The following is a 107255-nucleotide window of genomic DNA, read 5'->3' as shown; positions in this document are numbered from 1 at the left end:
AGTCAGAGTGGTACAGCATGGAAACAGGCCCTTCAGCCCAACTTGCCCACACTGGCCAATATGTCCTTGCTACACTCGTCCCACCTGACCGCATTTGGTCCATATCCCTCCAAACTTGTCCTATCATGTACGTGTAGAACTGTTTCTTAAACATTGGGATAGTCCCTGCCTCAACTACCTCCTCTGGCAGCTTGCTCCATAAACCCACCACCCTTTGTGTGAAAAAGTTATGCCTCAGATTCTTATTAAATCTTTTCACCTTCATCTTAAACCTATGTCCTCTGGTCCTCAATTCACCGACTCTGGGCAAGAGACTCTGTGCATCTACCCGATCTATTCCTCTCATGATTTTATACACCTCTAAAAGATCACCCCTCATCCTCCTGCACTCCAAGGAATAGATTCCCAGCCTACTCAACCTCTCCCTATAGCTTAGACCCTCTGGTCCTGGCAATGTCCTCGTAAAACTTCTCTGTAACCTTTCCGGTTTTACAACATCTCTCCCATAACATAGTGCCCAGAACTGAACACCAGACTCTAAATGTGGCCTCACCAATGGCTAATACAACTGCAACATGACCTCCCAACTTCTATACTCAATACTCAGACTGATGAAGGCCAATGTGCCAAAAGCCTTTTTGACAACCCTATCTACCTGCAACTCCAACTTCATGGAACCATGCACCTGCACCCCTAGATCTTCTGCCTTACAACACTCCCCAGAGCCCTACCATTCACTGCCGCTTACCCCGGCTCCTAGCCTCAGTAGAGGCACTGGCTGTCTAGGGCTTCTTCCTAGCAGACCAGTCTTGACCACCTGGTTCACTGGTAGTCTCAGGTTTGTCTCAGTCGCTCAATCTTCCTTGAACCTGCCACAGGGGAACACAGCTAGTAAGGAGGCACTCCACTTTCTCTCCTTTCCTCTCCCTTCCCTTCCTCCCCTCTCTCCATTCCTCTCCCCCTTCCTCTTCACTACTCTCATCCCTCTTCTCTTCTCTTCTCTTCTCTTCTCTTCTCTTCTCTTCTCTTCTCTTCTCTTCTCTTCTCTTCTCTTCTCTTCTCTTCTCTTCTCTTCTCTTCTCTTCTCTTCTCTTCTCTTCTCCTCTCCTACTTTCTCTCCCCTCCTCTCTCCCTCTCTGGCTAGAATGCTTGGGTTTTATAGGGAGTAGGCTGACACGGTTCTGGTGGCCAAACCAATGTCAGCTAATTGGACCCAGCTTTTACCAATGATGCTAGGGATTGGCATCTACTGGTCTGTCAGCCAGAGATTGGGATCAGGAAATTCTTTTGACAGCCTTACATTGCTTAGTGAAACCATTGTCTATGTACAGTATAGAGGGGTGGATGTCAGCCTGGTTTGCTTGTACCAGGCAAAAGCCATTGACAGGGCATCACACTTGCATATGGGGGATTCTCCAAAATGGGCTTTGTGGAGGGAAACATTGGTCATTGGTTGAGGAATTTCAAACGTAATTATACATTGTTCAATCATCAGTGAACATACATACCCATAACCTTATGATGGAAGGAAAATGCTATTGGTATACATTGCCTTAGGAAAATACATAGAATAATACAGCATAGGAAAAGGCCCTTTGGTCCACAATGTCCATGCTGAACACTGTGCCAAGTTAAACTAATCTCATATGGCTGCATGTGATCTGTGTCCTGTCATTCCATGCAATCTTCACCACCAAAAAGATTAAGGGTAATAACTATATGGGTACACTGCCAATTTCCGGTTCCTCTTCAAGTCATACACCATCAAGACTTATTGTTGTTCCTTGACTGTTTTTGGGTCTAACTCTGGAAATCCCAACCAAGCAATACTTTAGAGGTACCTTCACCAGAAGTATATATCTATTATAGATAGACCAAGTGGACCCGTTGGGCCCAAACCTCTCCTGCATTGGTGCAGCACCCTCTTCTCCCCCACTCCCCCCTCCCCCTCCCTCCACTCCTCCCCCCCCACTCCCCTCCCTCCCTTCACCCCCTCCCCTCCCTTCCCCTTCCCTTCCTCCCCTCACCCCCACTCCATCCCCCTCAATGCTCCTTAACCCCCCTCCCTCCTCCCCCTTCCCTCCCTAGGTAGATTTAAACTTTAAAATGTGAATAACTTTAAAAATATAACACCAATTTCAGTGAAACTTCTTCCATTAGCACCAAAGGGACGACAGTAAGTAAGATGGGCCTAAAATTGTTGCGCTATCGTGTACCGTTTTGGCTGTAATTCAGGAACAAACCAACAAACAAGAGTCTTAGTATATAAATGTATCTTTTAGTTCATCCATCAATTTGTGATGAGTTATTTATGGGTTAGTGAAAACACCCTATTTTTTTCCCAAAGTTTTGGATTCAAGCACCATTCCAGACTTGAGAATATTATCTCAGTGAAACCTCAGTAGATCACTCAGACACCGATGCACTATTGGAGATGGGTTTTTTGTTGACATTAAAGAGAGGGCACAATTGTCATTCTTAGTGTGTGCAAAATGAAGCATGCACATTTCAACAAAATATTGGTGTTTTTTTATTTGATTGTTGTTTTGTGGATTTTGTTTTGTGGATTTTGCTTTGTTTAAAACTGGTGAGTGTGTTTGATCCATTATAACTGAGCATATAAACACGTTTCATTAGTGGTAATACACTGGTAATATTCAATTTTATCTTGCGTATAATTAAATTAATATCAATTTAACTAATTTGTTACATTTTATGTACTTCTAAAATACACCGGCATTCTCAATTTCATCATATAATCTTATGCATTATGTTCTTTATATTAATGCACATAATTTAGGGATTACAGCCCTGAAATTTTCCCATAATGCTTACAATGAGACACAATTTAACTACTTATTCAACTACATAAATTAATAAATCTCATATTGTTTGTCTGATCAATTTCATTTTCTGACTCACCCTAAACGACGCCAAAGCTGATCATCAAGCACATATAAGAGTCTCGCATTTAGGCTACATCCACTGTTCTTCAGGTATTCTACTTCAAAGCGTAATGAGAAAAGAAAGAGAACTGGTAATTCTGTGCTAGTGTGTAACATTTACTATCAGTTTGGAATTCACAAACAAAAATAATCACAGAGAATGAATTAACCCCCAATGACTTTAGCTTTTAATTAACTTCATGATGTCCCTATTGACACCAGTTAAGCACCGTGTTCTAAAGGAACAGGCCAGCCTATACACAGACTAAACATAGCAGGAGAATACGACATTATAAACATAGCACAAAAAGTAAGGAAATTTGTGTTTGGTAGATTATTTCTTTGTTGTACAATGCTTCTTGGCAATAAATCTTATATCGTTGGAAAGCCTGTTTATTTCCCTTTTAAATGGTGCCACATTTGTAAGGAACATGCATTTGTGGGATGAGCAGCAGAGCTGAGTATATGGGTTGCGCCCATGAAAGATTTGTCAAATCTTCTCTGCCAATGCCAAACAGCTTATTCTGCTGTTGCTATTGACTCTTGTTTTGAGCTTCTGGTACCCCCAGGTGCTGACAATCAGGTGCCTGGGACCGAACTCTATCCTCCAAGATGACAATGCTTGCCCCCACAGAGCAGGGTTTCTCAGACTACCTCCAGAATTTGGGAGTGGAGAGGATGGAATGGCCTGCCAGCAGTCCTGACCTCAACCCCATTGAACACTTGTGGGATCAGCTTGGGCGTGCTGTTTGTGCCAGAGTGACCAACACAACCACGTTGGCTGACTTGCGACAAATGCTGGTTGAAGAATGGGATGCCATCCCACAACAGTGTGTGACCAGGCTGGTGACCAGCATGAGGAGGAGGTGCCAGGCTGTTGTGGCTGTGTATGGTTCTTCCACACACTACTGAGGCTCCTGTTTATTAAATGAATAAATTGTTAAATTGCCAATATGTCTTGTTTCTTCAGACTTCAATCATCCAATCCACCAAACAACACCGAACAAGAGTCAATGGCAGAATAAGCTGTTTGGCATTGGCAGAGAAGATTTGGCAGATTTTTCATGGGCGCAACCCACATACTCAGCTCTGCTGCTCATCCCACAAATGCATGTTCCTTACAAATGTGGCACCATTTAAAAGGGAAATAAACAGGCTTTCCAACGGTATAAGATTTATTGCCAAGAAGCATGGTTACAACAAAGAAATAATCTACCAAACACAAATTTCCTTACTTTTTGTGCTATGTTTACTTTGTGATATAATGCATTTGTCTGTACAAGATTATTATTCTGTCAACTTAATATTGCCATTGCCAGAGGGAATCCTCTGGGACTGAAACATAAACAGAAAATATATATTTTTTATTCAGGTTGAGTGATTTAATCCAGTATGTTGCTGGATCTTATAAATGAGAAAGGTCAAGATTTCCATTCAATTCCTTGCTGCGTTAATTAATCTGAGATGGGTGACAGCTCCACAATCTAGGCAGGGAAGCTGGCACCCAACCAGCTAGAAGCATATTTTATCATTCTACGATATTGCTCCATACAACCACAGGCCTCTTCAATCACCATTCCCTCCTCAGTCACATTTCCATGAAACTCACTTTCTGCTATCCCACTCTTCTCTCTAACTCTGCTGTTCAACTCCATTTTATTGTGTCCATGCACCCATAAATGCTAGGTACCATCTTCAAAAAAACGAAAAACCTAGATTGAAAACTTCCTTCACCACCGTACCAAGTAACTTTCTTTTCACGGAAATATCTGTTAAGTTCCATGGCTTTATGCAAATTCTGTAAATGTATCTTTTCCCCCACCCAAAAACCATGAGAACTTTATGGTAAAGCATACTAACATTTGTGAAATACATAGCATTATACTTTTTGTCCTCTCTATTATGTTCACTCATTTATGCTGATTTCCTGGGCATGATTCCTAACATTCTAACTTCAGAGACAATGGTGGTACCTTTAAACCAAGAATGATACCAATATAAATATCTTTATCACTTGATTTCTCCACCCCAATGAATTTTGATATCTCAGTTTCCATATTCTATCAATTCAAAATCTAAAATACCACTACCAAGAATGATACCAGTATAAATATCTTTATCACTTGATTTCTCCACCCCAATGAATTTTGATATCTCAGGTTGTGGTACATTTCATTTGCTCATCCACTGATCTTCACTTATCGATAGTGTACTCGGAGTACCAATATACACCCTTGTTCTCACTTACAAATTTAGCCATATCCCACTATGCTTTGCTTGTACCCCATTCTGAGCACATCCAGATTCTGGACTTTTTGCATCTCAACTATGTCCCTATATTTCTCTTTGATGGTTCCATCTTTCTACTTAAAATGCAGCCAGCATATTTTGAGAAAAGGCTTCTCCTACCACAACGTAATTTTGTTCCAGCACAAACTTTCCTTTTGCCTTCCTTTCCCACATTTACAGATTGTCCATTGTTGACATCAAGAATAGGCATGAAGTCTAATAATGTAATAATGAAGTCTTGTATAATATAATACAGCACAGCTCTGAATAGATTTCAATTCCAAAGTTGTAATGCTGACTCTCCAACACAAAGCCATACATCAAATAGAATTCACTCTAAATCGAACATGGTAAAGTCAAAACCCATCATTTTTGGTTCAATTTCTTCCCATGCCTCTCTCACAATCATAAAATTACAATCATGAGTTTCACCTACATTAAATAAATTAGAAATTTGAAAAGATAAAAAAGGCCTGAGAATTGTATCCAGGTTTAATTCATTAATTCAGCTAAAAGAACTCATCATTTGAATAACCAAAACATCTGCACTCAAGATCCCATGTTCTGAAGAACATGAGAGAGAGTGCATCTCAATGTCGGAGCAGCAGTGGCAGATTTCAAAAGGTTGGCTGTGTGAGTGCATTTGAATGTCAGAGTAACTATGGAAGATTTCAAAAGATGCTGCTGCTCTTATTGAGTTCCTCCAGCACTTCGTGATTTGCTTAAGATTCCAGCATCTGCAGTTTATTGCATCTCCATCACAGTGTTCCCCAGCCCAAGATTCCAAACAGACACAGAACCAACTACCTTCACTAAGGGTCAAATGTGGCTCCCTCTTATTGTCAGTGACTCTCCATTGCTGGAGCATTATATGAGCGGCATGGAATGGTGGAGCAGTGATGGAGGACACCGACAGCATTGCCAGATCAAGCCGACTCCTACTCACCAGCCCAGTGCAGCTGCCAACAGGCCTTCAAGGCTAAGACTCTACATCTTTATAAGAATTTGGTGAATCATTGTATACTGCCTCAGTAAAGTCTACTATTCTTTACTAGAAACATAGAAAAATAGGTACAGGAGTAGGCCATTTGGCCCTTTGAGCCAGCACCACCATTCAATATGGTCATGGTTGATCATGAAAAATCAGGACCCCATTCCTGCTTTTTCCTCATATCCCTTGATTCCTTTAGCCCGAAGACCTAAATCTAACTCTCTTGAAAACTGAGTTTCTGCAAAACTACAACTATTGCACTTTTTGTACTTATTTATGATTGTACTTTGTATGGTATGATTTTACTGATTTGTATGCAAAGCAAAGAATTTCATGATACAAGTGACAACATATCATTGAACCATATCCTCTGAATCATGGATGTTAATCATAAATTCATACACCAAAACAGGTCCTTCAGCCCACCAAATCCAGTGCATTCCACCAGGTATCCATTCACACGAATTCTATACCAATCCCAATCCATTGTCCCCACATTCCACTCAATGTCAATGCTCAGTGATCACCAGTTAAAATATTTATCTGATCATTGCCAGATTGTGGTTTATGGGGCCCTTTTTTGTGTTGTGAGTTCAACACTAGACTGGTGACAACATTTCTAGCATTATTATTCACTGGATGTATTCAAGAGGGTTAGATATAGTTCTTATGGCTAACAGAATCAAGGGATATGGGGAGAAAGCAGGAACAGGGTACTGATTTTGAATGATCAGCCATGATCATATTGAATGGCAGTGCTGGCTCAAAGGGCCAAATGGCCTATTCGTGCACCTATTTTCTATGTTTCTATAGGCAAGTTCGGTATCTCGACTGAGCATACACAGGTCATAGGTCGCAGGGGCAAAACATTCCCACCGGCTGATCTGCTGCGTGTAAACAAACCTTTGTTTCATCCGTATTTTCCAGTTTTGCTTCGTAGAGGTAAGAAAACACTGCTTTCAAAACTTAGGTGTATATATGGTTAATTTGTAGGTTTTGATTTTGTAGGTTTTATTGCTTTATGCTTCAGTGAGTGAGCAAGATAGTGACTGAATAACAAGCATCTTTTATTGTTCTTTGTTTTGGTGGGGGAGTGGAGAATGAAATTAAATGTATGATTTCAATAACTATCAAGGCACTTCTGAATGAGTTGTTCATCTCTGAGGCTAGAATATTTGTCGTGGTTAAAGTTTGACGCAAGTTAAGGACAGCGTCAGGAGACTGCTTTTTACGAAATATTGAAATTAACGAAAATGTTGCCGTTAATTCGTACTTCGGAATTAAGTTGGAGAGCGGGATGATCCCGTGACGCAAATATGTTTTCATATTTCGCCAGAGGGGCAAAGAAATCCGGCAAAGTGTTCGGAACCACAAACTCAGTGATATCAGTCTGAGCCGCCTGCCCATTTAACACACTCTCTGGCACAATGTTCACATCTGCACATTCACAACTCGAACTGTTGGCCCGATGCACAGTTCCCAGGGTAGGTTTTCCTCTTCACTTGATCTTTGCTGCAGAATCTCGGGGTTGACGTTTAGTTTCCTAGCTCAGTAACTGTTAAGCTCTCCAAGGCCGCTACTCCTCAGAGTCTGATCCCTGGATTCGGATTCATCTCATTTTTGTTCTTAGATGACCCTGTCATTTTAAACAGTCCAACACCTGACACAGACTCTAGTTGTGTAGGAACAAACTGCAGATGTTGGTTTAAACCGAAGATAGACACGTCAAGCTTCTGAAATGTTATTGGGGAGCCCCTTCGTACCAGTCACCACAATTCTATCAGTTTTAAATAAACAAGTAAATAAATTAAATTTCAGACATACTGTGAGTTGTTGATACCACAAGTAGTCTGAAGATGGGTCTCGACCCGACACGTCACCTATTCCTTTTCTTCAGAGATGTTGTCTGATCGAACCGCTGAGTTACTTCAGCTTGTTGTGTCTATCTTCAGTTTAAACCAACATCTGCAGTTCCTTCCTACACAACTAGAATCTGTGTCAGGTGTTGGACTGTTTAAAATGACAGGGTCATGTAAGAACAAAGATGAGACTAATCCGAATCCAGGGATCAGAGACTGAGGAGCAGCGGCCTCGGAGAGCTTAACAGTTAGCTAGGAAACTGCACGTCAACCCCAAGAATCCGCAGCAAAGATTAAGTGAAGAGGAAAACCTACCCTGGGAACTGTGCATCAGGCCAACAGTTTGAGTTGTGAAAGTACAGATGTGAACATTGTGTCAGAGAGTGTGTTAAAGGGGCAGGCGACTCAGACTGATATCACTGAGTTTGTGGGTCCGTACACTTTGCCGGATTTCCTTGCCCCTCCAGCGAAAAATGAAAACATATCCACGTCGGGATCGCCCCGCTCCCCAACTTAATTCTGAAGTGCGAATTAATGGCAACATTTTCATTAATTGCAATATTTCAGACAAAAAGCAGCGCGCATGTCTGCCATCAGGTAAGAGAACACGTTCGGTGCAGCACTGAAACAGGTTGAAATAGAAAACGCTGTCCTTAACTTGCATAAAACTTTAACCACGACAAATATTCTAGCCTCAGAGATGAACCGTGACTCATTCAGAAGTCTCTTGATAGTTATAGAAATCATACATTTCATTTCATTCTCCACCCCCCCATCCAAAACAAAGAACAATAAAAAATGCTTGTTATTCAGTCACTATCTTGCTCACTCACTGAAGCATAAATAATAATAATAATAAATGTATTTGTCATATGTAGGTTGGCACAGGGTCAACAGTACAATGAAATGTATTTGACAAGACAACGGGTCACCTCAGCAGTAATATTCCAAGGATAAATAAGATTTTTTTAAAAATTACATTAGTAAGGTAAAAAGACAATATTAAAAATAGGTAAAAAGACAATATTAAGAATAATCAACATGTATGATTTGAAATGTGTTTATAAGTTCAGAAGCCTGATGGCCTGATGGTAGAAACTGTTCTTAAGTCTGGTGGTACACGCAGCCATACTCCTGTATCGTCTGCCTGACGGTAACAAGAACAGCTTGCGTGCTGCGTGGCTGTGGTCCTTGATGATGCTGCGTGCCTTCCGCAGGTACCGCCGGTAGAAAATGTCCTGAATGGCCGGGAGACAGTTGCCAGTAATGTGCTGTGCCATCTTCACCATTCTCTGTAGTGATTTGTGGCTGTGGGCAGAAGTTCCCGCACCAGACTGTAATGCAGCCCGTCAGCAGGCTCTCGATGGTGCATCTGTAGAAGTTTGTGAGGATGCTGGCGTTCATGCCAAACTTCCTCAGTCTTCTCAGGAAAAAGAACCGCTGGTGGGCTTTCTTTGTTATTGTGTCCGTGTGCAGTGTCCAGGAAAGGTCCTCAGTGATGTGCACACCGAGGAACTTAAAGCTGCTGACCCTTTCAACCTCAGCATCACCGATGTGGATAGGGAGGTGTCCACTCCCCCGCTGTCTCCTGTAGTCCACGATCATCTCTTTAGTTTTGCTAACATTGAGAGAGAGGTTATTTTCCTGTAAATAAATTAAATTAAATTAATTAAAGCAATAAAACCTACAAAATTATCGCAGTTTTGCACAAATTAACCATATGCACACCTAATTAACAGTTTTGAAAGCAGTATTTTCTTACCTCTACGAAGCAAAACTGGAAAATGCGGATGAAACGAAGGTTTGTTTACGCGCAGTAGATCAGCCAGCGAGAATGTTTTGCCCCTGCGACCTATGACCTGCGTCCTCAGTCGCTTCTTCCATGGTCTGTGAAGGGGCCAACCTGAGGTTATCAAATATGACTGCTCCCACGTGCAGAACATTCTTTCCAATCTACTGGCATTATTCGCGCTAATTTTAGAAAAAAACTCGCTGCGCAATATCAATTCATTAAATTTCTGGTTTTACTCCTGAAAGAAGTACACAACAGGAGCTGAGCGGACTAGTGTTCGCCCAGTGACGACAGCGAATGCCCCACCACCACGGGGAGACGCTCCGCGCCTTCTCACCCGTCTTCTAATTGGAACGGTTACACCTGCGCAGTCAGCGCCCGATGGTTTCCAAGGCGACGGCCGAAAACACTTGCAGCTCCGGATAAACATGGCTTCCATTATGGACACGGATAGTATCAGTACAATGTCTGAGACTCGCCAGAGCCAAAATATCCAGCATATGAGCGACGAGGAGCTCCTGGCGTTAATGGGTGAAATAAGGTACCCTGGAAACTTTACGTTAAAGCATTAAATCTGATAATTCATGCGACGCCTGGTTCCGGCGATTTATTCACAAAATGCTGGAGTAACTCAGCAGGTCAGGCAGCATCTCGGGAGAGAAGGAATGGGTGACCGGCCTGCTGGCGATCCTTCTCTCAATGTCGGGCCATCTCTCAACATAGCACAAGTAATATGCAGTGCTCCACATGCTGTGAATTTGAAATGAATCCCACATGTGGGGAACGCCTGGCACGTCAAGCAGTAACGCTGTGGGGATTCCACAGATGTTGCCTGACCATCTAAATAGTACAAGATAATCAGTTGTGCTTCATTGTCACCTGTGCACTGCACAGTGAAATTCTTTTTGCATAGATCACACATGCACGAGTGGCCATATTTTGGCACAATTTACAAAAAGTTCAGAGTCCGGTCCACGCGCTCAATGTACTTATCAGAATTTAGTACACATGAGCAGCTGTTTCACTGCCATTCAATAAGATTATCAAAAATGTGATTGCTATCTCAACCATCTACCCGCAGTAACATTTCACGTCTTATCAAGGTTCTGAGTCATAAAAATATTTTAAGACTTCTGCGTCCTCCTCCGTTTTTGTAGAAATGAAAAGCCGTATATACTACTTTGCTGTGTAGGACAACAACCCATTATTATGAAGATAGACACAAAATGTTGGAGTAACTCAGCTGGACAGGCAGCATCTCTGGAGAGAAGGAATGGGTGATGTTTCAGGTTGAGACCCTTTTTCATAAATGTCACCCATTCCTCTCCAGAGATGCTGCCTGTCCTACTCCAACATTTTGTCTCTATCTTCGGTGTAAACCAGCATCTGCAACTCATTATTATGGATGGTTGACTTAAGGCCAGGAAATAAAAAAACTAGAAATCAATTGTTTTACTTTTCACTGGACCCTCAATTCTTTACAGACGCGATTAATAAGCAGACAGCATGTAACGTATCCAGGTTTGCTGATAATACAAAATCAGATGGAAAAATGAGCTGTGGATAGGATGTCAGAAATCTACAAGGAGATATAGACAGATAAGTGAATGAGAAGGAGGCACAGGAAGATAATGTGACCTATTTTACCAAGGAGATGCTGAACTCATTGAATAGCAGTAGCCACTTGGTGATGATTGATGAGGCAACTTAAATGAGTTTGGCAGGTTGCGTAACTGATCATAATGGGTGCTGATGTTACAAGCGTAAAAGTCACCATCTCCCTATATAAAAAAGCTTTGCGCCCCTCTGACCTTGTACCCTCTAGTATTTGACATTTCTACCCTGGGAAAAAAGTTCTGATTATCTCACCTGTCTATAATTTTATAAACATATATCAGTCTCTATCAGCCTCTGTTGCTCCAGATAAAATACAATCCATGTTTGTCCAATTTATCCTTTTAGATGGTACCCTCTAATCCAGGTAGTGTCTTGGTAAAGCTTTTCTGTGCCCTCTCCAAAGCCTCCTTATCCTTCCAGTAATGGGGCATCCAGATGTGCACACAATAATCCAGATGCGGCCTAACCAAAGTTACATAAAGCACTAATATGACTTTCTGACATATACCCAATGTCCCGACCAAAGAAGGCAAACATACCATATGCCATCTTTACCACTCTATCTACTTGTGTTGCCACTTTCATGGAGCTGTGGACTTGGACCCCGATCACTCTGTGCATTATTGCTTTAAAGGTTTTTCTATTGACTATCCAAATCTCCAAGTTTGTCCAATTTCTACCTATAGTTACTACCCTCTAATCATGATAAAGCTATTCTGGACACAAAATGCTGGAGTAACTCAGCGGGACAGGCCGCATCTCTGGAGAGATTGAATGGGCAATGTTTCGGGTCAGACTCTTCTTCAGACGGATAAACACATTTGTCTATAATTCCTGAAAATTATCAATCAATTAACTGTGAATGCTCTATTTTGGTATACTGTAGTTTATTTCCTGTAATAAGATGTGTAGTAACTTATAAGAAATTGCCCATCTGTCTACAACAATATTTTTTTTGCCTTTAATTCAGTGCTTCCAATGTAGCCATACAGAGAGAGAATAATATGTTTGAGAAGTACTATGATCGCATGGTTCCCAAGGAAGATATTGACGAATTTCAAATGTCACAAGACATTGCACAACTGGGACAGGTTGTACTTTTGCCATATTAATACTTCCTCAATAGCTTCTGAAGTTTAGAGTAGAATGAAATTGATCTGAAATATCTTTCAAATATCTTTGATACATAATGTCGACATAGGACTCCTGTGTGACAGCATAGTGGTAGTTGCCTTTATCTTTTATTTTGTAAAAATAATCATACTTTCTAGTGAGGACGGAAAGGAAATTAGCTCAAAGGTTACTAGAGCTCCAAGTGATTCAGCTGAAAAGGGATTGAATTGGAACAGGACCTGGCAGAAAATGGGTCCAACTGAAGTTAACAGTAAATGATATTAAGAGGTGTGAGGAAGATTCTGAAACTGGGCTCCACTCAGATCAGTTGTATTTCACATTTGCTCTTTAAAAAAAATCATATGAATACAAACCTAAACGGGGACTAGAGTTTAAATACCACAGTTATACCTGAAGAGCAGATGGGGTGGAGGTTGTTATTAGATAACATAAAGGCAGCAAGTAACAGGTAATAACAGGTAATAGTATTTGATAATAGATGAGTATTTGAAAAACATTTTTTTCTCTCCTAGTATGCTTTTCATTACATTTTTATAACTGTCACATAAAACTAGTGACTGTCATTGACTGCAACTGAATTTGTGAATTGAGGTTTGAGTTGCTAACAGTTCTTGATATGTTTGCAACATAGTTTCTGAGGCCATGGACTGGACTGTGTCTGCAATTCCATTCCAGTTATGGTGAGTTCACAGTGGGCAATAACAATCTAACACCAAGTAAGAAGTTTCCCCGGTGAGCAACAGGAAAACTCATAAATGAGCCAGATCAGGGCACTTTTATATCGCATTTGTTTACTGGTTTTTGAAGCCTGTGAGAATTCAAATTGCAGCTTTTTTTAGCCAAAGAAATTAAATACAGGTAGTTGTAGAAAAAGTTTGCAGAAAACAGTGAATGCGTATTTTATTATGAATTGAAGAGTTCATAACTCAAATATTTAACTTTTGGTCTTTGGTGAATTTTGTAGGGCCGTTCAAGGCATCGATCTAGGTCTCGTACTGCAGCACTTGAACGCCTTTTGAACTTAACAGCAGATCAAAAGTGCACCATTGCATATAGAGAACTAGAGGAAACAAAAGAAATGTTAGCAAAGCTGAGAAATGATTCAAATCACACGGTCCGGAATCTACAGGTAAGAAGCAACAAAAGCCACCCTTTCAGTCTTCAGATATTAGTGACTTGACTCTACCTGAATAATATAGGCAGTTAGTACTAGTTTTTAAGTATTCATACTTTTGCAATGGAAGGATGCCATTGCTCAACGAGGCTGTTGTTTTGTAATTTTTACAAAAATATGTTGAATCATGGAATGTAATTCTAAACCACATGCTAAATTTCTAGAATACCATGTAATACAAATAAGAATGACCATATTCCAGTTGGTATGACTGCTTGATAGGAGAAATATTCTGTTTGCCATGTCAGTTATTATCATCATGCAATGAATCATATAATAATAGCATAGTAGAAGGCTGATTGGCCCATTGAGCAAATACTGGCTCATTGAAGAACTAGTCAACCATATTCCGATGTTCCATCCCTGCGACCGCCCAAGCTTTCCTGAAGTTCCTATTCAATTTCCTTTTAAAATCTTCTTCAGCCACTTCCATGGCCATTGGATTCAAAGCCATTACCACTCACTCACTTGAATTCCTTCCTCACACCCTTTCCTGTATCTCAAGACCAAATTCTTAAACATGTGTCTCCCTACTCCTTGTACCATGGGTACAGCTTTTCTTTTGTCTGCGTTGGTATCTGACATAATTTTATACCACATTGAAATCTCTCCTCAACAAAAAGCTTTCAGTAATGTTTTTTGTAAATATCACATAAGGCTAGTGATTTTCGTTGACCGGAAATTAATTTGTAAACTGAAGTTTGAGATGCCAATAGTCCCTAATACAATTGCCATGTTTTCTGAAGCTATGAATCCTGTAACTATAATTCCATTTCAGTTATATTGGGCCAGCTTCTCCAATCTAACGTTGTAGCTAAAATGCCAGACCAGGAATCATTCTGGAAAATCTCCACTGCAGTCTCTTAAGAACCTTCAAATTGTTCATAAAATGATATGAACATAAATGGAAGCAATACTCTTGTTATCCCCTAATAAGTTGTATATGAAGGTTCAGCATATGGGTTTAGATAGATATGGGCCAAATGCAGGCAGATGGGATTAACATAGACTAGTATCTTGGAGGGAGGGAGGGAGGAGGGAAGATAAGGGGGGTTGAGGGGGATGGTGGGGGGGGAGGGGAAGGGGGAGGGGAGGGGGAGGGGGGTGGAGAGGGGTGAGGGGGAGAAGTGGGGGAGGAGCGGGTGCTGCACCAATGCAGGAGAGGCTTGGGCCCAACGGGTCCATTTGGTCTTGTATTATCCAAAATTCTACAATTCTTGCAGACCTCAATACCTTCTCTGCAGTTTTACTACTCTGTCTCTCTCACAATTTGGAAACCTGCAGAATACACCCAATAAAGTAATTCCACCCTATTTTGTCACTTAACTCAAACCAAATAGATTCTATCCATGAAAGTGCATCCTTTTCATTACTACATTCCACTAGGCAAGAATATGTCAACCAAAATAACAATCAAGAGAGCAATAAAATAGGTCATTAATTCATCACATTTTATGCTACCACCCAAAATCAAGCCATCATAATTTTCCATGCAAAACACAAACTGCTGTAGAAACTCAGCAAGTCGGGTAGCATCTGTGGAGCGAATGTTTCAGGGTGAGACCATTCATCTGGACAATTCTCAGGAATGGAAACGAGTAACTTTGGGACTTTCTATATGGTAATTACTACTTCTTGGTAGGCACCACATTTACCACCATAAACATTCATTCCATCCATCACCATCATGTTGTCCATCATCTAGAAAATGCACTGTGTTGCTGGCCTCAACTTCTCCAATAACACCTCTTTAACCCACATAAAAGGAACATTTTCGAATGACTGCAGGATTTCAGGATGAGTCATTACCACTTTCTCAAGGGCATTTGAAGATGGGTAATACATTTTGACCTTGCCAATGACACCACCCTGATCACAAAGTAAATAATGGAAACTTCTATTGAACTGGCTCCACTTCTCCATTAAAAAAAGACACAACGTCACAGTGGATCAGGCAGCATGTCTGGAGAACATGGATGGGTTGGGACCCTTCTTCAAACAGATTGTGGGGTGGGGGGGAAGCTGGAATAGAGTAGGGGCAGGCTAAAGCCTGTCAAGTAATAGGCAGATACAAGTGAGGATTTTTTTAATAGGAAGATAGTTGTTCAAAGGCTAGAGATGAAAAGACGGAAGGTGTGAGATAAAAGTATTAAAGAGTTGCGAATTGTGAAGTTAAAGGAAGGAATGTAGGTGGGAGGGTAGGGAAAGGGGAGAAGTGGGTCCAAGTCCAGCGAAGGTGCAGGGGAGAGGGGGGGGGGGGGAGGAGGAGAAAGGGGGATGGGGGAAGAAGGGGGAGGGAAGGTTGTACTTACCTAAAATTGGAGAATTCAATGTTCATAGTGTTAGGTTGTAAGCTACTCAAGCAGAATATGAGATGCTGTTCCTCCAGTTTCCATGGGGTCTCATCTAGCAATGGACGAGGCCAAGGACAGAAAGGTCAGTATGGGACTGGAGAGAGGAGTTAAAATGTTTAGCAATTGGGAGATACAATAGGCCTTGGTGGACAACTTATCCATATTCAAGTTTTCACGCCAACTATGCTGCATATAACAGCATGGAGGAAATACTTGTACAAAATTCACAGTCAGTATTTTTGTGACCTCTCACAAAATAGAAAGATCTCTAAATGTTTGTTTTCTTTTAGGCTACCCTTGAGGAAGCTGAATGTGCACTAGCTGACGTAAAAAAAGCTGTGGATGAATTTGAACGAGATATTGCAACCTTCTCTCAAGGACAGAAGGAGACCACAATTGTAACAGAAACGCTCTTTAAATACTTTGAAGACAAGATCCATGCAAAAGTGAGTGATATTTCAAGCTAACCTTCTCCTATGGAAAGCACAATGTATCTGCACAATCAGAATCAGAACTTAGTGGGGAGAAGACCCAAAATTACAAGAGAGCATCAGCTGAGACAATGGGCTAGTTTTCTGAATACTTGGTGTGATTTGGGTAACTCTCCACTGGGCATGTCAGGAAATTGTAGATAAGCTGAAAATGATAATCTGTATTCATTTGGACAGCATGGCCTTCATTTTTTTAAAGAAATGGTGAGGTGATAGTAGTGAAATTCAAAAGGGTTTAGTCGATCAGTGAAATGGCTAAACACATAGCAGATGGAATTTAGTATGGGGATGGACATATTACGGAAGGAAAAATTGATACATTGTCAATTCAAAACTAATACAGCCATCTCTTTCATTCTAATCCTTCTGCTCTTAACTTGCATTTACCGAATGTTCTGTTTTCATTTTTATCTGTTAAATTAGGTGATCAAGCTTCAAACTTCACAGTTCCTTCGCCCATAGTTCAAGGCTCTCTTCTTTGAGCAAAAGTCATAGCTTCCAAGATCACCTTGTAATTAATATTCCCAGTCGGTGCTTTTGTGTGGTTTGGGTAATGAACAGTGGCATTTGCTGTACGTTGATCTGCACAGTATCTTGATTGTTTGTCTTTCTTCTGTCAGGAAATACTGATCGATAAACTACAACTGAAGAATCATGCATGGAAGATGCTGAAGGCTAAAATGCACCAACAGCTCCGATTGGTTTGTAAAGGGTGAGGGGTGGGAAGGGGCAGGCTGCAGCACAGCCACGAGTTCATCATCTCTAGACGGTGCCCTGTGTCACTTGATTGTTTTGTTATATTTTATTTGAATCCCAATTTTCAATTTATATGTAGTGAATTTCAGCATTGGAATGGGTGAATTAATGCAGTGAAAAATGAAACCGTGGGTTTTGTTGAGCAAGGAACTGAGTTAGCCATGTCGTGTAAAATGTTATCCCACAACACCAGCAACTCAGAAATTAGAATTTGTAATAAAGCAGGTGTATACAGAATGACAACAATTTTATATAGAACCTTAAACATAGTAAAACATCCCAATTAATGTTGCAAAAAAATTATCATATTAAAGAAAACAAGCTTTAATTTAAATAGTGCTTTTCCATGACCATGTTGTTTTGCAGGGTAGGAAGTGCTTTTTAAAGTATAATCGATGTATTATAAGAAATGGGGTCAGCCCATTGGTACATATCTGTAAATAATAATGTGGTCATGGCAAGATGAGTTAAATTTCATGATGTTGGTTGTAGGATGAATATTAGCCAGGATATTGTGGAAGACTCCCCCCCTGCTTTTCTTTGAACTAAAGCCACAACAATTTTATAATTGAGCAGACAGAACCTTGGTTTGATAGTTCATCAAATGATTTACTTCCGCCATTGCAGCATTCCTTTGATACTCCACTGGAATGTTAGGGTAGGTTTTTCTGCTCTTCCCTGGAGTTGGACTTGAATGCACAACTTTTTGACAGAATTGAACATTTAACACCAGGGCACATAAAAAGTTTCCAAGAAGGGCTCCTAACAGATTACTCAAAGATGTAGGGTGTCTTAATGGAGAAAGTAGAGGGGTGAAATTGGGATAGATTGCCAAAGTAGAGCGCCAAAGATTATGCAACAGAAATAAGTGAGTCCAAAGATCTCAGAGGGTGGTAGAGGTGGAGGAGATTACATGGGCGGGGGGGTGAGGATGGGTATGGATCTGAACATTGTAGTGATCACTTTAAATGTTTTGTATTTCTGGGCCAGGAGCCAATAAAAGGAAAAGGTAACAGGTAACTATTGGAGTATTACAGTCTGCAATTGAAAAAAAGTATGGAAGTGGATTTCAGCAAGTGTTGAAGCGAAAATTGATGTTTTTTGCAATTGGACAGATATAACACTGGAAGAAAATGCACTTATGGTAATCTGGATACTGAAAATTCATTAGAATTTTAGGACTAACTTTTTTAAGGATAGCTTATTGGGACATACAACACTTGATTTAAATTGATGGATTATAATTGGCATAAATAATGAAGAGGTAATTAAAGGATGGCACAAGGTGCAAGGCAAAGATATGGAGGAAGAGATGGTGCAGAAGGAAATTATCAGAAGAAAAGAAACTGAATGATACAAGCACCAATCTTATCTTGGTGGTGAAGAGCAAATGTTTGGGTTGAGCAGCCAGGGAGAATGGATTTTCTCCTGATACTGTGTTCATGATATTTTATTTAAGTTTCCCAGCTGCAGTTAGCCTGATTGAAAGTTTGCCTTGTGGGTTGGTAAGCCTTCAGCACTGGGGTACTTCTGGAGAGCTGAGGGGTCAGGAGAGGATTCAGAGGGTGGAGGTGGTAGAAGCGGAGAAGGTGGGGAATTTGTAAGTCTGCATCTGGAGCAGAGGGAATAGAAAAGTCTCAAGTTGGATAAGTTTAGAGTCCAGAGGCGAGCGCAAAATCATTGGAGCAGGAATTCTGAAAGATGAGCTGTCCAATCTGAGGGTGGGGGAAGAAGGTAGACTAGATTTAATAGTAAGTGAAAAGAGGTTTGTTTCCTGAATCCAGAAATTGCAGATTCTTTCAGTTACAGGGTACATTTAAAATTTAAAGTAATAATTAAATGTAAGGTATATTATCTAATTAAGTAAGAGTCATAGAGTCATACAGCAGGGAAACAGTCCCTTCGGCCCAACTCAAGATGCTCCATCTAAGCTAGTCCCATTTTCCCCCCAATATGTTTGCCCCATTTCTCTCTGAATGCTGTCATCGTACCTGCCTCAACTATCTCCCATGGCAGCTCATTCCATATACCCACCAACTTTTTCTGAGTGATAAAGTTGCCCCTCAGGTTCCTATTATATCTTTCCCCTCTCACCTTAAACGTATGTCCTCTGGTTCTTGATTCTCCTACGCTGGATAAAATACTCTGTGCATTCACCTTAACAACTAAATAAGTAGTATGCTTTGTGCCATTCTGTATATTTATTAGTTACTGAAATGCATTTTTGTATTGTCATGGAACCGCAGTCTTGGAGTTTTGTTGTCTTGGACAACATCTCACAACTAACTTCTCCTGATTTGCACATAAATTGTACTGAGTTCTGTTAGCCTGGGAAGATTCAGTCCAAATGAATAATATTAATTTCACATCCTTTTTTTCTTATGCTCTGGTTTCTTTTTGTTTTTTTCAAATGAGTCTCTGAATAAGGTAAAGATTGTCTGCATCTTCTGTCATCTGTGGAAAAACATATGGTGCGGGGAGAGGGGAAAAGTAACAAATACAATATTTGTATTGTTTCTAGAAAGAAGAGGCAGGAGAGCTGCTGCGTGAGGTAGACTTCCATCAGCTGAAGATTGAAAACACCCAGTTTTTTAGGCAGATTGAGCAGTACAATCAGGACCTCCTCCAACTTAAAGTCATGACAGGGCAAACGCAAATTGTTCTCAACTCCTATAAAGTACGTTTTGATTGTTTTAATTGATTATTAGAAGTGATTATTGCTGACAAGGTAAACATTTATTATTCATCTCTAATTGTCTTTGTGAATGTGGTCTTGAATTATTTGAACATTTTCTGCTGAAGGCATTCCCATTGCTATTGACCGGAGTACTCCACAATTTAGATCCAGCAATAATGAAGGAACAGTGATATATTTCCAAGTCAGAATGGTCTGTGACTTGAGAGAAACTATCCCTATCCCGATAACTCCTCCCTCGCCTACATCTATGTACCCCAGCAGTTCTTCCAGGTGAGACAGAGGTTGACATGCACCTCCTCTAACCTCAGCTACTGCATCTGGTGTTCCCGATATGGGCTCCTGTACGTTGGTGAGACCAAGTGTAGATTGGGCAACCGCTTGCTGAACACTTGCCCTTGGTCCATCAAGGCCTACTGGATCTCATTGTTGCTAACCATTTTAACTCACCTTCCCATTCCCATACTGACCTTTCTGGCCTGGGCCTCCTCCATTGTCAGAGTGAGGCCACACAGAAAATGGAGGAACAGCACCTCATATTCTGCTTGGGTAGCTTACAACCCAACAGTATGAACATCAAATGTTTCAATTTTAAGAAACTGACCCACAACAACCTCCCTCCTCCCCTTTCTCTCCCAAGACACCCCCACACCTTTGTTTCCCTCTCCTCCCCACTCTGAAGAAGGGCTCCAACCCAAAACATTGCCTATCCATGTTCTCCTGGTATGCTGCTTGACCCGCTGAGTTACTCCAACATTTTGTCCCTATCTTACCCAACTTCATTTCTTATTCACAGACAATCCCAAGTAATAATGCTTGCAAATATCTTGTATTTATGGTCTCATCAATAGCAATCAGTGCTTCTGATGTGGTCTCCTTGCAAGAGAAGCGGAAGGGGGAAAACATGATTTTTCCGGGCAATTGATCCTATCATTGAGGATTCAAATTCAGAAGATATTCAAGATCAAATGGGAGTGGATGAATAAGGGAATAAGAAATACTAGCTTAGACTTTAGATGGTTGGTAGGAGGGAAAGGAGGTTTGTAGAAGAGGAGTGGTGATGAAGTTGGAGATTCGTTCATTCAGAGACATAATGTTAAGGTAACAGACTGGTAGAGGATTACGGTTTCCTCCCACACTCCAAAGACATACAGGTTTGTTAGTTAATTGGCTTGGGTTTGTATACTTGGTGTAAGTGTAAATTGTCCTTAGTGTGTGTAGGCTTGTGTTAGTGTATGGGGATCGCTGGTCGGTGTGGACTCGGTGGGCCAAAGGGCCTGTTTCCGCGCTGCATCTCTAAACTAAAACTAAAAAAGTAAAGTAATAACATCTTAAATGTTGGCAATGGTAGACATTGGACCTGATTTTAGTATTGTTGAAATGTCTGTTATACTTTCTAATCCTGTGATCACGTCCCCCTTTTAGAGGAAATTACAGAAAATGCTTGCAGAGACAAAGCAACTTCTCAGTGAAATTAAATCAAGACATGAGCTGCTTCAGAAGATTGAACTTGAGACCACAGAAGTAGAAATAGTAGGTGGTACCGAGTATGTTTTACAGAATCTATTAACTTTGCTTTTTCTTAAAAATCACGACAAGATAGTCTCCATTCTGCATGGACTGTGAGTCCAAGGCAGATATTTTCCTCATTTAGGTGCTTGCTTTATCTTTCCATAATTGAAGCTCAACAGCCTTGCAGTTGAATGTCCTTGGCGCATTACCTACATGATCTGAGCTTCCCCACCAATTTTCTGGTTGATTCAACCACCATTTATCATCTGCCAACCAGACTTCCCCCATGTCACCTACCTATTCAAACCTCCCTCACTATCTACCATCCTGACCGAATTTCCAGCCCTCATCCCAATTATCTACCTGATTTACAGTCATAGTCATACAGCATGGAAATAGGCCTTTCGCCCAACCTTCCTATCCCAACCAAGATGCCCCATCTATAGTAGTCCCACCTGCCTGTGTTTGGCCCATATCCCTCTAAACATTTCCTATCCATGTATTTGTCCAAAGGTCTTTTAAATGTTGTTACAGTACCTGCCTCAACTACCTTCTTCAGCAGCTCGTTCCATATACCCACCACCTTCTGTGTGAAAACGGTGCCCCTCCTATTAATTTTTTCCCCTCTTACCTTAATCATATGTCCTCTGGTTCTTCAATTCCTTAATCTGGGTAAAAGACTCAGTGCATTCACCATATTTATTTCCCTCTTTATCTTATACATTTCTATAAGATCATCTCTCATCCTCCTGCACATCAAGGACTAAAGTCCTAGTCTGCCCAATCTCTCCCTATAGTTCAGGCCCTCAAGTCCGGAAACATCCTTGTAAATCGTCTCTGCACTCTTTCCAGCTGAACAACATTCTTCCTTTAGCAGGGTGACAAAAAATGAACACAATACTCCAAATGCGGTCTCACCAACTTCTGACTTCTGCCTCACTGGCGCCAGGCCAAGTCTCCCACAATTATTTTCCCCAATGCCTCCCACCTCAGCACAATTTTGTTCTGATATTCTCTCCATCAACCAGTTCTGGCAGTTAGCTTCTAAACACCCCCACTCCCAATCATCATCTTCTCCTCGAGTCACTAACTGCACAATGGAGGATGATGATGGAGAAGAGGCCTCTTGTACCATGCATGGGTAGTTTGGGCTCATGCAATAGACCTCAGAATATTTGAACATGCTCCCCCATTTAGAAATGTTCCTGTTGCTGAAGCAGAACACAGGTTTGAGAGCTGTTGCACTCCTTCTTTGACAGAAACATTCATCACTTCTATTTCTGAATTCAACTGACAGCACAGACTGTGCGTGAATTGTAGCAAGCTCCAGCTTGATGAATTTGTGAGAAATCGAGTCAATATTTGAACTGTGATGAAGAGAATGTTCCTAGTCTTTGAAGCATCAGAATAAAGGCCAGTGATTATGTATATGGCAAACTCGGGCACTGTTCATAAGCTTGCTCTTGCTTATGTTCCCAATGTTTGGGGAGTCCAGAACCAGGGGCCACAGTTTAAGAATAAGGGGTAGGCCATTTAGAACAGAGATGAGGAAAAACTTTTTCAGTCAGAGAGTTGTAAATCTGTGGAATTCTCTGCCTCAGAAGGCAGTGGGGGCGAATTCTCTGGATGCTTTCAAGAAAGAGATAAGATAGAGCTCTTAAAAATAGTGGAGTCAGGGGGTATGGGGAGAAGGCAGGAACGGGGTACTGATTGTGAATGATCAGCCATGATCACATTGAATGGTGGTGCTGGCTCGAAGGGCTGAATGACCTTCTCCTGCACCTATTGTCAATTGTCTATTGTCTATCTTACAACATGGAAAATAGCTTTAGCACGTTTTGTTTACAAAAGTCAGAACAAATCCAATCTCCTGCCCCATCAGTTCACACGTACAAACAGAGCATAGATAGATAGATTCTAGATTCTTGATTAGTACAGGTGTCAGGAGTTATGGGAGTTATGGGCAGGAGAATGGCATTAGGAGAGAGAGAGAGATAGATCAGTCATGGTTGAATGGCGGAGCAGCCTTGATGGACCGAATGGCCTAAATCTGCTTCTATCATTTATGACTTTATGATTTATGACTTATATTTGTAGAACAAATAGTTTATTGTCTCACTCATGTCACAAGCCCTTAGGGCTTTACTTCACTGACAAAATACCAATGTCCACAAGCACATGTCTGTAAATATTTTTTAAACGGTTAATTCAGTGTCATTTTTTCCAAAGGACAAGGCCAAGGCAGAGGAGCTAAACAAGAAGTTTCGAAATGACATTTCCAATTACAAAGTACCGGGCATTCTTGAATATGTTCAGGAGACCTGGAATCGCTTTGACTTAGAGAAAAAAGTGAAAACCTGGGAACGCAAAGTGGACATTGCAGAGGTGAGTCTCACAATGCGTAGTTTTATGAAGTAATGGGAAAGGTGACTGCATATACTGTAGCTTGGAGACTTGTCACGTGTCTCTAATTAACAGTTGCATGGAATCACAACTATGTCACAATTGTAAGTTCATAAAAGAAGATGCTAGGTGTAATTATACCTACAGTGTAAAATTGTTTCTTAAATGGTAAAATTGATGTGATGCAGAAGCGTGGCCGGTAGAGCTGCTGTATCACAGCTCTGGGGATCTGTGTTGAATTCAGACCTTGGGCACGCTCTGTTTGGCACTTGCACATTCTCCACATGATGGTGTGGGTTTCTCCCAGTGCTCGTTTCCTCTCATATCCCAGCTATGTAGGTTAATTGGTAGGTTAATGCACATCCTAGTGTGTAGGTGCATTGCAAAATCAGGAGCAGGAGCGTTGATGGGTATGTGGGAAGAATGAAATGACATTTGTGTAGGATTAATACAGATAGATGTTTTGGTGAGTGTGGTCTCAGTGGGCCAAAGGGTCTGTTTACTTGTGGTGCAACTCAATGAGAATATCAGGACTCTGTCAGTGTATGCAAGAGTGAATTGACATCCAATGAGAAATGCCAATATATCTTTCGGGTGCAAGAAGTGTGGAATGGATAAGGGAGAGCCAGTGGATGTGGTGTATCTGGACTTTCAAAAAACCTTTGACAAAGTCCCACACAACAGATTAGTGTGCAAAATTAGAGCACATGGTATTGGGGGTAGGGTATTGATATGGATAGAGAACTGGTTGGCAGACAGGAAGCAGAGAGTAGGAATTAACGGGTCCTTTTCAGAATGGCAGGCAGTGACCAGAGGGGTGCCGCAAGGGTCGGTGCTGGGACCACAGTTATTTACAATATATATTAACGATTTAGAAGAGGGAATTCAATGTGACATCTCCAAGTTTGCGGATGACACATAGCTGGGTGGCAGTGTGAGCTGCAAGGAGGATGCTATGAGGCTGCAGGGTGACTTGGATAGGTTGGATGAATGGGCAAATGCATAGCAGATGCAGTATAATGTGGATAAATGTGAGGTTATCCACTTTGGTAGCAAAAACAGGAAAGCAGATTATTATCTGAAAGGTGTCAGATTAGGTGAAGGGGAAGTGCAACGAGACATGGGTGTGCATGCACATCAGTCACTGAAAGTAAGCATGCAGGTGCGGCAGGCAGTGAAGAAAGCTAATGGCATGTTGGCCTTCATTGCGAGAGGATTCGAGTTTAGAAGCAAGGAGGTCCTACTCAGTTGTACAGGGCCCTGGTGAGACTGCACCTGGAATATTGTGCAATTTTGGTCTCCTAATTTGAGGAAGGACATTATTGCTATTGAGGGAGTGCAGCGTAGGTTAACCAGGTTAATTCCCGGGATGGTGGGATTGACATATGATGAAAGAATGGGTCGACTGGGCTTGTATTCACTGGAATTTAGAAGGACGAGGGGGGATTGTATAGAAACATATAAAATTCTTACAGGATTGGACAGGGTAGATGCAGGAAAAATGTTTCCAATGTTGGGGGTTTCCAGAACCAGGGGTCACAGTTTAATAATAAGGGGTAGATTTAGGACTGAGATGAGGAAAAACTTCTTCACCCAGAGAGTTGATAATTTGTGGAATTCTCTGCCACAGAAGGCAGTGGAGGCCAATTCACTGGATGTATTCAAGAGAGAGTTAGATTTAGCTCTTCGGGCTAAAGGAATCAAGGGATATGGGGAAAAGCAGGAACGGGGTACTGATTTTAGATAATCAGCCATGATCACATTGAATGGCGGTGCTGGCTCGAAGGGCCGAATGGCCTACTCCTGCACCTATTTTTCTATGTTTCTATGAACAATCCTATTTAAACTGTATTAAAACAATATCATGACAAATGGTACCCTTTGTTATGTTTTATCAAGGGTACGTGAAAAATGTTAGAGCATCAATGAAATTGAATAAAAACCTGCATTTTTATGATGGCTATTTATAATAATAACCCAAAAAATGTGTAATTGGGCCTTTAGTCTTGTTTGTTCTCGATGTCGTCAAAAAAGAAACAAAACACAAAGGGCAAGTGAGAACTAAGTTAATGTTGCAACAAGTTACCGCTAGGTGAAGCCAACCATATGGCATCAGTAAAGTTATTGGTAAAATAGTTAAGAAAAGGAACCTGTAAAGATACAGAGAAATCAGGGGAAGATTTGGATAATCACTGGCTTTTGAATCAGTCTGTACATACAATTGCTGCTGTATGTGGTTGTGTGACCAGTCAGACTCTCAAAATATGTGAGTTGCTTAGAAATGTTTTTGTACAAATCTTTCGTTGACATAAGTGGTTTTGTCTGTGGCTTTTGTAAAATGATAAATTCGCTTCTGCAGAGACACACGAGTTGTGCAAAGAAAGAGTGGAGAATAAGCAAAAGAGGCAGAAAGTGGAGAAAAATTCCTTGAGGACTGAAAGAAATGGTTTAATTTTTGGTTCCACTGCCATACAGAAAATGGCACTGAATGGGTTTCACTGAATTCCTGATATTCTACACTGACGTCACTGGTGTATGGGATTCAATAGGATACTGCAGAGTGACAACTTTTCAGAAATAAAATGAGAGACTTGAGTGGTTGTCAAAATAAACATGTTGTTTACTGGAGAACCACATATTTACAAAATTTGGTATACATAGTTGTGGCCAACAAACACTAATTTATTTTAATTTGCCTTCCAGCTAGCACATAGATCTTACAGTAAAACCTGGGAGAAAATCAAAAGGTACAGTGATCAAGATCAAGACATAAATATATTGTAATCAGATCAAAGTTAGAACATGTCACATGTATAAGGCAACATTCACAAAGCTCCACTGGAACAAAAATGAATTCAAACTTGCTATGAATCACAGTCATATTTTATGGTGTTATGCTATTTGACTATTGGACTGTTTGGCTGTATTATTGTGTCAAAAGAATAAATTCAACTTTTAATACTGTGTCCTTTTTCCTACTTCCTAAAACTATTGTTATCATCAAAGAAGCAATTAGAATTATTAAATGAAGAACACATTATACCCTTTTAGTAGGATATGGCCAAACTAAGGCAAATGGGACTAGCTCAGATAGACATCTTGATTGTTATGGATGAGTTGGGCCAGGCCTTGTACAATAGGGTTCCTTTTGGCAAGCCTACACCATTACTATTGAGAAATGGTGTGATCCATCCCAGCAAACTCACCTATTCTATTTTTGGGGGAATCTGTGGGCAAATCAGCGTTTATTGTCCCAGGAGACTTGGTGGTGAACATCCGCATTCCTTCGCGATACTGAAGATATTGAGTTCCACAATTTAATGCCAGCAACAATGATGGGATGCTGATTTACTTCCAAATCAGCATAGTGTATAACTTAGAGGTGAACTGCCAGGTGATGAGTTTAGTATGTCATTGCATTAGTCCTTCTAGGTAGGACAGCTTTGGTATACAGTTCCAGTGCAATGACACACACTGCAGCAGTACTCCTAGTCTCTGACTTGACCCCGTAACCATGTGGCTCATCCATTTGAGCAACTGACCACTGGACATTGAAAATGGTTTCTTTCTTTTAAAAAGTCATGACTTAATTTAGTTCCACATTGGTGAAAGTGCAGAACATAACATTTATATCTCTTTTTTTGGCAAAAACGTTGCCAAATTACAAGTTCCTAAATACTTTGTTCTGCACTGGAATGCCCATTTACAAAGAAACAAGGAAGTGCAGTTGCTGGTTTACAAAAAAAGACACAAAATGCTGGAGTTACTCAGCGGGTCAGGCAGAAACTCTGGAGAACATGAACGGGATTCTTCAAATTGATTGGGAGGGGAGGGGAGAAAGTTGGAAGTGAGCAGGGGCAGGACAAAGCCTGGCAGGTAATAGGCCGATACAGGTAAGAGGCGGGGTAGTTATAGGCAGATGGTTGGACAAAGGCCAGAGATTAAACGACAGAGGGTGCGAGACAAAAGGATTGAAAAATTGCTAATTGTGAAGCTAGAGGAAAAAATGTAGGTGGAAGGGGAGGGGAAATACAGGTGCAAGTCCAGGTGTGGTACGGGGAAGTGAATGAAAAAGGGGAGAGGTGGTGGGAAGAAGGGAGGGGTGGTTTAGTTACCTAAAATTGGAGAATTCAACGTTCATACTGTTGGGTTGCAAGCTACTCAAGCATAATGAGGTCCACTTTGCATGTGGCCTCTCTCTGGCAATGGAGCGGGCATAGGACAGAAATGTCAGTATGGGATTGGGAAGAGGAGTCAACATGCTTAGCAACAGGGAGATCCAGTAGGCCTTGGATCAAACCTGATCTACTGCATCCCCACATGGTCTCCTGCAAATCAGCGAGACTAAGGTTAGACTTGGTGACCATTTATCCAAGCACTTGCGCTTGGACTGCATTTTAATTTTTTTGTCCTACCCTCCGCTTTCCAGCTTTCTTCTCCCCCTCCCCCCACCACCACCTCCTCCCCTCCCTCTTAAAATCAGTCTGAAGAAGGGTCTCGAGCCAAAACATCACCAGTTCATGTTCTCCAGAGATGCTGCATGTCCTGCTGAGTTACTCCAGCACTTTGTGTCTTAATTTTTCGTCCATTTACTAAAGGCACTTGTGATCTTCAGGGACCTCCATTTTGCTGGCATTGATGTGAGCCACTAAAGTTTAATACATTTCTTATTAATCTCTTCCATCTTGCAAAATGTTATTTAGGCATGATTGAATGCCTTACACATGTACTTAAGTGATGATTTATACAACACTAGCGAAGTGTTTATGATTCAGCCGTACAAAGAATGTAAGGTGGTATTCATACAAAAGAACCACCTCCCCCCCTCTCTCTTAAAGTCAGTCTGAAGAAGGGTCTCGACCCGAAACGTCACCATTCCAGAGATGCTGCCTGTCCCGCTGAGTTACTCCAGCTTTTTGTGTCTATCTTCATACAAAATTGATTGTGTTCAAACAAACTAATTGACAATGTAAATACATAACAATCAAACAATAACATATTTTTACAGCCTTCCCGGCTGACTGGGGTGATCTAAACCTATGAAAGCAAACGAGGAAAATGATGGTTTGCACCTTGAACCTTGAACCAAATCCGAGTTGAAGTTCAATCTCTGCTGCACTAGATGTAGGTGGAGGCAGAGTGCTGAGGCGTCATCTTCTCAGTCTTCCAGTTTACCATTTCTCCCCGCTGTGCATGAAATGCATGAGAATCCATCATCGGACCCTTCTGAGTGGGGGGGGGGGGAAGACCGGGGAGGTTGCTAAGTACTTTTATGTGCGCGTTGTTTTTACCTCTGTTTCTTCTCAAATTGTGAAAAGTGGAAGTCAACATGAAAGGACCGCGACGACTCGGAACTGCCAGTGTGCAATGAGCGGTATGTAACAAAGTGGGAGGGTAACCAAGCTATTGTTAGTGCTACCCGGTTGCTTGGTAACGGTTGCGCGCGCTTCCCACAGACATGGCCAGGTAGCCACCGCGCTGTGACCGCGGGACAGAGCTGTGCGCCATCCCGCACACTGATGCAGAACACAAATGTGGTGAAAATCGACATGGCAGATAAGCGGAGAGGGCCCTCCAAGGCTAAGAACATCGGGGAAGTGATTTTGCCCGGGGGCCCTAAGGGTCAGTTATCGAAGTTAAGTCAGCTCAAGCTGAAAGACAATGAAAAAGGGAAGCGGACCAGCGTGGCTGTGCTCAAGTATAACCCCGGCTTGGCCAAAACGCGCCAAGCCGACAAGCGAAATCGTTCCTTAAAGAAAGGTTCAGGGAACGAGGTGGAAGAAGACCAGCTGTGGAGCACCATACCCGGTGGCACAGGTAACATTCATTACTGAGAGAGGCTGAGGTACCACCACATACAGGGTACCTGAGATAACACGGATATGCACTCGTTAAACCAATAACGCCCGAGAGGGTCGACCTTTGGAAACGTGGGAGAGAAAAAATCAATGTAAAATATTACTGGGGGGGGACTGCATCCATATAGTACGTTGCACACCAGAACACCACAGAGCGTGTTTAAGAACTTTAATTATATTCACTTTGGAGTGTGATTTAACGATTAGTGATTTACAATGGGCAAACAACCGTTTCAATAGTTAACAAATGGAGATTGACCATCGAACAGAACACTCCGTTCTTCGTATCGTGTGATATTTTACTCCTTAAAGTCCGACAGCGCAGCACTGTTCTGGAGGAACACTGGATCATGTGTTTAGGTTTATGAAATAAGACTTGAACTAAGTATTTTGTCAGAGGGAGGATGCTACCAGCCGAATCGTAAGGGAGATATTAAATGACCATTAAGGAGAGAGGGACCTCAGATAGAGAAAAGCATTCACTGGGAGGAGGGGGCTACAGATGATGAAATCTGATTGAAAAGGAAGATGGAGTACGGGACCATGTCGGGGAGAGGGTGGACAGATGGTAACAGTGAGGGAGAAAGGGACCCGATAGGAGTGCATGGATGCTGGGCAGATGGAGTGGGTGGGTGAGATGGTGTGGACTGTTTTTGAGAAAGGAGGATCTGGGTAGATAAGGAGGAAGAGAACGACCAAGGAGAAGCAGGTTACCTGAATTTAGAGAATTCAATGTTCATTGTGTTGGGTTGTGAACTATCAAGGTTGAATGTGAGGTTATGTGATAATTTGCTTTTGACCTCACTCAGGCAGTGGAGGACACTGAGCATAGACAGTTTGATGGCTGGAATGGGGAAGGAAATTAACATTGCTAGCAATCAGGAGCTCCAGGTGGTCATGTTGGACAGATTGCGGCTGCTTAGCCAAGCAGTCACCTAATCTCCATTTGGTCTCACCGATGTAGAGGTGCCCACATGGTAAGCACAGAATGCTGTAGAACAGAGACACAAGGAACTGCATTTGCTGGTTTACAAAAAAAAAGACACATAGTGTTGGAGTAACTCAGTGGTCAGGCAGGATTTCAGAAGACCATGGATAAGTGACGTTTCGGGTGAGAACCCTTCTTCCCAAAACTTCACATATCCACATTCTGCAGGAATGCTGCTTGAGCCGCTGAGTTATTTCAGTTTTCTTTAATGCAGTAGAACAGGTTGGAGAAGGTGCATGTAAATCTGCTTCACCTGGAAGGGTCCAACAATGGTGCTGAGGGTGGAGATGTGGAGACTTGAGCTGCACCTCCTACAAGAAAGGCGCTTCAGAGGGGGAGAGATGGATGAACCAGGGAGTCACAGAGAGAGTGATCCCCGTGGAAAGTAGAAAGGGATGCTGATGGGAAGATGTGACAGGTGGTGGAATCATTGTAGCTGCCAGATATGCCACAGAATGATGTGTTGGAATGTGAAGGCAGGTGGGGTGAAAGATGAGGACCAATGGGACTCTATCACTACTATGTCTGAGAAGAGGTAGGGTGAAAGCAGAAGTGCTGGAAATGGACGTTAAGCAGATGAGGACTATTAACCACATTGGCCAAAAGCTCTACTGACGGGCTGATGGAAGGCCTCATCTTGGGAAATCAGCAGAGGGAGGAGGGGGGGGGGGGGGGGGGAGGGGGGAAGATAATGTCAAGCCATGAGGAGCTGATGCAGTACAAGAGCAGGTAGAAACATTGGGGCTGCCAGGGCAATCATGTTTATAAATGTTAGGTGGGAGATAGAATTGAGCAGTTGAGGGTTGGTTCTGGATGGGAGATCTACTGAAAAGATGAGGTCTGTGGTATGGGAGACAGTGGCCTGGTGCTGGTAGTCATGGGTAAGAGGTAGATATGAGGAGGTATCAATGAGCTGTTGCTTAGTGTCAACAAGGTAGCAATCAGTCCACCAGACTACAATGGCACTGACCTTTTCTGCTGTTTGATGATGAGATTGGGATTGGTACGGAGTGAATGGAAGGCTGTGCCACCTCCCCTTGACCCTCCCACAGTTAGTCTCAGACAGCTGGAATCAGACAACCTTTCCTCGATCTGCTCTGTCCTATATGGAAAGTCCACCCTATTCACCTTCCCATTCCTTACCTAAAAGCCTTCTTTAAAATACATTCCTTCACTCAGACTAGTTGAACAGAATGATTTTGGGTGGGGTTCCTATCAAATAATACAAGGATTTAAAATTGTATGGTATCTCCATATTAAAATCTGTGACTGGCTTGGAAATCCCACCCATTTTACTATTGGAGACAAAGTCAGAAATTGTAAGACAGTAAGACAGCATGTAGACAGAAACAAGCACAGGTTTTCAGTGCACGCTGTTGCCAGTGTGAGTCTTCTTTATTTCACAAAAGTACACTGCGCATACCCATACATATTCACGAGACTGATAAGATATTGAATATATCACATGACACAAATCATACCATTCCAATACTCAGTTCTTAAAGTTACATTTACTGTTATATACACTGCTCTCCCCTTAGAAAAGAAAATAACTTGTAAATGAGACAAACAAGAATAATTTTATAAATTTAATCTGACGACTGGTTTAAGCATCCTTTCTGGTCTCCTGATTGTACTCGGGTTGTGGTTGTAAAGGGTGAGTCAAGTTCAGGATCATTTACCTTTGTCTCTACTTTCTTTGGAAATTCTGATTTTACATCTGATCTTGGAATAATACCAAAGTCTGACAGATCTACTTCTTTGTCTATACTTTGCTCTTGTACCGGTTCATCCCTTGCTGGGATCATATGGTTTATGTGCACACTTCTAACACGTCCTCCAGGTAACGCACACTTCAACTACTGTTCCCACCTCCCATTTGTTTGCTTTGTAAGGGGGGCTGAGAACACAAACTTGATCTATGTTCTTTTTGACTTCCACCATAATGACGTTTCTGATCAGATTGCGTTCAACCTTAGGAGATAGTTTGGGTAGAAGCAAAGTCAGTCTAGTTCTAAGCCTTCTTTTCATGAGAAGTTCAGCTGGAGTATACCATGTGGTAGATTGTGGCTGGGTACGATATTTCAGTAAGAAACTAGCTAGCCACTGTGACATACTGAATTTTGAATTCCTTTCAAGAACTTGTTTCTTGATAGCTCTTTGACTATCCAGACTGGCCTTTTGGCTGCGCCGTTAGATGCTGGATGGTAAGTTGGCACTAAGGTATGCGTGATACCATTTAGTTTCATGAAAGTCTGGAACAGTGCAGCATGAAATTGAGGGCCGTTGTCAGCGACAAGCTCTTCAGGTAATCCATGACACGCAAAGATAGACCACAATGCGTCTATTGTTTTTTCTGTTGTTGTGTTTGTACCCATATGTACCCCCTCAATCCACTTTGAGTGGCTATCTACCAAAACAAGAAAATTATTATTCCTATGTTCATAAAAATCCACATGAATCTTCTGAAAAGGTCCAGTAGGCCAAGACCTTGTTTGCAAAGGGTTTGGGCAGGCCAACTTCTACAACTCTGACAGGTGCTACATTTGCTTGCCATTGCTTCTATGTCATTGTCCAATCCTGGCCAATACATGCAACCTCTGGCTGTAGACTTCATTCCTACAATACCTGTGTGTTCACTATGGAGTTCTTTAAGTAATCTTTGTCTTAAACAATTTGGTACTACTACTCTGTGACCCCATTTCATACAGCCTTGCTCATTGACTGTTCATGTTGTCTATTGTGATAAGGTTTTAGTTCATTACTACATGGTTTTATTTCTGACCATCCACACAAAGTTTGCTCGTATACTTGTTTTAGCACTGTGTCTTTTTGAGTTTCAGCAGCAATTTCAGCTGCTGTGACTGGAAAGTCATTGTCCACTGCTTCTATGATTTAGATAACAGCTTCAGTGCCCACATCGGATTCTTCCTGAGGCAAATGCGACAATGCATCAGCAATAGCATTTTCTTTTGAGCAGCGATACACAATGCCGTCGTCATACTGTGACAGGAGAACTGCCCAGCGCTGCATCCTCGGGGCTGTCATTGTAGACATTGCTGACCGAGGTACCAAGAATAGCGAGAAGTGGCTTATGATCAGTAACTAGGATGAATTTCTTACCCAATAGATACTGATGGAATTTCTTGATCCCAAAGATGATACCAAGGGCTTCTTTCTCGATTTGCATAATTACGCTCACTCTTGGTAAGTGTGCGTGATGCAAATGTTAGAGGCTTTTCTTGTCCATGTTCCATTACATGTGAAATCACAGCTCCTACCCCACAACTAGACGGATCACAAGCTAACTTTAACTCGTGATTTGTATCATAGTAAACAAGTAATGCATCACTGGTCAAGCTCTTTTTACATGCATCATAAGCATTCTGTTGCTCTTTGGACCATTCCCATTTTTTATCCTTGTGAAGAGGAGCTAGCTTTGTTGCTAACTCGGGTAAGAAGCATGAGTAATACCGCACCATTACCCAGGTAGGAGTGGAGTTGAGACACATACTGTGGTGTTGGTTCGTTTGCTATAGCTTCAATCTTTTCCTTCGCTGGTTGTAGTCCATGTTGATTAATTTTCAAACCGATACACTACTTCGGTCTGTAAGAATACACGTTTGCTTCTTTTCAACTTTATATTGCGATCATCAAGCCGTTTCAACACTTCAGAGTATCACCAGTTTCTCATCCTCAGCAATAGTCGCAATCAGCAAGTCATCTTGATGGCTCAAACAATGTGACGTTCCTTGCAGAATCTTGTCCATTGTAGCTTGGAAGATTTTTGGTGCTGACTTCACACCATAGGGTAGTTTTGTGTAGGAATACAGCCCCATGTGTGTGTTTATCGTGAGGGCTGCTGGCTTTTACGATCAATATTTAGTTGAGCATATGCATGTGACACATCTAGTGTAGAGAATACCTTGGAACCAGCAAGTTCACCGTATACAGTAAATCTTGTGAGGTTAGTAGTGGATACTGTTCATCGTCTACTGCCTGGTTGACGGTCATTTTTATAGTCTCCACACAATCTCACTGTGTTGTCCGCTTTCAGAACCACTATTATTGGAGTAGCCCAATCACTGCGATCTGTTTTAATCAGTAGTGTAGGAAAATAACTGCAAATGCTGGTACAAAACGAAAGTATCACAAAATGCTGGAGTAACTCAGCAGGTCAGGCAGCATCTAGGAGAGAGGGAATGGGTGATGTTTCAGTCTGAAGAAGGGTCTTGACCTGAAACATCACCCATTCCCTTTCTCCTAGATGCTGCATGACCTGCTGAGTTACTCCAGCATTTTGTGATACTTTCTGCTTTAATCAGTACACTGTTTTGTTCCAATTTTGTGATTTCAGCTTCCACTTTACTTTTCAGTGAATATGGCACTGGTCGCGGTCTACAGTAGACAAGTTCCACATCGGGTCGAATCCTGATGTGTGCTTGCTCACCCTTTATGCCATCATAGCTGTCATTGAACATAGCATGATGTTTCTGCAACAACTGATCCAGTTTGCACTTCAACTTGGAATACAGATTTCCAGTCCAGTTTCGAAGGTATTTATTTCACAAAATGCTGGAGTAACTCAGCAGGTCAGGCAGCATCTCAGGAGAGAAGTAATGGGTGACGTTTCGGATCGAGACCCTTCTTCAGACCAGTCCAGTTTCAGTAAACGGAGCCAATTTATGTCCATCAACATTGGCCTATTGACATAACTTGCGACAACTATTGGCAACTTCAAGTTCTTGCCTTTGTGTTGTACATCACAAACTATCTCTCCACATGCCTCCAATACTTCGCCAGAGTACGTTATCAGCTGAAAGTTTGTTTCTGTTAAAGGCATATTGCTGAACTTGGATTCATTGGTGTCTTTGCTTATAATTGTGTAATCAGCAGTGGTATCAATACTCATAGTAATGTATTGATTGTTCACTTTGACCTTTGTCTGAAAGTCTTCCTTTCCAGACCCACTGTTCATAGTATAGATGCCGTAGAGTCCAAGTTCATTACTCTCTGACTGTTCTTCGAGGTTGTGAATCCCACGCATTTGGTTTTGTCTAGCCTTTTGTTTTGCTTTGTCCTGTGATGGTGCTCTACATGCTGTATGGCCTTATGGCAATATGGCCATAAGGCAATATGGCCTTTCTTTTGACAGTTGTAGCATGTAGAGTCCTTGAACTGGCACTTATTTGCGTTGTGTTGACCATTGCATCGATAGCACATATCTGCACTTTTCCTAGAACTTTGCTGTGAAGGCCTTTTCCCTGTCTTGTCATGCTTGTGTTTTGGAACTGCCTTTTGACTGTTGACTGTGCCAGCATGTGTTGGTCGAAACTCATGTGCACTTTGACATGCCATCTCCATAGCCAAAGCAGTTTTGCATGTCAAATCAAAGGTAAGGGCTGATGTGTTCAGTAATTTTGATTGGATTCGCTCATCCAGCATTCCACTTACAAATCTATCACGTAAAGAAGTCAGAATCCAGAAATGTGGCAAAATTGCAGTGTAGAGACAACTTCTTCAATGAGATAATGTACTCACTCACAGTCTCACCAGACCTGGTTTCTTGTGTGAAATTTGTAGCTTTCTGCAATCTCTATGGGCTTAGGGTTGAGGTGAGCATCAAGTTTTGAAAGAACAGTCTCAAATGAGACATTCCTTGCTTTCTCTGGGGCTAGGATGTTGGTGAAAGTTTCATAAACTTCAGCACAAATTTCAGTTAATAGAATTACTTTCTTTTGGTCCTGGATGGCCTGGTTTTGTGTTCTTACCTGCACTTGATTATCATCCTCCGTTTCTTCAGCTTCAATAATGTAATTTGCAATAAAAAATATTTCCATTTGCTCACAGTACGAGGCAAAGGTTTCATGGTTCTTGTCGAAAGTCCCTAGTCGGCCTATGTATCCCAAGGACGCCATCTTGCCCCATAGACACAACACAAAGATATCCTGACAAACTCTAGACGATTTGTACATCTGCTGTTTTAAACTATAGTCCCATGCATAGAAGGATCTGCGGCCTATCTTATCCAGTTCGCAAACACAACTGCGACACAGCTCCCTGTTTGCTGTTTAAAATGTTAAACAATACTGCATATTGCAAAACAGTCCTGCACTGTATTTAAAGGTTGAGTTCACAAACTTTATCCGATCCTCGTCGCCATTGTAAGATATTACGGCCTCAGCGTGTCGATAGAAACAAGCACAGGTTTTCAGTACCCGCTGTTGCCAGTGTGGGGCTTCTTTATTTCACAAAAGTACACTGTGCATACCCACACATATTCATGAGACTGATAAGATATTGAATATATCACATGACATAAATCATACCATTCTGGTACTCTGTTCTTAAAATTACAGTTACCATTATATACACTACAGAAATATATATATTTTTGTTTGATAATACACATGTGAAGCGTCTTGATGATGAGTCAGAGTATAGGAGGGAGATTGATCGTCTGACAGAATGGTGCCAGAATAACCATCTTGCTGTCAACGTCAGTAAGACCAAGAAGCCGATAGTTGACTTTAGAAGAGCAAGGCCGTGGATCCATGAAAATGTCTTCATTGACGGGTCGGTGGTGGAGAGAGTCAACTGCTTCAAGGTTCTGGGTGTGTATATCTCTGAAGATCTGTCCTGGACGCAGCACATTTATGCAATTATAAAGAAAACCCTTCAATTCTACTTCCTTAGAATTTTGAAGAGATTGAGTATGTCGACAAATTGTCTCTTTATCTTCCACAGTACGGTAGGGAACATATTGACTGGATGCATCCTGGCCTAGTTCGGCAATTCGAACACCCAGGAATGAAAGGGATTACAAAAGTGGTGGACACCACTGCCTGGTCCATCACAGGTACTGACCTACCCACCATCGAAGGGATGTATAGGAGGCATGCCTTAAAAAGGCAGCCAGTGTCATCAAGGATTCACACCACTTGGCCACTGTCTCATTTCACTCCTGCCATCGGGAAGGAGGTATAGGAATTTGAAAACGGTGACCTTCAGGTTCAGGAACAGCTTCTTCCCAACAACCATGTTCCCAATAACCTTCCCTACAAACACCAACTAAACTTCAAAACTTGGTCTTAGTTGCACTAGGCTTTCGTATTGTTTTGCCCTAATATATATTTTTCAATTTGTTGAACTTTTTTGTTTGCATTATTATGGTATGTATTGAGTACTGTGTTTACAGACCTGATATATGGCTACATGTAAGAACCTAATTATTCCGTTTTGGTACATATAACAATTAAACACTCTTGACTCTTGAGGTGCTTTTGGTACATTAAACATACTGTACAAATGGTTGTTGTTGAAATTCTGCTAGTTTGTACACAGCAAGCACCCATAAACAGTGATGTGATAATGATTTGACAATATATTTTATTGATATTGGTTGAGGGATATACAGGGCCACATCACTATGGATAACTCTCCTGTTGTTCTTCAAAGTAATATGGGAAAGAAAGATACTGCTGTTTTTAATATATAACTTTCAACAATAAATAACTCGAATGGTCGGAAATATTCAGCAATTCAAGTAGCACCTGTGGAGACAGAAACATAATTAATGTTCCAAGGTGACAACCTTGTATTGGAACTAGGACTTCTGATGGTATTGTTTGCAGAATATCTGAGAACAATGAAAAAAACTGGAAAAATTATGTTGGTAAACTGACTGTTGATTGATTCAACAACTCAAGCAGGACTATTGGATAATGTGAAATACTTAATGAATGAATGCTCAATATGTGGTTTACAGAAATGTATGGTGGTCAAACTCTCAGTTTATTGCTGCTAAGGTGCTGAAGAGTTTGTTTTTTAATGAGGATCAGAGGAATATATAAATATTAATCCCAAGTGAAAATGATCAAAGAAATCTAAGTGATTCAAAATTGCATAAAGGTATATATTATAATTGTACAACTGTCTTACATTTAGAAAAATAAAATAAAACTCAAGACAAATTAATATATAAAATATAGATGTATTTATATGAATCTGTGTATTTGCATTATATTGTATATAAAATATGCCTAGTTTAAATATAGTATATCTATACAGACCATTAAATAAAAATAACCTGAGAACTTTATATGTGTGTCAGAATTTCTTTGTTGGCCAAATGGTGAATTCACATTGCAGTTGGAGCAGTTGGTGTAAAGAGTTAAACTTCAGTATACACTGGAGGGAGTGTGAAACATCAGAGAAGGAACAAATTAGGCTACAGAGCTTGGTGGCATTCAGTGCCAAAGAGTTTGTAACAGCAGCTGAGGATTAGAGTTAAGTGACACGGTGCTATGCTGTTTGAGAAATGTGAGCAACTGGAAGTAGCACTATAAAAAGAAACCTACTACAGCCAAGGAAACAAAATTAGTTAAAAAAAACCTTTAATTTAAATAAAGACAAAAATAGGTGTAACACAGAAAAGTACATGCAGTACCAAGAAGTAAAGATGAAAGAGTGAAAAAAGTACTTTGGTTACATCTATTTCCCATCCATATGCAGCTCTCAGTGACATCAACCAAAAATACAACATGAAAGTCGACAATAGTTACTAAAAGCTGGAGTAACTTAGCAGGACAGGCAGCATCTCTGGAGAGCCTTTGACTCGACTCAAAACGTCACCCATTCCTTCTCTCCAGAGATGCTGCCTGTCCCGCTGAGTTACTCCAGCTTTTTGTGTCTATCTTCGGTTTAAACCAGCATCTGCAGTTCCTTCTGACACATGAAAGTCGATAAACTCTGTAAAAACACCCTTCATCTCACCACTCTTCTCAACCATGACATTGATGCTTATCTGACATTGAATATTGGGGGAACAGATATTTAATTCAATTAAATATTATTTTGGTTACCCTACAAACTGTTACCTCGATCATAGTCCGAAATAGAGTTTTTTCAACTTTCAACGGTCAAATCCGGCCTGTTTTTGTATGGCCTGTGAGTTAAGCATTTTGCTATTTTAAAAAGTTTTTTTAAATCAACAGAAGAATAATATATCATGAAACGTTAAAATGATATGAAATTCAAATTTCAGTGTCCATAGATAGTTTTGTTGGAACACAGCCATGCTCATTCGTTTATGTATTGTCTATGTATTGTGTACCTATCGTTCACGTATTGTACATGTTCTTATCACTTCGCATTGCTGCTCGGCGCACTACAAAACCGAAGGCGCTCAGTGACCAAATATAACTCGAGAGTGTTTGGAGGGCTACACTCCTCTCCGTACAGCAACATTCCTGGCACCATCAAGTGAATCTATGCTGCATTACATCTGTGGCAAGTTCATCCCATCGAAGAAGAGAAAAGCTGTACACATGACTTGAGGTGCACTCTCATAGGCAATTGTAGAAATGCACTAAGACTTCAACTATATTTAGATCCGTTGCAGCATTTAGTACTGCTACTTCACATCTTCAGGGATTAGGTTTGATCCTGACAGGGGGAGGGTGGGGGGGGGGGGAGAGATTGGAGGGGTAAGGGGACACCCTTTTACACCTCTATTCCCCACCAGGAAGGTTTTGGGGCTCTCCAGTTCTTCATTGATTAGAGAGCCAAACAGTTCCCTTTACTCACTCTCTTTGCCTGGTGGAACTTGTCCTCACCCTCGATAACTTTTCTTTTGACTCCCCTCACTTTCTTCAAGTCAAAGCTGGAGCCATGGTCACTCACATGGGATCCAGCTATGCCTACCTGTTCGTTGGTTATGTCAAACAGTCCTCCTGCACTCGTGCAGAACACATTGATTCAGTTAACTTTACCACTTTACCACTAACTTCCATCCTGCCCTGAAATTCTCTTCTCATGACTGGAATTACTCTGCTACTCTGGCTTTCTACCAGCTTCAGCTTCTTTGTATTACCGTAGAGACCATTACTGTAGAGACCAACACTGAAAAAGACAGAATGGGAGTGGGACATCAAGTTAATATGACAAATAACCAGTAGTGAGCAATCATTGTAACCGACTGAAAATGTAGTCATCAATTGATATTTACCAGTGGAGCCAACCATATCTAGACTGTGAATACTGTACGTTAAAATTAAATTAGTACAAGTAAATTGGCTTCTTATTTTTGAATTGTACAGCATACAAGCAGGCCATTTGGCCCAACTTGCCTGCACTTACCAGTACAACCTCCTCTATATTAACCCCATTGCCCTGCACTTGGTCCAAAGATTTCTATGTCTAATTGATTTGCATGTTCATCAGGATGCTTCTTAAATGGTTTAGACAATAGACAATAGACAATAGGTGCAGGAGTAGGCCATTCAGCCCTTCGAGCCAGCACCGCCATTCAATGCGATCATGGCTGATCACTCTCAATCAGTACCCCGTTCCTGCCTTCTCCCCATACCCCCTCACTCCGCTATCCTTAAGAGCTCTATCCAGCTCTCTCTTGAAAGCATCCAACGAACTGGCCTCCACTGCCTTCTGAGGCAGAGAATTCCACACCTTCACCACTCTCTGACTGAAAAAGTTTTTCCTCATCTCCGTTCTAAATGGCCTACCCCTTATTCTTAAACTGTGGCCCCTTGTTCACAACTCAGCTTCAATCACTCACTCATGCAATGCATTCCTCGTCTTAATCTTACCTTAAACGTCATGTCTTCTAGTTTTATCTATAGCTTTATATCTCTCTGGTATGTGTAAAAAATTCCTGCAGTTACCCTATCTGTACCTTTCATCGTTTTCTATACCTCAACCCCTCAGATCCAGGGATAAAACAGTTTACAACTGTTTGTTTTATAAATGAACAATTTGGTTGACAAGGTAGTTAACATTTGTAGTAAATATCCAGATAGTACATATAGTAGATAGTGAGGAAGATTATCTAAGTTTACACCAAGATTTAGATAGGTTTGGGAAGGTGGGCCTTGGAATGGCAAATTAAAATTAATGCTGACAAGTGAGAGGTGAGGCAGTTTTGTATGTCAAACCAAAAGAGGACATACACAGTAAATAGTCATAGAGTCATAAAGCAAGGAAACAAGCTCTTCGGCCCAACTTGTCCATGCCGACCAAGATACCCCATCTAAGCCAGTCCCATTTGCCAGCGTTTGGACCATATCCCTCTAAACCTTTCCAATCCTCGTATGTGTCCAAGTGACTTTTAAATACTGTTATGGCACATCCTCTGGCAGTTCATTCCATATACCCACCACCTTCTGAATGAAAAAGTTTCCCCTCAAATTCTTATTAAATATTGCACCTCTCACTTTAAATCTATGTCCTCTGGACATAAAATCCATTAATCAAGAACCTTTCAATCTCTGCCTTAAAAATACCCGATGACTTGGCCTCCACAGCTATCTGGCAATGAATTCCACAGATTTGCTACATTCTGGCTAAAGAAATTCCTCATCTTCATTGCAAAGTTACGTTCTTTTCTTCTGAGGCTGTGCCCGCTGGTTCTCGACTCTCTCATTACTGGAAACATCCTTTCCACGTCCACCCTATCTAGGCTGTTCATTATCCACTTGGTTTCAATAAGATCTCCCCCTCATCCTCCTAAACTTCAGCGAGTACAGGCCCAGAGACTGAAAACGCTCCTCGTATGTTAACCTAATCATCCCCAGGATCATTATTGTAAACCTCCTCTGGCCCCTCTCCAAAACCAGCCCATTCTTCCTCAGATATAGAGCCCAAAATTGCTCACAAGATCCTGAAAGCGGCCACACCAGCACCGATAAAGCCTCAGCATTACATCCTTGCTTTTATATTCCAGTCCCAGCAAAATTAGCGCTAATAATGCATTTGCCTTCCTTACCGCTGATTCAGCTTGCAAATTAACCTATTGGGAATCCTGCCCCAGCACTCCCAAGTCCCTTTGCACCTCCAATTTCTAGAAAATAGTCTAGACCTTTATTCTTTCTACCAAAGTGTCTGACTGTGCACTTTGCTACGCTTTATTCCATTTGCTATTTCCTTTCCCACTCTCCCAACCTGTCCAAGTCTTTCTGCAGCCTACTTGCTTCCTCAACTCTACCTATCCCATTCACCTATCTTCGTATTGTCTGCAAACTTAGTCACAAAGCCATCAATTACCTCACCCAGATCATTAACATATAACATGCAAAGTAGCGGAGCCAACATAGACCCCCCATGGAACACCGCAGTCACTGGCAGCCAACCAGAAAAGGCTCCCTTTGTTTTTACTCTTTGCCTTCTGCCAGTCAGCCAATCTTCTATCCATGCTAGCACCTTGTCTCTAATACCATGGGGTCCTGTTTTGCTTAGCAGCATGTGTGGCACCTGATCAAAGCCCTTCTGAAAATCTAAGCAAACAACATCCACAGACTGCTTTATTTATCCTGCCTGTTAGCTCCTCAAAAAACTTCAACAGATTTGTCAGGCAAGATCTCTCCTTAGTCAATAGTCATTTATTTGTCACATACACATAAATGTGCAGTGAAATGAAAAATTACCCGCAGTTCAACAATAAGACCAATAAGAATAATCAATAAAAATGCAATAACACACACAATCATAAACTAACACCAAACAAAAGAAACATCCATCACAGTGAGTCTCCTCAACAAAGCCATTCTGGCTTCGGCCTGTTTTATAATGCCCTTCAAAGCACCCTGAAACCTCATCCTTAATTAACTCTAAAATTTTACCCACCAAAGAAGTCAGACTAACTGGCATATAATTTCATTTATTTTTGAATCACTCCCTTCTTAAACAGTGGAGTCACGTTTGTGATTTTCCAGTCCTTTAGAACTGTTCCTGACTCTAGTGATTTCTGAAAGATCACTATTAATCCCTCTGCAATCTCTACAGCTACCTCTTTCAGAACCCTGGGATGTAGTCCATCAGGTCCAGGTGACTTATCCACCTTTAGATTTTTCAGTTTCCCAAGCAACTTCTCTGAAATAGCAACTGCATTCACTTCTTCCTCCACATCTGCACCCTGACTCTCTTCAATTTCAGGGACATTGCTGGTGTCTTCCACTGTGAAGACTGATGCAAAAAAACGTATTCAGTTCATCCCCCATTTCTTAGTTCCCCATTGCTACTCCTCCAACATCATTTTCCTAATGTCCAATGTCCACTCTTTCCTCTCTTTTACCCTTTATATACAGTATCAGTAAACATTTTTGGTTGCCTCTTTTATTTATCCTCTTTATTATTGGCTAGCCTACCTTCAAATTTCATCATTTTTAGTTGCCTTCTGTTGTTTTTTAAAAGCTTCCCAATCCTCCAGCTTCCCATTAATCTTTGCCATGTGAAATGCCTTCTCTTTTGCTTTTATACTATCTTTGACTTCATTTGTCAGCCACGGTGGCCTCATTCTCTCCTTGGTATGTTTCTTCCTCTTTGGGATAGAAAGTTCCTGTACCTTCTGAATTATTCCCATTGCTGCTCCACCATCTTTCCTGCTAGGGTTCCCTCCCAATCAACTTTAGCATGCTCCTCTCTCATGTCTCTAGAATTACCTTTACTCAACAGTAATACTGAAACATTTGATTTCAGCTTCTCCCTCTCAAACTGCAGATTGAATTCTATCATATTATGATCACTGCCTCCTAGGGGTTCCTTCACCTTATATTCCCTAATCAAGTTTGATTCTTTGCACAACACTAAATCCAGAATTGCCTTTTCTCTAGTTGGCTCGACCACAAACTGCTGTAAGAAGCCACATCATAGGCATTCTACAAATTTCTTCTCTTGGGATCCAGTGCCAACCTGATTTTCCTAGTCTACTTGCATATTGAAATCTCCCATGACCACTTAAACATTGTCTTTCCTGCATGCCTTTTCTACTTCCTGATATAATTTGTGCCCTCCATCCTGCCTACTATTCAGAAGCCTGTATATAACTCCCATCAGAGTCTTTTCACACGTACAGTTTCTTAACTCTACAACAAGGATTCTACATATTCCGATCCAATGTCATTTCTTGCTAAGGATTGGATTTCATTCCTTGGCAACAGAGTCACCCCATCCCCTCTGCCCACCTGCCTGTCTTTTCGATAGGATGTATATCCATGGATACTCAGCTTCCAGCTCTGATCTTCTTTCAGCCACGACTCCGTGATACCAAAACGTCATGCCTACCAATTTCTAACTGTGCTACAGGCTCTTCTACCTTGTATTGTATACAGTGTGCATTTAGATACAACACCTGCAGTCTTGAATTTATTACCCCTTTCCCAAAACACCACCCGTGTTGCCTGACATTAGACTCTTATCCCTTTTTAACTCCCTGTCCTATATCTTATATCCAAGGAATTATTTTATCCAAGGAATAAAGTCCTGGCCTCCCCAACCTCACCCTATAGTTCAGGCCCGTGAGTTTTGGCAACATTCTTGTAAATATTCTCTGCATTTTCTTCCAGCTTGAAAGCATCCTTTTTATCTGGGTGACCAAATCTGAACATAGAACTCCCAATGTGGCTTCACTAAGGTCCTGTACAACTATAACATAACATCACAATTTCTAAACTCATTACCCTGACTAATGAAGACCAAGGTACCAAAAGTCTTCTTTAGAACGCTATCTACCTGTGATGCTACTTTCAGGGAGTTATGTACTTACACGTCTGGATCCCTCTGCTCCACAACACTCTCCAGGGCCCTACCTTTCACTGTGAAAGTCCTGCCCTGGGTTTAACTCCCCAAAATGCAACACCTCACACTTATTTGACTTAAAGTCCATTTGCAATTTCTTGGTCACTTGCCCAGTTGATCAAGATCTCACTGTAATTCTTGGTACCCATCTTCACTGTCTATATTACCACCAATGTTAATATTATCTGCAAACTTACCAATCATGCCTTGTATTCCCATTCAAATCATTGATGTAGATGTCAAACAGCAATGACCCGCACCAATCCCTGGGGCAACACTATCAGTCACCAAAAATGATCTTCCACCACCTGCCTCCGACCATGAAACCTATTCTGTGTCCAGTTAGCTAGCTTTCCCTGAATCCAATGCAATCTAATCTTCCAGAGCAGCCTACCACCCAGAATCTTAATCAAAGGTCTGGCTGAAGTCCATATAGACTCTATGGTCCTGCCCTTGTTAACCTTCTTGGTTACTTCTTCCAAAAACTCAAATAATTCAGAAGACATGACCTCCCATGCACAAAACTATGCCGACTATCCCAAATCAACCCGTCTTTCCGAATGAAGGTAGACACAAAATGCTGGAGAAACTCAGCGGGTCAGGCAGCATCTCGGGAGAGAAGGAATGGGTGATGTTTCGGGTCGAGACCCATCTTCAGACCGATTTCAGAATAAAGGTATATCTTATCCCTCAGAATCCTCTCCAGTAACTTCCTCGCATAGATGTTTGACTTATTGTCTGTAGTTAGCAGATTTTTCTCTGTAACCCTTCTAAGTAGAGAACAACATTTTCCACCCTCCCGTTCTCCTGCACCTCACCTATGTCTAACCGTGATTCATATATCTCAGCAAGGACTCTCACAATTACTTTTCCAGCCTTCCATAATGTCCTTGGATATATCTGATCAGGCTCACGAGATTTAACTACCTTCATACATCCTAGAACTTCCAGCACCTCCTTGACTGCAATATGGACAGCCCTCAATATATTGCAGTATTTTGTGACTGTTTTTGTAAACCAACATCTTCCTTGTGTCTTTGTCTTCCTTACTCTTATCTGTCCTTTACCATAACAGAAACATGCATGCCTTGAACTTTCACGATGGCTCCTCTAAAGTATCCAATTTTACAGACATCCCTTTGTCCACAAATATCCTACACCAATCAACATTTGCGAGTTCCTTTCTAATATTGGTTGGTCTTGTTCCTATTTATAACATCAACTTGTGGACCAACCTTTTCCTTTCATATATAATATTTTAAAGCTAAAAGAACTGTAGTTGTTGATCCCAAAAGACTCACCCACAGAAAGTTCAGTCATTTGCCCTGCCCGATTTCCTACGAGTAGGTTAAGCTTTGCCCTCTCCCTTGTAGGGGTTTCTCATATTGCCTGAGGAAACGTTCCTGAAAATACTTGACAAATTCCACCCCATCTAAGCCTCTTGCACTTTTTAAAAGACATTTGGACAGACATATGGATAAAAAGGGTTGAAAGAGATATGGGCCAAATACAATCAAATTAGACTAGCCCAATACAGACAAGATGGGCCGAAAGGCCAGTTTCTATGTTGTATAGCTCTAAAATACTATGTGACTCTAAAATACCTAGCTTCTCCAGTCTTTCATCATAACTGAACTGTTTCACCCCAAACAGCATTCTGGTGAACTTCCTCTGCACCCTTCTCAGCACTATCGCATCCTTCATATACTTTGGTGATCTGAAACGCCAGCAGTACTCCAGCAGAGATCTGACAAATGTTTATAGCATCCCTACTTCAGTATTCAATGCCCTGATTAATGAAACCAGTATCCCTATGCTTTCCTAACCATGGTGTCTACCTGCATTGCAACCTTCAAGGATCTCTGGACTTATACTCTGAAGTCCCTCTATACACCCAAAGATCCTATCAATCATGATGCATGTCCTAGCCTCATTATCAATCTGAATTCTGGCAGAACCTCAGAATTATCCTGAAGCAAGGAGCCCAAGCATGATGGACATTCTGACAGGCACTGGTAAATTGTAGCAATTCCGTCCCACTGGCAGCATCTTGTTTTGTCAGGCTGGGTATATATGACACCTCAGACAGTAATATTTTTCCAGTTGGCAGGCTGTGACTATTGAGATTCCACTGAATTGCTGCTTGGGTCCCTGTTATTCACTATGTACATGGATGATTTGTCTAAGTATCCAAGTTTACCGGTGAAACAAAACTATATGGGATTGTGGGTCTAAAGAGAATGTAAAGAAGCTACAAGATAAAATAGATAATTGGGCAGGTGTGAACATGGCAAATGGAACATAATATGGGAAAATGTGAGATCATCCACTTTGAAGCACAGAACGGAAAAGCAGAGCATTTTTAAATGGTGACAGATTGGGAAATGTTGATGTTCAAATGGATTTAGAGTCCTTGTACACAAGTCAGTGAAAGTTAACATGCAGGTAAGACAAATGATTTGGGTGGAAAAAGGTTTGTTGACCTTTATTATGAGAAGATTTGATTAATGATGTGTTACTGCAATTCAACTGGACTTTGGTGAGAATGCACCTGCAGGATCATAAACTGTTTTGGTTTGCTTTCCTAAAAAGTACATCAATGTCATGTTGGGAATGAAACAAAGATTCGGCAGATAGCAGGTTTGAAAAAAAAGGATCACAGTCTCTGAATGAGGGGAGACATTTTTAGGACTGAGATGGAGAACATTTCTTCACCTATTTGTGAATCTTTGGAATTTTCTAGCCTGGAGGGCTTTGAAGGCACAATCATTAAGTTTGTTCAAAGCAGAAATCAAGAGATTTCTGGACAATAAGGGACACACGGAATATGGGGATACTACAGGAAGAGGAAATTGAGGGAGAAGACCAGCCATTATCTTGATGAAAGATGAGGCAGGCTTGAAGGGCCAGGTCATCAATGTATGTGCCTAACTCTTATGTTCTCTCAATATGTCAAGGATACTTACTGTGTGTATTGGACTGTGAAGTGTTTCTTCTTGCTGATTCCCTCCTGTGTGCAGGTATATTCTTGTGTGGGGCGACCTGCTGCTATTTCTTATGTTCTTGCTGTCGATCAGCATGGTTCTCCTCTCAGTCCTATGGTATTGCATCATAATCCATGGTAATGTTGCCGTGGATAACTGGAAACAGTTCAGAAGTGGTCACTTTAAAATTTGCAAACTGAACTGGAATGTTCATGAACACAATCCCTATCCAAACAACATTTTTCTCTGAAGTAACTCAGAACATAATTTTTCTTCAATGTCTCTATTATTGTTTTGCTATCAGTTTTATGATTCTCAGGTTACTGATTAATGATTTCACCTCAAAGTAGTCATAAATGCATATAGTAGGGATATAGGCTCTTCAGCCCACTGTGTACACATTGTCCTTCAAATACCCATCAATTCTACCTCCCTTTTCCAACCAACAGCTGATAGTTTTGTGCCTATCTTGTTCAGACTAGCTCTTGAGAGGATAATTTTGAATTTCCTTTAAAAAAAAATAAAAGATCATTGCAAGCTCAAAAAAACGGAATATTTTTAATTTTCAAAAATAAATAGATCCATCCTTAAACTGTTTTTCCATCTTTTTGTTGTTCCCTCCCATCTCCCTACTCGCCAAGGGAGCATCTTCATCCAAAATGCACTTCTACCTTTGGAGCCACTTGGATATCAGTCTTCTACCCCCATCTCTTGATTATCAATTTCTAAAATCCATGTACGTTTTGTTTAAATCAACAGTTTGACCAACAGCTAGAAAGAAGGAAAATAATATTTTTAAGAGGAATATTTCATTTGGGGGAAATAAGAGCCTTTCAAACAAGGAATGGCAGTCAATGACAAGTTGCTAATTAGTATGTTGCTTAGCTGCTAGAGAAACAAAAACACAGAATTAATCCAAATAGTGACAAGGGTGGAAATCACAGTAATATCAAGGATGATGGGATAGGGCCTGTTACAGGAAGAGATAAAGTTAGCTAGAACTTTAATCCTTGGAGCATAGATGAATGCTCAGACTTTTTCCTGGAGTAGGGGAATCAAGAACTAGAGGGTATAAGTTCAAGGTGAGAGGGAAAAGATTTAATAGGAATCTGAGGGGGAACTTTTTCATACAAAGGGTAATACAGGTAAGTATATGGACGAGCTGCCAGGGGATGTATTTGAGGCAGGTACAATAACAACATTTGGACAGGTTCATGAGCAGGACAGGTTTAGGCGATATGGGCCAAATGTGAGTGAATTGGACATCTTAGATAGGACATTTTGGTCAGCATGGATGAGTTGGGATAGGCCTCTTTCCATCTATTTATCTGTCTAAAAGATATTAAAAGATCCTGCTACTGTTGCCCTTTGGGAAAGATAATTTTAAAGACTGCTAATCCTCTGAGAGAAACAATTACATCTCATCTTCCTCTTAAATAAGAGGACCCTTATTTTATTTTTAAACATTGTCTCCTTGTTTTCGGTTCTTCCAAACAAGTGTTCATTCTTTCTACATCCACCCTGCCAAGACAACCTCAGGATATTATGTTTCAAATTAAGTCCTCAGTTACTCTTTCAAACTCCATCAGTTATGTGTAGGAAAAAAAAATGCAGATGCTGGTTTAAATCGAAGGTAGACACAAAATGATGGAGTAACTCAGCGGGTCAGGCAGCATCTCAGGAGAGAAGGAATGGGTGACGTTTCGGGTCGAAACCCTTCTTGTCTGGGTTAAAACGTGGTCATAGAGTTGGAGGGCAGGAGGAATCACAGAGGGGGAGCAGTGAGAGAGCATGTTGCCAAACTCTCCTCGAAGAGAGGAGAGGAGGAGAACTTCTTAAAAGTGCCCATGTGGTTCTTCAGGTGCTCTGGTTTTCTCCCAAACTCCAAAGATGTGCACGTTTGTAGGCTAATTGGCTTCTATGAATTGTCCCTAGTGTGTAGGATAGAACTACTGTACGGGTGATTGCTGGTTGGTGCGGACTCGGTGGCCAAAGGGCCTGTTTCCACGCTGTATATCTAAACTAAACAAAAAATGCCAGAGGATTCAAGTTAAGGTGAGATGGAGAAAATATAAAGCAGATTTTCAAGGGAAGTTTTAAATTTTTACAGAGAACAGTAGGTGCCTGGAACACACTGTTGGGGCAGTGAAAGAGGCAAATAAGATACCAATGTTTAAGAGGCATTCAGATGGACTCATGAAGAGGCAGGGAATACAGGGACACAGACTTTGCGCAGGAGGATGGAATTAATTTAGATTGACATCAGGCAATGTGGGCAGAAGGGCCTGTTCCTGTACTCTCCCATGTTCTAAGGCATTAGTTTAGTAAATCTGGCATTGTGCAAAACAGACAAAAAAAATATTTATGTTGAATTTTTTCTAATGCTGTTTCTTTTATTCTTTTGGTAGAAGTACACTTCTCTGGCCATGCCATCAGACATTTGAAACCATCCTCTGAAAGGTTGGTAAGGATTATTTCCCTTTTCCTCTTCTACTTGATTTTATTTTGGCAATTACATCACATGAAAGAACATGCTCTCAAAACTGACCAGATACTCATTTAATTTAAGTTCTCCTGGTAAAACAAGTGCGGAAAGGAAATCCTCGGTGGATTATCCAATGAAACAAATAAATCAGGAAATTTTGAAGACATTACCTCAGAGGAAACCGCCTCAGAAACAATCCAGCCCAGATCCATGGATGGAACCAAGGAAAGCAAGTAATATTCCATTAATTTGTGGTATTAAACTGTTGCCAATTTTTTTAATTTCCTCTCTTATTTAATGTTTTCTTTTCTTAGATCAAAATACTGCTTCAACATTGAGTGAGTATATTCTGTTTTTACACTATATGCTTCTTTAGTATTTGACATTATAAATAGCTTAGCTTTTCAAAAATATATAAACCATAATCTCTGTTGAAAAGTTACCAAGTAGTGCCAATATTGTTTTCTTTGGTTTGCATTGAATTTATCTTTATTGGAATGATTAAGACATTACAATACAACATAAATTAAGCAGATCTAACCAAAACTAGGAAAATTACACTTTTCCACATTTTATGTATACATTTCAAGGACTCCAGTATTTCTGTAACTGTGAATGGATGGATCTTGTTTCTCAGCAACTTCAATAATAATTTTATAATAGTTTCTGAAGACGTAATATCAAATATGACCGCAGGATAAACTTCATTATACAAACATTTATAAATGTATTTGACATGGTATGTACCATCTGCAGCTATCTGTTATGAAAATAATGAGAGGATGTAGGAGTGTCATCCTACATCCTTATCAAATAATTTTTTATAATGTTGTAAGATGTTAGTTCAGATCTATATCACAGCACAGAAACTTCAATGTATATTTTTCTTTTGAAACACTAACTGGTAAAAAAAAAGGTAAAACCGCATCAAGAAATTATGATACATCATTTTTCTTTAAAAACCTGAAACAGCTTTAAAAGGAAAAAAGAGGTTTATCAGAAAATTTATTGATGTGGTTTTGGCATAATCAGAATAAAATAGTCTGCAGCATTTGCATATTATATAAATCACAAAAGGCAGGAAACTCCAAGGAGCTTTAAATTGTAACCTTCTTGGTATTGCAGGTAATCTATGCAATCCTTCATCTAAAGGGGTCCAAGTTAGTCTACTTGGTAAGTACTTCAGTCAACTGATACAGTGAGGTCATGCCATTATGCAATGAAGTGAGGTAAGCATCAACGCCATCTGTGACATTGCTCCACATAGCGATGTTAAGGCCTTCTGAACTTTTTGTTGTTTTTAACAGTTAATAGAAGGCAATTTGAGGAGGCTTACCCTATTGACTTTGTGACCCATTACCACAGAATAAAGATATGTTTTTAATGGTAAATTGTTTCTGGAGTGGCGATTTAAAATAATAAATATTACCAACTGTAATTGATACCCTTTTGCCAATGCTATGAAATTGACATTTGCATAAAATGTATAAGAATCTGGAAAATCTCCTTTTATTTTTTTTGTTCTGGTTTCAGTTATTTTACCTTTTAGTTTAAGATATTTCTTTACTTTTGCACTTAGCATTGAATGTATTTTTGCGTTGTACATTTTGCATTGAATGATGCCCTCTAAACAGGGCTTCCCTGAGTTATGAACGGCTGACTTAACGACATCTCATACATATGAATGAGCTTGCATTAATATTATTAAATTCAAATGAGAATCAGTCTTGACAATAAAAATCTTGTTTACCTGTAATTTCCCTGCAAAACCAGACAGCATAAGAGCATAGGCTACCAGCTTCAACACAGGAGGCCGCTTAAGAGAGTCGCTTTGGATATTAAACAACAAAAAATCTTCCTTTGATACTTGTGCAGCAAATACTCTATTAAACAATCGAACATACACTGAAACTTAAATTCCATTCAAATCAGCCATTGAGCATGGGACATCCTGATTCTGGAACTAGGTGGGGGGGAGATAAGAGATAAATGTCTCATCAACACCATTCATCACAATACTGTGGAGGCATGGTTACTGTACTGACTGATGTGTATTTTCTGACATGGACAATATCGACTTACATGGGATGATCTGTGTACTCAAGAATTCCTGTAATATAGAAAGTGAATGTTGGTTAACCCAGTGTTGCTAGGGGACTGTCCCGTGATGAGAGTAAGAGTGCATTTGCTCTGTACTCACGTATGAAGAATGAGAGGCAATGTCATTGAACAGGTAAGATTCCAAGAGTGATTAACTGGGTAAATGCTAAGAGGTGAAGCTGCTTCTTCTGACTTAAGACTCCAGAACTGACAGCATATTTTCACGATGAGCGGGTTAAAGGTTAGGAGGAGGAAAATTTAATCATGCCAAGTGTTGATAATCTTTGCAATATTTATCATGCTCATTCACTCTGTACATACAAGGCTGCTATTTAGATATAAAATGAATTGATATTGATGAGGATAGGATAGGAAAGTGGACAATGCAAAGGAACAGTCTAATCTTAATGAATGACAAAGTAGACGAGATACCTTTTGACTTACTCCTGCATACAATCTTGCGATTATCTCATTTGTGAATATCTCGTAGCCCATTTTCAGATGTAAGTCAATTTATTCCCAGTAATGCTTGTCTTTGAATTTGGATTACTTAGATAGACCTGTCACAGAGACCACTTTTTCAGTTACTTTTAAATAAAAGAGTATTGGAGCTACTCAGCAGGTTAGTCTATTTCCTTGGAGAGTGAAGCAGAGTTAATGTTTCAGATTGATAACCTTTTTGCAATATCCTACTTTCCTGATGAAAATTTTCAATCTGAAATATTAACCCTTTCTCTTTCTACAGTTGCAAGCTGACCTGCTGAATATATCTAAAATTTCATATTTCCAACCTGTAGTTTTCATTTACTTTGCAGAAACTGTGACTGATTATTACCACAAAATGAGCTGGTATATTAGACAATAGACAATAGATAATAGGTGCAGGAGTAGGCTATTCGGCCCTTCGAGCCAGCACCACCATTCAATGTGATCATGGCTGATCATTCTCAATCATGGCTGATCATTCTCAATGCCTTCTCCCCATACCCCCTGACTCCACTATCCTTCTTTGGACAATTCTGTACTCCTCAAATGCATAATTCAAAGCAACTATACAATGTTATCATTTCATTTTTGAAGTCTTCTCTCAAATCAGATTAGCATAGCTATTTTATCTCAAATGATATAACACTCTAGAACTCTATGCAATGACACAAACACTCATAGTTTGCGGAAAGGCTTGCACGCTATAAGGGACTATAAAGCGAAGATGGGCAGTATCGATGGCAACAATTGGTCCCTCAAACTCAATGCATAACAGTATATGCCTGCTTTGAACAGAATGTCAGTGGAGGAACGTCACCTGCCCCACCAGTCTTATGTGTGCCTGTTCCAACAGTTACTGTGGCAGTTGTAAGATCAGTCTTCTTGAGAGTGATTCGCCTTGGGAGATTTGTCAAACTTTATACACGCCAGGACCTTCAGCTCTTCTGTGACCGTAGTACTGACAGCTCTCAAGACACTTCCAGTGACTACCCCAAGTTCTGCTGTCCTCCCGTCTTTTTCCATGGTAAAAATGGAGGGGAAATACTCCTGGAGGACCCTGCCCATCTCTTGTGGCTCCAAGCAGAGTAGACCGCTTAGATTCATTAAGGATCCTACTCTCTCTCTGGTTACCCTTTTTCCCTTTATGTACATAAAATCTCTTGGGATCATCCTTAATGCTGTCTGCCAGAGTTATCTCCTTTCCCATTTTTGCCTTTCTGATTTCCTTTTATAACTTACATATTAATTTCCAAAGCAACTCCAAGGATACACTTGATCCCAGCTGACTATACCTATCCCATGCCTCCTTCTTTCTCTTGACCAAAGCCTCAATTTTCCTTGTTTCCTTATGTTTGCCTGCCTTACCCTTCATTCTAACAGGGACGTGCATGTCCTGAAGTCTTGTCAGTACACTTTTAAAAACCTAACCTCTGACTTACCTACAGAGTTGCTCCAGCACTTCGAGTTTTGTTCAAAATTCCAGCATTTGTGGTTCCTTGTGTCTCATACTTCTCAATTGGTTTTCATGACACTCTCTTAAATGCATATTTATAGAACATGGAACAGTACAGCACAGGACAGGCCATTCAGCCCACAATGTCTGTGCCGAACATGATGCCAAGACCAACTTTTATCTGTCCACACATCATCCATATTACTCCATTCTCTGCATATGCATGTGCCTACCCAAAAGTCTCTTAAGTGCCACTCCAACACCACCCCCTTCAGCTTGTTCCAGGCACTCGCCACCCTCTGTAAAAAAACTTACCCTACACATCTTAAACTTTGCTGCTCTCACCTTACAGCCATGCCCTCTAGTATTTGATGTTTCCACCCCGGGATACAAATTTCAAACTGTCTACTCTAAGCTCTCATAGTTTTTTATACTTCTATCCAGTCTCCCCTCAACCTCCAGCATTCCAGGGAAAACAATAGAAGTCTGTCCAACCTCTCCCTCGAGCTAATACCCCCTAATCCAATCATCATTCTGGTAAATGTCCTCTGTCCCCTCTCCAAAGTCTCCACATCCTTTGTGTAATAGAGTGACCAGAAAGACAAACAAACCATATATCTTCTTTACCTCTCTATCTACTTGTGGTGCCACTTTCAGTAAGTTATGGACTTGGTCCCCAAGATCGCCCTGTATATCAATGTTGTTCAGGGTCTTGCTATTAATTGTCTATTTTCCTCTTGCATTCCACCTCCCTCGCAGCCATTTCTTGGCTCATTTCTGCAGCTGATCTAAATCCCGCTGTATGCTTTGACATGCTTCCTCACAGTCCGCAACCCCAGCCATCTTGTTGTCATCTGCAGATTTATGAACCAACCCATCTCGTTTACGTCAAATCATGTATATATTTCACAAACAACAGAGGTTCCAGCACAGATCACTGCAGAACGCCACTGGTCACAGACTTCCAGCCTGAATATTGTCCTTCCACCACCACCCTATCTTCTATCAGTTATGAATCCATACAATCAAGTTACTGTAAATACCATACATTTTCTGCATCAGCCTGGGGGACTTTATCAAATGCCTTACTAAGATCCATGTATACAACATCCTGCCCTACATTCATTAATCAACTTTGTTAGCTCCTTAAAAAACTTGTTGAAGTTAGGAAGGCATGACCTATTGCATACAAGTCATGCTGACTATCCCTAATTAACCCATTCTCTTTTAAATGGGAGTAAATACAATTCTGAAGAATCCTCTCCAATAGCTGCCCTATCATTGATGTGAGGCTCACCAGTCCATAATTCCCTGGGTTCTGTCTATTTCCATTCTTCAACAAAGGAACAATATTAGCCCTGTCTTTCAGGACCTCATCTGTGGCTAGAGAAGATGCAAAGATATTTGTCGTCTCCTGTAAACTCCTCTCTTAACTCAATAACCTGGGATAGATCCCATCAGACCCTGAGGGTTTACTCACCTTAATCCAATTTATGCATATCCCAATTTAGAAGAGTAATCACGTTTTTCCTCTTTATGTAAGTGTATGTCCTAACTGAGTACTTTTGACTACATTTTTCTGATGGTGGAGGCAAATATGAGGGGTCATTTAAGAGACTTTTAGATAGGCACATGGATATGTAGGGAATAGCGGGATATAGATTGTGTGCAGGCAAGTGAGATTACTTTATCTTGGCATCATGCTGGACACAGACATTGTGGGAGAAAGGGTCTATTCATGTGCTATATTTTTCTATGTTCTATAAAAGAATAATAAAAAGAACTGAAATTTGACATAACGGAAGATTAGTTTGGGTAAGATTCGCTTTCTGTTTATTTAAGATTAAAGTATCTCGATGTAAGACTAAAGCCAATCATTCCATTGCTGCAGTGATGGCACAGGATGATGGGCTGTTTTCTCAGATTTCTGCAACTTGCTTGAATTCTATTTAGTTTAGTTTTGTTTAGAGATACAATGTGGAAACGGGTCCCTCGGCCCACTGAGTCTGTGCCGACCAACGATCATAATACACTAATTCTATGTACACACTAGGGTCAATTTACAGAAGCTAATTAACCTACAAACCTGTACATCTTTGGGGTGAGTGAAGAAACCAGCGCACCTGGAAAAAACCTAAGCCATCACAGGGAGAATCTACAAGCTATGTACTGACAGCGCCCGTAGTCAGGATCGAACCCAGGTCTCTGGCGCTGTAAAACAGCAACTATACAACTGGGCTACTTGGGATAAAAGTACCCAAATTGCTTTAAACTCTACTGGCAATTATAGTCTTCTTAGCTAGACAGGCAGACAGACAAAGAGAGAGGGAGACAGAGAGATGTGCCTGCAATCCATAATAAAAGAAATGCACTATGTTTTGCTGACACAAATTACTTCATGATCAGTGAGTGGCAAGAAGTGCTTCCAGTGTCATTAAAAAAAATAGCTGATATAAATAGATGAAGCAATTTAAGTCTGCATGTTGAATGGAAAACAGAATCAATACTTCCTTTGATTTTTAAGACTCTGATCAATGATGATTTTAAATCTGCTAGATAAAATTAATAAATATCAGATCATAATTGTGTACAACTTGCTGGTTAAAATATTAAATCATTGGTAGTCTGAGAATATACTGTGTTAATAATTGTTTCCTTTGTTTATCATAAAGGAAATTAACACGTAACGATTCTGATTCTTCTAGAAAGTCGCAGTGTAAAATTAGTTTCAATCTGTGAACTATTTAAATTATTGAAAATTATTGTCTCTTATCTCCACAGCAGGTTCCTAAACATCTATCTTTTCAGTCTTCATTATGTGGGACATTGGGAGGGAATGGAGTCAATGTCTATAGTACTTCTTCTATCAGGCAGCATCTCTGGAAAACATACACAGGTGATTTTTCGGGTCAAGACCCTTCGTCAGACTGATTGTAGGGGAATGAAGAAAGTTGGAAAAGGGGAGAAGTGGGACAAAACGTGGCAGATATTCGGTTGACACAGGTGTGGTGGTATTCTTGATAGGTTTGAAGAGTTGCAGATTGTAAAGCCAGAGGGAGGAAAGTAGATGGGGAAGGAAGGGCGAAAAGGGAGGAGAGGGTGTGTGGGAGAGAAAGGGGGAAGAGTTAGTTAGGGGTTACCTAAAATTGGAGAATTCAATGTTCACACCAATGGGTTGTACGCTTCTCAAGCAGAATATGAGGTGTTGTCCTCCAGTTTGCATGTGGCCTCACTTTGGCAATGGAGCAGGCCCAGGGCAGAAAAGTCAGTGTGGGAATGGGAACTGACCCACACTGTGTGGTTAGCAACCCGAAGATCCAGTAGGCCTTGGCGGACCGAGCGTAAGTGTTCAGTGAAATGGTCGCCGAGTCCAATGACGAGCGAGACCAAGCGTAGACTTGGTGTCCGTTTCGCAGAACACTTGCGCTTTGTCCGCCAAGACCTAATGGATCTCCGGATTGCTAACCATTTTAAGTTGCCTTCTCATTACCACACTGACATTTCCTGTCCTGGGCCTCCTCCGTGGCAAGAGTGAGGCCACACGCAAACAGGAGGAACAGTACCTCATATTCCACTTGGGTAGCTTACAACCCAACGGTATGAACATTCAATTCTCCAACTTGAGGTAACCTCCAACTAACCCCTCCCCCCTTTCTCCCCTATATCTACCCCCCTCTCCCCCCCCCCCCTCCTGAGCCACAACTGGATTCTTACCAATTTATCCCTTCCACCATCATTGCATCCCCTCCCCTGCTACTTTCCTCCCCCTGGCTTCACAATCCTCATCTCTTTAAACTGTTCTTATCTCTGGCCTTTGATCCAACCATCTGCCTGTCAATTAGACCCCCCCTCGCCTGGGTCAACCTATTACCTGCCACACTTTGTACTGCCTCTCCCATTTTCCAGCTTTCTTCTCCCCTGCAATCAGTCTGAAGAAGGGTCTTGACCGGAAAAATCGTCTGTCCATGTTCTCCAGAGATGGTGCCTGACCTGTTGAGTCACTCCAGCACTTTGTGTCTTTTTGTGTATTAGCCAGCATCTGCAGTTCTTACTAACTATCCAGCTAATCAGCTCAGCAGATTTCTTAGAAACCAAGCCACAAATTAGATTTCATAGCATCAGTTGATTTGGCTGAAACTTCATCCAAGTAGTTTAGTACAATTTGCAATATCTTCCATTGTGATACATCACACTTGTGCATCCCTTCGTGCTTTTTGCTGCCTCGCTGCTCCAATACACCTCCAGTGACTTAAAAATGGCAATTGAATGCTTCTAACGTAATAAAAGCTACAGAAGGCCTTGACCATGACCCTTTTGGAACCTCTTCACACAGGAAATCCAGATTCACACTGTGTTACAAGTAAGAAAATTGGGCGGACTGGCCAACAGGCAATAAAATTGACACTAGCAGAGTGGCAGTGAGTAGGCTCACAAATGTCAATTTAGGAGAGAGCAGCAGATTTGTTCTCCACAGAGTCGCTGCTACCCTTCTAAAATTTACTCGAGGAATCCCCTTAATTTGTTGCAAGACAAATTAACTGGAGTAATAAGTAACACTCAAAGTTCCTTTGAATGCTAACAAAGTTATACTGACAACATTCTGAGACTGCAAAGCAGAGCACTGAAGCTCCAATGGAAAGTTCAAACTGAGACCTTAACTCCAGGTTTAATGCAAAGTCACATGTGGTTGAGGTTGAGTTTCCCTGTTGACAGATATTGCAGGATTTCAGGTAGGACTGCAAATGCCATAATCATTTCATTGTGAATGCCCATCAACCTTTTTTTATTGGCTGTATTGCCAAGGTCTTGTTTTGAGCACGTGGCAGCAACTTTGCCATGATGTGGGCCCTGTGCTAGGTCAAACAGGTGCCTTGGCATTAGCATGGTAGTATGATCCTGATGTTCAATTTCCAGCTTTATCCATTTTAACTGCCAGGTTTTCTTCTTGCAACGCCAGGATGTTGCCATTCAGCAATGTATCAAGTCGATTGATGTTCCATGAATGGAGTGTCAGTGCAGCATCCAATTTTCCTCGGGCTAAGGTGTAATCAAAACAAAAGCCTGTAGATTTAGTTTCAAATGGTGGTTATTTGAAAACTCATTAAGGGTTCTTTATACGTCATGTATGTTTTCAGCATCAACAAATTTACATTTCAAACATAAGCATTCATCAAAATCAATGCTCCAATACTGAATGACAAAGCAATCAACCTGTACAAAAATAGTATAAACAAAGAACTGCAGCTGCTGGTTTACAAAAAAACGACAGCACAAAATGCTGGAGTAACTCAAAGTGGGTCAGGCAGCATCCCTGGAGACCATGAATAGGGACTCTCACCTATTTCTTCCTTCTCTCTCCACCTACATTCCTTTGTCTGACTTCACAATCGACAATGTTTCAATCCTTTTGTCTCACACCTTCTGTTTTCTCATCTCTGGTTTTTGTCCAACCATCTGCCTACTAAATGCCTCCCTCTCCTGTGTTCACTTATTATCTGCCACGCTGTCCTGCTCCTCCTCTTTTCCAGCTCGCTTCCCCCACAACCAGTCTGAAGCAGGGCCTCGACCAAAATGTTCTTCAGGGATGGTACCTGACCCGCTGAGTTACTCCAGCACATTATGTCATCTTTTTTGTGCAAAAATAGTGTAACATTAAATTAATTAATATTGCATGTTAAAACATTAGTTCCCACAAGTCATATTGTAACTAAATACTGCAAATTTTCATTCGAAGGTTTGGACTTCAATCTCTGTTCAGAAGTACTTACTTTTCTTATTTATGATAATCAATATTCAATCTACATGCTCACATTATGAGCTACCAAGAGTAGATTCACATTTATGAACATATTCTAATTTCACAATTATGCACAACCAACTTTTTAAATCTTTCCTTCCCTAAACATCAAAATACTAAATGATTTTGTCAGTTCAAATCAAATAAAATCAACAACTTTGCAGTTATGACATCTCAAAAGTAGTATAATATTGGGGTTTGACAAATTCTAAGGAGAGTCCTGGAATAAACAAACTTCCCAGAAACAGGCCCAAGAAAGCAACCAAAAAGCTATAGAGACCAATAGGGTTCAAAAGGGTATAAACACCTTTCTTATAGAACCCAAAGAAAAGTAATGATATAGCAAGACAAGTCAAGTCTACTTTATTTGTCACATACACATACAAGGTGTGCAGTGAAATGAAAGTGGCAATGCCTGCGGATTGTGCTAAAACTACAAACAGAATAGAATTTTAAAAAAATAATTTAAAAAAATAAATTAAAAAAAAGACAACATAAAAAATAAATTAATACAGTAAATTAGTCCTTGGTGATATAAGAGTTAACAGTCCTGATGGCCTGTGGGAAGAAACTCCGTCTCATCCTCTCTGTTTTCACAGCGTGACAGCGGAGGTGTTTGTCTGACCGTAGCAGCTGGAACAGTCCGTTGCTGGGGTGGTAGGGGTCCCCCATAATGTTGCTGGCTCTGGATCTGCACCTCCTGATGTATAGGTCCTGCAGGGGTGCGAGTGTAGTTCCTATAGTGCGTTCAGCCGAATGCACTACTCTCCGCAGAGCCTTCCTGTCCTGGGCAGAGCTGTTCCCAAACCAGATTGAGATGTTGCCGGACAAGATGCTTTCTACAGCCCTAGAGTAGAAGCACTGAAGGATCTTCAGAGAGACTCTGAATTTCCTCACCTGTCTGAGGTGGTAAAGGCACTGGGCTGTGAAGACTACAGCTCTTTTCTGAAGAAACATAGAAACATAGAAACATAGAAAATAGGTGCAGGAGTACGCCATTCGGCCCTTCGAGCCTGCACCGCCATTCAATATGATCATGGCTGATCATCCAGCTCAGTAACCTGTACCTGCCTTCTCTCCATACCCCCTGATTCCTTTAGCCACAAGGGCCACATCTAACTCCCTCTTAAATATAGCCAATGAACTGGCCTCAACTACCTTCTGTGGCAGAGAATTCCACAGACTCACCACTCTCTGTGTGAAGAAATGTTTTCTCATCTCGGTCCTAAAAGACTTCCCCCTTATCCTTAAGCTGTGACCCCTGGTTCTGGACTTCCCCAACATCGGGAACAATCTTCCCGCATCTAGCCTCTCCAACCCCTTAAGAATTTTATATGTTTCAATAAGATCCCCCCTCAGTCTTCTAAATTCCAGCGAGTATAAGCCTAGTCTATCCAGTCTTTCTTCATATGAAAGTCCTGCCATCCCAGGGATCAATCTGAAACACTGAAGCTTTTTAATATCTTTTAAATTATTAGATTAAAACAATTCAGTTTAGAGATACAGCATGGAAGCAAGTCCTTTGACCCAAAGGGTCTACGCCACCCATCGATGACTGGTATGACTGGATGGCAAACCAAACTCCTCGTATGTTGCAAAACATACATTGGCTAATAAATTATGATTATGATTATGATCACATATTGAAACTAGTTCTCTGTTAACAACTTTCTCAACATAGCAGTTGTGAGAAAGATAGATATATTTAAGAAACTGGACAATAAGAAAGAAAGGATAGGGTAAATGATACTGGAAGGTTTATATGGAATACAATTCTGAAAGTAATTCCTCCTGCTTCTGTTGTCAAGGGAGCCCCATCCCCTTTGTACCAACTGGCTTCCACAAAGTACAGAAAAGACTAATATATAAAAACGATCAGTGATATGCCTGATGACATATCACTGGGGAGATGAAATGTGGCTGAAACAAGAGCTCGTGGTCATTCAGGGATTTATGTAATTTGGTAAACTGTAATATAATAATATTAGAACAATATTAAAACATGGGACCTCCCAGGATATTATTGCTATGGAACTTGGCAGTAGAGATGAGCTGGACTGGATTGCAGGACTGGAAGGCCAACCAGAAATACTGAGATTAATCACAAGAGATGTGGAGGAGTCAGTGGCAATATAGCACAAGACGTTGCATAGTTTGAGTTCTTCCAACTTGGAAATGAAAATTAGCTCTAAAAACACATGTGGACATAATCATGATGCAGCTATTAATACCATTCACTTTCCATGAAGGGGCAGCTGCAGTCAGTCAAAATCTACCTCCTGCAGTAGAAGCTTTAGTAGAATAAGATAGTTAAAAAGGCATATTGGATGCTTTTCTTTATTAGAATAAACATAAAACATGAGATCCTGGAAATTATGTTAGAATTATTTACAAGTTAGACAAAGCAGGTCTTGTCAGCAAGAAAGCAGCAATTGTATTGAAGAGGTTACAGAAGAGATTTAATAGGCACCAGTATTGGAATTGGTTTATTATTGTCATGTGTACCAAGATATCGGCAAACTTTGTTTTGCTTGCTACCCAGCCAAATTACACCAGAGATGAGTACACCATGTTGTGCAAAAGAGAAAAATAAACAAAGTGCAGAAAATAAATGTGCAGCTATAGAAAAAGTGCAGATAGAAAAACGAGTGCAACAAGTTAGATTGGAAGATTGGTGATTCATCTTAAACAAATTAAGATGGACTGGGTTAAATTCACCTCTCTGCAATTTCTTGCAGTCTTGGTCAGGGCAGTTGCCATACCAAGCTATGATGCTTTCTATGGAAAGAGTCATTGGAGAGATGCCAAATTTTCTTAGCCTTCTAAGGAAGTAGAAATGTTGGTGTGTTTTCATGACCTTGTTGCACCAGGACAAATTGTTGTGGATATTTACATCTGGGAACCTGAAGCTCTTAATCATCTCCTCTTCAATGCCATTGATACAGATGAAGGCGTGTATTCACTGCTTCAAGAAGTCAATGACCAGCTCCTTAATTTTGATGACATCGAGAGATTGTTGTCTTGACACAATGCTACTAACTAAGCTCTCCATCTACTTCCTGTGCCCTGTCTCATTGTTAGAGATCTGGCCCACCACAGTGCTGTCATCTAAAAACATGTAAATGGAATTAGAGCAGAATTTGACTACATTGTCATGAGTGTTAGAATACCAAGACTTGGAAAAATGCATCAAGGAAATATGTAATGGTAGTCGCTAAGGCATGAATTGATTTATAAATCTAGTTTAGATATTTTAAAAATAATAATTTTATCCTGACATTGTTGGTGTGGATAGTAACAGAGAAACACAATGTGAACTTAATTGGAATTGGTTTTGGTTGCTGGTATTACATTAGGTGAGTTCTTCCTGAATAGTCGAGGGAAAAAAATCTGTTGCCTGTTTCTTTTTCCTTCAGCTGCTCACTGGAGTTTGTGACCAAGCATGCAGTAGGCAATCACAAATCTTGACACCAGCTCTGTAAGTTGCCATCAGAGTAAATGAACCAGTATTAATGCTGTTTCAGCAGAATGTCTGCTGTACCAAATTCTACACAGCAACACTTTTCCATTCAAAGTAAATTGCAAACACATGCACGGGTTTCATATGGATGATGAAGTCATCAGTAATATTTCATATTAATATCAGCAAAACAGAAACATAGAAAACTGGAGAAAATCAGCAGGTCAGATGCTTGAATCTTGAGCAAAACACAAAGTGCTGGAGGAACTCAACGGGTCAGATGCTGGAATCGCACTCTGTTTGCCAAGGCCTACTAGATCTTCAGGTTGTTGACCATTTTAACTCCACATCCCAATCCCATACCGACTTTTCTGTCCTTGACTTCTTCCATTGCCTGAGTGAGGCCATGCACAAACTGGAGGAACAGCACCTCATATTCTGTTTGGGTACCTGACAATTCAATGATATGAACATTGAATTCTCCATTTTCAAGTAATAACCTCCACCCCGGTATGCTCACACTTTTCTCCCACCATCTCCCAGCTCCTTTCCTCTCCTTCCATACCCAAATCCCCAATTTTCCTTTTATTTCCCCTCTTTTACCCATTCCCCTCTGTCTCCTTCCATCCTTATTCCTCCCTCCAGCTTTACATTTCACTTTTTTCCTTATCTGACAGACTTTTATCTTCTTTTCACATCTACCATTTATCAATCACTACACCCATCTGCCCTCTTATATATCCAGCTATCGCTTGTCAGGCTTTCCTCCATCCCCACCTCTTTTCCAGCTTTCTCCCCCCCTTCTTCAATCAGTCTAAAGAAGGGACTTGATCCTAACTTCTTATGTCCCAGATGCAATTTTATTGAAGTGTACGAGTATACCATAAGGATTCAGGAATGGATTATGGATACAGGATTATTTTACATTGTTGTTTGCTTTTTTTGTTTGGTGGCTGTTTCCAAGTTTTACAAGCATATGAATATGCAAATGTGAACATTTATTTGCATGTTAACAGACAACTCCAGCTGTTATCAGGCAACTGAACCATCCTATCACCAACTAGAGAGCGGCCCTGACCGATCATCTACCTCACTGGTGACCGTCGGACTATCTTTAATTGAACTTTACTAGACTTTATCTTACACTAAATGTTATTCCCTTTATCCTGCATTATATACTGTGGATGGCTTAATCATGGTTTGTAATCATGTATAGTCTTTCCGCTGACTAGATAGCATGCAACACTGTATCTCGGTTGGTGCATGTGATAATAAACTAAAACAATGTACAGTGAACATTGGGATATATTCATTGTAAACATGCATTTATTTCATAAAACAATGTGTCCATTGATTTTTATAAAATGTGTGTAATTCGCTTACTTTTGTAAGAATTATCCAATTTGTGGGAATGTTCCAAATTTCTGGGTGGTATGTATAAACTGCTGATCCCATTGAGGAAGTGAAATCTTGCTCATGTAATGTTTTTTTTGTTGTTATTCTATAAGGTATTCAGATTATCTCAGAGTTACTGATTAACAATAAACCTCTCTCTTACAAATACAGATGCCAACCAAGATTATAAAATATATAGAGGACCTTGGGCTTGTCTACAATATCTCTGCGACCTGTTGTGCTGCCAACCACAGACGAAAACAATTATTTTGCAAAGTGATAATTAAAATTCAATATGAAGAGCATGCAACTTATCTTCAAGTAAAAACTGCAATGGAAAGTTTCTCTGCTCGTGCTTTTCCTTTAGTGATCACTAATTTGACATTTAAATTGACATTTGAATCAGCTCTCATGATCCAATAACTGCAGCAGCAAGATTTGCACTCATGCCTTGGTTCTTTGGTAGATGGTAGATGGATAGATATGAAAGACTCTTAACTTAGAGTTCTCTTTCTAGCAGGTTAGTAAATAATTTAAGAAACAAAACCTCAAAGGCATAATTATTGGCTTAATGATTGGAGCCATCTATTCTTCCTGGGCAGTTCCTCGGGATTGTGGTTGAAGTGTCTGAGGAGGTCAATATGGGAAATGCAGCCTCGTCTATAGGGCAGAAGATACCCGATGGGGCAGTCGGGTGGGTAATTTGTGAGCGGGTGTCCTTCTGCCATTTACAAATCCCTTCTGCATGTTCCTGATGCATGTAATCTAAGTTCTCGATAACATCCCAAATGCTCCCGAGCAGTCAAGCCATATATTTCCAGGAGTCATAGAACATAAAACAGTAAAGCACAAGAACAGGCTCTTTGGCCCACAAAGTCCGTGCCGAATAAGATGCCAAGACCATCACCTATCTATCTTCAAATAACCTGTATCTCTCGACCGAGAATCAGGGGAGAGGGGAGACTAGAGATATGGTGATCAAGGAATGGTTCATTGTTGGCAGAGGGGAAGGTTACAACGAGGCGTACAAGCAGTAAAACTTAATCAGGCAGTTAAACTAGTCGAAGGACTAGGATCAGAGAGGAATGGAGAGAGAGGGAAAGCAAAGGTTATCTTTCTGCCCAATATTCATACCGTTATGTTGTAAGTTGCCCAAGAACAATATGAGGTGTTGTCCCTTCAATTTGCGTTGGGCCTCACTCTAACAATTCCTTGATCATTGTCTGCTTTGATCTGTCATTTTCACACTTTACCCATCCATATTTCTAGTCTCCCTCTCCCCTGACTCTCAGTCGGAAGAAGGGTCTCGACCCGAAACGTCACCTGTTCTTTTTCTCCAGAGATGCTGTCTGTCCTGCTGACTTACTCCAGCATTTTGTATCTTTCTTCGGTGTAAACGAGCATCTGCAGTTCCTTCCTGCTGCATGTAGGGAGGCCCCATTGCGCTTGGTACGAACAGCGGGCTGCCAGTGAGGCTGCGTGAAACCTGGAGTCCCAAGAATGAGGAGTGCTTCATCAATACCAAATGCCCCAACTGTCGCCATCGGGGGAAGAGCACTGGCCGGGAATATTTCCTTGGGGTGCAACTTCGGGAATGATGACAATGACCTATCTCAAGAAACAGCCACGGTATTGAGTTGTGAAGTCAGAAGTTAACTTCCCAGAAGCTGTCAGATCTGCTGAATATTTGCAGTCTTATTTCTGATTTTGAATTTTCATGTTCATTTCAGCATAATCATGAATGTGCTCCAGAAAAGAAAAGTTAAAATTTGTCATTTGTAAAGGTCAACCATGCCATCTCAACCCAGCACATTTGCAAAAGCGGAGATTTAAATCAGAAACATATTTTTCTGCCGTAGCATTTTGAGAATAGTTGTTACCTATAATCTTTTTGCTTCAAACTTCAAATTATCCCATTAAATTATTACTTAAAACTATTTCAAATCCGTACTAAGTAGTCACCCGTGTACAAATATACATTTTTTGAAAAAACATATTTTAGCCATTTTTATTCAGCTGTTTATTGGTTTCCTGTTATGCATCAACACGGCATGCACAGTTATTTCAACCCCCTGCTGTGCCAGATCCATTTGTTATACCTGTTTCCTTCACCAATATCATTGATTTTGATTGTAAATAGCTGGGAGTCCTTTTTAGGTTTATTATTGTCACGTGTACCGAGGTACAGTGGAAGGCTTTTGTTTTGCGCGCTATACAATCAGATCAGATAATGTTATACATAAATGCAACCAAGTCAAACTCTGAAGAAGGGTCTCGACCCGAAACATCACCCATTCCTTCTCTCCCGAGATGCTGCCTGACCTGCTGAGTTACTCCAGCATTTTGTGAATAAATCGATTTGTACCAGCATCTGTAGTTATTTTCTTATACAAACTCAAGTACAACAGGTTGAGCAAAGGGGGAACAGAGGGAATAATATAGGACTCGGCATTGTAGCTCATCAGTTCCATAGACAAAGTCCAACATCCACAATGGGTAGAGAATGCCTTAATGCTCTGGTGCTCTACTTGTCTCAGCTTCCCAACCTTAAGCTCCACTGGCTGCGCCACTGTGCCATTGACTTCCACTGGTGTCTTCATTCCACGCTTGTGTTTTGCTCAATATTCCAGTATCTGCAGTTTCTTGTGTCTCTGCAGTCCTTCCACAGATGCAGCCTGATGGCCGAGTTCCTCCAGCACTTTGTGTTTTGCTTAAGATTCCAGCATTTGCAGTTTCTTATATCTTCAACCTAAAAACAACCTATTTATGCCTTCTCCTTGTTTTCTGATTATCCTAAACCCACACTAACATGTTACCCTCAATCCAATATTTTGCTTAATAACTCCTTTTGTGTGACACCATCACAATGTCCTTACCCTTTCTACCATTCTCATATTTCCGCTTTCCTGACTTTGACTCTTGGATAAAGTTGCTATGACAACAACTATTTCTTACAAAAACTTATAGAATGTGGAGTGCTGAAAGAATCTAATGCTCCTCGCCTTCTGACCCTCCTCTTCTTCTTTCACAACTGGTCCTGCGTAGATCAGCCATGATTGAATGGCGGAGTAGATTCGATGGGCCGAATGGCCTAATTCTACTCCTATAACTTGTGAACTTGCTCTATGCATGTTCTCCCTCATTTTCCTCTTGCAGACTAATAGAGGCTACATTCTTCTGGAATTTTTTTGAGGATGTAACAAGTAGAATGGATAAGGGAGAGCCAGTGGATGTGGTATTTGGATGTATTTGGACTTTCAAAAAGCCTTTGACAAGGTCCCACACAAGAGATTAGTGTGCAAAATTAGAGCACATGATATTGGGGGTAGGGTATTGGTTGGCAGACAGGAAGCAAAGAGTAGGAATTAACAGCTCCTTTTCAGAATAGCAGGCAGTGACTAGTGGGGTGCTGCAAGGCTCAGTGCTGGGACCCCAGTTATTTACAATATATATTAACGATTTAGACGAGGGAATTAAATATAACATCTCCAAATTTGCTGATGACACAAAGCTAGGTGGCATTGTGAGCTATGAGGAGGATTCAATGAGGCTGCAGGGTGACTTGGATAGGTTGGGTGAGTGGGCAGAAGCATGGCAGATGCAGTATAATGTGGATAAATGTGAGGATATCCACTTTGGTGGCAAGAATAGGAAGGTAGATTATTGTCTGAATGGTGTCAGATTAGGAAAAGGGGAGGTGCAACAAAACCTGGGTGTGCTTGTACATCAATCATTGAAAGTAAACATGATGGTACAGCAGGCAGTGAAGAAAGCTAATGGCATGTTGGCCTTCATTGCGAGAGTATTTGAGTTTAGGAGCAAGACGGTCCTACTGCAGTTGTACAGGGCCCTGGTGAGACTGCACCTGGAGTATTGTGTACAATTTTGGTCTCCTAATTTGAGGAAGGACATTATTGCTATTGAGAGAGTGCAGTGTAAGTTCACCAGGTTAATTCCCGAGATGGTGGGACTGACATATGATGAAAGAATGGGTCGACTTGGCTTGTGCTCACTGGAATTTAGAAGGAAGAGAGGGGATCTTATAAATTAGAAACATATAAAATTCTTAGAGGATTGGACAGGCTAGATGCAAGAAAAATGTTCCCGATGTTGGAGGAGTCCAGAACCAGGGATCACAGTTTAAGAATAGGGGGAAGACCGTTTAGGATTGAGATGAGGAAAAGCTTTTTCACCCAGAGAGTTGTGAATCTGTGGAATTCTCTGCCACAGAAGGTAGTGGAGGCCAAGTCACTGGATGTTTTCAAAAGATAATTAGATTTAGCTCTTAGGGCTAAAGGAATCAAGGGATATGGGGAAAAAGCAGGAACGGAGTACTGATTTTAGATGATCAGCCATGATCATATTGAGTGGCAGTGCTGGCTCGAAGGGCCTACTCCTGCACCTATTTTTCTAAGTTTCTACATGTAAGTATAAATCTGTGCATGTCAGAATGGGGTTTTTTTTGGGTGGGGATTCTATTTCTCCATGCATGTTTTTAAAAATATATATATTTGGATATTCGTTTATGCCCGCTATTTGGCTCCTTTTCACCGAAAGATAGCACGGAACAGGCCCACCAACCCGGCACTATCTACCACCCATTGTCTTAAATCATTTTTTAATATTCTCAGCAAAAACATTATGACCTGATGAGCCAAAACATTATGACCACCTGCCTAATATGCTGTTGGTCCTCCGTGTGTAGCCCCATACGCAGCAGGGTGCGATGCACTGTGTATTGTCAAATTTTTCTGTGACTTGTGCCACAGTAGACCTTCTGTTGGTTCGGACCAGATGGGATAGCCTTTGTTGCCCTCGCACATCGATGAGCCTTGGGCGCCCAACACCCTGTCGCCGGTTTGTGGTTTGTCCCTCCTCAGACCACTGCCGGTAGCACCCCACAAGCCTTGCCGTTTCAGAGATGCTCTGACCCAGTCGTCTGGCCATAACAATTTGGCCCTTATCAAAGTCGCTCAGGACTTTACTCCTGCCCATTTTTCCTGCATCCAACACATCAACTTCAAGAACTGACTGTTCACTTGCTGCCTAAAATACCCCCCCCCCCCCTTGACAGGTGCCATTGTAACAAGATAATTAATGTTATTCACTTCACCTGTCAGTGGTCATAATGTTTTGGCTGATCTGTGTATACTAGGAGTAATTTTACAGTGGTCAATAACATACTGAACGTGAGATGTGGGAAACCTCCATCCGGAGAAAACTCGCGGGATCCCAAGAGAACCTGTGAACTCCAAACAGACAGCACCGGAGATCAGTATTGAACCGGGTCTCTGGCGCCATGAAGAAGATGCGCCACTCTGCCGTTGAATTCCACTGGTGTCTTCATTCGGCGCCAGTCCCTGTCCATTTTTTTGTGTGTCAGTCTTAAAATCCAATTCATGTTTTCTTTTGGAACGGTTCCATCTATAATCTTTATCTAGAACAGTGGAAGAAACGACACAACGTGTACTGCAGATGAGTATGGACCACTAAAAGCTCAACCACTATGCACAGGAATCAAACCCTCTTTCTTTCTTGTGTGCCTCTGTGACTCTTCATAATTAGACTTTATTATGTTTTCACAGATGTGGATGAAGTCTCATCTTTTGTTGAAAAAGCGGTGGAGAACAGCCTTCTTGATTGACATCGGTGTCCTGAAGTATCCTCCTTCCATGTTCTTCGTTCTACATTCAAGTCTTAATTATTGCCTGGGAAAATCTAAAGTGAAATACATGAAATAGGACGAGCCACTAAGTGAAGGTCTGGGATTTGCAGATTTAAGAAATTAAGATTGCAGACTGCCTGTTGACTGGTAAAATTACAAAGTCACCAGCTAGGTAATAGTGAGCGTAACTTCGTTGCTAAGTAACTGTATGACCCCCTGGATACTGATCGGTGTGGGCAATGAGCGAGTTGGGGAGAAGCAGGTGGGCTGAGAGCTTGGACAGAGGCGTGCAGTCCGATGGAAAACACGACGGGAAATGTCGGCCAGGGACCCGGTGTCCCGCGGGTGCCTTGTCGGGTCGGTCTGGCCGCCCGGAAAACAGACCTGTATCGCCCCGACCTCCCTACCCTGCGCCGCATGAAGATGGACGACGAAGTCAGCAAACTACCAGGGGAACACTGCCGGAACACCACTAAATGCGGTGCAGGTACCAGTGTGCTTCGACAAGGGGTGGGGTGGGGTGCAACAATGGGGAGAGGGAGGTGATGGAGGTATCCCGGAAGGGAATTGAGAACGAGATAGTCTTGATTTTGCGAGGAGGGATGGGTGGATGGTGATGGTTTGACAAAGATTTCCTGAGATACCGATGGCAGAGAACCACAGAAAACGCAGCGAGGGGAGGGGAGGGGAGGGGGGGGGGGGAGGGGGAGGGGGGGGGGGGGGAGGGGGAGGGGGAGGGGGGAGCAACAAGAAATGTTTACGGAAGACTAGGGGTTAATTAATATCAAAATTGCAGCTGGCCGACGATGTAAGGGACCACATTTTGTGAATCTAGTACAAGAAAACTCCCATTGTAAGAACATCAAGCGACGTTTAAACAGTGCCTGTCGCGTGGGGAGAATAAAAGGTTAGCCTGCTAAAGTGTGCCTATTAATTAACATGTAAAATACCACGAGCATGGAGCTCAGGATATTGCGACATACTTATTATGCCCCGCCACTACTTGGTGTCCAACCACAAGTTTATTGTTGCATTATTGGTCCCATTGCTATCTCCAGCTTAGATTGTATGTTGCTTGCTGATCTCCTACAATGGTGGGACATGTATATCCACAGCAAATTACCAAGGCTTCTCTGCCCCAAAGTATCTATACACAGTAAATGGCTTGATTGTAATCGTGTTTTGTCTTTCTGCTGACTGGTTAGCACGCAACAAAAAGATTTTCACTGTACCTCGGTACACGTGACAATAAACTAACGGAACAAATTTGAAACCTACACCACCTACAAGTTTAAAAGCAGCAGAAAAGTGGAAACACCACTGTCCACACGTTGCACATTGTTCTGATTTAATCATCTATTGGTGTTCCTTTATTGCTCATGAGATTTCCTACATGATTGCAATTTGGGAATAAGTTCATCACATTAAACAATAGCAGTACCTGATAAGGTGGCTTACCCACAGTCTCAAAGCAGTTTGTGATAAGCAATATATGCTCGCTTTGCCAATGGTATCCTCACCTGGTTAGAAGAATACAACAATAGCTGTTATTGAAAATGTATATCACAGTGTGCCATGGCAGAATGTTCAGTTTAGGTTTATTATTGTCTCATGTACTGAGGTGCAGTGAAAACCTTTCATTCATGCTATGCTATCCATTCAAATCAGATAATATTATGCAGGAATACAATCAAGCCAAACTCGAGTACATTAGAAAGCACAAAGAGATAGATAATAATAATAATAATAATAACAATGTATTACATTTATATAGCGCTTTTCATACACTCAAAGACGCTTTACAGGGATTTAAAGAACATAGGGAAGTGAATAAATAGATAAATAAGTAAACGAACAGAGAAAGGAGACAGAAGGTGAGGTGACATTCAGTGGTTGAAGGCAGTACTGAACAGGTGAGACTTCAGTGATGTTTTGAATGTGGTGAGTGAGGATGAGTCTCTGACGGTTTGGGGTAGTGAGTTCCATAGGGTGGGAGCAGCGATGGAGAAAGCCCTGTCCCCCCAGGATCTGAGTTTGGTCCGGATGGGGGGGGATAGGAGATTGGAAGCAGCAGAGCGGAGGGTGCAGGTGGGAGTGTGCCTGTGGAGGAGGTCAGTCAGGTAGGATGGGGCCAGGTTATGGAGGGCTTTGTAGGTCATGAGGAGGATTTTGTACTGGATTCTCTGGGGGATGGGGAGCCAGTGGAGTTTGTAGAGGACGGGGGTGATATGGTCACGGATCGGGGTGTGGGTGAGTAGACGGGCAGCGGAGTTTTGAATGTATTGAAGTTTACTGATGATTTTTGAGGGTGCGCCATAGAGGAGGCTGTTGCAGTAGTCCAGACGGGAGGTGATGAAGGCGTGGATGAGGGTTTCTGCAGCTGTGGAGGAGAGGGATGGACGGAGACGGGCAATGTTTTTGAGGTGGAAGAAGGCTGTCTTTGTGATGTGTTTGATGTGTTTGTCGAAGGAGAGGGTTTGATCAAAGATGATTCCAAGATTCCGGATGTGAGGGGAGGTGGATACTGGGAGACCATCAATATTGAGGATGAAGTTTTGGGTGGATTTGGTGAGCGTTTTTGGACCAATGATGATGATTTCAGATTTGTTGCAGTTGAGTTTGAGGAAATTTGATTGAAGCCAAGATTTTATTTCAGTGATGCAGTTTGTCAGTGTAGAGTGTGTGGTGGTGGAGATTGACTTGGTGGAGATGAGGAGCTGGATATCATCGGCGAAGCAGTGGAAGTTGAGACCGTGACGGCGGATTAATTGACCAAGGGGGAACAGGTAGAGGATGAAGAGGAGGGGGCCAAGGACTGAGCCTTGGGGGACACCTTGGGGGAGGGGAGCGATGGGGGATTTACAGTTGTTAATGGAGATGAACTGGTGCCTGTCAGAGAGATAAGATTTGAACCAGGATAGGGCTGTGCCGGTGATGTTAAAGGAGATATATAGTTCTCAGCATTATTTCATTACAGCTCCAGAGAAAAAGTCCAATGACCACATCGAGGTAGGGGTCATTGTTATTAGTCACATTGAAACAAAATACGTAAATGAAATGAATTAAAATTCCCTTAAATCAGTGTGAGAAGCTGATATGTTTTGGAGCTTCTACAGTTGCACCGTTGAAAGCATACTGTTGGGTTGCATCACAACTTTGAGCCCTAGATTATGGGAGAACCATTCAGAAGCCTGATTACAGAGTGGTAGAAGCTGCTCCTGAATCTTGTGATGCCCGCTTTCAAGCTTCTGTATCTGCTGCCGACGGGTGTGAGAGAAGAAGGAAGGAATAGGGTGGGAAAGGTATTTGACTATGTTGGCTGCTTTCCTGAGGCAGCAGGAAGTGTCCATGGAGTCAATGGTAGGGTGTCTGGTCTGTGTGATGGATTGGGCTCCATCCATAACTCTCTACAATTTATTGCAATCTTGGGCAGAGCTGCTCCAAAGCCAACCTATGATGGAACCCGACAATATGCTTTCAAGGGTGCATCTGTAGAAGCTCCAATACATATCAGCACACTGATTTGAGTGGATTTTAAGTGCATCTTATCCACTTCTTTTGTTTCAATGTGACTAATACAATTTAAGCAGCTCTCAGCTGAGAGAAAACTGTGGTACTATCCTAACTGCTAGTCATTCCTCTGTTCCTGTTTTTATATGATTGGGCTAGAAATTAATATTCTCAATGTAGATTTATGTACAATCCAAATAAATTTCTTTCTTTTCTTTGTATTAGATGATTTTTCAGATACATCTTTTACGCTGTTTGATTATCCCAAATCATCCCATGCAGCATTGGTGAGTATTTTTCATACGAGTCCAAGTTGGGTTTTCTGTAACATTGTTATAAATGATAGAATTGACATTTGAGATTATTCACTGTCAAAATCCAAGGTATTGATGATAGGATCAATCTTAGTCTGTGCAAATGGGATAAGATGACTCACAAGTGAACATATCAGTCTCCCGAATCAATCACCTCTTTCCCACCCCCTTCCCAGAGTTGCTGCCATGTTAAGAGTTGCTACTCTTAACTCTACCTCATCTGGTTATTCTGACATTGTATTTTTTTGCCACTATTTCAGATTGCACTTCAATCTCTGCATCATTCTGTTGTTTTGCACTCATATTTATTGTTGTTATGTATCATTTATCATTATTATGTATATTGTTTATTCTATGATCTTCATGTAAAAAGGACTTTCATATATGACAATAAACTAATTCAATCTATGTCCAGGATCACCTAAAATCATGATGTGTTTTGATGCTTACATTTTATTAACCCAGTGAAGACTGCAGATATAGAACAACAATACCAACAAAAAACTGCAGTTAATGGATTATAGCAATACATGCATTGTTAATGAAATGCAATGTTATCGTCACAGATAATGCCTGACAGAAAATAATCCACTTCCAAGCCAAACATCACTCATTACAATCTTGCTGCTGTCTTGGATATTAATTTGTAATTACCTGCATATAAGAAGTAAGGGTATGCCAGATTGACATCTCAAGCTTGTTATGTCTTTCAGTAAAAGAAGACTGATGACTGTTTCTACTACACCTCTTTTTACCTGCCTGAACCCTTGATATTCCTTTCACTCAATCGAATATACTCAACAAATGAGTATCACAGTTCCTCCCCCCCCCCTCCCCCCCACTTCCAGGATAGAATTTCAAAAGAATATAGCCTTTTAAATAAAGACATTTCTCCTTACCTCAGTTGTAAAAGACCCCCTTTTCTGAGACTGCTCTCTATTTCTAGACTGTTTGACCTGATGAAGTAGTCTGTTAATTTCCTACAAATCATATTTTTATCAATGATTTCATCTCCCACTCTTCATATTTCTCCCCATATGACCATTATAGAAATCATCTAGAATTATAGAAATCAATCTAGTGAAAGTACACCAATGCTACTAAATCTTGTTTAGCTGCAGAAGCCAAAACTACATAAAAACCAGTTCCACTGAAGAATTCCAGAAAAAATAAATATTCCTGTAATTCAGGGTACACTATCATAATCTCACAGTTTAAAATAATTTTTTATATTCTTCTTACTGACTTGAATTCCCCAACATCACAATGTAACAACCATTTTCTTGGCATTCAACCTGACTATTTTCATTTGAAGGTCCCCCATATTCCTCTCAACTCATTTTCCTGCCAGATTTTGCTGACAATCTGTTTAAACATTAAAGGAAGTAAAATATTTTGTAAATTGCTAAGAGCAAAGTTCTAATTTTAGGGCACCCCATTAGTAATAGGCTGGAAAATGTTCTTATTCCTTCATTATTATCCATTTTTTAACAAACATCCAGGTTGATATATTAGTTTTAACCCCATGATCCCTTAGCATATGCAACCACCTTTTGAATTATTTTTCAAATACAGTCACAGTGGGACAAGACTTTGCTGAGACCGCACTGTGTTTGGTTTTGGTCATCCTGCTGTTGAAAGGGTGTATTTAAGCTGGAAAGAGAGATTTACGAGGATGTTGCCAGGACATCCTCTTAAATTCTCAGCACTCTTTGTAGCTTAATGGTAACTTTCCTATAGCAGGGTGTCCAAAACTGAACACAATACACAAGTGTGGTCTCATCAGCTTCTCTCATAGCTGCAATATAACATCCCAACTTCTATATTCCATTGGCTGACTGATGGTGAACATGTCAAAAGCTTCTTTCACCACCCTATCTACCTGCATTGCCACTTTAAGGGAGTGAAATACTTGTACTCCGAGAATCCTTTGCTCTACAACACTTTCCAGAGCCCTACAGTTACTTTGAAGGTCCTGTCCTGGTTTGACTTCCTAAAATGCAACACCTCACACTTACCTGAATTAAACTCCATTGGCTATTCCTTAGCCTGAATACCCGGCTGATCGAGATTCTGCTCTAATTCTTGAGAGCCAGCTTCACTGTTGACAATACTGCCTATTTTAATGTCACCAGCAAACCTACTAATCATGCCTTGCACATTCTCATCCAAATCATTAATATAGATGACAAACAGCAATGGCCCAGCACCAATCCCAGAGGCACACTAAAAATCACAGAACTCCAGTCTGACAAAGAACCTTCCTCCACCATCCTCTGCTTCCTACCATGAAGCCAATTCTATATCCAAATAGTTCGCTTGGGAAAGCAGTTGGAGTTTCAGTTGAACAAATCACCTGAAAGATTATATCCTCAATATAGCACCGAAGTGCCATCCAAAGTTGATGCGGTCAAACATCTACAGTGGGACATGAACCTATGACCTCCTTGCTCTGAGAGGAAGATTGATGTTGCTGACCAACAGCTAAAACTTGATGAGAGAGGTTACCTCCATGAGCGCTATTTATCACAATTATTGCAAAGAATTTAAGGAGATTTGGGATCAAGTTGTTAATTGACAACTTTGATAAGCCTTTATTTAGCAATGATATTTGTTGCAGTATCTGCAAAGCAAATAAATGCTTTCTTAAAGAAAATCTTACCACATCTTAAAGCAATGTAAAACACATTTTCTTTCCATTCCTCGGAACGTTTAGAATTGTTATGCTTGTCTCATCCAGTTATTCACCCATGCCGGAGGATCACTGAGAATAAGTGACAAGTTTTCTCCTGATGGAAAGCGATATACAATTCCTAGTATTCATATTGAGAAACCATGGAGTCACTACAAGTCTTTGATCACTGAAACCTCAAAGGACTGGTCTCACTTTGTATCAGAGTGTGGGGAATTTGTGCTTCCCAAGAAGGACCCTAAAGGTGAGCTTTAGATTGCACAGTTATTGTAATGTAATTTCCTTTTAATCTGCAGTCAATTTACACTTTAGAGTACCATCATTACCGAAATCCTGAGAAGCTCAAAGCTCTACATTATTTATTTATACTAGCTTATTAGTGTGCTGTGTTAGAATGCATAACTGTAACCTTCTGTGACACACTGCATCATGGGGAGCCGCAGTAGCTACGGCCAGCTCCTTAAACAAATAATTTGCCCTTTATTCCACTCCCACTAAGTCACTGAGTTTTAATCCATTACTCCTCATAAACTCCTTTTGCATCTCTTTTCTCCCAATGGTCAAATCTCATTCTTTGCCCTGATGTCTCCACTTCCTAAACCCTTTGCTATTCTGACTTCTATACGCAGCTCCCTCACTGATGAAGGCCAACATGTCAAAAGCTCCTTTCGCCACCCTCTCTACCTGCAATGCCATTTTAAGGGACTTATATATTTGTATTCCGATTCCTTTGATCCCTTAGGAACACGTTGACTTTTATTACAGAGGACTCAACTGGAAAAGTGGGTTTGTGTTACAGAAAATAGAAATAAAAATGGCTTATCAGGAAGGCAACCCTTTCGGAATATGGATGTCACCTGCATTTCATTCGTTCAATTTTGGATCAGTTATTTTATTGCTAGACTTCGAGTTCTAAAAACAAATCCAGGATTGTAGGTGTCATCATCCATAAATGGAAAGGAGCAAAGGCATTGATCCTGACAAATTATCTTGAGCATCGTTTGAGCATATTTTGTGCTCAACCTTGAAAGATACAATTTCCTCTGCAGCACTAGGTTAATTCCCGGAATGGCGGGACTGTCGTATGTTGAAAGGCTGGAGCAATTAGGCTTGTATACACTGGAATTTAGAAGGATGAGGGGGGATCTTATTGAAACATATAAGATAATTAGGGGATTGGACACATTAGAGGCAGGAAACATGTTCCCAATGTTGGGGGAGTCCAGAACAAGGGGCCACAGTTTAAGAATAAGGGGTAGGCCATTTAGAATGGAGATGAGGAAGAACTTTTTCAGTCAGAGAGTGGTGAAGGTGTGGAATTCTCTGCCTCAGAAGGCAGTGGAGGCCAGTTCGTTGGATGCTTTCAAGAGAGAGCTGGATAGAGCTCTTAAGGATAGCGGAGTGAGGGGGTATGGGGAGAAGGCAGGAACGGGGTACTGATTGGGAGTGATCAGCCATGATCGCATTGAATGGCGGTGCTGGCTAGAAGGGCTGAATGGCCTACTCCTGCACCTATTGTCTATTATCTATTGTCTATTCCTCAAATCATACAATCATAGTTTTATTATAATTATTAATCTATAAGGCATTGGTGAGAGTACATCTGAAAGATTACATGCCTTATCTGAATAGCAGATCTTCCTTTTACAGAAGGTACACTGGTTCAGTTCATGTGATGCAGGGGTTGTTCTGTGATGAAAGACAGCAGAGCTTTAGATAAATAAGAGATGATCTTAATGAATGAAACATAAGATTCTAAGAATGGTTTGACAACACAGATGATGAAAGGATGTTTCCTTTCCCTGAATAATCAAGTCTGGTGATAAGAAATGGGATTGGTAATTACAGCACTACACAATTTTCTCAAAAGCGAAGAGTGTTTTATCGCTATTTCAGAGTATTTTGCATCCCACTGGAACCACGACAATGCAATTTCTGACATGAGTTGCACTTGCATGTCGAATATGATTGATGTCTCAGATACATATCACTTCCCAAACAATGTATTGCAGAGGAAATTTGACGTTATTTTGAGTCATTTCCAGAACAACTAATGTTTACCTGCATTATGCTGACCTAATACCTCACTGAGTAGTATAAGAAAATAACTGCAGATGCTGGTACAAATCGAAGGAATTTTTCACAGAGGGTGCTGCCAGACCTGCTGAGTTACTCCAGCATTTTGTGAATTAATACCTCACTGAGGTAAGCCAAATTACTTACCATCTATCCTTTGATTCCCCTACCATAGTACCGACCCTTTACCACAATGGCACTCCACAATCTTACCCACCCCCAATCTCCATGCTAATTCAATGATTTCTCTACCTGCTCTCCAATTATAAATAACTTTGATTCTACAGTGATTCAATCCTTGAAGCTCCCCGAATGAAATCCCAATCTCCAGGTATCGTCCCCAAGCAGACCACAAAATTTATTATTGTTAACCGTATGTTTGTGTTGTCATTTGTGAGCGGAGCACCAAGGCACATTCCTTGTATATGCACATACTTGGCCAATAAACTTATTCATTCATTCATTCATTCATTCATTCATTCATTCATTCATTCATTCAAAAGCTTAGTAAGCTGAAAAGCCACACTGATCTCAGTTCTTGTTAGCCATGCATGGCAAAATCCCTCCCTTCAAACTCGATGGTTGGTGTGGAATCTCAGGACTGAAGGACCTGTTTCCATGCTGTATCCCTTCAAGCTCTCTAATGGCTGAACTCCTCTTCCAGGCATTGAGCCTCTACCACCTCGTCAAACCCCGACCTTCTGATAACATGGGCCCACTACTTGTTGACCCTGATCCTTATGCCAAAGCACCTCAACATCCGAAGCCCCAGTGGATCCTCTGATAGCCAGTCCTTTTCACCCCACACTATTCCTCACACCATGGACCCAGCCACATTTTTCTTCAATTTGGTGTGGAACAATAGCTCTGGTAGCTGTGGTTTTGGGCCTTGAACCTTGGAGGCTATTGATGTTGCAGCAGAGGGACCACCAACAGTGAAATCCCCACTAGGGTTCTATACACTACTTGTAGCATGCCTTAAATGGTGCATTACAATTCTAACTTCCTATTTAATGAATGTAGCATTTTGAATTGTAATGGTCAATGCAATTTAATAAAGATATTATATACAGGCTGCCTCCACAGGTTATGAACGCCTAAGTTATAGATATCACTACATATGAATGAGTTCCCATAACGTTATTAAACTAAAATGTCAGAAGTAAATACATATGTTCATTTTTATGATGGCAGAACTAGTTTCCTTCCTCTCCCCACTTTTAATAATTGTTCATTCTTCTCAGTCTTATGTACCTTTTACGTCATTTGTAGAATACCGTGGAGGTATGCTTACTATATGGAGTCATTTTTGTGTATTTTCTAACTTATGGACATATATAAAAAGAGAATCCCATTGTTATCCAGGCTCAGTCCATATTGACACTCTATAAAAGTTCAATTTAATTATACATTCTCTCTGGCATCCGTCCATCTGCGGGAGATGATGGTGCAGCTTGGCGTTGTCCTGCTTGGAGAGGGGGATTTTTCATCTGTGGTTACATTTCCATTGTCCTGACAATCCAGTTGCCAAGCTGGAGAAGTTTCACCTTTTCGTTTTGTTTCTTGAGTACCTGGTTGATGTCTGCTTGTCAGGAATTGAACTTCCCTAATCCCCGTACACCCATAGAGGAAGGCAAACGTTGACAGGTCAGTACCTTCTTGGCTGGAGGCTGCCCAGCCTAAGGCAGGTGATAACTGACCAGTACGATGCGAAGATCCTTTCCACCGTCGGAGGTAACCATGGCACCCATGCTCTACGTCAATCGAGCTAGACTTATAACCTGTAACTGCTATCTCCTGTGGGTTTTTTTCCTCACTGTGCCCAGCAAGGATGAAGTGTCCTCTCCATTTGATTTGGCCACTGAGCCTGGGAAGGTAAATGGGAATACAAACTTGCACAGCATCTGCATCCCCCTCTCGACCTGATAGGCTGATTCCAGAGGAATGGCGTGGCTGCTACGTCTGGGGCCTACTCAGTTGCAGGAGTTGCCATAAGACGAACGCACGAGGGATCAGCCGACCGTCTCTACGGGCTCCAGCTCCAGTGCCTTTGGCTCTCCTGAGTCTTACCCACTAGGCAGCAGGGTGCTATTTAACCCATAGTTGGGACCTGGTTGATGGACGTCAGCCTGCACGTCGCATCTGTGGGAGCTAGAGATCCCCACGCAGTTTAACTTGGGACTGAAGGTGGCCACGAGGAGGCACTGCGAGAGTCTTGATGATGCAGAGGTTATGTACGGGCTGAAGGAGGCTTACGCACTCGGCTCCCTTTTTCGCAAAAATTGCTAGCCAGCAGCATCTGGATTTGTACCAGGGCACTGGACACTTGCAATACCTTGTGGCTCGCGCCACCAACACACTTGATACATTAGTGTGCGTACATATAGTAAGCTTAATATTTTGGATTGGTCGTTGACAAGCTTTTTTCCCCTTTTTGTTAGATCTACACTACTCTGGCTACGCAACCAGATATTTGAAACCCAACATTACACAGTCCTGGAAGGTAGAATCAAAGTTCATTTATTTTCTCTTTGTTTTCTTGCTATACAAATTCCTTGATGGTATTTAACAGTGTCTATTGCACATCTCCTTTCAGTGTTATCTTCAATCGGAGCCATCAATCAGCAATTATGACCAGAAGCCCATCTCAGTCAATACTCTGTAAGTTTTGATAAAGCCTATTCCTTCAAATTGTTGACATGTAATCTTATTAATTATATATTTGTTCTTTCCTTCAACAGTAATCGATACAGAAAATGGTCCACTCCATTCAGGTACTTGCGTTTGTTCTTTACACTGTATCACTGTCATTTTTCATTTACATTCTTCACTTTATGCTGACTAGGGTGCAGCAGAATGATGCCTCAATTATATTAACATGATATAACAATGTCACCAACACTTCAGACAATGTTGAAAGTTTATTAATTTTTGAATGATCAAGGAGAAAGAAAGAGGAATCACATACATTCAGAGAATAGCATGAATCAGTACTTGTAGGAATTTGGCTGGAATGACAGTTACATCAGCAACTTATCCACTACCTTGTACATCCACGTACTCCACAACCAGCACAGCATCTAAAAGATACAATGCAGGATCTCTTATTGTGCAAGTGCATTTTGGTTAGAGTCGGTGCTGGCAGATCTAGAAGTGGATCTGACCTGGAAAGATGGTACAAAATGGGACAGACCAGGTACCAGGGTGTCTAGATGCTGCGCTAGAAGCCTTGATATTGGAGCAGCGAAGTAGGACAGATGGCTTCCCTTCACCTTCCAGATGTCTATTATCCACCCGGCCTTTACTTTGGCAACCTTTTTTCAGAGTGCAGTGCATGGCCGGGTATTTTGCTTTCCTAGCCATTTCTGGACTTCTAACTGAAATTAGCACTCTTCCAATAGCCATACCATTGTGATAACATTGCACAATAATAGTAAGAAATACAAAGCAACGTAAAGAAAAAACATTAATGAAATAATGATTAATTGACTTTTTTTCAAGTCACATATTTTCGAATATGGTTTGTAATGTTTATGTTGTGGAGGATTTTACTTTGCATTATGGCTAGGTAGATGTTCTGACAGGGTGCTGAAGTGGTGAGGGACAGTTCGTGAAGAGAGATTTGGGGTTCTGGTTTCCAGTTTCAGACTCGTAAATTCTGCATGGGCAATTTAGGTAGAAAAGGGCTGCATTGGTTGCTTCCTCCTTTCCTTAATTTGCTCCTCGTGCTCTTGCTCCATAGGTATTCATGTTATTGTGGTAGTAAAAGGCATCTCTGAGGTTGGCAAGTTAGAACTGACCATGAGCTGTCATAGAGCTGACCGTGGAAAATTTTGATAATCAAAAAACTGAGAATGTTGGAAAACTGAAACAAAAGCTGAAAATGTTGAAACTCAAGATACTTTGTTAGAGCTAGAAAGAGAGAAAACGCTAGTATTCAGTTGGAGACAACTTGGAGATGGGGTAGCTAGAAAAATGGGAATATATTTAATAGAGTGAAGTGGAGGTTGCTTTACCCTATCAGATGGTGATAAGCTGTGATGAAGTTATCTAGCTGGTAGCTTATAGAGAAAAAATAGACAACACAAAACAAGGAAAGTAAAAGCTGTGAAATACACAAGTGTGGGAAATGTCATCTGGTGCAATGAGGAAAAACTGAGCTAATATTAACAATGAACTAGTTAGTTCTGATACAAATGGAAACAACAAATTAACTGAAATGGTTGAATTCAATATTGAGGTCTGGTAGGCTGCAAAATGCCCAGACACAAGATAAGGTTCTATTTTTCAAACTTATGTTGGATCCTGTTGGTACAGTGCAGGAGTCCATTGAACTCCATTGTACTGAATGAGATGGAGAATTAGACTGGCAGGCACTATGATATTCACAGATCCTGAAGGGTTGCAGAGAGGGGTGAAGGATGTTTGATATTGATTAGGACTGAGAAATAGTTTTTCATGGTTACTACATGACTGCTCAGGCTATGCGAGGCCCTCCTTAAAGCTGTAGGTAAACTAGCAAAGTGACCCTCTACCCTCTGTAGCTGTGATCCATACTTGCCATCAAATTGCATCTTAGTTTAAACATTGGCACAAGAGACTGCAGCTGCTGGATTGTGGAGCCAAAAACAAACTGCTGAAGCAACCCGACAGGTCAAGCAGCATCTGCAGGGGTTAAGGATAAGTTGACATTTCAGGTCGAGACCCAGCTTCTTTTTTAATCTAAGCAATAGTAAGCAATACTTGTACAATTATGCTTTTATGCCTATGTTTGTAAATGTAATGGGTAATTCTGTTTTATAGCCGTTCTTCTGCCCAGCGACCTTGGTATTAAAGTACATCTTGGATTTGGAAGTTTTGAGCAGAAGCTATAGGCATGGAATCTGTGACCAGATTTGCGACAGGATCTGAAGCTGTTAATATAACTTCAAAGAAGTAAACAATTCTCATTCAATAGGAAGAGCATATTTTGCTTCGCAACTGAGTAAGCAATGTAATGGAAGTGACCTTTGCTTGTAATTTCTTTTAGAGATCATGTATCTCAATATTTTGTTTGTGCCTGATGCAATGTGTTATGTAAATTGTTTTCATGGTAATCCATGCAGCTTGTCCTACCTTGACCATTACTATCGTGTTACATTATTCATATTTTTATTCTAACAAATACCTTAATCTTTCTAACTATATACCTACCAATTAATCCATTATTTAACTTTCTATATATTAATCTTGTATCCTCTAAGTGATGGAAGAAATACCAATTAAGTGTACTCCTTTGTACTGGACGGAGTTGATTTTCAGGGGTATCGTCTAGAAAAGTGGAGACTATTTAATCACATTATTGATGTGACTTAGAGATGATGGTATGATTTTAGAAAAGCAAAAGGCAACTTCTTTCCTTTTTTGGCAGCCACAATTTAAGATATTGGACAGATACGTTGATCGGATAGGTTTAGAGGTATATGGGCCCAGGTGCATGCAAGTGGGACTAGCTTGGATGGGGCATCTTGGTCGCAATGGATGTGAAGGGCAAAAGAGCCTGTTTTCGTGCTATATGACTCTTAAGTGCTAGATGCACCAAGAAGGTTTCAGTGTGACTTCAGAAGTTGGGGCCTTGATGGAAAGATGCTTTGATGAAGTACAAACAAACACATTAGGAATGGAGGAAATTTCAGAGATAAGTAGGGTGAGGCCTTGGTGGGATTTGAAAACATGAAAGATAAATTTTAAATCAACATGGACTGGGTCAGCAAGCACAGGCATAAATGGGTCTTAATTAAGTTGGGATTCAGGGAAGGTTTGTGGTTGACCAAGTTTTTTTGAAAAAGATAAATTCAGTTAAGAATACAATGAAATAATCAAACCTAGAAGAATGAAAGGCGTGGCTGAGGATTTCAGCTTTCATGTAGAAACTGATGGTGTGTTTTTGATGATAATTCCAAGGGGAAGCAACAATGTGAATTAGAAGGGAAACAAAGAGAACTATTTTACATGATTATAGAGGGGCAGGAAAGAAAACTGCAGATGCTGGTTTATCTGCTTATCAAACGAATAGGTGAGAAATTAACTAAGCAAGTACTATCCACAGGTCAGAGTGGACAGGCAGTGGTGGATGCTGTGGTCAACCACTTCAAAAGCTGTAAGCAGGAAAATAAATAATGACTTTAATCTGAACTATTTAAGTACTATTGTAAGTGTTTGGTTTAATATTCTTCTGTTGGGAGATAATTGTTGCCTAACACGTGCAGAGCAAATGTTAAATGGCACTCACCAGATAAGTATGGACTTTGTACTGGTCTTGCTTCATCTGGGCACAAAAAGCTTCATTGGGAACTTGCAAATGGAATTGAATGTTGTGCTATCATCAGCAAACGGCTATCCTTCTAATCTTATTATGGAAATTTAGGTCATGCATGAAATTCTGAAGATTGTTGGGGAAGGACAAAGCTGAATATAAACACAAAAGCTGATAATGGTTTTAAAACAGTTAGATTGATAAAAGGTTGCATTTATAATTATGTAAGTTTCTGATGTACTACAAATCATAATGATTCATGATAAAATGGGACAGTGCAGACAGTGATTTATACAATGGATGACTGCAACAAAGTTCAAAAATACATGAAAAAACATGTAGAATGGATATGTAATTGTCAAAGATGATGCACTATGTCTTGCCAGGACCTGCCACTACCTGGAATCATTGTACATGGTCTCACCAAACAGGGCTATACGTGGAAATCCAATTTGCTGGTCGACAGCATCTTGAATTGGGCAATGAGGTCCTCATGATGACCTAACCTCTTGTATTGTACTGATGAAGCCCCATTCCTATGGCTCCTTATTGCTTTCTCATTGTTGTTGGTCATGGTCATGGCTGTAAATTATTTTAACAGATTTTGAACGCCTCTGACATTCAGCGGCATTTAAAACCAATTAGTATTAAAATAAATAATCCCGTGAATTCATTATTTTCACTAAAGTTAATCAAATTAAAATTTAATATTTTTAACTTAAAGTAGTAATGAACATTTTGCATTAGATCCACATATCTAAAATCTACATTGAAGTCAATGGGGTCTCAAATCCTACGCTATGTCTGTTCTGGTGCAGTATTTGTAAGGGTGATTTCTCTTTCATAATGATGTGAATCCTATCCAGACTTATCTTTACCTTGTCTCGCATTTGGAGTCGAGCGAATGATGTGGCACCAACTACCACTCAGTTAAAGACTCACAGCCCAGGACTGCAAGTACTTGCAAGGACTTGCATCCATTTAAAAGGGGATGATTCCCTTTGGAACCGCAGTCATCCATCTATATACTAAAACTCTCGCTTGTTTGTTTGTTTGTTCCTGAACTATAGCCAAAACGGTACACGATAGCGCGACAATTTTAGGCACACCTTACTCACCGTCGTCCCTTTGATGCTAATGGAAGAAGTTTCATTGAAATCGGTGTTATATTTTTAAAGTTATTCACATTTTAAAGTTTAAATCTATCTTCTAAGGGGGGAGGGAGGGAGGGGGGGAAGGAGGCAGGATAAGGGGGGTTGAGAGGGATGGGAAGGGGGAGGGAAAGGGGAGAGAGGAGAGGGGGAGGTGAGGGTGCTGCACCAATGCAGGAGAGGTTTTGGCCCAACAGGTCCACTTGGTCTAGTAGCAATCAAAATTCACCCCACTTTGGGATAATTGCAAAGAAGCAATTGCACAACAAAAATCATATAGGATGTTCACTAATATCGATTAATCTATTTTGAAACTTTAAGCATCATCTGACATGGTTGATTACCCCGTCAGTACGTACTCCTTTTAAAGTGTGAGTTCACTTTTAAGAGCTGAGTGTACCATGTGGTATAACAGATGCTACCATTTTGTTGAGAGTTGTTGCAACCAATAACAATGTTCAGTTTAAAATGTTCTCTTTCCGTATGGAAACAGCAGCATGACAGAGCTTAGACATAATACTTAGACATTGTCACTTGCATTAGTGGTCTCTGTAAATGATAGTGAATGGTGGAAGGCATAGCCTAGATAAATAAAACAAGTTTTTTAAAAGGTCTAAAACTGGCCCACCAGAAATAAACGATGTTTAATAAAGGTAGTGAGTCAAAACTCCTCCAACTATTTCAACAGAGATAATCACCTAGTTTCAAATAAACATTTTTGAATACCTCGCTGTAATACGGGAACAAATTTGCAGAGAAACTTTTTATGCCCTGGTATGCCACACTCTTGATATAGCTTCAGAGGGAAAAACATTTACATTGATTTTTTTGGAAATAAATCCTCATCAAAATCTTTGCAGGAGAGACAGTGATGTGAGGATTTAACTCTTTAAATTCCAGGTGTTAGTTCAACTCCTGCATTATTTAATGGGGGAATTATGGATATGGAGATGTATCCAGTATCATTATGGGCTAAACAGATTACCGTCAGCAGTCAACTAATATGATCAATTGTAGCATAAGAGTAAGAAAATAACTGCAGATGCTGGTACAAATCGAAGGTATTTATTCACAAAATGCTGGAGTAACTCAGCAGGTCAGGCAGCATCTCAGGAGAGAAGGAATGGGTGACGTTTCGGGTCGAGACCCTTCTTCAGACTCAGCAGGAGGGCAGGAGAAATCACAGAGGGGGAGCAGCGAGAGAGCATGTTGCTACACTCTTGTCGAAGAGGGGAGGAGAACTTCTTCAAAGTGGACATACCTTGAGGAGAAATCGCAGTGGAGCAACAGGTAGTGTAAGATAATAACTGCAGATGCTGGTACAAATCAAAGGTATTTATTCACAAGATGCTGGAGGAACTCAGCAGGTCAGGCAGCATCTCAGGAGAGAAGGAATGGGTGACGTTTCGGGTCGAGACCCTTCTTCAGACTGAATTGTAGCACATCAGTATCCCCTTGTGATTTTTTTTTGTGGCTTATCTGGTCTCGTCCTCCATCTCCCTTAATATGGGTCATTGTAAACTATTAGTATTAATTTGGTATTTTTTTCTTGAAAATTCCACTGGAGGAGAATCACAGATAATATAATAAATTGGTTTAGCTGATTCACTGTGATGTATAGAATGAAGCCTGCTGTATTTTCCAAACCTATTGACATATTTCAATAAATTGATTTTGTTTTTTTCAATTGTGTTCAATTGGACTCCTGCAAAAAGGGGATATCAATAGTTGTTCATTTATTAAGCACTAAAGCCACTATTTGGGAGAGTTGAAAGGGGAGTGCAAAAGCAAATGTAAGACTGGGAACTTTGATTCTTTTACTCTTGCTGTATCTCCTTCTCCCCGTCTCCATACCTTTGCACCTTCATTCTTAACCATGGTAACCACTACTTATACTTTCACGTGCCCCCAAATGGAAAGTATCTTAACTTGGAATGCTACAATAAATGATAAGCAGAAGGATAATGGCTTGGTTCAGACATTTGCAATAATCCATGTAAACTTGCTTAGCAATATTTGGGTAACCAATGAAATGTGTAAACCTTAGTGGCTTTTTAGCGTCTCTCGAATAATCCAGTTATAATATGAATAATACTAATAGGAAATAATCATGGGTTATAAATTTTATACAGTTTTAGTTAATATATTTTTTCCCTAACTTCTTTGTGCACCATTCTCATAAAGGTGACTGATTCCGTATCTATAATGTTTGTTCACAAAGCTTCAGAGCACTTCGCACTTCATTCATTTCCCAAAGTGAGCTTTCTTAAGGGAGTATGCTGATTAAGCTAAAAGACAATTAAACAGTGTATGATCGTTCATGCAGTCAATCAATCAAACAGTGCCTGCTATGGGGATTTCTCTCAAACTACTCTTCAAAGTATAAGATGTTTCACATTCTCAGCAATGGAGAAAGACTAGTATGGATGATAACAGTGTGATTACTGATGAAAACAAGTTGTTGGGGGGGGGGGGGGGGGGGGGTAGGGAGGTAGGATAGTAAACAATTAACAACTACAGCAAGTGAAATGTGAGAAGGAGAAAGAGATGCCGCGCACAGGCCTTGAACCTGGTGAGTCGGAGGAGGAGCCCGGCCAGGAGGAGCCCCACAGAGCCCAGTCCCTCCACACACCAGAGTCTCCCATCCCCTGCAGAGTAGTTCCACGGCAACAGATTAAGTGGCTCCCAGCCAGCAACCGGAATGAATGGTTGCAGTTTGACAAAGACATGACCAACATCATTCAAGCCACAGCCAAAGGAGATGCAGATCTCCGACTCCAAACAATGACTGACCAGGAACTGGTGGAGATGTGCCAGGGTAGAGGCTGGAGGACATACTATGAACACATAGAGGTGGGCTGTAGAGGCTTTGCAGGATGTTCACTCTGCAAAGTCCTCAACCAATTGGGCATTACGGGGCTGGCAAAGAAGCCGTAGAGAAAACCACTAGGTGGCTTTGGATTAAGAGGGCTGATCCGTGGGCGGTTGCTGCTGGGATGCAAGTCGGGGCCTGATCAACCCTGGCTGGGTCGCCTGGGCAAGGGTGACTGATGTGAGACCAGAAACACCCGATGACCCCAGGTCACATCACTGAGGATGCATCCCAGCGCATCCAGAAGATGTATCTTTCACACAGAGCACAAGTACAAAGCTAAAATTTTGCTTGGCACAGTAATTTCTAAATTGATATCGATTTTTATGTTTAAACACTTGTAAACATGGTTTAACAACTCGTACATTTTAAATAAGACAGAATAATTGTGATTAAACCAGCAAACCTTTAATACAGTTAGTTAATATTAAGTATTCAGTAACGCTCTTAAATGCCAAAATGCTGAACTGACCAAGCTACAACCAGTAACGCCAAATGCTGTAAACATTGTTTTCAATTTCAATTTGCTCTCCTACTTGTTATACCTTACATATTGTATCACATTCAAAACAACAATTTAATGGTTTTTTTGCATTGGTTCTTTCTGGTCACAGCTTTAAAACATTACACCCCTGGACTAATCTGAATTGAGTTTCTGCGAACATTATGCATGTAATCTGAACAGATTTGTTTTGCTGCAACTATTGTGAACTCAGTCCAGATAGACATTAGTGATTAAGGAGTTCAGCTTAGGTCTCTGAATTTAAACCTGACTATAATCTGATCTGATCCTGAGGAGGGAGTTCTGAATTCCTTAGGAACCCAATTGTTCCTGTAAGCTTAACAATCTCAAACATTTTGTTAGTTGTAACACCAAATATTGATTAAAAATGGGATGCTTGAAATAATGATTTTAAGTAAACTATCCTGTCTTTGATAACACACTGAGTTAGAGTAGCTGAATACAGCATAGGTCATGAACTGAGATATTTCATACATTCTACCCAACTCAATATGAACCCAACTTATGTAGTCAGTTCTCCTCAAGCAAACAGTGCAGGTAGTCCAGTGTTTGCTTCAAAAATATATTTATCTGGCCCAAGTGGATGTGGCCCAAAGAAAGGTAATTGACTTGAAACATTACCTGTTTCTCCTTTCACATATACTGACCAGTTTGATAATTTTCCAGCATTTTTAGCAATCTGTTTACTGTATTTGCTCACAGAATGTGTATATCTGTAGAGAGCATTTATAATCCATTCCTAGTTGAGGCAGTCAAGAGTTATGGTAAGATCTGGTAAGATTGCCCAGACCAAGTAAGAATGGTGGATTCCCTTCCCGAAGGATATTTATTTTTACATAATTGGTAGTTTTGTGGCTCCCATAACCAACCTGATTTTTTTCTTTTAAAATTCAAAATTTAGTTTGTTACCTGAATTTAAATTTCCTAGCTGACATTGTGGATTTGAACTTATGTTTCTGGATCAGGTCCAGACCCCTGATTACCGATCCAGTAACTTTAACCACTTCAATATTGTAGCCCCATAGTATTTGCTGTAAAGGTAGCAAACCCAACCCAGCAAATTCAAGTACGAATCAGGTTCACACAGATGCAGGTTGACACAAAAGCTGATTAAAACTGGTGTAAATTTCTGCAAATGTTAAGTGACTTCTGTTTGCATTTGTGGGCACCAGTTCTTTCCCATACATACATTTGCTATTAATTACAATATTGCAGTGGGTACAAAGCAGACAGAAATAGTTAGCTTGTTTGCACAATTCAGTATTTAAACTCCTAATCAATAATCTTTGATTTATCATTGTTGCTGGGAATTTTGAGAATTATAAGGAAGACGAGTAGGTTATAATACGGTTAACCCTAGAGCTTACAAACTGGAGAAGCATAATGGGGAAAATGGCCAAGAATGTAGTCAGAATAGCAAAGCTGAAACATTCTGCTTTTTATTTGTGTCATCACACAACTGTTTGCTAATAGTGAGCAAATTTTAATGCCGCGTCGTTGGCCTCTGCAAGATCCTTTACAGTGCATATGTCATGCAGCTTGTCACAGCTCAGGAGATGTTCCATAGTCTGGAGGCCCCATCTGCACTTGCAGTCTGCCGCATCTTCAGTTTATCCCCTCTTCAGCATGTTCGATTCACTCTTCCCCATGCCTGTCCACAGTCTGTTGAGACTGCGCTAGGTTATCCATGGTTGGTCAGAACCGAGTGGGAGTTTCTCAGAGGGATCAATTGCCATGCTGAGAATGATATTGAATAATAGACAGTGCATGTTGATGGAGACATTTTGAACACCTCTGTTTACAAACCACCCACTCGGGAGTTTCATATGTCTCCTGATGTGGTTGGTAAGTGCAGAAACAAAATCTTCATAGGAGACTTTAATTGCCACAGTAATCGATGGGGCTATCAAGATACAGACGAGAATGGGGAGCTGTTGGAAAACTGGATGGACTCACACAACCTCCATCTCATCCATGACCCTAAACTTCTACGGTCATTCACCATTCTGCTGAAAACAGGCTTCCTCATCTATTGAGGGGGATAGTCATTCACAGTTCTGTCCAGGTGCTTATCCATTGAAACCTTGAGATTACAGCTGCTCTACATCACTGTTTAGCAGGCAAGCCTCCTGAAGGTTAACGAACAACCTCTTTAATGAGGGGGCCCCCATCTAGCAAGTAGAATCGTGACATTCATTGTATCTAGTTCTTAGATATATGAACTAATATGAACTAAGTATGGAGTGTTTCAAAGCAACAGAAAACGTATGATTAAAGTTACCTCTGGGGAAAGACAAAGATGGAATGTTTCAGAGACATTGATTAATGGTTTATTTCAACTCCACAAGTAACAGTGTCGTGGGGATTTAAAAATGTTGCTGCTGTAGCTTATTAAAGCAGTTTGAGCTTGCTCACACTGTTTCCCAATATACACCGCCAAGGCCTTTAATAAACCGACTTGTTCAATAGACTCACCACTGATCTATGAGCTGTTTTATTTTGTGTCTGTGCCTATCTGAGTAAAGTCAGATATAGGGTTCGGGTATAGTACAAAATTCCCTCCTACAATCGTTAAGCATTTTGACGCAAGTACTAAACTAAAAAGATGAAAAGTAGTGACAAAGAATTTTTAAGGAATAACTAGACCAAACCTCTCCTGCATTCGTGCTGCACCCTCTCCTCCCCATTCCCCTCTCCCTCCCCCTCTCTCCCTCCTCCCCCCTCCCTCCCTCAGAGATAGATTCAAACTTTAAAATGTGAATAACTTTAAAAATATAACACCGATTTTAATTAAACTTCTTCCATTAACACCAAAGGGATGACGGTGAGTAAGGTCGGCCTAAAATTGTCTTGCTACCGTGTGCCATTTTGGCTGTAGTTCAGGAACAAACAAACAAACAAATGAACGAGAGTTTTAGTATATAGATTTCCTCAAAGCTGTGCCAAAGAATTGCCAAGTGCACTTTTTTTTCTAAGAAAGCAGTCTGGAGGATATTTTAATTCATATAGTTTCCTGCTGTTAGCTGGACTTTCCATTGTGCATTGTGCAATATCTTTGCATTATTCTCAGGAATCCTACTACAGTTTATGCTAATAATAAACTGTAACTAACAAGATAGGCATCGCTATACACATATAGTGTCTTATCTAGCGGGTTGTAGTTCATGTACTGGATGCCAGATGAGACCTTTCGTATCTGGATAGCCAAATTGTTCCGCTCAACTCCAGTGGTTGTGTCAAACATATAAAATATCTCTTCAACTTCGGCGCTCAAATATCTGGTGGCATACACAATGCCACACACCATAAACGCATTGGTTGCTGATCGTTTGTATAGAGTGGTGTTCCAGCTTTTCAGTATTGACAGGTCGGTTGCATTGAGTTGACTAACAACTAGGTTTCCAAAGTTTTGCTCTGTTGCATAAAGTACCCAGAGCCCATTTTCATCTGTTGCCAGATCCAAGTCTGAGTAACTATAACAGGAAGAAACTGTACAGTATGGAAACTTGTCATTAAAACCAACATATGGCAGTTTGGCAGACAAAACCGTTTCTGTGGTCATATCAAATCTGCAGAGCTGATCCAAATTGAAACAGTTGTAATAGTAAGCATTTTTATACATTATCCCACCAGAGCCTTGAGCATTATGGGTTTTAAAAGTCAAATCAACAGCACCACTGCGGGTGAGAAATTTACCATAAGAACTGAAAACTCGAATCTTATTTCCATATCTATTAGAGCTGGACAAAATTGTCAACCAGTATTGATCCTCTTTTCCAGGAGCTGGCCATGGGTCCATTCCCCAAGAACCATATCGGTAGGATGACCCAAAATGATTGAGCATTGAACTTTTTGGATCGGACACTCCTACTAATTTTCCAAATGAACAAGAACCTGTGAAAAAGTACAAAACAAAAACATATATGTAACATTATAACACAACTTACTTAGAACAAAAGATACTCAAAGTCCATTTAGTTTTGTAATCACGTTCTTTCATCTGCTGTAGAATCAAAATCTCTATCAGGGCACTCCTCATGTCACTCCTCTTCCAGGGAATATATTCCCAGCCCTTAGTCATTCCCAATAATTATGTCCATGTGATTACTTTGTATCCCCTTCAGTACCTATTATAACAGAAGTAGATCTGTAACCTTTGCTTTTTAGTTCTACTCCTGTTCAGTTTTATTTGCCTGATATTTTCATTGATACTGGTAGTGCTTGCTCAATACATATGGGAATGAGGCTCTGCTTCCTCTGAAACTTTAAATGTTTTCCAAATATTCGTTCATTATTCAAAGCTAACCAGAAACTATATGCCGGTCCCTTCAAACCCTATATAATGCCTTTTATTCTCGGATGCCGACAGTAAAGGGACACAATAGGTCAAGGCAGACAATAGGTTAAAGTGGACAATAGGCTAAGGCAGAAAAAACCCAAGAGGTAAGACGGTTTTCAGCCTGGGTGAGGGGCCTCGCTGAAATCTGGTTGAAACTTCTTCCTTATTAACTCAGTTCAGGAGCACCTCAAGACTGCATGCTCAGTCCCCTGCTCTACTCACTCTACTCATGACTGTGTAGATGGACACAGTGCGAACTCCATCTTCAAGTTCGCCGACACCACCACTGTGGTTGGACGAATTACAGATGGTGGTGAGTCAGAGTATAGAAGTGAGATCGATCGATTAACCAAATGGTGCCAGCACAACAACCTGGCTCTCAATATCAGTAAAACCAATGAAATGTTTGTGAACTTTGGAAGAGGAAGGATGATGACTCACAATCCTGGTAATATCAACGGGATGATAGTGGAGAGTTAAAAACTTCAAATTCCTGAGCATGCATATTTCCAAAGATCTTTCCTGGACCCAGCACACTGATGCAATTATAAATAAAGTGCATCAACGCCTCTACTTCCTGAGAAGATTAGGGAGATTCGGTATGTCAGGGAGGATTCTCTTGAACCTCTACAGGTTCTCTTGAACCTCTACAGGTTCTCTTGAACCTCTACGGTAGAGAACATATTGACTGGTTGCATCACGACCTGCTTCGGCAACTTGAAACAAAGGACAAAGGAAGGATATAGGTGGAGACAGGAAGATAGAGGGAGATCTGGGAAGGGGGAGGGGAAGAGAGGGACAGAGGAACTATCTAAAGTTGGAGTGATGTTCATACCACTGGGCTGCAAGCTGCCCAGGCGAAATATGAGGTGCTGTTCCTCCAATTTCCGGTGGGCCTCACTATGGCACTGGAGGAGGCCCATGACAGAAAGGTCAGACTGGGAATGGGAGGGGGGGTTGAAGTGCTCGACCACCAGGAGATCAGATTGGCCAACGCGGACCGAACGCTCGTTGGGACAGGAGATCGAGATCAGTTGGGACATTGACAGACTATAACACAGAAAGCAAGCAGTAGGTAGGCAATCAAAGAATTGGTAGCCTGTAGCTTTAACCCTAGAGAAAAGTAAGTCTACAGGTATGTAGGAAATCCAGTGGAAGGCTCCGGAGAGCCGGGAGGTCCTCCAACGAGTGCCTTAAATTATAAAAGAAAAAAAGATTAGGAAGGGATACAACGAGTTGGAGGCAGAGGAGCAACAGAATGCGCTATAGTGGAAATGAAAGGGGATTTGGGAAAAATAGGTTTTGGTTTTATGGCTTATGGGGGGGGGGGGGGGAGAACAAACAAGAGAAAAGGGAAAGGAATGGACGTCAAGCTGGAGAGCATCTGCCCTCCGAGATGGCCAATTTATTATAAGAGAGTGTGTTCTGGAGTAAACCCCAGACTTAAAATGATTATTTCCTGTCTCTTCTTACTGCTACTGAACCATTGTTCCATTGTATGTCACTCAAATAAGCAATTTTCTTTTGTAACCCCAAGCAGTGAGTAGAACAACTATAAAAGGCATTTCCACAAAGTCTAATTTTCCCTGTAGCCAGTATCCATATTCGCTGGCCCTGTCCAGATGAATCATTGATTAGAATTGGCTGATATGTCCCATATCAGGGGAGAAATATTTAATAGGAACCTGAGAGGCAACTTTTTTTTTTTACACACAAAGGGTATGGAAAGAGCTGCCAAAGGAGGTAATTGAGGCAGACACCATCATATTTAAAAGTCAAGTACATGGATAGGATAGGTATGGAGGAATATGGACCAAATGCAGGCAAGTAGACATAATGTAGATTGGGCATGTTGATCAATGTAGGCAAGTTGGGCCGAAGGGCCTTTTTCCACACAGTATGACTCTATGAACATTCTGAAGGAGAACAATGCCTTGAATAACATCTTACCATACCTGGTGGCCATGTGGTAGAGTCTGCTTGTTTTTTGAAGTGCCTTCCCTATGATCACCCTGAATTACTGAGACTTCTTTACTGTGAAGATTTGTTTAGTTTTTCTTTATTCTTGCAATTTGAACACTGACAAATAGACAAACCACAATGGGCTAAGCTAAAAAGCATGGGGTATACAAGTCAAAATGGGAATTGGTGTGTTCACTTCCCAATTGTTTTCAACCTGCAACTTTATTGGACTTAAATTCACAACTTTCGATGAAGAGATCGAACTAATGACCTTGTATAAACACACATGAATCCCCTCTGAATGCAAAGCTGCCATTTCAGTGTTTCAATTTCCCAATGGCATTTATACCGGTCAGCTCTCCAGTCATTTTCAGGCCCATTTCAAGAGTGCAGGACTTGTAATTGTGCTCTCAAATCTTTATCTAATTTTTGGTTTTCCTCGCGTTGGAATAGGAAATCATATCCCAATAAGTGATTGGAGCAGAATTAGGCCATTCAGCCCATCATGTCTACTCTGCCATTCAATCATGGCTGATCATCACTCCCTCCTAACCCCATTCTCCTGCCTTCTCCCCATAACCCAAGACATCCGTACTAATTAAGATTCTATTTATCTCTTCCTTAAAAATATTCATTGACAGCCTCCACAGCCTTCTAAGGCAAAGAATTCCACAGATTCACCACCCTCTGACTAAAGAAATTCTTCCTCATCTCCTTCCTAAAGGAATTCTGAGGCTATGACTTCTAGTCCTAGACTCTCCCACTAGTGAAAACATCCTCTCCACATCCACTCTATCCAAGTCTTTCACTATTTGGTAAGTTTCAATGAGGTCCCCCATCATCCTTCTAAACTCCAGCGAGTACAGGCCCAGTGCCGTAAAACGCTCATCATATTTTAACCCACATTCCTGGGATCATTCTTGTAAACCTCCTCTGGACACTCTCCAGAGCCAGCACATCCTCAGATATGGTGCCCAAAATTCCTCACAATACTCCAATTCGGATTTCTGGATTCTCTCCCCAATTAGAAAATAGTCTATGCCTTTATTCCTATTACCAAACACAATGGCTTCACACTTTTGTTACATTGTATTCCATCTGCCATTTCTCTGCTCACTCTCCCAACCTATCCAAGTCATTCCGCTGTGTCCCTGCTTTCTCTACACTAATGGCTCCTCCCCCTATTTTCATATCATCTGCAAACTTCGCCACAAAGTGTTCAATCCCCTCATCCAAATCATGAATATGCAATAAATAAAGAGAAATTTGGTTTTCTTTCACACCTTTAATGGCCTCGAGGCATCTCTAAACCGAAGAACATTTTGAAGGTAGAGTAATGTTGTAAGGATCACGCTTGCCATCTTGCACACAACAAATTTCATTCATTATCACTGATATTGATTTAGGTGTAAATAACATCTCGGATGCCAGTGCTAATCCTCCTGCAGAATGATGCCATGAGATTTTTTATGTCCTACTGGAGGAGAGTGGATGTGGTCCCAATTTAACCACTTAATTGAAATACTAAGCCTGGCGTCATACAGGAATCCCTCAATCCCACCAGAGCATCAGCTGAGATTTTGTACCCGAACCTTTTGTTCACAGTTTGAACCCAATCTCCTAAATCAACCTAGTCAGGTGTGTTACGAACTGGACCATTGAAAGAGCACAAGATACCCACCTGGCAGTAAAGTGATGTACGGTGTCGGTGTCGCTAACAGTGCACTCTGGCAAGAAGACAGACTTCTTGTCAGCATCATGCTTTTTCTATGCTCTTTCACTACTTTAAGTCGGTCATATTCCTCTAATTCATCCACTTCGTTGGTAATATTTTGCACCTGTTAGACAAAGAAAGAATACAAAAAAGCAACTTGCATTTTTTGTAGTACCTTTTAATAACTCAAACTCTCAAAAATATGCTGGAGTAACTCTGCGGGTCAGGTAGCATCACTGCGCAGCATAGATAAGTAGGAAAAAAAACTGCAGATGCTGGTTTAAATCGAAAGTAGATAGGTGGCATTTTGGGTTAGGATCCTTCTTCAGAACTGAAACGTCACCTATTTATGTTCTCCAGAGATACTGCCTGACCTGCTGTATTACTCCAGCACTTTGAAATACAATTTCCCTATTTTTAAACTTGAACCCCCTTGCAATAAATGAAAATATGCAGTTTATCTTCTCCTTCTCCTTCTCCTTCTTCTTCTTTCCACATCACAATTGTTCAGCCAGAGCTGAACACACTTCTCAGCATCTGCATACAATGGCGTCTTGCGCTTCTTGTGCTTGTTCTGAATTACTTGCTGCGTCTGCCTACTTACATTTTACAACGTGTGCACAAGGACACTCAATTCTCTTTGTACTACACTCATCTGCAATCTTTCTGCAATTCGATAACTGTTGGCTCTTGGATTCCTCTTACTGAAATACATAACCTGCACTTGCCAAGTTATGCCCACTCACTCAACCTATCTTTATCCTATTGCAGTCATCGCAGCCTGCCCTCCTACCTACTTTTGACTCACTTGTAAATTTGGATGTTTTCTCCTCCAAGTTATTAATATAAATCATAAATAATTGATGGACAAGAAAGAAATGATCCTTGGAGTTACTTCCTTCCAGCTTAAAAATTACCTATTTACTCTGACTCTCTCATCTTGTGCACCAGCATTGTATGTGGCTTACCTTCTCGAAAAGATTATCCACCTTCTCTTCGTTCCTCAAGTTAATTGTTTGAAGTTGGTTAAGCAAGTCAGTCAACTCAGCATATTCTATCTCTATGATCCGAAATGAAATGATACTGTATAGATCACCATCATATTCTTCTTCAAGTGTGTCAATCCGCTGCACGAGCTTCTGAAGTCGTTGCTCCATATCAGCGATAATATCAATCGATTCTTTGAACTATCAGTTGAATGAAGTACATTTTTCTGGTTAGGAAATTTGAGACAATATACCAACTGCTTAATGTACAAAATAGCATTAAAACGTGGTGTGCAACAGCCACGTTTATAATCCAAACCACATCCAAAGGTTACTTGTGAGAAAAATATTTTATTTTATCTGTAACTCTTTATATTTTAAGAAAGCCATAATTCCCATTGATTCACTCACTGCCTCTTCGCTGCTCTCTCATTCTTGCTGATTGCTCATAGTCTCACTCCTCCACCTACCCCTCATTCCTCCACCTACCCCTCACTCCTCCACCCACCCCCCAACTCCTCCATCCACCCCCTCACCTCCACTCACGGTCTCCTCACACCATCACCCACCCATCGCCCTCTTACTCCACTGTGGTATATTGTCACATCTAAGCTCACCAGCACTGTGCCCCAGTGTACAACTCTGCCAGATTTGTGCCCGCCAGTACTGCACCCACCCGAGTACTATTCGATTACAGGTCTGTGCCCACTAGAACTGTGCCATGATGTTAAAGAGATTGTTTTACACCTACTCGTCCTAACTGCCAAGGAAAACTACAACCGCGGAACCGTCAGCCTATAGTTGGTTTCCCTGTTAACGGTGGCGAGCCGAGACCCGACACCGAGGGCTGGGCGTTGGTGCCGCGCTCACCTGCTTGGCATTGAGTTCCTGGCTGCAGTTGGCGCTAAGCGAATGGAGCACCTCAAACTGTTGCCTGGGAAATATTCCGTCCGACATCTGCAGGTCGCAATAACACCTCTTCCCCACCCGGGGCCCGACCTGAACATCACCGTCCACCTGTTGAACGATGACAAGTCAAAACCTCCGCAAAAAGCTTATTATAATCGAGTGCAGGAAGGAGTGGGAAATGAGTGTCTTACCGTAGCAGCGGTCCACCGGAGGAGGACGAATATCCCAGCCAGTGTGAACAGAGCCATAACGAAACGCGCGCTGCCACAGCTAAAGTATCCAGTATTTAAACAAAAGGGGCGGGGATTGACCCGCCCCCCCCTCTCGGGACAGCAGAAGATACAAAGGCTGGAGTAACTCAGCGGATCTGCCAGCATCTCAGGACAGCAGTCCCCTGGGGTGATGGGGTGTGGGTGGATAATGATTCGGGGGAGGCAATGGCCCATTTTCGGCCGATGGACGAGAGGAGTTAACGGCAAACTCTGCTCCCATCCTTCCCTGCGGAATGGAACTCCCAGACACCCCCCCCCCCTCCCTCTTCCTACCGTCCCCCAACCACTGTGTCCATGGTATTCGTCGTATCTGTCACTGACTCCTATTTGTTTGCTGGCGGCAGTCTGGGCAAACGGGTCTATGACAGATCTGGCACCATGCTGAGCCACATATTGGAAGGATAGAATCTTCCAAACCCCACCCTGGAAAATGCAATACCGATGTGAACTCAGAATTGTAAGAGGCCCTTTCGCCTTTTACAAGTAATTGTATATGTCTCCACTACCTCCTTCCAGATATTCACCACCCTCTGTGTGGAAAGATTTACCCCTTAGATCTCCTTTAAATTTCTCCACTCCCATCTTAAACATGTGCCCTCTATTTCTGGACTCCCCTGCCCTGGGAAAAAGACTCTGACTATGCTTTCTGTGCCTCTCATAATTTTATAAACCTCTAAAAGATCAACTGCAGCCACTTATGTTCCATCAAGCACATCCAATCTCACTTTATAACTGCAGGCTCTATTCCAGGTAACATCCAGGCGAATTTCTACTGCACTCTCTCTATTACCACCACATCCTGTCATTTTGGCCTTCATAACAAGAGGAGTTGAGTATAGGAGCAAAAAGGTCCTTCTGCAGTTGTATAGGGCCCTAGTGAGACCGCACCTGGAGTACTGTGTGCAGTTTTGGTCTCCAAATTTGAGGAAGGATATTCTTGCTATTGAGGGCGTGCAGCGTAGGTTTACTAGGTTAATTCCCGGAATGGCGGGACTGTCATATGTTGAAAGACTGGAGCGGCTAGGCTTGTATACACTGGAATTTAGAAGGATGAGGGGGATCTTATCGAAACATATAAGATTATTAAGGGGTTGGACATGTTAGAGGCAGGAAACATGTTCCCAATGTTGGGGGAGTCCAGAACCAGGGGCCATAGTTTAAGAATAAGGGGTAGGCCATTTAGAACGGAGATGAGGAAAAACTTTTTCAGTCAGAGAGTTGTAAATCTGTGGAATTCACTGCCTCAGAAGGCAGTGGAGGCCAATTCTCTGAATGCATTCAAGAGAGAACTAGATAGAGCTCTTAAGGATAGCGGAGTCAGGGGGTATGGGGAGAAGGCAGGAATGGGGTACTGATTGAGAATGATCAGCCATGATCACATTGAATGGTGGTGCTAAATCGAAGGGCCGACTGGCCTACTCCTGCACCTATTGTCTATTGTCTATTTGACGTCCAGAGTGTGCAATACTGTAAATGTCAATAAAAATAGAAAATAATGAACACCCTGAACTTTTTGGGAAAAAGAATCAGTATGACCCATCAGGCAGAGTCAATCACTCAATAATAGACTTCAGAGATGCAGTGCGGAAACAGGTCCTTCGGCCCACTGAGTCCATGCCGACCAGCGATCACCCGCTCACCCGCTATCCTACACACTAGGAACTATTTACATTATTTAACCTCCAAATTAACCTCCAATCCTGTGAGGGAGGAATCTGGAGCAACCGGAGAAAACCCACGCAGTCACAAGGAGAACGTACAAACTCTATACAGACAGCATCCATAGTCAGGATCGAACCCGGGACTCTGGCACGGGAAGGCAACTCTACTGCTGCGCCACTGTGCCACCCCTCAGTACTTTTACTTGGATAAGTTCTACATCAGAGGCGTTATCTTTGATCTTAACGCCAGCCCTAAGATCTCTCATTTATCTTTTTAGACCCAGGGGAGTTTTCATGATTGCATCCCAATCGATACTGATGGAGTCATAAGTATAATATAGTCCAGAAACAGGTATATTTAATAGGCATAGTGTGTAGGATAGTGTTAATGTGCGAGGATCGCTGGGCGGCGTGGACTTGGTGGGCCGAAAAGGCCTGTTTCCGCGCTGTATCTGAAATATGAAATATAATATAATACCGTATCCATTAATTCCACCATTAATTCCATTCAGACACAATTGCACCGCAAGCTTCGATACATTGGAAATTCAAAAGCTCATCTCGATACTTATTAAATGTTGTCAGAGTTATCTGCCCCAACATCCACTCAGGCATTCCAGATTCCAACCACCCTTTGGGAAAAAAAAATTCTACCACTGATCCTCTCTAAACTCCCTAACCCTTACCCTTAACCTATGTCCTCCCGGTTTAAACACCGCAACCACACCGCTCTTAATGACAGCGGATTTAGGCTTGTATTCACTGGAGTTTAGAAGGATGAGAGGGGATCTTATAGAAACATATAAAATCATAAAAGGACTGGACAAGCTAGATGCAGGAAAAATGTTCCCAATGTTGGGCGAGTCCAGAACCAGGGGCCACAGTCTTAGAATAAAGGGGAGGCCATTTAAAACTGAGGTGAGAAAAACCTTTTTCACCCAGAGAATTGTGAATTTGTGGAATTCTCTGCCACAGGGGGTTGTGGAAGCCAAATCACTGGATGGATTTAAGAGAGAGTTAGATAGAGCTCTAGGGGCTAGTAGAATCAAGGGATATGGGGAGAAGGCAGGCACGGGTTGTTGATTGGGGACGATCAGCCATGATGACAATGAATGGTGGTGCTAGCTCGAAGGGCCAAATGGCCTCCTCCTGCACCTATTTTTTATGTTTCTATGTTTCTAAGTTTCACTTGAAGCATGTGGACATTCTTACACAGTTTCTTGTGCAAAGATGACAACGGTCAAATACATTAACAAAAGAGTAACATTAGCATCATCGATTCCTGGGGCACACAAATGGGATCAGTTTCTAAATTCATTTAAATCTATTTATAACTATTTTATGTCTGAGTCTTTTAGTCATATTATCACTAATATCCAATTATTCAGCGTTGTATGATGCCTTATCAAAAGCCTTACATAAGTCTATTTAATTGATGGCTTTCGCCATCCACTGCCATAGTGGCTTCAACAAATCTGATAAAATTTGTAAAATAAAATCTTTCTGAAACTATTGAGTATCATTAACAAGTTTATCTCTATCCAAGAATCCCCCTAAGTAATTTTGCAGATAATAAAATTATATAACTGTGGATTTAAGATCATGAAACTAGTATTTGGAAACTGTGGTTATAGCTGACTTGCGCACAAAACAATACTTTGCAGAATCAACGGTTATTAAAAAACTTAACATTTTGGGGAAATTAAATTTGCAAGTCAACAGTTTGTGCTTCCAGTGGACCGCAAAAATATATATTTAGTCTTTGTTCCTCTTATGTGAAATACATATTTTAGTCTTTGTTCCTCATGTGAAATACATATTTCACAATATGTATTTCACAATGTACATTGTGAAATATTGTATATCTGGTCTTTGTCGGAGCAACAAGATGTCCACTCTGATATTTGTCACTGAATGGCATATGCAGGACAATTAGATGTTAGATACCAAAAGTTATTTCCCTGAATATATTGAATCCAGAACACCCTGTATTAGATGGAGATATAAACACTGCATTGTTTCAACATTCCCAAATGACAATTTTCCATGTTATAAATAGGCTTTTGGACTTTGTTCCAGCAACATCCCTAATGTAAAACTCAACAGGGAACCCCATTTTGCACAGAGTGAAGTAACAAGGAACTGCAGATACTGGTTTACCAAAGATAGACACAAAATGCTGGAGTAACTGAGTGGGTCAGGCCCATTCTGGAGAACATGGATAGGTAATGTTTTGGGTTGGGACGCAGAAGAACACATACCAACTGTACGTATGGCTTTGTTGGGTGGGATTGCCAGATTAATGCTGAATGGTGGGTGTCTCACATGTGGTGCAATATTGCAGCTGTGCAGAAAAAAATATTGTTGCTCTAACTTACTACTTTAAACTGAAAAGAAGAAAATATTGATGAGGGGCAGATTTAACACAATCAATAAAATAGTTGCACAAATAATAAGATAAAAAGCACAAATATTTATGTGTACAATCATACTAAAAGCAGTAGAAGATCTAAATTGACTGTGGTGGGAAATGTTGGGATGGTTATACGATACGATAATACTTTATTGTCAGATCAAGTCTAAAATTTTTCTTGCTTCTCAGCAGCAGTTATGAGCAATTATTGCTTGCCCTTTTAATATGGTTAGGAGTTCAAAATTCATGCTCGTGCCTCAATATCATAACAACTATCGACCTAGGTCTTGGAATTAAAGGGGTTCTAACATGAGGGATGTTAGCAGTAAACAGAAAATGATCATACCAGGTTATTCTTCAGAATGGTGAGATGTGCAGATTGGAGTTCCCTAAGAATTATTACTGGGACAAGTGCTTCCCGAATATATATGTTAATGGTTTGGATGTCAAGGGCACAAATTCCAAGTTAGCAGATGACAAAAAAATTGGAGATGTAGACAACTCTGAGGGTAAAAGACTTCAAGGAGCCATGGACATGCTAGTGAAATGAACAAATAGTTGAAAGAAGACATTTAATATTGAGTAACGTGAAGAGGTACGTGAAGAATGAGAAAAGATAGGATAACTCGAGGGCGCAATTTGCCAAGCGTTACGAGGAGATGTGGGAATATTTGTGCAGAATTTGTTGAATGTGGCATGACAAGTTGAAAACGTGATTAAATGCATACAGGATCCTGAACTTGAAAAATAAAGGTAATGACGAAGGAAATCATAATAATCTTGCTTAGGCAATAGCTGAAATATTGTGTTCAGTTCTGTGTGGGGGGAGGGGGGGGAGGAGTCATATTTTGGAGGGGAAAAAAGTGAAGACATTGGGGTGGTACAAACAACAATTACCAAACCTGAGTGTATTTTGGAACAGATGAGATCTTCCAGAGATATTTTAAATCGTGAAAGATACTGAGAGCGTAGAAGGAGAGCAAGGTTTCTCATTGGAGACATAGAATGAACATATGGCAAAAGGACCATAAACGACATGTGGGTAATTTTCCACACCAAGAGTGGTTAGAGTCAGGAATATTTTGCCAGAGGTATTAGCATCATAGAATCATACAGCACTGAAACATGCCCTTCACCCCACTAGGTCCATGCCAACTACCAAGCACCTATTATATAGTAGCAGAAGTAGATTACAACAAAGCATTCAAAATTGAACTGGAGAAGTATATGAAAGGAAAGCATTTGCAGTGTTATGGGTAGGGTTGTAGGACAAGTTGGATTGCATTTGCTAGTATTGACAACAGGCCAAATGGCCTCTTTCTGTGGTGCACCCATTCTGTGATTCCACATTGTCTATTGCAAGGTAGCTGATTACACCATGGATCTTCAATCTGAATTCCTCCAATCTCTGGTTGACATCATTCCACAGGTTTCAGCGGGATAATGAAAGCACAGGAAGAGCGTGGAAGAGACTGACACGAATCTTCTGATCTTACTCGATAGGGTGGAAAGGACAAGATTGGTCATCCCACTCACAGGTGTCCAGGAAGGACCCCAAATCTAGGTTGCAGCAACAGTAGGAGGTGATTTCCAATGAGGCCAATACCAGGAGTAAAAAAAACATGGACTTGGAGGCATTTCTACAATAATGACCTCATATGCATGGTCAAAGTCATTACAGACATCCTCGGTACCCACCTTTTAAAATTGATGTTCTAAAAGCATCATGAAATATTTCAGATATCATAAATACCTTTAGTCATCATGCAACAAGCATTGTCAATCACAGTACTGCAGCATACTACCCTCCAGGGGATAATCAGGGTTGTTGAGATGTTCCCATGGTGTACTAATGGTTTTATGGAACATAGCCAATCTGTCAACACTCAGATTTCAGCAAGATACTACTGTCACCTGCTGAAGCTTTTATTATTGCCACTTGGCCAATTAACTCATTTTGCTGCCACTACCAAGATGGCGTGGTTTGAAGTTAAAACCAGAGGTATTCAGTTATCCTCCAGAACATAATAGTAAGCCAGTTGACTCCCCCACCCCCATCTCCCCTCCCATACCTAGACCACCACTTATGGTTTATCTTTAGTTTCAGTGCCACTTTCCTGTGATATCCCAAAATCTATCAATCTCGGTCGGCTACTGAGTCTCCACAGCCCTCTTGGCTAAAGAGTTCCAAAATTTTGCAATTTTCTGGGTGAAGAAATATCTTTCCTGAATGAGCAATCCTTTATTCGAAGACTGATGCCTGGTTTTAGATACCCTAACCAGAGAAAACATCA

General features: G+C 41.1%; 4 protein-coding genes across 5 annotated transcripts; 3 read left to right on the top strand and 1 right to left on the bottom strand.

Moving 5' to 3' along the window:
- Positions 1–10191: 10191 nt before the first annotated feature.
- Positions 10192–26852, top strand: cfap263 (cilia and flagella associated protein 263). Its single transcript, XM_078401688.1, has 9 exons — positions 10192–10417; positions 12464–12584; positions 13592–13756; positions 16446–16601; positions 17267–17347; positions 19924–20079; positions 21523–21630; positions 23839–23994; positions 26716–26852. Exons 1-9 carry the CDS (start codon positions 10305–10307, stop codon positions 26794–26796), a joined length of 1137 nt encoding a protein of 378 aa, XP_078257814.1. The 5' UTR covers positions 10192–10304; the 3' UTR covers positions 26797–26852.
- A 2631-nt stretch (positions 26853–29483) lies between these two features.
- Positions 29484–63777, top strand: LOC144594697 (uncharacterized). Its single transcript, XM_078401539.1, has 4 exons — positions 29484–29829; positions 50840–50891; positions 51001–51149; positions 63623–63777. The coding sequence occupies exons 1-4, from the start codon at positions 29532–29534 to the stop codon at positions 63775–63777; spliced, it is 654 nt and encodes a 217-aa protein (XP_078257665.1). The 5' UTR covers positions 29484–29531.
- Positions 51238–86810, top strand: LOC144594810 (sperm microtubule inner protein 8-like). The gene is made up of 9 exons (XM_078401687.1): positions 51238–51254; positions 52042–52089; positions 71193–71759; positions 75008–75069; positions 77837–78032; positions 82306–82367; positions 82461–82525; positions 82606–82638; positions 84668–86810. Exons 3-9 carry the CDS (start codon positions 71570–71572, stop codon positions 84696–84698), a joined length of 639 nt encoding a protein of 212 aa, XP_078257813.1. The 5' UTR covers positions 51238–51254; positions 52042–52089; positions 71193–71569; the 3' UTR covers positions 84699–86810.
- Positions 86811–93489: 6679 nt separating this feature from the next.
- Positions 93490–100925, bottom strand: LOC144594809 (olfactomedin-4-like). Of its 2 annotated transcripts, XM_078401686.1 has the most exons (6): positions 100807–100925; positions 100577–100723; positions 99689–99907; positions 98688–98844; positions 94402–94599; positions 93490–94194 (listed from the first exon to the last, which is right to left on the bottom strand). In XM_078401686.1, exons 1-6 carry the CDS (start codon positions 100861–100863, stop codon positions 93791–93793), a joined length of 1182 nt encoding a protein of 393 aa, XP_078257812.1. In that variant the 5' UTR covers positions 100864–100925; the 3' UTR covers positions 93490–93790. The 2 variants fall into 2 exon arrangements, with proteins under 2 accessions (XP_078257812.1, XP_078257811.1); XM_078401685.1 differs by having other exon boundaries at positions 93490–94599.
- Positions 100926–107255: the final 6330 nt, after the last annotated feature.

The sequence above is a fragment of the Rhinoraja longicauda genome, chromosome 6 (assembly GCF_053455715.1).
Source record: "Rhinoraja longicauda isolate Sanriku21f chromosome 6, sRhiLon1.1, whole genome shotgun sequence".
NCBI lineage: Eukaryota > Metazoa > Chordata > Chondrichthyes > Rajiformes > Arhynchobatidae > Rhinoraja > Rhinoraja longicauda.
This window is presented reverse-complemented; position numbering and strand designations above follow the sequence as displayed.

Bases quoted from the DNA above. Each gene is read 5' to 3' on its own strand.
- cfap263 (XM_078401688.1), top strand. From the start codon at position 10,305: ATGGCTTCCATTATGGACACGGATAGTATCAGTACAATGTCTGAGACT. The intron at 16,602-17,266 runs GTGAGTGATATT...TTCTTCTGTCAG, and splicing joins AAGACAAGATCCATGCAAAA to GAAATACTGATCGATAAACT. The intron at 23,995-26,715 runs GTGAGTCTCACA...TTTGCCTTCCAG, and splicing joins GCAAAGTGGACATTGCAGAG to CTAGCACATAGATCTTACAG.
- LOC144594697 (XM_078401539.1), top strand. From the start codon at position 29,532: ATGCAGAACACAAATGTGGTGAAAATCGACATGGCAGATAAGCGGAGA. The intron at 50,892-51,000 runs GTTGGTAAGGAT...ATTTAATTTAAG, and splicing joins TTGAAACCATCCTCTGAAAG to TTCTCCTGGTAAAACAAGTG. The intron at 51,150-63,622 runs GTAATATTCCAT...TTGTTGCACCAG, and splicing joins GATGGAACCAAGGAAAGCAA to GACAAATTGTTGTGGATATT.
- LOC144594810 (XM_078401687.1), top strand. From the start codon at position 71,570: ATGGAAAACACGACGGGAAATGTCGGCCAGGGACCCGGTGTCCCGCGG. The intron at 75,070-77,836 runs GTGAGTATTTTT...TGTCTCATCCAG, and splicing joins AATCATCCCATGCAGCATTG to TTATTCACCCATGCCGGAGG. The intron at 82,526-82,605 runs GTAAGTTTTGAT...TTCCTTCAACAG, and splicing joins CCCATCTCAGTCAATACTCT to TAATCGATACAGAAAATGGT.
- LOC144594809 (XM_078401685.1), bottom strand. From the start codon at position 100,863: ATGGCTCTGTTCACACTGGCTGGGATATTCGTCCTCCTCCGGTGGACC. The intron at 99,908-100,576 runs GTGAGCGCGGCA...TTCAACTGATAG, and splicing joins AGGAACTCAATGCCAAGCAG to TTCAAAGAATCGATTGATAT. The intron at 94,600-98,687 runs GTGGGTATCTTG...ACTTTTTCACAG, and splicing joins GTACATCACTTTACTGCCAG to GTTCTTGTTCATTTGGAAAA.